The sequence below is a fragment of the Diceros bicornis genome, chromosome 25 (genome assembly GCF_020826845.1).
Source record: "Diceros bicornis minor isolate mBicDic1 chromosome 25, mDicBic1.mat.cur, whole genome shotgun sequence".
Lineage (NCBI taxonomy): Eukaryota > Metazoa > Chordata > Mammalia > Perissodactyla > Rhinocerotidae > Diceros > Diceros bicornis.
This window is the reverse complement of record NC_080764.1, coordinates 31,760,365-31,904,543: the sequence shown is the minus strand read 5'-3', so window position 1 is coordinate 31,904,543 and position 144,179 is coordinate 31,760,365. Positions and strand designations below refer to the sequence as shown.

Genomic DNA, 144,179 nt, shown 5'->3' with positions numbered 1-144,179 from the left:
CCTCAGAATGAATGATCTTCTGTCATGCCTGGGGAATTTTTTTCTATTTTTCTTTCCTCTTTTCAAGATTCCAATTCCAGGGAGTGCACATTGTTCCAGCTTGGGTCAGGTGGCTGTTTGTTGTTGAGCAGAGGGTTGAGGCACCTAGATTTAACAGTCTCACCAGACTTTCCAGTGGGAGAGAGATAATCTTTCAAAAGAAAGTCAAAGTAGAGTGGGTAATGATGGGCAAAAGTCAGCATGTGCTGATATGTTGATTATATGAAGGGCATCTAAGTGTGGGAAAATATATATTATCCCATTGTACTCCAATCGTTTGTTAAGTTAGCCCTCTTCCCCAATAACATTGAAGTCCTTGAAGGAAGAACCATGTCTTATTCATCTTTGTATGCCTGGCCTTCCCATAGGCACATACAATCAATATTCATTGTTTGAAAGAATGAATCAATGTCCCTTTAAATGAAAGCTTGGTTTTGTCTGGTCTATAAGCTTTCAGAATTACTTTATTTTCCCCAGCTCCAGCCTTCAGTGATCCTTCTCCCTGACTGAAAACTGCTAAACACCAAACTCAGTAGTACTCAGTCCACTCGCCCTCTGGGTGTTCCCGAAGGCAGAAAGAACCAAGAGACTATATGTCAGATACAAGATTCTCTTTCTGTTTCCATTCATCCATCTCCTCTAGCACCATTTTGGTCTTCGGGAACTCCTAACGTGCATTTGTTCCTGGGATGCTTGGTAGTTCTTCATGAGCTGATATCTAACTATCTTATTTGGCATAATACAATGGAAAGAAGGTGCTTTGAAATCAGACAGATGGAGGTTCCAATGTGAACCCACCAATTACTAGCTTTGTGACCCTGGAGAATTTTTTTAACCTCTCTGGATCTTGAGTTACACATATGTTCACTCAAGATATTACAAGTGTAAATGAAATAATATATGCAAAGGCATTTGCCATAGTGCTTGTCATATGACAGGTGTCATAAGCCATCAGCCCCATTCTGCTTTGGTGGCTTCTAGTGATAGGGGCATGAGGGAAATTTACAGGGCTACAAGAAGTCATTTGAACTGAAAGGAAAAAAAGAAAAAAGCAGAATGAACAAACGGAATGATTTATAGGTGTGTGTCGATGTTTTGTTCTGCTCTAGGATGAAGTGGGATGAAATCTTGGGTGCATTATGGGTTGTTAGCTTGTATCATCTGAGGGGTCACTTTTCTGGAAACCCTGGGGCAGAAGAGATGGAGGACAGGAGAGTCGGCAAGCCCTCACATGGGCACGTTGCCTGGGGGGTGGGAGGTGGGGAGGGTCTGCCCAATAACTTCTCTGCTTCTCTGGCATCCTCATTTTTTAATTTCATCTATAAAAGAATATGTTACATTATGCATGTTATAATTAATTATATGATGTAATAAAATATTTTTAGAGCTCAGTTCTAGAAAAAAGAGTTAAAGAAACATCGCTGACTATTACTGTATTTTTGTTTTCTCTTCACATTAAAAAATTCACAAATGGAAAATTCAAGGTACTGCAGTAGAAATATAATTAGCATTTCTCTCTCAAATAAAATGTGTGTTGACCTGAGCAGAACTGGAAGCCAACTCAACAGCTCAAAAGGAGGACATGATACCCACTCCTCCTCTCTTCAGTATCAGCTCCTTTTATCCATTGTTTCCCTTCTCCAAAATTCTAAGCTGCTCATACATCCCAGATCTTTCCTGAGGGGAAGGAGCACATGCTGTCCTGGTGTGGGAATGCCTGGTGTGCGAATTCGTGGTTTGGAGGAGAGGGAAGATATGAGGCAGAACTGGGAGATATCGAGCTGAAAATAGTATAACTCCCCTCCACACCTCTCTCTGTAGAACTGCACCAGTTCCTCCCCTGCCAAAGGGAAGCCACGGTGCACAGTAGTCTGAGGAGAAAGAGCCTTGATTTTTCTTTGGAGAACCACTTTTCTCCTATAGGAGAAATGACTGTCAATCACGTTGCCTTCGCCTATCCTGGCCAAGGGGACGCTGGATACATGACTGGAGCGAGGTCTATCAGGTGCTCTTGACCTGGAATTTTGATGTCGAGAGAAGTGATACAAAAGCTGAGAATGGTTCTCAGTCGTTTACCCTGGTAGCAATGGCCTAAGGAAACCGCATTATGCCTCACACCTTGTACTTTCATAAAGCAGCTTCTCAGCTTCTCCTCCTGTTCTGTGAGCTACTCTATATCCTTCCAGTAAATTCATTCGTTTGCTTAAGACATCCAGACTCAGCTTCTATTATTTCCATCACAGAATTCAGATTAAAATAGCTTCTCAGATGCCACAGACTCCAATAGACAATACTAAAGGTCAAAATTTGGGAGGTGGGAAGAGTCACCTAGAGGCAAACATTTACCAAGGCACCAAGTTCAGTTTTTCTCAAGCCATTCAAATCCCAAATGTTGGCTTTACGGCAACCCTCAGAAAGCCTTCCCTTTGGCTTGCCTTCCCTCACAAGCTTGGGAAGGCAAAAGAGCCCCGGAGCCAATTCTCCCAGGGTGAATTTCATTCAAATCACCGGATTCTCTAGATCTGCCAGTGTAATTCAAATAAGCCCCACAGATTCTAGAAAAAGGTCAGTGGTCCTGGTCTAGGTGGGTACGTTTAAATCAGTCTTGTACGAGGCAGCGCCAGAGTTGCGCAGTAATTATAGAACAGATTATGATGGACGAGCAGCCCCTGCAGTGAGGTCAATAGGCATTTAAAAAATCACTGCGTGGGAACCTTTTCAAACCACAACCCTCCATTAGAAGCCTACATTTCCCAGAAGATCCTTATTCCTGCATTTAGGCAGCAATTTTAAAGTCAGCTGGAACCACTGTTTCTGCATGATAGCTACTGAAAAAAAGTCAGACTGGATTTTACTTTCCTATAAGCAGCATCTCCTGGCTGTGGCATTTTGTATTCCTAAGCTGTCACATTCTTTTGAAGTTATTTGCAGCTTTGGTTTGACAAGTATCCTAAATTAGCCATAACCAGCCTTCTCCTCGTGGAGTTTAGGGACCAAGAGGGAGTGGGGGAAAGAGGTGCATAGGAGAAGTTCCTGAAACATTTACCAGAGCCCTCCCCAACCTGTTGAAATTTCTTCTTCTTTTTATGTTGGTTTTGCTGTAGGTGCCAACTCCACCATCCTAATGGGGAAGAACCTCTGTGTACTTTCTCGTTCAACATTTGTTCAGGACCTACGAAGTGCCAAGCACTATATCCTGTACCAGGCACTGGGGAACTAGGAAGACAAGGTGTTGCCAGTAAGGAGCTTCTATTCCAGCGGAAGGAGACAGAAACAGGCATGGTGATTCCAGATCTGCTTGGCGCAGTGTAGCCCCTGGGTCTAACCAATGGAATATGGGGATTCTGCTCTCCTTACTTTCCAGGTGGAAATGGTTGTGTGAAGTAGCAATTAGACAAACACTTCAGGCAAGGAAAATCAAAACAGGAAATTGTTGATTTCAAATAAATTCAGAAAATGAAAATCTTTCCGGGAAGCTTTTACTTCCGATGACTTATTTCAGTATTTCTTTGTTTTTCTCATGTGGAATCTTTTAACGAGTACCTTACATTTGTGGAATGCTCGGTGCTTTTGCAGAGCCCTTTCTGCGCGTGAACTCATTGGTCCTGGGAGAAGGGCTGAGCAGGTATTATCCTGATTTCACAGGTAAGGAAACTGAGGTTCCCACGACTTTCCCAAGTGTTCTCAGCTGGCTTAAGTGTGACCAGAGGCCAGGCTTCCCCTGTCCCTCGTCAGCACACGGTCCTCACTTCTCCCCTCCCTCCTATCTCATTGCCATCTTTTTCATCTGTCACAAAGTGCTCCACTGTTGTGGGTTTGATTGAGATGAGCCATAAGATTTTCACTGGGACCCAGAATATTTCCCTCGACACACACACTCCTAGAAAGTACATACTCCTGTAATCTGGTACCACCATTTGTCAAAAATTATTATTTTTAAACCTTCTTCTTCCTGGCTCAGAGACAATTGAGGAAAAGAACTAAATTTCTAGTGGGACATTGGCTTTCCTAGCAAGGATGGTCATAGGAAGAATCCAGAGAGGACACAACACACCTAATTATTGTTTTGCATCAAAAATATTAGAAGCAGAAATACTGATGCCATATTAATAACAGCAACTTCTGAATTTGTAACAAAAAGTCTTGGTCTTCCATGACCCATTTGCCTCATTCATCCATCCCATAAAAATCGATCAATTTAGTGAGAACAGGATGGAAACCACATACAGATAAACCGTTCATTATAATATGGCCTCTACTAATGAAAGATAACATTTATCTAACACCTATTATAAGCCAGGCCCTGTGCTAAGTATTTCATGTAATTATATTATCTCACTTAATCTTGACCCCCAACCTTTTCAGGTAGGCGCTATTATCATGACCATTTTACAGATAAGGAAGTTGAGTTCTAAAAGGTTAACTGTGTTGCCCAACAATACAAAGCTACTTAGGAGTGGAGCCAGTGTTTGAAACCAGGGCTATCTGACTGCAGAACCCTCTTTCCCTAATCACTGTTCTAATTAGGGGCACAGATTGTCAGAGGTAGACCTCAGTCCAACTCCCTATTTTAGGCAGAGGAAGCAGAGGTCCTGGCTGGTGAAGGATCTGCCTAAAGCCACACAACATTGTCTTCACCAACAGAATGAGACTTGCATCTTTGTTGCCTCTGCCACCTGGAAAAAAGCCAGTAGGAGTCTTTGGTGTTTGCCTATAAATTTACAGAGGAATATCTTTTGAGAGTTCAAGTTAAGGCCGTGCCATGTAAAGTGGAGTCTTGACAAACGGTTACAAGTGCTCAAGAATCCAATTATAAGGCTAGTTATTCAATCATAAGAAACATTTCTAAACAGTTGAAAACTAGCCATATTCCAACAGGACTCTCTAATTCCACCTGGATGTGCTCTAAGAGCCAACTTGGAGAATGATTATCTGTTTCATAATAGAGTATTTATCTCAAGCTTTCAGAGGACTCATCTTTGAAACGCTCTTAAGCAGAAAGTTAAGTTCTAACAAGCTGATGGTGATAATGCAGGTTTTATGACTTTGGTTGTTTGGGTTGTTTTTCTTTTCTTTTTTTTTTAAGAGTTCAATAACCACACTGAATGTTAACAATCCATTAGCTCTAAAGGGAACAATTTTTAGCTCCCAGAAAATTCATTTTACCTCCCAAATCTGAGCCTGTAAATACAAAAGTTGTTTGTCTTATAAAAAGGCTTAGCATTTGTTGCTTCCACAAGATTAGTTCCATTGATCTGAAGCACCTGTGCTGTAAGACATTATCAATTTTTACCATTTGTCCAGGAAGCTATGCTTGGACTAATGTTATTTATCCAGCTGGGTATACAGACCGGGACAGAGGAGATCAAAGCAGTTGGGGATTGCGTAACATCTAAGATCTGTCCTGACAATCAGTCAGGCCTGGAGCATATGGACCTGATTACAAAACGCCTTCTCATGCATCCTTTTAGGATACTGATAAGTGGAAGGCAGTGCTATCTGTCCTGGGCATAACCCATTTCAAGGATTGCTAGGATCTCTTTTTAGGTCATTCTGTAGTTCTGCACAGTGAGCACGCAGAAAGCACAGATGAAAACCCTAACATGCAATTTGCAGCAATGAGACCCTGGGGATTGTTAAAGAACAAATAAAAAGGCGTGTGGGAGGAGGCCTAGGGAACTGTGTGTGCCACCCCCAGATGGGCCTGCTTCAGCCCTCTCGAGGGAAGGAGGCTGTGCAACTGCACCCCCTTACTGTCCCCTCCTGCACTCAGCCTGATGGCAGGAAGGCTGCGGCGAGCACAGGAAAAGCCACTCATTAGGGGAAACAGTCCTTGCAGTCTCCTTGTTTAACCTTGGGTGTTCAGTGACAGCACAGGGCTGGGGACAGGAGGGCCCAAAGGGGAAGAGGAAAAATACAAGATGGGTTGGAAAAAAGGAAAAATGGAAAGAGCCAAAAAATAAAAATGAAATAAAGAAACAAAAACCACAGGCTTTATTTACCTGAGAAGCAAGAAATTGAAAGTCGCAATTTAAACTAGAACGATGCAAAAGTGGCAGGCAGTGGGGGGAGGTCCCGCCACCGCCTTCCCCAGCAGGACTGCAGGGTGGGAAAATCCATTCCAACCCACACCTCCCAGCCCGGCAGAGGACTGCTCTCTGAATGATACCGGGCCTCGCCCAGCTGCTGGGAAAAGAGCTTGCACGAAGGTAGGAGGGAAGGGATGGTGGAGAACCTGCTGGCATGCCTCTTCCCTTTCTGAGTTTGAAAGCTTCTTAGAGAACTTTAAAGGCTGACAGCTAAATTTAATCAGGGTTAAATCACTGAAATGATGACGATGTTCTTATGCAACACAAATGAAAGGAGATTCTGCCAGCGCTTTCCCTACAAGGTAATGTACAGGCTCCTCGGAGCAGCTTAGCAGTTTGGAAATGTTATGAATTAAGAGGAAGCAGGAAATGTGGAAGTCTGGTTCACTGCTAATCTTGTCTTGTGGGGACTTGAGACCCCCACAGGCAGGGATCCACAGCTGATGTTCCGTAGTGACAGTCCTCACGCGCTTGCTCACCCTCAGTTCAGCAAAAGTCTTCATACATGACATCCTATACATTCTATACTTAAGACAGCCGTCTTGCCTTAGGAGCTCCAAATGTTTTCTGCAAAAGGAGCTTGCATAAACCTTACAAATCAGGACTTGGACTGAATGAAACATTAGTTTGTTTCAAGAGAGTTCAGCAATCTGATTTTGTGCCAGTTCTGTCGTTTTAGAAAATGTACAGATCCAGTTCTGGTTCAGACTGGCTGACCACATGATTTATTTTCTTTAAAAATAAATGTTGTCAACAGTGATATGTCATGTACCCTTGATAAGATGTGATGAGAAGGGCACTTTACCCATGTAAGTGTCCTCCCCAAAACCCATAACCCCTGTCTAACCATGAGAAAAACATCCGATAAACTCAAATTGAAAAGCATTCTATAAATTACCTCACCAGTAGTCCTCAAACTGTCAAGGTCAACAAAAACAAGGAAAGTCTGAGAAATTATCACGGTCTAGGGGAGCCGAAAGAGACATGACAATTAAATGTAACGTGGTTCTTGGATGGGATCCTGGAACAGAAAAGGACATTAGGTAAAAACTAAGGAAATCCGAATGGAGTATGGGCTTTAGTCAATAATAATGTATCATTTTGGGTCCTCAGTCGTGACAAATGTGCCATGACTGATGTAAGATAATAGGAGAAACTGGGCGTGGGATGTAAGGGAACTCTCTGTACTATCTTCACAGTTTTTCTATAAATCTAAAATTCTTCTAAAATTAAATGTTTATTAAAAAATAAACGTTAAAAGTTAGTTTGGCTCATGGTTCTAGAAAACCAATCATTTGAGTCCATTTCAGGTTTCCACTTATGACTGGTTTAAACTCCTGTTCCCAATGTCCCATTATTACTGATATTTTACCAAGAGGATAATTGAAACATAAGGATAGGACTAAACACAGGGCAAGAGACGGTGATGTGGTAAAGGAAAAATTTCTTTTCTAGAACCCATCTACTTGGTTCTCCACCCAAGCACCTGGCCTGTGGGCCTTGCCCAACTACTTCCTGCTGGGATTCTGGGTGATAAAGGAGTTTCAGGTGTTACCTTTTTCAGGGTCTATGCATTTCAGTAGGATATTTTGGAGAGGGGAAAGCAAGTCCTAAGGAATGATTTTATAATGGTGGAATTTCCAAAAAAAGATGCAGTTGGATAGGGATAGAGAATGGCTCCATTGGTCCTTAAGCCCTTTCCACTCATTGGGCCAGCCCCTACGCAACTGACACAGAGTCAGCCGGTCAGTATTAGGGCAGAGGCCATAAACCCTGCTTCCTAAGGTCATGACTTCTTGGAGTCCATCAGGGATAACGTGACTTCTCATCTCAGGTGTATGCCATTACATGCTATACAATCAGTGTGGGAGTGAGTCCTGGCATCCGTGACGGCGGGAGCCTGGAGTCAGCCTCGCAGAGATGACCTATACCCTGCTTTTTGGTCTTTAATAACCTGAGCAGCTATCTAACCAAGTTCTGCAGCTGCTATAATGAGAACATGGCAGACTTTGGACTCATAAATTCCTGAGTTCAAGTCCCCACTTCCAAGTTTGCCACATCCTGCTGTGTGGCCCAGGTCAGGCTACCTAATCTCGCTGATCTTCAGGTTTTTCATCAGGAACAACAAGGCGGATGGTAATCCTGCTTTGAGGGATTGCCATGAGGATTAACTACACTGAGTGTGGGAGAGCCCCTTGCCCCTTGTCTGGAATAGACTAGGTGCTGAACACGTATTCTTTCCCTTCCCTGTTCCTTCCTTTCGCACAGAGCCAGCTCAGTGGGGACAGGCACAGTCTGGACAGCTCAGCCCCTTTCACAAATGGTCCTCTCTGTTCTCACCAGATTAGCGTTTCTAATAGGATCAGGAATTCTGCTAATTCATTGATCATTAATCCTGAGATGTGCAAATAATCTCTTCTGATTTGTGCAGAACCAAGCAAATGCTCTTTTAGGGTGTACCTTTATTTCCTATTTTGTTGTCATTCAGTGGAAAGGTGCCATTTTATCCCACCAGAAACCATCTGGGCAGCTGTCTTGCTAGACAATGAAGGATAATTGAATCCAGGAGCTATGCAAAGTAGATACTAAAGAGGATTGTTTAAAACAAGACAGGAACCATCTGCTAACAGGACGCCTTGCTGCGAAAAGATGCCACTGCGTCTTCAGTAGAATTGTGGGAACAAATAAGTAAGGAGCAAGGTGCCTAAGAAGGCTAGAGTAGTGGGCAAAAGGAAGCAAAAAATAAAATAAAATAAAAGGCAAGTGGCCAGGAAGGGTGAACAAGAAGAGAACCCTCAATACAGAGACAATCTGGAGGTGAGAAGGCTGGGGAAAGTTCTGATCTGAAGCTCTGACAGGGGACTCAGAAGGGAAAGTTTTCCCAACACACAGGCCATTTCTATTTCTGAATATAGCAGTGCCTTCATGGTAAACGTGTGTCTGTTATGCTGAGGGTATCGACTGTATCTGTTACACCAGGCCTTGTCCCAACAGTGTGGTTGCTGGACTATATAGAGTTTATATCTAACTGATACAAGAAAGCTTCCGCCTCTCTGTAAATCAAACCTGGATTAAAGTTAAACAACCAAACTTTTAGTATTGCTATTGTTATTCACAGTCTGCATTATAACATGACAGTGACAGTTGTCAAGCAAGTCATCATTTAGACCAAACATGATTTTGAGGAATTCCACTGAGATGTTTATATATTTGACCCAGATGGGTCTTCTGAACCAGTGAGGGAGGGGAAAACTACAGATTTTAATTGTTTTACTGCAAGCATCCTTTGCTGTATTATTTTAGAAAACTTTTTAATCAAATGGGTACACATGTTTATGGTGGAAAATTTTGACAGTGGGGACTAGCTAAATAAATAAATATTATCCATTATCTCATTAACCAATGAAAATGCTGTCTTTGCTGTTTTCTTTATCTTTCAAAATTTTGTTTATATTTTTAATATAAAGGTTTAATAAAAAATGTGATAAAGAAAAAAAGCATCTATAATTATTCCACCTTAATAACTATCAGAATTTTGGGTTTTTTTTTCAGGTACTTTTTCCAGCTCTATGAATAATATTCCTTCTTTAACATGGTTGCAACTACACTGTATGTACAATTTAGTATCGTGACATTTTTACCTGACATTGCCACCAGTTTTTCAGGGTTAAAAAGTTTATCTTCAAAAATCTTCATTTTGGGGGCCGGCCCAGTGGCGTAAGTGGTTAAGTTCATGTGCTCTGCTTTGGCGGCTCAGAGTTTGCAGGTTCAGATCCCAGGTGCAGACCTACGCACCACTTATCAAGCCATGCTGTGGCAGCATCCCACATATAAAACAGAAGAAGATTGGCAACAGATGTTAGCTCAGGGCTAATCTTCCTCACCAAAAAGCAAAACAAAACCAAAAAAACCCTTAATTTCTAAGGGCACCTTAATGTCACAAAGTAGTTATACTATTGCTTATATTTAACTATTCTCCTATAGTTGGGATCCAGTTTGTTTCCACATTTTGTCATTAGAAATACTACTGTATCAAAGTAGTAGGACTGTAATAAACTCCTTTTAATATCCTAGAAATGGTATGATTTTGTTACCTCAAGTTGTTTCCCTTTACATAACAGACATGTATTGAGTGCCCGATATGTGCAGGCTGCTGGGATTCCAAAATAAATAAGATACAGGACCTGTACTCAGAAGACTGTAGTGGAGACAAGACATAGTGGAGACAGATGCTTATACAATGTATTTTAATTCACCTGGAAAAGTACCATAACAGAAGTACGTGCCAGGTTCCATGAGCTAATGTATAAAAATCCTTTGCACTGTACCTGGCACGTAGAAAGTGCTCAGTAACAAAATGACAACAATGATGATGATGCAGCCATCACAATTCTGATATCATCATTTAACTGCTGGTTTCCATGATTCACATTTATAGAAAAATAAATAAAATCAAGAGAGCAACAAAAAGTGCTTCTTGAATTATAAAAATCAGTGATAACCCATAGATGTCCAGGCTATGCCAGCAAAGAGCAAAGATTATCAAGTCTCTTCTAAGTGCTAAAATCAAGTTCCTCATGGAACAAAATCTCCTTCCATAGTGATGTTCTAATGGCATGTGTCATTCTAGCTTAAATGCTGTCAGATGGAATGACGTTGCTCTTCTGAACGTGACATGGGTCAGATAGAGCTATTTTCAGATAAGAGATCAATTTAGTTGTACTTCTGTTTTGTTTTTTTTTTTTAATTTTTATTTATTTATTTTTTCCCCCAAAGCCTCAGTAGATAGTTGTATGTCATAGCTGCACATCCTTCTAGTTGCTGTATGTGGGACACGGCCTCAGCATGGCTGGAGAAGCGGCGCGTTGGTGTGCGCCTGGGATCCGAACCTGGGCTGCCAGCAGCGGAGTGCGCGCACTTAACCACTGAGCCACGGGGCTGGCCCTGTACTTCTGTTTTTTAAAAAAAATTTTATATATATATATTATAAAACTTTGGTGGATCAAGGCAGATATGAGAACTCTAAAATTTTCCATAGGTAAGGTTTTTTTGCATGTAATTCCTGATTCCCATCATTGCCTTTAGCAGCCAGGTCTGCAGACCTCAACAATGGTTAATGTTTAAAAAGGTACAGCGTGTTCTGGTTAACAACCCTGCTCATTTCCTCTTCCTGATGGTGCTGCTGTGATTGCAGGACTCAAGTAAGAGCTTTTCATTACATGAGAATACACGAGAAATGATGCTCAAGTCATAATAACTGTGAGATTAAAGTTGCTTGAAGATAAAGAACTTGCAGCCTTAAGGAAAAACTTGAATTGGCTTGGACCTTTATAGGGATAGGTTTACTGTAGTACCTGGAAATAATCCACAGCCACCACTGAAATATGCATAAGGATTTCAGACAGGAAATGGAGGAAATGCTGCATTAAACTGAAAGCACAGTGGGAGTTAAATAAGCTGAATATAGATTCTCTGGTGCGATCAGGGCACTGCTGGCATTGGCCCTACAGTAGTAGAAAGAATTACATGGTCTGCCCATCAAATCGAGAACATAAAGTGCTTTCAAGTTCTCCAACTATCCTCCTTCTTCTTTTATTAATCCCATTCTCATTAATCCCCTGTACAATGTTCCACGACAGCAGCATAATGCAGCTACTGACACTTCCTGTAAATGATACACCCAATCCTCTTCCTGCCAATCCAATTGGCACCACCCCTTCAAATTTTACTCAACACTCAGCTCCTCTGAGATGCTCTCTCTGATTGCCCTCTAGTCCTTTCTGGTCACTGCAAACTCTCAGTGGTTATTTGCCTATTGATTTGCTAACTATGGCTGGGTATTTACTTGTGCCACGCGTTGGGCTTGGTCCTGGGGCTACCTGATGAGTAAATCGCAGTCACTGCCCTCATGGAGGTCACAGTCCACATGAGAAAAACAGTCTAATAAAATGTGATAAGGGCAATGGTTGAGATAGGCATGCGGAAGCACAGACACGCATCCTCCGGGAGGTCAGAAGGTTTCCTGGAAAAGCTGATGCCAGAGGTGAGTCTTCTGGGATGAGTAGAAGTCGGGCAGGTAAAGGAAGGTGAGAGGAGGCACAGGTGGTCTGTGGTGGGTGGTGGAAGCCAGGAACAGATAAGGCGGGCCCTGTGTGCCATGTTGTGCTTGGGTATGGTAGTAATCTTCCACTTGCTGATGAGAAGTTCTCTGAATTTGGGTTCTTTTCCTACAATTGAATTATAAGCTCTTCTAGGGACCATATTTTCTACTTACTTTGCCTTCTTCCCCATGGGTCTGTTATAGTTCCTAGTGTTTTCCAAAGAGTGTGTTCCACCATCCTGGGAAACGCTGCTGACTCACTGGCCACCTCTGGGCACTCTGTCCACCAGTGCTAACAAGACTCTGTGCGACCACGGAAAGATGCGTCATGCTCTCAGCTACAAGCTGAGACCCAGGAAGACATGCATGTCTTTGACTCAAAGCAAGTATGTGCTGCCTAAATGGAAGAACCATCCAAACCGTTTACCCAGAAACTCCACAGTCCCCATCAAATACTATCTTTATGCTATTTCATATTCTTAGCCTTTGAGATGATGATTTACATTTTATATTCAAAAAGCTTAGCACCAATATTTCTATAAAGATTTCATTGGATAATAAAAAACGGCACTGCACAGGTATGGAATAGAAGTTCTAATCATCCTACAAAAACAGAAAGTAATTTTTAAAAATTAAGATCTTTGGGCCAGCCCCGTGGCTTAGCGGTTAAGTGTTAAGTGCGTGCACTCCACTACTGGCGGCCCAGGTTCGGATCCCGGGCGTGCACCAATGCACCGCTTCTCCGGCCATGCTGAGGCCGCATGCCACATACAGCAAGTAGAAGGATGTGCAACTAAGACATACAACTATCTACTGGGGCTTTGGGGGAAAAAAAAAGGAAGAGGATTGGCAATAGATGTTAGCTCAGAGCCGGTCTTCCTCAGCAAAAAGAGGAGGATTAGCGTGGATGTTAGCTCAGGGCTGATCTTCCTCACAAAAAGAAAAATTAAAAAGATCTTAAAAGCCTCCCTTTTTATTGATATGATTGCTACCTCAAAAGTTGCAAATGCTAAGTGAGTCACTGTTGTCCCAGAGCCACTGGACTTTCTTTAAAGGTAGAAATATTTAGTGGGCAAATAGGCCAGTATCTTGCAAATCTTTGAGAGCTTTGTTGAGTCCCTCTGCTTCCCAGAGAGAAGGTTGGATCCCTCAGACTGAGGTTGAGGCATGGGAAGTATGCCTTGTTTCTGGCCCCCCCACCGCCGTTTGGCCCCTAGGTAAACAGACCTCCACATTCCAAAGCTGCCAAAATGCCGTCTTTCACGGATGGTTAAAGCCCAGCTCCTCTCCCACTGCCTGGGGGCAGCGGGGGAGGAGGGAGGAGAGGTGGAACGTCAACAACAGGGTAAACTGACAAGAAAAAAGGTAGAAAAAAGCACCAAGCGAGTTTTACAGGCTCTGCTGCTCCACAGCCGTCATTTCAAGGTTATGGCTTTAGAATGACAAAGGAGGCAGCTTTCCTGGGAGCCCTCCTCAGTGGAAACAGCCAGGATCTAGGTTGCCTCTGGAAAGAAGAAAGAAAAACCCTGGCGCATGGAGCCAGGTGGGGAATTTTGGTCAGTGAACCCAGAGCTTTTAGAACAACCAAATAACACATGGGAAGCTTTGTTTCTGATGGCCCAGGAGTAGGGCCTAAATCATATTTAGTGTGAAAGTGAGACTAACGGCCTGTTTTAAATTCCTCAACTAGAGTTTCCAAACCCTGGCGATATCCTAATAAGCAAACACTCCATGGATGAGCTGGTCATATAAAAGCCACTTCCAAACCCAAGGCCTCACAGAGGGGAGAAAAGTGAGCAATATTTCCCTATCCAGTTAAGCTTCCCGGTACCCAGGTCAAGAAATCCATTTCAAACACATCAGAAGAACTTGAATGTGAACACTTTGGGAAAGCAAATAATACTTCCTCATTGACTTTCGCTCCAAGCCTCAGTGTCCTTATTAGTATATTAGAGATCTTAATATCTAATTCAAAAAGATAGTCACAAAGATCACACAAGATAAAATTTTCAATTTGCATAAGGCACCTAGAGGTGATTTGCTTCCTCTTTTCTCCCACTATTCTGACTCCTATTGTTCTCACCATCCTGGCAGCTGATTATATAACCAACTGGGGGTGTTTCTTGGCTCATGTTTTCTCTCCTGGAAGGGTCTGCAAACTCACTGAAGACAGGAACCTTGTCTGATGCACTGGGCTCCCCACAGAGTACAGCACAGAGTAGACGGACAGTAGGTGCTCGGTGGTTACGTGTTTCTATACCTACAATGCGTTGCTTCACTCTTGTCTGACTTTTCCTCCCTCTCAATCACATATGAAGGATGGTGAGGAAGCAAAAAATGCTTCTCAGTACTTCTGTGGCCTTTCCCACATTTAGAGACAACAGGAATGGAACTAGAAGGAGAAAAGTATTTCTTAACATATGTTGATCTAATTAGAGGACAATGCCTGTATTCCCCAACTAGGACAGCATTACTGGAGAAATTACCCTCTAAATGGCGTTTTAAGTGCAGTCCCAACAAAATGTAAGTTCTAAGCAGTTATTTGGCCAAGAGGACATTCTTCAGATAACGCCACAGCTGTACTGAACACAGCTCTCTAATCTGTTGCAAAACACCAGCACCCTTCCAGCTACCTTACTGATACCAACAACTATCAGGCAGGGAATGTTTGGGGGAGACTTGGACTTCTACAGATAGTTGACTTCTATAGGCAGATACAGAAGCACATTTGAGATTGCCAAGCCTTTCATTTCACAGATGAGTAAACTGAAGCCAGAGAACTCATGATTTGCCCAAGATCACAAGGCTAGTTAGAGGTTGAGCCAGATGGAAAAACCCCTGGCCAGTGGTTTCTAGTCCAATTCATTTATTCAAAAAATGTTTATTAAATGCCTACTATATGCTTAATATGTTGGAGATACAGACGAGCATGACACAGTCCTGCTACTCAGGGAGCGTATAGCCTTAGAGAGGGTGAGAGACAAGAGAAACAGCCAGTTATATGACAATGTGACAATGTAGAGTAATGGCTGGAAAGGGCAGTAGGAGAGCCAGGCCAGGAGAGTGAGGCACCACTTCCGGCTCAAAATTTAAAGGGACACCAAAAACTCAGTAATTGCGATAAAGAAGGTATCAGTATTACTGATTTTTCCTTTTGGCTCAGGCTCCATTATGGCTCAGCAAGACACTACTGCTGATCCTGTCTTTATTTAACATTTTAATATTTTGTACATTGTGGACTTTTTGCATTAATTTTGATTGTTTAAAATATTGCATCAAAATGATCTTTATCTTGATTACTGAGTTTTTTTGGTGCTCCCCTCTAAAATTTTGCATCTTAGGCAAGGACCTCCCTCTAGTCTCCAGGGGAATCTAACAGAGGCCTCATGGGGATGCAAGGAAAAGGAGGATCCTTTGTGTGAGTTCCAGGAGAGGCACCAAGTTTTCAGATTCTGCTTCCAAGAGGCCTACAGGTTCAAAAGAGCTCTATCAGGGGCGAGGTAGGTAGGATTTTTTCAGCCAAAACAGCTCTGCCTTCATCTGTCTTGTTTGATAGCATTTTGTGTAAGGATTTGTTGTAGTCCTGGTTTAGTAGAAAGGGATTCTCAGGTCTAAGAACTGTTTGGAAAGTTTTTACAGCAATGAGAAAAGATTAGTTTCCAATACATAAGGCCCCTCACCCATCACGGGCTCTAGTGTTGGGGTTGAGGGACAGAGCAAGCAGATGGAGCAGGCGAGGCACCAGGGCCCGGAGAGCAACGGGAATGCCGTGAGCAGACCAGCTGCTGACCCACCCACCAAAGCTGTAATGGGTTTCAGAGCTCAGCTGTTGGCTTTCCTCCCAAGCTCCCCCTGTAGAGCCCTGTTAGCAGATTCATTCGACACACACACACACATTTTCCTGGACCAAATGGCTTGCATTCCCTTCTTTATCCACCAGAGGAAGGTCTAAAAGGATAATTTTAAAAATTTGACTATCACAATAGAAAGTCTGCTTTCCTGAGACAAATGCTCAATAGATGGAGGGAGGGGGGAGGGGCAGAGCCAGAAAAAGAAAACATCTGAGAAACGATTCCTACAACTGAACTAGGTGTAATCCAGCCAGATCTTTTTTTTTTTTTTTTGGGGGGGGGGGGTGCCACATTGCACAACTCTAGGGGACGCCTTCTCATTGTAGTCTATGGAAATGACACCCCCCCCCCCCCCGAGTCATGCAATGCCCAACCAGTTGACTACACAGGGTAGCAATAGTTGATGATAGTCTAAATATCCACTAGGGAAAATAGCTTGTGTCCACATTTTGCTAATTCATGCATCCTAATTCACACGATTAGGCTATCTCAGTTTTAACAAGCTAGCTTCTCAAAATCTGGAAATTTTCTCTAGCAAGAGTGTTCAATTTTCATTCTCTTGAATTCCTTCCCTAGGAAGAAGGAGGCGTGTGTATAGAGACAAGTGATTAAGGTGATAGCGAATCTGGAAAGCCGTTGAAAGTAAAGTCAGCTAAGAAAGAGTTCAAAGTCAGAGTCAAAATTATTATTTTGGTTGGATTATATACAAAACAAATCTGATAAGATCAAGTTTTTGGGGAGAAGTTGCAAAAACGGACCCTTATAAACTCCAGCAAGATGTAACTTGGTATTTCTAAAAGGTTATTTGCGGGTATGTATTTAATGCATATCAAACATTTTAAAGCAAGTTTTAAAACTACATCTACAGTGACCCCACCAAAAATACATATAAATACAGGAAAAAGAACTTGAGTTTATATGCATGTAAACAATGGTTCTCTTGATAGTGTGGTTATGGGTGATTTTTTTCCCCAGCTTTATTGAGATATAACTGACGTTTAACATTGTATAAGTTTAAGGTGTACAACATACTGATTTGATAGTTATGTATAGCAAAATAATCACCACCATAACTTTAGCTAACACCTCCAACACGTTACATGAATACTATTTCTTTTTTGGGGTGAGAACGTTTAAGATCTACTCTCTTAGCAACTTTCAAGTGTACACTACAGTATTATTAGCTACAATCACCATGCTGTACATTAGATCCCCAGAACTTATCTTAACTGGAAGTTTGTACCCTTTGACCAACATCTCCCCATTTCCAGCACACCCCAGCCCTTGGTAACTAACACTCTACTCTCTTTTCTATCAGCTTTTTTAGATTCCACTTATAAGTAAGATCCTACAGGATTTGTTTTTCTCTGTCTGACTTATCTCACTTAGCATAATGTCCTCAAGGTCCATCGATGTTGTCACAAATGGCAGGATTGCTTCTTTCTCATGGTGAATAATATTCCATTTTTCATATATGGGTGATTATCTTTTCTAATTCTCTCCTTTTACTTTTCTTTTTTTTTTGAAAAATTTATTCACTCCATGGACATTTATTGAGCACCTGTCACATACAGTGGGTTGTTCCAGGTGTGGGAGATACAGCAGCAAATCTCATGGCACTTAGATTCTAATCGAAGGATCTAGGCAACAAAAAAAATAATTGTGTAGTGATTTGGAGAAAAATTAAGTATAGAGCATATCAGGAGTATTGGGGTTGGGGTGAGGGGGAGTGATTTTTAAATAAGTGTCAAGAAAGGCCTCAGAGAAAGATGATATTTAAGCAAAGACTGAAAGGAGGTGAGGGAGTAAGCCTTTCAGGTATCTGTGGAGAAGGCTTTCCATGCAGAACAAATAACATGTGCAAAGGCCCTGAGGCGGAGGACAGAGCAAGTGAAAGGGAGTAATAGGAGGTTAGAAAGGCAGGGAGACAGATTATGTGAGACTCAAAGGTCTTTACAAGGACTTTGTCTGTACTCTGAGTGAGACGGAAAGCCATTGTCTGATTTTGAGCAGAAGAGTTATATTATCTGGCACATTCTTGAATGGTATCACTCTGGCTGTGTTGGGTATAGTTTCAAGGGGAGCAAGGGCAGAAGAAAGAAGACCAGCCATGAAACTATTTCAATAATCCAGGCACGACGTTCTGGTGGTGCAGACCAGAGTGACGGTGACAGTGGTGTGGTACTAGATATATTCTCAAAGTGTGGCCAACATGATTTGCTGAAGGTTTGGAGGGGTAGTGTGAGAGTCACAGAGAGATCAAGGAAGAGTCCAAGGTTTGTGGCCTCAGTGCCATTGACTGAGATGGTGACATCTGTTGGAGGACCAGTTTGGGAAGGGGGGAAGGCCAGGGGTTTGATTTTGGACATGTTATATTTGCAATGTCAAGGAGCAGTTGGATCTGGAATTTGGGGGGAAGGTGAGAGAAGGAAGCTGGGACTGGAGAGATACATTTGGGAGTTTGTCAACATGTCTATGATATTAAGGCCAAGAGACTGGATGAGATCACCAAAAGACTGAGTTTAAACGGCAAAAAAGGTGTCCAAACTCTGTCTCCTGGAGCACCCTGGAGTTAAGGCCACAGGGATGAGGAGGAGCCAGCAAAGATGCTGAGAAGGAAGAAGTGAAGGAGAAGGACAACCAGGAGCTCATGGCGTTCTGCAGCCAAGTGAGAAAAACATCTTTCAAGGAAGAGGGATTCATCATCTGTTTCAACTGCCGCTGATTGGTTAGGTGAGATGAGCCTAGGAGCTGCCCACTGGCTGTAGCAACTTGGCGGTCATTGGCGACCTTGACAAAAACGGTTTTCATGGAGTGTGCACATGAAAGCCTGATTGAAGTGGGTTTAAGAAAGAACGGGAAGAATTGGAAACAGTGAATGAAGACAACTCTTTCAGTTTTGCTGCAAAGGGGAGAAGAGAAATAGATCTATAGTTAGAAGTGGAAATGGGGGGCCGGCCCCGTGGCATAGTGGTTAAGTGCGCGTGCTCCGCTGCTGGCGGCCCTGGTTCGGATCCTGGGCGCGCACCGACGCACCACTTGTCAGGCCATGCTGGGGCGGCGTCCCACATAAAATGGAGGAAGATGGGCACAGATGTTAGCTCAGGGCCAGTCTTCCTCAGCAAAAAAAAAAGAGGAGGATTGGCATGGATGTTAGCTCAGGGCTGATCTTCCTCACAAAAAAAAACAAAAAAACAGAAATGGAAAAGGGGCCAAGAGAAGGGTCTGTTCATTTGTTTTTAAAGATGAGAAAAATAAGAGTTGTTTGTATGCTGATGAGAATGATCCACAGGAAAGAAGAAGAATTGATGGTGCAGGAAAGAGAGAAGAGACTTGCTAGAGCAGTGTCCATGGATAGGGGAGGGGGGCTGGGATCCAGTGCCCACAGGGAGGCCAGTTCTTCTCCTGCAAGAGAAGGGAAGGCAGGGCAGGGCTTACGGCCACAGGCACTGGAAGATGGGTAGAAGTGATGGTGGGGACAGTGGAAATAATCTTCTGTTTGCACCTATTTTCTCATCAAAAGAGGCAGTATTAAGTATTAAGCAAGTATTAAGGAGATGAACAGGTATTACTCAAGGACTAGCAAACAAAGAAAGAAAGAAAACTTAAATATGCATAAACTTTCACTTGGCAACATCACTTCCAGGAATTTTTCTTAAGGAAACGATTAAGGAACTTTGCCAGGCTGTTCTCTGGCAGGAATATTTGTAAGAGCAAGAAAGTTAGAAACAATCTAAGAGCCTCCCAAGAGCAGATTGTTATTATATTGAACCAATTTATTAATCAGTGCAGCCTTTCAAATGTATACATTGATATCGAGTATTAACCATACATTTAGAAGAAAAAGAAAGCTCCCATGTTTGTAAAAGAAAAAATTATTTGTATATATCTATCTATATATATCTACATGTTTAAAATTGGTAATCCTTGCCAAATTGGATTATGGATTGCTGATTCTTTTTGTTGACTACATTTTCTGGTTTTTCTATAATAAGCAGAATGAGAAATCTGTAATGAGGAAACAACAACACAAGAACCTTCTCAGTGATTCCATGCTGTGTGGCAACTTTAGGTTTCTCGGTGACTCTCAAGATGCCCTGGAGCCTGACTTACACGCTGCCTCAGCCTCCCCTGAGCTGCCTAACAGTTAAAGCAAACCCAGTAATGCCACAAGGTGGCTACATCCTTACCTACAATCCCCATCAGCTGCACCATTACCACTAAACCACCCCAACTAAAAATAATGTGATATTTTTATCTATGTGATAATCTATTTTAAAATACTTTAGTATAGGCAGTTTGTGTGTGTGTGTGTGGTCATTAACTCTAATCAACAATGCAAGAGGTGATTAGCACGTGGAACATTTGAATCTACATCACCATCTTAGTGTTGGTTACTGAGCATATGGGGTATACTTACATGAATCAACACTTGAGGGTAGTTAATTAGCATAAAAATGTTAGAAGCAATATTCACGTGAAATTGTGAGTTAGCAGGAGTGAGACAGGACCCATTGACCTTGCGTGGGCAAGTCCCGCAGCCCACACCCACTCAGGTCTGGGGTCTCTTAGCCATGGCTCCCTCCACTCTTGCCTGATCTAACTCGAATGTTGCCTCTACAGTCCTGCTGTGAGCATGTCAGCAAGTCCACTTCAGACTACGCCTTTCCTGTAAAATGCGGGTAGACAGACAGAGCGGCAGACAGGGAGCTGTCCAAAGCCACGCGTGCTCGTGCCTGCCTGCTTGCTAACATGCGCACATATGCTTGGCCTCTGTTCTGAGACTTGCGTGGATGTGACACACCAACTGGTTTGGATCAAATAACGCCTACTGGCCTGTTAGAAGAAACTACTGAAATTTACCAAGAAGAACCTCACAATCCTCTGTTGGCCAAATTGGTTTAGGCCATTTGTTACAAATAAAAATAATCATATTATTTGATACATACAATGGACACTGTCTCAGTAGTAATATAAGGTGGGTGTAAAAGCATATTTAGAGAATTTTACTACTTTTATTGATCTGTTGTATATAATTTAAGTTTAAAAAGTGTGCTGCCTATGGCATAGCTTTAAGACAATGCTCAGCCATCCCTCTTTTAACCAGATTGTTGCCCCAAGCCCCTGCTAGATAGGGCTTCCGCCTCCTGCTACCATAGGGGATTCTGAGTATTCTTTAGAAGGCCCTCTGCCTTGTTTCCACAATGTGCCACTTACCTTTGAAACGGCTGCTCCAGAATTTGAATTTCCAGCCCCAAGTCGGCATTTCTCTGATCCATTTGCAACTTATGCACTATTAATGTTTGGATTACACTGGATAACTTTGGAGGTTAAAATGGATTCATGCAAAAGGATGACTGAGTAAGCAATAGAAACATGACCTAGAATAATCTCATGGTTTGATATTGCATAAACATGTTTTATAATGTGTTTAACAGCACACTTGATACTTCCTGAATTTGTCAACCATAACACGCTCTTTTCTGTAAGAAGGGAGAAAAAGAAAAACCATGATTTTCTTCTCATTCATGATCAAGGAAATTATTAAACTGAGAGAATCTAGTGATACACTCAGTGATACACTGTCTTGTGTTTTTCTTTTCATCCTGTATTCTTTTCTCATCTTCTTGTTCAGGGCTGGAGCAAAGTCAGCTCTCCTCCTTGGAATGGTGGCATTTAACCTCACATTCATTTTTTAAAATACACCTGCCTGACTCTGACCAGAGATCAAAATGAGCATCACCAATAATGGACAGATTGACGTTATGTGTCCTTTGATATGTAACACTGAGAGGAACACAGCACCACTTCCATGATATTCCTGGCAAAATGCATATACTAGTCACAAAGAAACATTATACAAACCCAAACTGAGGGAGATTCTACAAAATAACGGTGTGAAATCTTCAAAAATATTGAGGTCATGAAAGACAAGGAAAGATCGAAGAATCATTCTAGATTGAAGAATACTAAAGAGACATCAAAAGTAAATGTGACACATTATCCTGGACTGGATCCAGAAACAGAAGAAAAAAATTTTTTTCTCTATGTATGAGAAGAATAGGTGAAATTTGAATGGGGTGGGTGGATTACATGGTGATACTGTATAAATGTCAACTTCTTGCTTTTGACGGCTGAACTGTGGTTTAGTAGGAGAATGTCCTTGTCTTTTCATAAATTTACATTGGCATTTCTAGTGGGGCTGGGGCATCATGTCTGCAGCTTTCAATTGTTTCAGGAAAATAGAGAGAGAGAGAGAGAGATACATAGATCATGATAAAGCAAAAGTGACAAAATGTTAGCAGTTGGGGAACCTGGGTAAGAGGCATATGGCAGTTCTTTGTATTATTCTTTCAACTTTTCTGGGTTTGAAATTATTTTAAAATAAAAAGTAAGAAAAAAAAGAGAAATATTAAAGAGTATCTTAAAGCAAGAGTCTTTAGGTTACTTACCATTACTCTTAAAATGAGAATGTTCACTATCACCATAAAACAAATTGCAAATATCTGCATCTACAGAGATATTATTATATCTTATATATGTAGCTGTATATAATTTGCTTGGGATCCTGCAGACTTGCTGAATTAGAAAATCCAGAGCTGATTATGGCACACAGCCAGTGTGGGCATCACCCTCTAAGCAAGTCTTCTCCATTCCAGAAGCTCTTGGGAAGGTCTGGGAAGGAAGAAACCAGCTCCTTAGGGCTTCCTGTCCTTGCTTCTCTCTCACATCCCGAGTCCCTCCATCTCCTCTCTCTTGCTACTTCACTCACTCAGGTGTAAATACTTGATAATGATGCAGCATAGCTTTCGGAACAGTGTTGCTCAAAACGCTAATGTGTTCTCAGAAAACAAATGAAAACAAAAACAAAAATCCCATCTGGGTCTTGGGTTGAATAAGTCTATATAATGCTCCATACAGTAGCGCCTTCCTGGACATTTGTAATATGCATTAGTTTATAAATGGCTTACAAATGGCTGAATTTTGTGTAATTCAATATTTTGCAAACATTTTTGGCCGTGGAACACTTTCCCCCCACTTAACACTTATCATATACCATTCAGTGACACTCGTGTTTCTCCAGGTTTTCTTATTCCTGAAGGCCATTTAGGATTGAACCATTTAGGAGGCTGAAGGGAATGACCTAAAGGTAGCCAGGCCTTAGGCATGGCTCAGTCAGGGCCTGGCTCAGGTCATTTCTTGTTCTGACAGCTCTGCCTTCTTCTATGTGTCAGCTTTTATCCACAGGGTGACTTCCCTTGTGAGATTTCAAGATGCTGTGCGCAGCAGCTGGGTCTAATGCTTCTCCTGTCACAGCCAGGCAAGCAACGTATTGAACTCATCCTGTCAGACTACAGCCCTGCACCAATCCCCAGCTCCAGGGAAATGGGACTGCCCTGTTAGCTTAGGCCAGCCAGGGCTCCCCTCTGTGCCTGGGAGGGGTCCCATTCATACATGGTGCAATGGATGTTGGGCGGTATCAGAATGTCCTCCACAAGGTGGAATTTAAGCCAGCAGAGGAGTGGGGGCATTGCACCTGGCTCAGGTCAGCCTCACCCCTGTGGCCTCTCAGATGATCACCAGCTCGTTGGGGCAGTTCTACACCCCTGGTTAGCCTGTCCTTGGGGGAGGAAGGGCCCCCTGAGTATAGTCCCCTCCACTTCCAGGTGGAGTGTGGAGGGCAGGGGCAGAGGCACAGGCTGCCCCAGTTGCTGCACTGAGAAAGGATAAGCATACCAGTGCACTGAGTTGCCTTCTCCATGTTTTTCTTCTCTTTTTTTATTCCCATGCTTTCCCATGATTGGATTTTTCTTTTTCTTTAGCCCCACCCAGATCTCCTGCAAGCCTGGTTTCTAGGAGCACACCTACATTCAGGACACTTCTGAAAAGAATCCTGAACACACGTGGCTCCTCAGTTCCCCCACTGGACATTGAATTCCAAAGGTTATTTTCTTTCAGCCTTAATCTCAACTTTTGCCTCATAATTCTGAAGTAAAATCCTTCCTGAGACAGGTCCTCACAAAGTGCTAAGAACTAAACAATGTGTCATCATTACACTTGCAGTAATTTCCAAATAGCAATGGTGAATTCAAGTATTTGTAAGTAACTTTGCATGGGTCAGCCGGCTGCAGCTAAGACTCTGCTGCTGGGTTAACATTGGAGCTTTAGTTTGATCTAATGCAAACAATGAACAGAAATCAATACAGTCAAGTTTTCTCTCTTTTCTCATGAAATAGTTAATGTTAATGTCACAAGTACAGTGCTTCCACATGACAACGGCTGGCTTTGAATGTGCGCCATCACTCATTCATCACCCAAAGTAGACGAGAGACAGATTCTAGGGCTCAGGACTGCTCACTGTAGGAAGCCTGGGAGAGTGTCTGGCACCTGTCCCAGAGCAGATGTTACCGCTCTCCTTCCTTCCTCCCTTCTCTTCCTTCCCCATAAACATTGCCCCAGAGGAAAAGAGCCAAGAAATTACTGAAAATTGATATAACAAGTTAGTTCTGCATCTACTCTCCTGTTGCCCTTCTTGAAATCATCAGCCCCTTGTTATTAGGTTGCTGCCTAATTCATTTGATAAAACTGTGTGATAAGTTGTGTTATACACACACACACACATTTTTAATGTAAGGTCTTCAATGCCTCAATTCAAAATAGTGACAAAGCCAAGAATCTCAGGCCGCCTTCTCCTCACCATCAAGTGCTTGCTCCTCTCTTAAATCAACCATAGAGATGAATTGGGTTTGAAAGTCTTTAGGGTCACTTTGGGGTACAAGTGACCCCTTAAAGCCTACTGCTTGTCAAATATCTGCCTCAGAGAAGAGTCAGAGCTTGACGATTCTGAGAGTTTCTTGAGGCTCAAAATTCCTGAAGGCCATCTTAGACTTGTGAGTCTCCTCTGGTTCCAGAATTACTTCTACATTTACCAGTCCAGCAGATGTAAACCACAGGATTATAGAGTCTCAGAGTAGGAGATGATCTTAAATGTTCTATCCTCTATTCTAAGCTACAATTTCCCTGCCAAGTGGTAACCTAGCCTCCCCTAAAACATCTCCAGGAACAAGCCACCGTCTACCTCTAAAGGAGGCCCATTTTGCTTTAGGATAATATTAATTGTTTGAAAGTCTTCATTAGGTCTGGTTAAAGTCTACCTTTCTATAGTTTCTACCTCCTTCTGCCTTCTGGAATAATATAAAAAGTGTCCAGAGTTTCTATGTGGCAGCCTTTCAAATGCCTAGGGTCAACTATTTCCTACAGAGGAATCTTATGGTTGAGGAGGTGAGCCTGCCTTGCCCACCATTCCCAGCTGAGAGAAGCAATGTCCTTCCTTGTACCTAAGTGGCCATGTTCTAGGCGACAAAACAAAAATCACCAAGTCATGTTAATGGTGAAGCACCAGAATTAGAATCCTGCTGCTGGGGGCATGGCAAAGCAACCAGGTAACCTATCATTTTGATGGACACTATCAATAATTTTGAATGATTTCCTGCACTAGATCTAAGCTCTAGACTCAGTTAGGCCCAGCCAGAGCACGATTCCTCTCTTTTCCAACAAACTTGACTGTGAGCCCTTCCGGTTGTCATAATGCCTGGTATTGCAATTGAGATTCTTGCCTTCTTTATTTCCACATACAGACTTCTAAAAGTTCCCGCATTACTTGAAATAAACTAAATGAATCTCTAATCCATCGACCCACAGAACGTAACTAAGAAATCTCAAGTTTTCTAAGTCTTCTCTTCTCCAGGCTAAGGATCTCCAAACATTTAAACCATCATTATGAAATGGTTTCCCATCTCTTCAACTTCTCTGCCTCCCTCTCTCTCCCATCTCCCTTCTCTAAATCTCTTAGTTCCACCTCTTCACCTCCAATAACCACCATCACAAATGAAGCAGATCACCATTCTAAGCATGTGCTCTGTGTCTCCAGCACAAGCAGAACACTTTTATGAAATCAAACGTGCACCTTCTTTCCATTTTTGGAGTGATCAGAGTGAAGATTTCCCTACCTGATCAGCCCCATGGAACCCAAGGATTGTTAGAACCAAGTTTATGAAAATGAACTAAAATGGATAATTGTCTGCATGCCCTTGAAGGGAATATGGTGTGTAGTCTTCTATTGATCTCCTGACTACCTCCCTTCAATGGATGAGATTATCAAAAGTATTGCCTCATCTCGATTTACTTGGGTTGTATTGGGAAAAGAAGTAAAAAAAAAAAAAAAATCTAAACTCCAGATAATGTGTTTAAATTGATTACTTAAAAGAAAATGTAAATATTCTTATATGTATGCATTTTTTGGCTGCGTAACAGAAAATCCAATAGCTGGGTAAACCATAGGATGTTGCTTAATGAGGTATCTAAAACTGGGTGGAGAAAAAGGTCTAGGTTTTTTTTTTTCCCCACTCAAGGTTAGAATCCGAAATTCTGCCTCCAGAATTCTGCTTGGCATTTTCACATAACTATGTTCAAGACTGAAAGTCCTGAAAATCTTGAGCCAGCAGGACTTCCCCTTCCGTCTCATCAGTCAGGGTGGAGGCGCACGGCCAACCGGAGTCGAAGGGAAGCGAGGAAGTGAGTTTCTGGCAAAGGGAAGTGGGATTGTCATGACCAGGCAAAGCGTCTGCTTCAATGTGTTTAGAACATTTAAAAATAGAGTTTATTTTATTACAAAAGTTAATACATAATTATTAAAGTATGGAAAATAGAAGAAAAAAATTCCCTAATGCCACTACCCAAAGTCTTTTCTCACTGCACTATTTTAACACTGTTCCAATCATATTGTATATAGAGTGTGAATTTCCTTTTTTTTAATTACTTGACATATGATTATTTTAAGGCTCTATGGTTTTTGAAATATATTTACCATTTCGAAATAAAATGTAGACTAAAGGAGGGAGCAGCGAACAGCAGAAGGAGGGCTGGCTCAGGCTCTGGCACAAATCTAGCCCTGTATTTCGGTTTCCTCAAGATAAAGAAGTGCGTTCCTTAGTTCTACTATTTCCGAGTCTACAAGATCATGAGAACTGTGGCTTTGAGACACACAGGCCTCACTGTTCCAATACTGATTCAATATAGCAGGTCAGGGCCACAACGCCAAGCAGACCGGTGACCTGGAAGTGGTTGCCATGTGACACTGGGTGCCCAATATATACTCATGTAATGTATAATACCTAATATATAATAGATGACAATAACATAACACCAGGTCTTCCAAATTTTCAACAGAAGCCAGAAATCTGGATTTTCACGTGAAATTGCTTGATTTTTAAATCTTGGTACCTAATTTCAAAAACAAAACAAAACACTATAGAGGCCAAACACAAACATGTGTGCTGACTGCCAGTTTGCAACTCCAGCTAGACCAGCAGCCGGCTTGATCAACACTGGGTAAAGGATGTACAGAAGGGGTGTTAAGGAGAGCTGCTTACAAGACATTTTGGCTATACAACAACTGGATTATTATGACTCTAAAACATCAAATGCTTATATTAATGGTGAATAAATCTAGTCTAGGATGTTATCATCTCTGCTTTTTACACTGACAGGATAAATACTTCCCATTGCTGATTCCAAAATGTCCTTGGCTATGAGCTGAGTTTTCCTGTGCTCTCTTGAGTAGGTATGCACTGTACTGGAAACAACTAAGTCGGTGCCCTCCTAGGCCACAACCCCTTTTATATGTATTTTTTACAATCGCATCTGGCTCAAAATCAAGTCCTGCATCTTTTGCATTAATCACTCAGTTTAAGGAGAAAATGGAAACGAAATGATGAAAGCATTAGACAGGTGCTCCCTTGAACAGAACTGCCACCTCCAGCAGTTTATCCCCTTCTCGCCCTGAATGTTGCGTCTTTAATCTCTCCTTTTCAGAAAGAACGATCAACATCACCAGTGGCTGCTGCGGGCCCTGCACTTGGCAACGCTTACTCCCGCTCGCGGAAAGCAGTGCAGAATGTGGATTTAACAGCTTTGAACTTTTTATGATTTTTGCCTTTGACACAGTTGTTATTAGAGTTCTAAAAAAGCAACAGCCCCCTATAAGAACATCAGGTTTCTAAATGATTCATCTTCTCACAGACCTTGACATTCAGTCCAGGTGGAGGAGTAAGCAGGATCATCCTCAGGTTCTATCCTCTGGGCTTGGAAAGGCTTCAGTGAAATTCTATAGCGAAAGGCCCAGGCTCTTCCCCTGTCTCTTTGTTGTACTAACTTTTTATCTCTGAAAAGCAAAGGGATTTCCTTTGGGGATTAAGCAGAGGAAACAACCTCAAGTAGCAATATGGTTCACTAGAATTACCAGACACAAAAGTATCCTGAAGTCAACTCAACAAGAAGCCCTTTCCCCAATCTTGGACTGTTCCTCCTTTATGCCAAGCAGAGGGTGTCACAAGCCCTTGTCCCGTTGAGGTTCACTCTCCCTTCTCCCGGCCACAGGAATATCTTGGGCAAACAGTAGTGGTGTCTTGAGTAAGCCAGAGAGATATCTCATCTAAAAGTGAGACATGCTGACTTGTTTTCTTTTTCTTTTCAAAAGTTTTTACACGTATTATTTGGTTAACCCTAAATCATTTTGAAATAAATATTTAAAAATCGATAGGTGCCATTCTTATCCTGCCAGGTCATGGTTTTGAGTCACTGAAAGGAACAGAGGCAGAAGGAGACAGATGATTAATTTTCTTAATGACAGGTCTTAGAAGCTACTGTACAAAGGATGAGATGAAAGTGAAGAATTTCCTGCTCCCCAAAGGCCAATGTGCTACTTTGCACATTTGACTTAGTCACACTTTTTATTCCAAACCTGGAGTCTGCAGAAGGATTAGGGCACGGCAGTGGAGGAAAAGGATGTGTGTCAGAGCAGCTACACTAATGCCAGCCTGACATATCCATCGCCTGTCAACACAGGCTAGATAAAATGCACATACTTATAGCAGCTATTCAAGAGCAACTAAAAAATCTTGAAATAATAACATAAATCACATTTCTATTGGGTTTGTTTCTCAAATCTTTACATTCTGATTTGTGGCTGACATTTACTTAAAAAATGTTCAATGGTAACCTGAATGACCAAATTCTAAGTTAACCATGTTTTTATTAATTACTTTTGAAGTCAAACAAGTTATTTTTTTTCTTTTACTTAATGATTAACTTTAAAATTTTCAAAGAGCCAACTATTTTTCACATTTCTTATTTTAACTTTGTTATATTTTCCTTTCACTTACCATGATTGCACTTTAGATTTTTAGGCAGATGCTTGGTTCAGATTTTCACTGTTTTGGCAGTATTCCATCTGACATATTGCATTTCTATTTGTATTTAAAAATACTCTTCTCACCACATTTTGGGGTTTCCTCTCTGGCTCAAATGTTATTAAGTGAAGTTTAAGTTTCTTTTTCATATTTTCTGTGTGATGAAACATTTTATTTTGGTATTTCTAATTTTATGGTTTACTCTCTGGATATATGGAATACAGAGTTGTGGTTCACTTATATCGTGTGGTCCAGAACACAGTCAATTTTTGTTTAAAATACAAAAAAGCAGATTTGCTTCTATTTCCATGTGGTTCTTTGCACATGTGTGAAGTCTGCCTTATTAATTTTGTGTAATTTTATATCATGTGGATTAACTAAATTCTACTTCTGAACTGTCAGTATTCCCAATTATACTGTGTTGCATTTCTGCCAAGTTTTTCTATTTTTGTACTTTTTGTTTTATAAATTTACAAGTCTTAGATGGTCAATTCTCCTACTGCTTTTGTTGTGAAGTCTACTTTAGTATGAGAGGCATCTCAAATCCGAGTTTTTATTTTTACTAGGAACATGTTTGAGATTTGACCCAAAAGAAAATGCAACAGATGTAGTTTGCAAAGAAAAAAGTAGTTGCACACACCCTCTCCACCCCCATTAACCTCTGCCTCTTGGCAAGCCATTGACCTATTTTCCTAGTAAGCCCAGGCTGCCATTGTGTTACCTGGCTGAGTCACAGCTGGGGCTTATGGAGGACACCTGGCAATTACACCATGTTCCTAGAGTCAGTGTACATTCATAAATCCTCTGGTGCATGAAGACTAAAACCTTGTGACTTGCTAGGGCAAAACGTTGTATGAGCCATCAGGGAAAATGAAGCATACAGTGTATGGATGGTATAATTCCACTTAAATATCTACTATAGATCCATCTGTTTTTATCATTAAATTTGCTCATGAGTTGAGCATGATTATTTGTCAATAACCTACAAATATCAGAATCTTTTTTTTTCTTGGCAGCCAAATATTTCTACCCAGGGACAGTTTACCTTCCAATCTTCTTAGACGCCTAGAATTAATCTTGGGAATAACAGACTCCAGGTTTGCTCTCTATACATGAGTGAAATGTTAAGTGAGGATCCGGACTTCCCTGTCTTTAGAGAAAAGGCAGTAAACAAATGATACCTCTTCTCCAAATGATCAAAGGGCAAGGACAGTATGAGTTCCAGGTAAGTCTGTGTCTTAATGACACTTACTTGGTTCATATTCCAGAACTTTCTCCCACTTCCTATTTTTGCCCTGTCTTTATTTAGGATGATTATGGCATTTGTACTCTCAGGCTGAATTCCTCAGGAGTTGCTCAATGGTCAGCTTTTGACCTGAACCTTGAAGTTTTCTGTGTATGGAAGGCTAATTTCTTCTGTATATATATTCTTTTTGAACTATTAAAAATAGAACATTAACTTTGGATTAAATATCATGCTTTCATTCATTACCACTTAATATTAATCCCTGTATCTTTTCTGCAGCTATAATGGAAATCATATTATTCGGAAACGCAGTCCAGGGAAACAAAATGATTAATAAATAGCAATAACAGCTACCAATTATTGAGCACTTAACTCTGTGACAGTGACTGTGCTAATCATTTCACAAACATAATTCACATTATTACTTTCACTTTTTATAGGTAAGGAAACTAAGCTTTGTGAGTACTTTTCCTAGAAGTCACACTGCCAGAGGAAAGCAAAGCCAGAATTTCCACCCAAGTCTTTCTGGCTTCAAAGACTGTGCATGTAACAACTGGGCTGTACAAGAAATAGCAGGTCAGAGCAATGCCCACTCAGCCCCAAACATCAAGCATCTAAATTTTTATCTACGCTATTTCCTCCAGTCCACTCAGCCTATAACTGCTCTTGGCTGTAAGCGAATTGAAGAATAATGTTATAAAAACACTTGAATAAATGAAAATTCTCATTTATTCAACAATTATCTGTTGAGCTCCTCCTTTGCACGAGGCAATGTGCTAAGTGAGGAAATTTATGACAGTGCTTGCTTTTTGAAGTCAAGTCACAGTGGGAGAGGCAGAACTGCAATTGTATAGCAATCTATGTTGGACCAGAGATATGCAGGGAATGAGTGGAAGGTTTGCATTTCATAGAGGGTGGTCAGGAAGGGCATCTCTGAAAAGGCAACACGTGAGCAGGCTGGAATGTTAAGAGGGATATCTGGGAACAGAGAGTTCCAGGCAAAGGAAATGGCAAGTACAAGTGCCCTCAGGGGGGAGCTGTTTTCCTTCTTCAAAGGGAAGCAAAGAGGCCTAAGGCCAGAGGGCAGTGAGGGAGGGAGGTCCAAGAGGAAGGAGAGGGCAGTGCATCACTGCTGTCAAGTCTTGGGCTTTTACTCTGAGCAAGATGGGAATCTCTGAAGGGTTCTGAGCCAAGATGCCACATGTTTTAACTCGGACTTTTCCAGAACCACTCCGGCCTTCTGTGCAAGGTGACAGCAGGGAGACCAGTTAGGAGCAAATGTAGTCCAGGTGAGAGATGATGGTGGCTTGGGCCATGGTGGGTGATGGAGGTGGTGAGATGTGAACAGGTGTTTCTTATGTTCTGACAAGATTTGCTGAAGGAATGGAATGTGAGAAGTGAGAGAAAGGAGCCAAGGATGACTCCAAGGTCTTCAGCCTGAGCACCTGGAAGGAAAGTTGCCATTTATTGAGATGGGAAGACTAGGAGGGGGGCTGGCTGGTGGGTAGTGGTTGGGGGCGGGCAGCAGAGTTTGGTTTTGGACATATTGGGAGATGTCTACTAGTCTTCCAAGAGATGTTGATCGGGCAGTTGAATACACAAGTTAGGAGAGAAGAAAGGCTGGAATCTGATGAAGACCAAGGAGAATCCGCAAAAGCTTAAAAAAAGGGGGAGGGGGGTATAAAATGACCCTCTTGAAAAAGTTCCAAGGCGTTTTAATTTATATCATTACTGTTTTTATATCACTTAAAAAGTCTATGATGACTATACAAATACGTGGCAACACCATGTTGTCAGAAGTGGCCATAGCTCCATCAATGGTTTCTAAAGTGTGGGCCTTAGGCCAACAAGCATCAACCTCACCTCTGAGCTTGTTAGAGATGCAAATTATCGGCCCCACCCGACCTAGTGAATCATAAACTCCAGGGAGAGGGCCCAGGAAACTGTTTTGACAGGCTCTCCAGGAGATTGTTACGCACATTAAAGTTGAGTAAGCCAGATGATAAGAAGTTTAGTATTTCTGGTTTCTAATCATTTAAAAAGAAAAGGAGCGACTTTTTTTTAAAGGTAAAATGTCTTTATTGTTTGAAGCATAAAAAAGAGTAAACAAAAGTCAGTATGACATTTCATTTCTTAGTCTTCTCAATGAGGTTATAAAAATACAATGCCACTTAGTCTTTATACACTCGTGAAAATGTCTACAAGTTCACACTTAGTATAAGATAAAAAGGCACTTAAAACACACAAGGAGATGATTTAAAAAAACCACCTCATAGATACAATTTGAAATTGCTTTAAGAAAAATTCCTAAATATAGACTCCGTCATAAATAGGACTTTATTTTTTCTTCTTTTCCAAAACGTAGACAGTATTTTCCTCATGTTACCTACAGACTGCCTTCTCCCACCTTCTTTGTTCTTGATATAAGTTAATAGAAAAGCAAGCTATAATTCCATCTGTTTTCCTTGAATTTAATCTCTTATTTTGTTTAAGATAAAATAAAATTCTTAATTTGTAACCAAGATCTTTTAGAATGCCTGGCTCATTTTCATTGTTTGAAATCACAATTCATTAAAAAAAATAGGAAGACAGTGATGCAAATGTTTTTTTTAAGTACTTATTATCCAGCGGCCCAAATCACCCTAAGCAACAGAATTTCTGAAGCATGTGAAAATAAATGTGTGTATATTTTTAAATGCGGCTGTTATATCGTTCTGGCTTTTGAGCACACTGAAATCACAGTAACGTAATCTTTGTAAACTGGGATCACAGGTTCGGATACAACCCAAACTGTTTAGTGCACTCATCTCTGAGAGAAAGATACATGTGCTTTGCATATTTCTAACTCTTCATTTTCTTTCAGGGTTATCAAAAGATAAACAATGTACACCATAAATTAAATAAAAACCCACTGCCCTACGTCACATATGTGACGTGGCTAATTAAAATAAGTGTATCCTTGCTGTGGAAATTCTGTGGTTTGGGAATTGTTATAAGATCATCTTTTCAAGGCACTGATAAGAAAGGACACTTTTTTTTTTTTGAACTGAAAGAAATACGAGTCGGATCACTAACTCATTCTCTGCATACAGGATGCTGTTTTAGAGGTAAGTGAATTATTTCACCCCAAGGGTGTTGTTCACAAAAGAAATACATTAATTGCTTTGAGGAACTGCCTGAACATGGTCAATTTGAAATGATTTAACTACGAAATCCAGAGATGTGGTTACTTTCCTGGTAGGATTTGGACTATAAATGAAAACTGACATTTAAAATATTATGGGGGAAAATACAGAGCCACTTGAATGCTTATCACTTTATTACTGCAATCATAAATGGTAATGCTTTAAATCAGTCCTTGACATTGATTTGTGTGTTTAAATGAGTCCTGAATTATGCCTTTCCTGCCTTGTTCTGTGGCTCACCCTTTTAAGAAATGCCAAGATAATGAGCGCACGGTTGTGTTGCATGAAGCGCCTCGTACTCCCTTCCTGAGTATATGTACACGTGTCATTTATTGTGCCTCTGCTCATTCTTCTCTATTCAGCTTTTCTGATGGAGAGCACTGAAAAGCTTTTGCTGATTTTCAAGGCAGTCTTTCAGCTTATCCTCTGTCAAAGTCAGTCGCTGCTCCAAGATTGAAACAGTCTGCAAAAAGGAGGACAAAATAATCAACGCCTGGTGACCCGGTGGTGAGGATGACCAACCGTGCTCTCTGCACAGGAGATCCTTCAGAGAACTGGCATGCCCGCCCTTTTGCCAGGAAGTTAGCTCAAAAATGAGCCCCGGAACTCGCTCTGCTTCTGGGCCCTACCACAGGGCAAAGCACTGTCAACCAGTTTGAGGGAAAAAAAAAAAACTGATGCATTTGAGGAAAAAGGAGTAAAAGATCAGGCCTCTGCAGACAATTCTTAAGTCTGATCTTCCAAAGCATCAATGCCAGGGAAGACGTGACATGAAGCATTCTAAGGGGTGCCACAAGCTACATGGGAGAAGGGGTGGTGGGGGAGTGGGGGCAGGGATGGGATGCCACGTGCCCAGCCCAGGTGCTACCTAAACGTCATCACTGGTCATTCTGTCACAATCAATCCATGATGAACCATACCTAACCCCAAACATCCCAAACTGTATACCCAGTTTACTTTGTAAATATCATGATTGCCACCAGTTCTCACACCCAGAAGGTGATAACAGCACCTCACAGAGGTGTTAGGAAGCCTGAATGAAATAATGCATGTAAAATGCTGGAGCCTGGCACACACGACTTGATGAGTCTTAGCTACTCTAACTTCTATGGCTCATAAATGAGTATATGACTACACACACACACACATACACACACACACCCACACGAATGACTACTTTTAAATTTGGGAAATCTAATTTTTTGTGTTATTGTCAACTTCATCTTCGGCCTTTTATATCTTTTTAAAAATTTTTTATTATAAAATAAAACAAACTCGGGAAGCTGTACCAAACACATGTCACTTAATGAATTCTCATGAGAAAAACACCTTTATAACCAGCACCGAGATCAAGAACTAGAACTCTGCCAGCCACCCCAGAGTGCCTTCCACGTGCCTGCCAGAATCCCCACCCCTGCCCTCCTCCCACCGCAGCCACTCCCCTGACCATTATAAATCACTTCCTTGTGTTTCTTTATGGTTTTATCCTTCAGTCTTATCTTTCAAGATTTGATATGTCATTTAAAGTCTCCTAATCTACAGATTCCCATCCTCTCCCTTTCTTTTCTTTACAACGTGTCTGTTGACAGGCTCAGGCCATTCGACCCGCAGAGTTTCCACTAGTCTGGATTTCAGGGATGGCATCCTCAGAGAGCAGTTCAGTCTGTCCTACCCTCGGTATTTTCAAAGGCTTGATTAGACTGGGTTAGATCCTGTAGTAAGACTATAAGTGGTGGTCTCTTCTTTCACTAGCAGACAAATTAATAAGGTTTGGTCGTTTCTCTTTTCATAATCTTAGTAACTACTCAATGCCTAGATCTGTTAATTCTTGGGGATTGCAAATGATGATATTCTACTTCCATGATTTATTAGTTAGAATAATTTATAAATAAGAGACACTTCCCTCATCTACTGTCTGGTTCCCCAGTTAGTAGAGTTCATAGAGAAAAGGCAGGATAAATGCTTGGTTATTTTGGTCAACAAGTTTCAAGATAATGAATTGATTCCCTATCATCCTCTGAAGGTAGTCAATTATTACAAATGTCATAATTTAATAGCTTTTGTTTTCACATTTCATACTATAGATTATGACTAATTCAAAGTAATAATGATGCTGATAATATTTTCTACCATTTCTGGGCCAAGCATTTTACCAGATACTTGATTGATTTAACCTTGAATCGGGTGCAGAGCAGGAGAAACGGGCGGTGGAGCTGCAAGGGCAGAGCAGACACAGCCTCACTGGGAGGGGCCCTGACGAGGCCTCAACGCCAGATGCGACGGTGCGGGTGAGCAAGTCTTGGCGATATGGGAAACAAGCCAACCAAAACTAAAGGTGGTGTGAAGCTGAGAGGAAAACCACCTTGAGAGGGAAGAAGTGTCTAACAGACACAGAGAAAGTCACCTCCAGCACAATACTGAAAAGCGAAAATTTTTTATTTTAATATGATTTTCATTGAACAAATCTTACAATGATTCCAAGTTCTCACATGACTCTTTCCTACAATCTGTCAGGACCCCAAATCCACAAACATGCCTCTTAACTCCAAAGGCCCTGAGATGTTATATAGAGGGTAAAAATATTCATTAATTAGTGGCTCTAAACCTTGGCTGTAAAACAGAATCATATGGGGTGCTTAAGAGACCAAAGCCAGGGTCTTATCCCAGACCAATTGAAATGGATTCTCTGGAGATGAGAACTGGACATCTGTACATTTAACTGCCCAGGTGATTATAACGCACAGCCAGGGCTGAGAAAAGAATTAGATGATTTCTACGCAAGAGCTGTTTCAACTTGAAATATTTGTTCTGGGAAAGTAATTGACATCTCTCTAGTTCACAGTATAGGCCTTTCATTCTGTATAACTTGTGACAATGTCCACTCTGACAAATATTAGTTTCCTCATTCTATATACCAAAGAGGAAAAACAGGATTCTTCAAAGGAAACAGTGAATCAGCAGAGCTGAAAGAAAAACCTCTGGTGTATCCATTTCAACACACCACTTAAATGACATCTCTATCTCCTGACCAAGAGTTGGAAAACCTTTGGCATATTAAGATCCATGGTATTCCTTCTTTGCAAAGGTAAATTGGCATCAAAGGACGAGGTAATATTCTAAAATGGGAATGCAAAAACCATCACCTGCAGAAGAACACAGCATCAACACAAGAAGCTTTGAAATGAGGGAGGTTATATATTGCACAGTGAGAATATCTTTGGACTCAAGAACTATAAACATTGCCAATATTTCATTCTAACCAGAAATGGTTAATCCCAATGCATTTTTCTTATGGCCCTAAAATATTTCTTTGATAATGTCCTGATCTGAATATGATGCATCAAAAATTCTTAGGACAAGACATTACTGCCCAGAATCAAATACATTTATAGCATGGACTACCACCACTGTTCTTCACAGTCTCCACTGCTCCCTTCTAGCCCCCGAGACCAGATACAGCACTGTGTGTGTGTGTGTGTGTGTGTGTGTGTGTTTGCGCACGTGCGTGTGCATGGGCTCTGACCTTACTTCCACAAGATCTTGCTAGAGCAGCTCAGCAGAGCATGCCTTGTTATATTGCTTGCCACCTCGAGCTTGCCTTGCTAAGAAAGAAAGCCTTACCCCTGCTCTACTGGTTCTACAACCTGCTTTAACCAGGATTGTTTTGTATACATTACCCTCAAGTGCGAAGCACGCCAACCCACCTGTGTCAAAACATTGAGCTGTTCCATAATATGCTCTAAAGCATCAGTCACAGCGAGCGGTATGCTTCTTTGGCTCTCAGAGGGGAGGTCGTTCATGTCTTCTGTTTTCTTTTTCAAGGTTGTTGGCAAACATTCTGATGTCATTAATGAGGGGTTCAAGAAATATCCACAGACCTCTTCACCCTTGTCTGGTAGAGTTCTAACTGTAGTTTCCGTTGTCTTTGACATCATAGAAAAGATAGGAAAGTTATATTTTCCAAACTTTAATTGATATATATAAAAATTTTCAATATTCCTCTTCTAAAAGCCCAGCTTTCGTCTAATTGTTTATCCTCAACTATAGGAAATTATGGAAATTACAATTATAAGCAGGAAATAAAGCTAGGAATGAATAAAGAAAATTCACAATTTTCCTTGATTTTTTTCAATGAAATACATTTTGTATGTACGTGTCTGAAGGATTAGGTGTTCTACCATTAAAAAGATTATTATATGCAGTCTAATTAATTAAATTTTAATTTAAAAATGAATATCACATCCATTAAGATGACTATTATTAAAAAAATGGAAAATAACAAGTGTTGGTGAGAATGTGGAGAAACTGGAACCCTCATGAATTCCTGCTAGGAAATATAAAATGAGGCAGCTGCTGTGGAAACAGTTTGGCTGTTTCTCAAAAAGTTAAACACAGAATTCCATATGATCCAGCAATTCCACTCCTAAGTATACTCCCAAAAGAACTGAAAGCAGGGACTTGAACAGATACTTGCACACCATTGTTCACAGCAGCATTATTCACAACAGCCCACAGGTGGAAACAACCCAAGTACTCATCAACAGATAAATGTCTAAACAAAATGTGTTACATACATACAACGGAATATTATTTAGCCATAAAATGAATGGAATTCTGATACCTGCTACAACATGGATGAACCGTGAAAACCTTATGCTAAGTGAAATAAGTCAGAAACCAAAGAAAATATTGTACGATTCTACTAATGAGGTACCTTGAATAGACAAATTCATAGAGACAGAAATTAGAGTAGAGGTTTCTATTACGGGCTGGGAGGAGGGCGGATGTGGACCTATTGCCTAATGGGTACGGAGTTTGTCTTTGGAATGATGAAAAAGTTCTCAAAATAGCTAGTGGTGATGGTTACACAACACTGTGAATACTTAATGCCAGTGAATTATATACTTAAAAATGATTAAAAGGTAAATTTTATGTTATGTACATTTTACCACAATAAAATAAAAAGCAAAAGAACCCTCCAAACATATGGTAACAAAGAGTCTGAAAATAAAATTATGAAAACAACTCCAGGGCCGGCCCCATGGCTTGGCGGTTAAGTGCGTGCGCTCCGCTGCTGGCGCCCCGGGTTTGGATCCCGGGCGAGCACCGAGACGCGCCGCTTCTCCGGCCATGCTGAGGCCGTGTCGCACATACAGCAACTAGAATGGATGTGCAACTACGACATACAACTGTCTACCGGGGCTTTGGGGGAAAAATAAATAAATAAAATTAAAAAAAAAAAAAAAAAAACAACTCCATTTGCAATAGCATCAATAAGAATAAAATACTTAGGAATAAATTTAAAAAAAGAAGTACAAGACTTTCATACTGAAAACTACAAACCATCAATGAAAGAAACTAAAGAAGATCTAAATAAATGGAAACACATCCCATATCCTACATGCATGGAACAGGAGACTCAATATTGTTAAGACAGCAATACTCCCCAAATTGATATATACAGATTCAATGCAATCTCTATCAAAATTCCAGCTACCTTTTTTTCAGAAATTGACAAGCTGATCTTAAAATTTACCTGGAAGTGCAAGGAACCCAGAATAGCCAAAATAATATTGAAGAAGAAAATTGGAGGACTCACACTTCCCCAATTCAAAATTCACTACAAAAACTACAGTAGTCAAGACAGTGTGGCACTGGCATAAAGACAGACACATAGATGAATGGAATAGAATTGAGAGTCAGAAATAAACCCTTCCACTTACGGTCAGTTGACTTTTGACAAGGTTGCCAAAACAATTTAATGGGGAAAGAATAGTTTTTTCCACAAATTGTACTGGGAAAACTGGGTATCTAAATTCAAAAGAATAGATTTGGGCCCCTACCTCACATCATATGCAAAATTAACTCAAAATGGATTACAGACTTAAATATAAGAGCTAAAACTGTAAAACCCTTAGAAAAAAACATAGGAGTAAATTTTCCTGACATTGGATTAGACAAAGATTTCTTAGATATAACATCAAAAGTACAAATGACAGGGGGCCGGCCCAGTGGCGCAAGCAGTTAAGTGCGCGCTCTGCTGCGGCGGCCCGGGTTTCGCCAGTTCGGATCCCGGGCGCACACCGACACACCGCTTGTCAAGCCATGCTGTGGTGGCGTCCCATATAAAGTGGAGGAAGATGGGCATGGATGTTAGCCCAGGGCCAGTCTTCCTCAGCAAAAAAAAGAGGAGGATTGGCAGATGTTAGCCCAGGGCCAATCTTCCTCACAAAAAAATTTAAAAAGTACAAATGACAAAATAAATAAATAAATTGGACTTTATAAAAATTAAAAACTGTTGTGCTTCAAAAGATACCATCAAGAAAGTGGGAAAAAAAAAACCCACGGAATGGGAGAAAATATTTGCAAATCATTTATTTGGTAAGAGACTTGTATGAAGAACATATAAAGAACTCTCATAACTCAAAGATTAAAAGATAACCCAAGCAAAAAATAGGCAAAGAAGGCACCAGCCCAGTGGCTTAGCAGGTAAGGTCGAGCATTCCACTTCGGTGGTCTGGGGTTCACAGGTTCAGATCCTGGGCGAGGACTGATGCACTGCTTATCAAGCCATGCTGTGGTGGCGTCCCATATAAAGTAGAGGAAGATGGGCGCAGATGTTAGCCAAGGGCCAATCTTCCTCAGCAAAAAACAAGAGGAAGATTGGCAACAGATATTAGCTCAGGGCTAATCTTCCTCAAAAAAAAAAAAAAAAGGTCAAAGGATTTGAATAGACATTTCTCCAAAGAAGATACACAAATGGCCAATAAGCAAGTAAAGAGATGCGCAACAACATTAGCCAGAGAAATGCAAATCAAAACCACAATGAGATACCATTTCATACCCACCAAGATGACTAATATAAAAAAGACAGACAATAACAAGTGTTGGCGAAGATGCAGAGAAATTGGAACCCTCATACATTGCTAGTGGAATTGTAAAATAGTGCAGCCACTTGGGAAAACAGTTTGGTTGTTACTCAAAATGTTAAACATAGAATTACTGTATGACCCAGCAATTCTACTCCTTGGTATATATGCAAGAGAAATTAAAACATACACCCACACAAAATTTGTACACTCATGTTATAGCGGCATTATTCATAATAGCCAAGAAAATGGAAACAACCCAAATGCATCCAAATGCTGTGGTAATGAATGGATAAACAAAATATGGTATATCCTTACAGTGGAATATTATTTACCCACAAAAAGGAATGAAGTACTGATACATGCTACAACATGTAGCATGAACCCTGAAAACATTAGACTAAGTTAAAGATGCCATACACAAAAGCCACATGTTGTATGATTCCATGTATATATAATGGTCAGAACAGACAAATATATGAAGACAGACTGAGATTAGTGGTTGCCAGGGGAGAGAAGAATGGGGAGAGATTGGTAATGGGTATGAAGGTGATGAAAACGTTCTACAATTCTTTTTGGAGTCATGAGATATTCTAAAATTAGATAGTGGTGATGGTTATACAACTTTGTGAATATACTAAAAATCATTAAACTGTACATTTTAAAGGGGTGCATTTTATAGTATGTGAATTATTGCTCATTAAAGCTAATAAAAAACAAACAAAAACCCAAATATACACATCACAGAAAGTTTTTTAAAATTTTAATCAACTTTACATTTCTGGTTATCACTGTGACACGAGAATTCCTGACACAGGTTTTACCTCCGACATGGAAAGTACACTTCTAATGTTGATGATTATGATGATAGTGATGACAATTAGTACATTTAGAGCTTACTATGTACTTGGCATTGTTTCAAGTGCTTTACACACATTAACTGGTTTAATCCTCACAATAATCCTATCAGGTAGGTTCTACTGTTATTCCCATTTTACAAAGGAGGCATCAGAGATACCAAAAGATTAAATAACTTGTCCAAGGCCACACAGGTAGGAAAGATGTATGAGGCGTAACCAGTCATAACTCTAAGACATGCCACAGGCATGTCTTTGGGATCAAAGCCACTGTCTCCATGATCCTCCCAAGCATTTTTTAGGAAGATGAAAACTTTCAAGTTTTCCTCTGTCATGTCATAATCTTACCAATTCACCATTTGTTGAAAATAATAAAAACGAACTCAAAATCCACCATTCACAATTCAACTTAGGTTTTAAACATGTATAAAACACATCTTAGCCCTCCTACCATCTCTGACCTACCTATTCATGTTCTGAGCTAAGGGAACTGGGAAAACAATACACAGCACTTACCTACCTGGGTCCCCAGCTACCGGATGGTGGCAAAGACAAATGAAAGCAGTGTAAAGATGAGCATGGTATATACAAAGGATTCAACAAGAGGTCCTGTCTCACAATTGCAGTCTGCATTCCTGGCTCCAGGCAGCCACCTCACTGAAGGGGGACGATGTACTGATGACCGTGCATAACCACCCTCACCCCAAAATAAATAATTCCTGCTCAAAGGACGGACTTTTTTTTTTTTACCATTGCTTCTGCTCTGCCTGCAATGGCCTTCTCTGCCTTCCTAGCGTGGCTGAATGCTTTTTGATCTCTAAATTTCAGCTTAATTGTGACATCTTCAAAGGAACAGTCCCTGACCACCCTAGTGAAGCTGGACTGCCAGTTCTCTAAGCCGGCATCCTCTGGACTTAGCAGCAACGTGCATATTTGTGACTATGCTAACCACTTACATGCAGGTTATATTGCTGTTCTCACAGATGCAGACCAAACTCTCTGCAACCAAGACAGTCTTTCCACACGGATCACAACATACCTAAGCACATACACACGTGGCTACAAATATCACTAGTCACACTGTAGTAACAGTTTCAGCCGATCATGGGAAAAGACCTCAACCTAATTAACAAATCAGGCATTGAACTTGGTGGGGGAGGGGTGCTGCAGGCAGGGTGGTTAGTAAAGAAAGGGCAACAGGAAATGGACAAACAAAAGATTTAAGACCACAGACAGTCTAAGCAGTAAAAGATCTCAATACAGCCTTAATAATGGTTTTCTTGTTTGGGACCAGCAGAGAATACATTTCTATCATATGACATATGGAGATGAATAAAAAAGGGAAAAGTGTATGGGCAGAGAGAGGAAAAAGTACTAGATCTCCATCCCACAACATTAGCCAACTGACATGTCTGTCTTTCTGTTGCTCAAACGTATGGGAACCTAGATATTAGCAGATTCCTTCCCACCAACCAACCCTGCCTTTGCGTCCTGTTCGTACAGGGAAAGCGTGAGCTGCACAGCTTGGGGTACTTTCAATGCACTCATTCATAAAATTAAAAAAAAAAAACTGAGAAGGGAAAAAACATGTTTAAGATTCTGGGCTATTATGGGGCCGGCCCCGGGCGTGGCGGTTAAGTGTGCGCGCTCCGCTGCTGGCAGCCTGGGTTCAGATCCCGGATGCGCACTGACACACTGCTTGTCAGGCCATGCTCTGGCGGTGTCCCATATAAAGTGGAGGAAGATGGGCACGATGTTAGCTCAGGGCCAGTCTTCCTCAGCAAAACAAGGAGGATTAGCATGGATGTTAGCTCAGAGCTGATGTTCCTCACCAAAAAAAAAAAAAAAAAAAGATTCTGGGCTATTGGAAGTCTAGCAAACGAGGCTGCAGTACCTGCTGCTCCCAGTACATTGAGGTCCTCTCTGATTTCAAAGTTGCTAATATTCATTCTTTCTTTAGATAAATGCTTACTGAGCACCGATATCATACTAAACATTGACCAGTGTTAAATGTAAGTACGATGTGACGCCTGTTCTCAAGGACTTTGTTTCGGTGAGAGAATTGAGATGGAGCAGGGCCGAGACCCCCCGCAGTGCCTGGCATATTGCTGGCACTGCAGCATGAACAAGAAACATAAGCAGATAAACGATCGTAAGACTGCAAATAAGAACAAGTGCTTCAGTAGTTCATAAAAGGAAGAATCGCACCATGGTCCCTTATCTCTTACTTTTATTGCTGACACTTGAAGGACAGTGAGGTAACAATCATTCATTCATTGATTCATTCAGCAAACGAAGGACTCCAATGGTACGCATTAAAGCTACAGCAAAGAACTAGTGAGATGTGGTACCTTCCTTCTTGGAGCTTACAGTTCTCCAAGGAACCACTTCATCCAAAAGGAGGGTAGGGCAATCACCACCCTGAAGTTCTCCTTGAATAAGCCATGGTTGCCATCTCAGAGATGGGAAATGCAGCCTCACCAAGGGCAAGAAGGAATCTGAGTGGCTGAGAGATCCTACGTCTATAGGTTAAAAGGCTCCACCTTCCATCTGAACATATAGAGTAAAAGATACAGAGTTGACTGATGCAAATAACCTTGATAGTCCTGAGTGCTAGATAGTGCTGTCACATTCTGGGGACAAATGACTCTTAACAGGTTGTTTAAATGCCATGGTTAATTTTAATGCATAATTTTTCATTTGTCACTTACATTAGAGAATGAATTATTTTAATGCATCAATAGGAAGTGAAAATTGTGGCATTTGCAAGCAAAATTCTTATCAGGAAATTAACCATTCAACCATGTAATCAAGGTTCACACATCTAAACTATGACTATTTATATAATCAACAATGGAACATTCAGGATACTGTGGCACTCAAATTACGTACAAAAGTTCATACATTATATTTATTCCCTTTCCTCCTCTTCTCTTCTCTCCTCCTTTTACCATCCTCCCACCCACCCACTGTCTGGCTGGCAAGTCAGGACTAATCACTAGCGCCAATTCACTCTCAGAAAGCTTTGCTCATGCCATCGGTAGAGTATTAATCACTTCTTGTTTTTTTGTGTTTACGTGTCTATATACCCTACTAGATTATGAGGGATACTCTCTTGAGGGTAGGAGCCATAATGCTATCATCTTTTTTTCTCAGGTGTCCAGCATAATGCATAAGACACAGACAGGGCTCAACATTTGCCGAACCAAATTCAATTGACTGTCCTACATCAGCTGAGCCATCCACACAACATAAATATTAATAATTCGACAGTATCTGGAGAGGTAAATCCCAAGGTTAAGCCAATGCCATTCCCTACTAAAAATGCCCGTCTTAAATGCCTGCTCAGACACACAACAAGGGAGCAATGCAAGTATTTATCACTTAACTGCAGATCATGTCTTGACTTTTATCCCCCAAAAGCATATTTGATGGTTTCTAGTGGCACAGCATAAGGGTTTCCCGACAAATATGAATGCAAAAGTAGGCATTTCACATGTAAAGATAATCAGTGGCTTGAACTTCAGATATATCCTTAATAAATTGGTTAAAATAAGTCAGTTTTGCTTATAACTAACATTTTTAGTATTGGTTTAATTCTGTAAGTGGAGAACAAAATGGACAAAAGTCAGAAAAGTCTATCCAAAAGTGGTCTTGACCTCTCCAGCTAAAGTGACTTTCCCATCGTTGAAGGTTCCAAAATAGACTTGGGATGGTCACTTGTCAGGGAAATGGTGAGAAATACACAAACATCAGATCAGGAAATTCAACTGTGAATGCCCTTTCGAGTCCTCTCCATTCCTGACATTCTGAGATTTTTAAATCACTCTACACACACACACACACTCTCTCTCTCTCTTATAAAATGCCTGCCTGAAATAGATTAGGAAAACAAACAAACAAAAAATATCTTTTGCCTGGACAAAAACAAAAGCAAATATTATTTTTCAAAGAAATAATGGATCATTTATTTTCAATGATACCATTTAGAATAGGGATTAGAAACTTCAATAACCTCTCTATGGAATCTAAAGTAATGACACCATTCATTCAAAATAATTATTTTATTTAGCACCTATGTGCCAGGAAAGTGCTAGGTGCTGAAGATACAGAAGTGCATTAGTTTTCTACCTCTGCTTTAACAAATTACCACCAGTTTAGTGGCTTAAAATAACATACATTTGGGGCTGGCCCGATGGTGTAGCGGTTAACTTTGCGCACTCCGCTTTGGCGGCCCGGGGTTCCCGCGTTCGGATCCCGGGCGTGGACCAACGCACCACTTATCAAGCCATGCTGTGGCGGTATCCTATATAAAGTAGAGGAAGATAAGTATGGATGTTAGCCCCAGGCCCAATCTTCCTCCGCAAAAAGAGGAGGATTGGCAGCAGATGTTAGCTCAGGGCTAATCTTCCTCTCACACACATACACACACACACACACACACACACACACACACACACACAAAACGAATCCCACACATCTATTATCTTAAAAGTTCTGGAGGTCAGAAGTCCAAAATAGGCTTTATGGGGCTAAAATCTGTCAGCAGACTGCGTTCATTCTGGAGGCTCTAGGGGAGAATGTGTTCCTTGCCCGTTCCAGCTTCTAGGGGCTGCCCACATTCCTTGGCTCATGACCACATCACTCCAATCTCTGATTCCACTGTATATCTCCTTCTCTAATTCCCCTTCCTCCCTCTTTCCCTTATCAGGATCCTTGTGATTGCATTGGGCCCACCTGGATAATCCAGGATAATTTCCCCATCTCAAAATCCTCAATTTAATCACATTTGCAAAATCCCTTTTGCCACATAAGGAAACATATTCACAGATTCTGGGGATGAGGATACAGACATCTTTACAGGACCATTATGCTGCCTACTACAAGGAATGAATAAATAAGAGACCCTGCTGACATGGGGTTATACTCCAGTGGGTGAAGTAAGGAAATAAATATATAGATATGTGATGTAATGTCAGGTAGTGACAAGGGTTATGAAAAAACATAAAGCTGGGTAAGGTGCTACATTACGATCTAGCTACACTGACGACGCATTTTTTTAATGGGGGAAGGGCAGAGAATAAATTTTGGGCATGTTAAGTTTGAGATGGCTATTAGACTTCCAAAGGGAAAAGTCACGAATGCAATTGGAAATATATGATTCCAGATTTCTGTGGCGAGGTTGCGGCTAAGGGCATAAATATTGGAGTTATCAGCATATATATATGTTTAATGAGTTTTACAAAGGATACAAATGAACAGCCAGATGAAGAGGTACACAGGATGAGGTCTGGAAGGGTCCCAAGCGCAGGAGCTTCTGTTCCCCTCGAGTAGGGTGTTCGGCATATAAAAATTTGCCGCCATAGGTCTATGATCACTCAGCAAGGAGCCAAACGAGAAGAACTGCAAAGACTTTAGAAGGTGGGAAGAGATGGAGCAGGAAAGGTGACTAGTGGCTCGTGGGGTAGGAAGGGTAGTGGCCCAGAAGCCAAGTGAGGAAAGAGTTTCAAAGAGAAGGGAGTGACCACCAGGACCGAATGCTGCAGAAAGGCTGATTCAGGTGATCACTGGGACCTTGACATGAACGGAATGGCGGGGATGAAAGCTTAACTGGAGTGATCTCAGAAGAGTGGAAAGTGAAGAAATGAGGACTGAATATAGGCCACTCTTTTGAGGAGTTTTGCTATAAAGGGGAGCAGAGCAATGAGACAAGAGCTAAAACGGGTTGGAGGGGTCAAATGGTTTTCATTTTTAAAGATGGGAAATACATTACAAACGTGTGCTAATGGAAAAGATGGAGTGAAAAGAGCACACTGATGTCACAGGACAGTGAGGGGATAACTACTGGGTAAATGGGTTGGCCAGGCAGTCCTGAGTGCCCCTGGAGCTTTGTATAAATAGATTTAAGGTGAGATCAGACAGCATGGCTATCTAGTCCATTCAGGTGCTTGGGTGTAGGTGTAGAGTATGCAGAGAAATAGATTTAACCAGGTTGAAGCTTTTTAGGGTGAGTACAACAGAGGGAGAAGGAGCAGGATCACGGCTGTAATGACGGACTGCAGAATCCCAGCCAGGTGAAGGAGAGAGAAAGACAAAGGGAGTGGGCAGTGAAAAGGCAGGAGGCTCATGGACTGGAGGCCTTCTGGGGTTGAGGAATCATCAAAATTGGAGGACTAGAGGGAAGTGGGGGCCAAAGAGTGGGAGGCTTTACACTGAGTTTCCCACCAGCACAAAGGATTCAGACAGTCACTGAGCTCATCTGAGAATCCTGACAGAGAGAGGACGACTGTCTTTCAGAGGGTGACTCAGAGCGTTGTGCTATCTTCGGTTCTTTCTTTGAGATCAGAAGCCAGTGATAACCAAGGAGTAGACTGACTAATCAGGGAAACAGAAAAAGGAGCTACAGAGTCACCCATGTGGGGTTGTCCAAGACCACAACACAGGGTTCATTCTCAATTTCCAAAATTCTTAGGAAGAAAAGGCTGTTGATTCTGAAGGAGAGAACCACATCTCTTCTATCTTATATATCGGCACAGTATTCAGTATATCCTTGTAAAAACATACCCACCCGATCAAGTCTGATCGATTTAAAAGTATTTCTAGAATAAAATCAGAGAATGTCATGTGAAATCTATTTATCCCAAACTAAAGTCGCTGAGCTGAGAAAGCCATCTGTTTGTCCCTTGGGAGAAATCATACAACTTTTTCTCAAAGTGAGAGCCTTCAGGCTTTGGGAATAAGGTTTACAGAAGGCTTTGATTTTTCTTCTTTAAACCAAATTGGAAATTTCATTTTTGTCAGAAGACTTGAAAGACATCCGTATACACCTATCAACTAGAATATCTGAATGATTAATTCAGTCTCCTTGGAAAAGACAGCTGAGGCCATAAATCTACCGTCTGGCTTTGTCTTTAATCTTTATTCTCATCTCTAGAGAAGCTTATTAATTTTGAAGCCATGAATGGGTAGAATACAACTAGGACAAATAAAATCTGCAGAAAAATTTCCTTCTATGTTTCACTTGTTACACGATTAGGTAAACACAAACTATGAATTCCTTAAAGGAAGATCTGTCTCCTCATGCCCTCTGCTGAGTCTAGAATAGTGCACTGCACCAGGCAAATCTCAATTAATGTTAAAGTACTGACCAGAATTATCTGAGGGGTGGGGGAGCAGGTAGCCAGTGAAATGGAATTAATGCTCTCTCTTCTGAGTTAATATTAAACTAAAAAGGCTACAGGTATATGTTAATCTCAGTATTCTAGACAAATAACAACACCAATAAAACTCTATAAACTCAAAAAGGAAAAGAAGTAGCCACTACATTTTTTGTGACTCCTGCTATTACACCTCAAAGCACTTCAGAGTAAGGGATTCATTCTTATTATCTCTTTCATATAGAATTCAATAAGAATAATTTATGCAGCATGCTGAAGTGACTAGGGCAGAAATAAACCACTATTTAGTTCTTCTTCACTCCTTTTTTTTTTTTAAAAGGTATGTGTGTGGTGGGGAGAATCTAAATTCCGAGGCAGGAAATAGTTTATAGTATACAATGATGTATTTTTTAAAAATATATTTTATATCCAAACAGGTATTACATCTTGGAAAAAAGGGAAGTTTGACTTGGAAGGCCACATTTGGTTCAGTTTCACCCACATCATGTCTCAGAAAAGCCATCTGTTCACCCTTCAGGAAGCTGCCCCTTCTTTGCATGCACAACAGCAGTCAAGTGAGATTAATATATGAGTGGATAAGAAATGCAGCCTCACTGCACACTAACATTTCTGAATGAATCAGGAATCCTTCTCTTCTTATCTAACTAATAATCACCGGTTTTTTTCAAGGCCCAACTGTGCTTTAAAAAATTCAAACAAAGGTATAAAGGATAAGAAACCAACACTCTCCCCCCACCTGAAGAAATAAAGTGTACCCTTTTCTGATCTATCTCCCTCACCTTCCCTCTGAAAGGACACCACCATCTTGAATACGGTGCTCATCATTCCAGTCTCTGTGCCTTTACTTTTATCATATGTAGACATCCCTAAACAATAGTATTGTTTTGGCTATAATACTATCTTACTATAATAAAACAATACAGTTATTTTACTTTAATAAAATAGCATTACATTAGACCCTTTTGGTATTTTCTGTTAACAATATTGTTAGATTTGTCCATGGTGACGCAAGTAAGTCTAGTTCACTTATTTTCACTGCCAAATAATATTCCACTGATGGACTATTCCACAATTTATGTGTCCTTTCCACTGGTAACCAGCACTGAATGCCACAGCGAGAGTTTTTCTGGAGTGGAACAGTTAACTCCTAGTTTTACCTGATATTGTCCAAAATGGTGGAATCAACTTACTCTTCTACGAGCAGAAGAAACTCTCCCTTTTTTCTATGAAGTCAACAATATTTGATTGTTAGATGTTTTAAATTTTGCCAAAATTATGAGCAGGAAATAGTCATCTCATGGTTTTTATTTCAGTGTGCATTTTCTCGCTTACTGGTAACTTGAGCATATTTCATGTCTTTACTAACCATTCTTTTGCAAATCACCTGTTTAAATCCTTAAGTCCTTTAAATCTACTTTTTAATTGGTCTACTTCTCTTTTTTCTAATTTATATTTAAGAGTTCTTCATATATTCTGGATACCAATACTTTGTTGTTTATATGTGTAATATATCTCCTACTCTGTGGTTTGTCTTAACTTTTATGTTCTTTTTTTTTTATTTACACAAGTTTTTGTTTTAAATATAGTTAAATTTATCAACCTTTTTTCCTTTATGAGTTGAGCATTTTATACTTTGTTTAAGCAATCCTTGCCTACCCAGAATGCATAAATATATTCTTCTGTTTTCTTTTAGAAGTTTTAAAGTACTGTTTTTCACATTTAAGCCTTTAACCCATCTGGTATTGATTTTGTTTGTGGTTAAAAGTAAGAACACAATTTTATTTTTTTCCATACAGCTGGTTGTCCCAGCAACATTTATTACAGCCCATTTCGTGACTAGTCCGTCTTCATGGGTCTGCAAAGCCAGGCCTTCCACACACCAACCCTCTACATGTTCGTGGGTCTGTTTCTGTGCTCTCCGTCGTGGACGCTACGTCTCTCTCTGTACCGATACTACACTTAGGTCTTAACGAGTCTCTAAACCGCAGATCTCTTCAAAATCGTCCTGGCTTTTTTCGGCTGTTTGCTCTTCCACATAAGCTTTAACATCAACTCTTTACATTTCATGAAAAATCTCACTGGGGTGTTTATTGGAATTGCCTTGAATTTACAGATTTATTCAGGGAGAACTAACATCTTTAGGACATTGAGCCTCCCTGTCTATAAACATGGTATTCCCAAAACCATCGAATATTTTATAAATGTCATGTTTTCCTCACATGGAGGCCACTCTAGTATTCTCCGCATCATTTCCATTTTAGTGTCTGTGCTGTAAAAGCACACACACACCCAACACTTTGCTATCATAATAACGTATACAGACAGCCAACCACATCAACAAGTCAAATTATGTCTTAAATAACCACCCTCATTATTTTTATGAAACGTACAATCACCACAGAATCAGAAGCGTTATTTAGAATACATTTTTGAAAACTTATTTCCTGGCTTGCTTATCCTCTGAGATAAATAATGCCATTCCCTGGCCTTTCTTACAGGCTCTATTTTCTGTTCCTCAAAACTCTTCAAGTGCCAAATTCAACAGAAGTGAGCTGTGTGTTAAAAGTCATGAGGTAATTTTTTTAAATTGTACACACAAAGTAAATCATGCTTTTCTCACTTGAATAGTACTTCAGCTTCCTTACTGTATTTGTTTTAATGCTATGAAGAGGCAATTTCAAGGCAGGAATTCATCCAATCATTTAACAAAGCTACATTCAGAAAACTGGCAAGCTTTACAGAACATCGTTTAGAGGGCAAATATTATATTTATTTATTGTTCTACTCACCATCTAGGATAATGTGAACATTCTAGTACTATCAATGATAACTGTGATTATAACAGTAATGTATATTCACAGCTAGGTATTGAGAACCACCCTTCTATTTATTATTCATTAAATCATTCAAAAAACAGAGTGAAAGCTTTCTATGTGGACTCTGTACACAGTGTACATTATATTAATGGACTTTAATTTGCATTTGCAAAATAATGAAGTCTTTTTTCATCCTCCCCAAATAGATGCAATTTGCCCCTCCTCTAAATGTCTATAAAAATTCAATTTTGCTTCTTAAGGCAATTACTAATTTTTCCTTGCATTTCTGCTATTTGTGTTATATCATATAATTATTTATGCTATCATATAATATGGTGGCTCTATGAATGGGACATCAAGTCACACAGACTTGGGTTTAATCCTGTCTCTTCTGTGTATTAACTGTGTGACCTTGGACAAATCACTTGATCTCTCTAAGTTTTAGTTTCCTCATCGGGAAAATAATACTGGACTATATTATAAGGTTGTTGTGAGAATATAAGAATTAATCTATAGTTTGTATTCAATTACCTGTCATCGTCAATATCATATCATGTCCTCCCCTAACTCCACAAAAATCTAAATTGCACCTTTCTAGAAGGCAGAAGTCATAGCTTACCTCTTTTGGACAGTAGGTAACATGCTGAGTACCTCCATGTGTAAGGCACATGTAATGTAATTAATAAAATTTGTTGAATAAAAGATATTTCTCTATCCCTTATATTTCAAGGTTTCTTTTTAATTCTCCTATCTATATGTCTAGTTTCTCAAATCAAATAATAAGCTATTTGGGGCTGGCCTGGTGGTGTAGTGCTTGGGTTCATGTGCTGCGCTTCGGCGGCCCAGGATTCGCAGGTTCGGATCCTAGGCGTGGACCTACGCACTGCTCATCAAGCCATGCTGTGGTGGCGTCCCACATATAGAATAAAGGAAGACTGGCAAAGATGTTGGCTCAGGGCTAATCTTCCTCAGCAAAAAGAGGAAGATCGGCAATGGATGTTCGCTCAGGGCCAGTATTCCTCATACACACACACAAATAATAATAATAAGCTATTTAAGGGCAGGTGGCAGTTCAATAAATAAATGAGTGAGCCATACTAAATAAATGTTAACTGAATAGTAAATGAATAAAGTATATGCTGAATATACATTTAAAATGAAATCACTGTTAATAAAACCAAAACAAAACATTAAGACATTTCCAGATGTAATTTTACAAAGAAAAATAGGTTCCTGTTTTCAGGCAGCTGTCTGAAAAATGTATATAATACTTTTTAAATTTTTTTACAAAAATTCAACAAAGTAAATTTTACAGAGTTAATTGGCTTTATTAAATGATTCAAGAGTTACGGAGCATCCCATCTAGCAAGTAGAGAGGAGCTCCTATAATGCTTTTTAAAAATACTTAGCAGACAAAGATCCAACATCTATTTAAAAATTCTGGTCCCATCATTTTAATGGATTAAAAATGGTTTCCTAACAATAATACAGGAAGCCAACTAACATCAAACATTTAAATCTATTAATCTCATCTAAAATATTTAACCCTGAAGAAGATTCTATAACTGGACATTGAAAAATTATGGCATAAAATCTCCAGGAAGAATAGCTTATGAGTAGAATATCAGTAACAAATACTTCATTATAAATAATTGAAAATAAGATGCTATAATAACAGTATACCGTTTGATAGAGATACTATATTTTTCTTTCCTACATTTTTGTGTGTAGAAAGGTGTGGGTGTTTTCCTTCTTTCTTATTTTGCTGGTGGAAGAAATTCAGAAACCAAAGACAATAAAAATAATGACTTTATAAAGAATGATTTTCTTTTTTTTTTTTTACTAATTATCATGGGGAAAAAATAGTCCAGGAGAACTAACATTCAAATACTACTATAAAATTCAAAAATAGTTTTCACAGATGCCATGAGTTAAAGAGAATATGAACTAGATTCTATAGCTTTGTAAAAAGAGTGGTTAAGAATCATGAAAATTTATCTACACGCACACACACAGAATTGAGTAAGCAGGAAGTTTTTAAAGAGGAAGCTATGACACCACTAAAGCAAGTCACTACTTACAGCCATTAAACGTAACCAGTTTTGTCTGCTTCACATTTCAGTCACAGTGTTTACTAAATAGCCAGCATCATTCAAATGAAAGTCTTCAATGATCCCTCCTGACGAATGAGATGAGATTAATGCCAATCAACTGTTTATCATAATCATGACCATATTTATTACGGAGATGCAGTTTAGGGACCATCCCGAGGAACCTCGTGGCTTGATCAATCAATTAAAGATGCTCGAATCTGTATTTCTGGACTAGATGCTACATACCCAAGCCCCGACTCTTTACTCTTGGTAAACGGTGCCATTATCTACTCAGCAGCCCCAAGTTTGGGAGATATTCTAGACTCCTCACTCTCCTCCCATGTCTTATCTGTAAACAGAACTTTTTAACTCTTTCTCTTCAATATCTCATGGATCAGTCTCCTCTTCTTCACTCCCAATGCTACTGCTCTAGATCAGGCACTCCTCACTTCGCGTCTGGATGACTACTGCAACTCCCTCCTTATTTTCCACGCCTCCAGTCTCACCTCGCTCCAATCCCTCCTTTATCACCTTTCCAGACTAACTGTTCTGAAACTCAAATTTGCTCTTGTCACTCTCCTGCTTAAAATCCTTCACCAGTCCTTCTAAAATTCTTAAGGTGAATTCAAACACCTTCAAATGGCATTCACGGTCGTTCATGATCCAGCTTCATCTTTTCCCTCCTGCCTCAACTCTTGCAATCCCTCAACCCTATCCAATGCTGCAGCCAACCAGAAATGTCCACAGGCCCCTGAATTCACCCTGCTCTCTCTCAAGCCTTCTTGCCTTTGCACATGCTGAGCTGTGTCCTTGTTCCCCTATTACCAGGCAAATTCTTAAAGAATCAATTCAAGTATCAACCCCTTCTGGGAAGTTATCTCTGAATAATTTTTCTGTCCCCTGTCCTAATTTTCTCATGTGCGCGTGTGCGTGCGCACACACACACTCACACACATTTCCTATTAAATCACTCCACAGATGCACTCTCATAGCAGTGTAGGTATATATTACTATTATTGGACTTAGTCTTTCATTTGTACATTTTCACTGCTTGGTAAGCAGATACTCAGCAAATGTATTGAATCAAACAAAGAATAATCTATTATACCTGTCTCTTTTGCTCACCCCTCCCCCTCCACTCACTGTTCAACCCATTTCATACTGGCTTGCACCTGGATTACTCTATCAAAAAAGCTTTCCAAAAAGTAACCAAAAATCTTTGCTAAATTCATCAAACATTTTCCAATCCCTCTCTTGGCTTTTAGCAATGTTGACTACTCCCATCCTCTTGAAAGACGCCTCACTTGGCTGCCATGACATCACATTCTCCCACCCCATCCCTGGGCTCCAGCCCTCTTTTCAGTCCCTAGTACACAGCAAGCTGCCCATAAGACACAGTCTTTGCATACACAGTTCTCTCTCCCTAGAACACCCCAGAATGCCTAATCCTCTCACCTTAACTCCTACTGTAGCTTTAGATCAGCACTTCTCAAACTTCAATGTACACACAAATCACCTGGGGATCTTATTAAAATGCAGAGACTGGGGGCCAGCCCAGGGGCGTAGTGGTTGAGTTCGGTACTCTGCTCCCGCGGCTGGGGTTTGCAGGTTTGGATCCCAGGTGCGGAAAGACGCACCACTTATCAAGCCATGCTGTGGCGGAGTCCCATATAAAATAGAGGAAAATGAGCACAGATGTTAGCCCAGAGCCAATCTTCCCCAGCAAAAAGAGGAGGATTGGCAAGGGATGTTAGTTTAGGGTTAATCTTCCTCACACAAAAAAAATGCAGAGTATGATTCAGTGAGTCTGGGCGGGACCTGAGAATCTGCATTTCTAAAAAGCCCCCAGGTGATGCTAAAGCAACCCATTCACAAACCACATTTTGAAGAGCAAGGTTTTCGATCTCAGCTCAAACATCTTTTTCAGGGAAATTTTTTCTGATTCCAACTCACTCACACTCCTGATTTAGTCAAATGCCCCCGATCCATACTCTCAGTGTGCCATGTAACTCTCCATGATGACTTCTGCTCATCATTTTAACCCACACGCATCCTTCCCCCAAACCCCAGCTCCTACCTAGTCCTGGCACATTCATTTTTGAGGAATGGATGAATAATGTCTGTTGAGCCAGCCCCTGACTTAGGTCGAGTCACTTCCCTTCATGACGCTTCACTGCCCCGAGCTCAGCTCCTCCAGAAATCCAGCTCATCTGTGGTTAGTACTCTAAGAGATTTTCTACTCCTGCCAAGATCCACTCCTTTGGGGTCTGCAGAGCCATGGCCAGAGAGTAATTGCTTCCATATGTGCTGCCTTTCTACTCGAGCAAGCTGGCTGGCCACAGGCTCCATGCACAGTCTACCAGTACTCCAGATTCTCCTGTGCCAGGGACACAAGAAGCAGAGGCAAAAAACCAAATCCTAGTGACTCTGGCCAGACCCCAATCTCCCACCCCAGTGTGAGGAATGGCGCCGGGAGTGGTAGAGGCAAGAGAAAAAGACAAAAACTTTTAGTACATTCTGATTTTTTCTATTCAAAAGTCATTGCCTAGATTCTCATAAAATTCATTTTTTTTTCTTATATTTAGGAAAAAGATTTTGACTAAAAATACTGTGGGAAAAATTACATAAGAATGTCTGGAGGCAACAGCTAGAACATTTGTGTGAAGTAAGTTGTGATGGGGACTATAATGGAAGAGCTTAATTGCATAAAACACACGGCAGGCAGAAGCAACGCCATTGTTGCCAAGAGAACTGTCTGGAAAGAGTGCCAAAGCACAGACTAAAAATAAACAAATAAAACATAGTTTGAGATATAACCCCATGAATGTCACTTCCCTTAACTAACAAATACATAAAAATAGTCATAGCACATAGTAGCAGAAATAAAAGAATCTTAATGCTTGATTAAAATAATAATAGGGGCCGGCCTGGTGGCGCAAGCGGTTAGGTGCGCGCGCTCCGCTGCGGCGGCCCGGGGTTCGCTGGTTCGGATCCCGGGCGCGCACCGACGCACTGCTTGGTGAGCCATGCTGTGGCGGCGTCCCATATAAAGTGGAGGAAGATGGGCACCGATGTTAGCCCAGGGCCGTCTTCCTCAGCAAAAAAAGAGGAGGATTGGCGGATGTTAGCTCAGGGCTGATCTCCTCGCAAAAAAAAAAAAAATAATAATAATAATAATAATAATATAATATCTTGGAGAAACGTGTTACTCTCTACATAAAAAGTTTTAAATACACTTAAGTGAAGACATTATTTTGAAATTAAAAAACATTTTTTTCTCAATTCTGTTTGGTAAACCTATTAGTATATTCAATATAAAAAATGGGTGACATTTTTTTCAAACATAATCTTATTTGCTTATTTTCATGTCATTTAATTGTATATCAGAAAGATACTGTTTTCCCTGGAGGTAAGAGGAAAACGGTGTGACCCTCTGGTACATTAGTGTTTTACAAAATGTAAAACAGTCACAGCTTCATGGCATTCATAATTCATAGAACACATGTATCTAAATGATTTTTTGGAAAGGAAGGAACATAACTTTTTAAATAGCATTAACATCTCTAATTTTTTCAGTAATTTTACTGTGTACTGAACTGTACAAAAAGTACACAGAATTTTCTAAAAGTACAAATCTTGGAGAGTATATTTCTTAGTCAAATATTTCAACTGATTCCCCAAAGCACACAATTGTCTTCACTTTATCTTAATAATGCATTTCCAGTTCTGTTTAAAATAAGTGATTATCTTAATTATTTATCATCCTGAAATTTCATTAAATTATTATCCCCAAAATGCATATTTCTAAATTTAGAATAACATTTACTCAGCACAGTAATTTGCCTGATGCTAGACGTCATTTAAAATGAATTTATTTTATGTAATATCAATCTTAGAGAATGGACAAAGCAAGGCACAGATCCGTTTTACTGAACCTGACGCTTCAAGCAGAAGAACTGTCCCGGTGAACCATGAAATGTCCTTGCAAGTTCCGCCCCTGGGGACGAGGTGTAACACTGTAACAGCTTCATGATGTAACTATTCCCAAAGAAGAGATGCAAACTGAGTCTGAGGAGCTGGGAACACGGAAGGATCAGATCCCTTGGAACTGTGGGTGCTCATGATCTGAGGAAGAACAGCAGCAATAGAGAAAGAAAGGCGGGAGGAGACGACCTGGATTCTGCAAATAGGTACAATAGCTGTACAAGTGCCTCAAATCACTAGGAAAGAAAACCAAAGTATTATTGCTTGGGCATGCTTTTGAGCCTTGCCCACAAGATTTCTAGCCCAATAAACTGAGGCTATCTACCAAGAAAATGGCTCTGCTTAAAAATAAAAGTCAAGGGAAAATAGAATTCACTTTATAAAAATCACACTGTAACCAAATCTGATGAAACTGATGTTATCGTCTATTCCATACAGGAAATAATACCTGCACACACCAGAACTAATAGCAATAATAACAACAAAGCTTATGCACACACAATTCTTACCACAAAGAGTATCCATTCTTAAAAAACGAACAAACAAAAAGGAAAATTGGTGACAGGGTGAGGTTGAGGGCCCAAAAGGAGTAGTAAAAGAAAAGTAACACAACCATGCCAAAGAGGTAAAGCCACTATATCATGATGAAATAGACTTACAGACATGATAGATCAAATAACTATTCATATCAGGAAGCTATATCTGCACAATTAGGCTTGAATAACCTATGACAGGCACACCTTCTGGATAATCAGTAGAGACAAGTGTGTCAAACACAATTCTTTTTTTTTTTTTTTTTTTTATTGATGTTTTAATGGTTTCTAACATTGTGAAATTTTGGGTTGTACATTTTTGTTTGTCCATCACCCCATATATGACTCCCTTCACCCCTTGTGCCCACCCCCCACCCCCACTGCCCGGGTAACCACAGTCCAGTTTTCTCTGTCCATGTGTTGGTTTATATTCCACATATGAGTGAGATCATACAGTGTTTGTCTTTCTCTTTCTGGCTTATTTCACTTAACATAATACGCTCCAGGCCCATCCATGTTGTTGCAAATGGGACGATTTTGTCTTTTTTTATGGCTGAGTAGTATTCCATTCAAACACAATTCTTTTTGACAAGGATTCTAATACAAGTTAAGGATCTGTGCTCACTAAAGTCTGGTACATGCCAAGGATTTAAGTCCTCAGCAAGTGAGAACAGGCAATTTATAAAACCCCATAGTAGCCTCCACAGCCAATTACTTACAAGCATTGACTCTAGGGCCTATTTCCCCATAAGCTCCCAGATCGGAAGTCCTCAATACCTGTTCTTTTTTTTTTCAAACAGAGATACTGATTGGGCCTTTTTGGCTACTATATTATACTACCGTGAAGAAATATTTGCTTAGGCTAAGCCATGTTGATAACAAGGAAGTTAACACCAGGATTCAGAATGACAAGGCATGTGGTCTGGGTATCTTAACCATTTGGGGAGCAGAATGGTGCAGGGTTTGGAGTTTGGGCTCTGAACTTAGTCCAGTCTGGGCCCTAGCTTGCCTCCATCATTCCCTGGCGGGTGTGACTTTTGGCAAATTACCTTACTTCTTTTTTTCTTTTTTGTGAGGAAGATCAGCCCTGAGCTAACATCCATGCCAATTCTCCTCTTTTTGCTGAGGAAAACCGGCCCTGAGCTAACATCTATTGCCAATCCTCCTCCTTTTTTTTTTTCCTTTTCTCCCCAAAGTCCCAGTAGATAGTTGTATGTCATAGTTGCACATCCTTCTAGTTGCTGTATGTGGGATGCCGCCTTAGCATGGCCTGACAAGCAGTGCGTCACGTGCGCCCGGGATCTGAACCCGGGCCGCCAGCAGCGGAGGACGCGCACTTAACCGCTAAGCCACGGGGCTGACCCCATTACCTTACTTCTCTAAGGCTAATCTGTGGAGAGAATCTACATGCATCCTTAGTAAGAAGGTAAAATGCTTAGTAGTACAAGAAAAATGGAGGCTATTTTTATGGGAACCACAGGCATGTAATGAGAATGCTCCTAAATTTGATTCAGTGAAACTTTAAAGTACTTGTCTGTAATACTACACTCCTAGACGAGCAAACACAAGATTGTAATTTGGCAATTCTCCTCAAATTATTTTATAAATCTAATGCAATGCCTATCAACTTTCCAATGGGATGTTTTTGGAGAACTGACAAAATAATTCTAAAGTTCATATGAACAAATAATAGGCCAGAATATCCAAGAAACTTTTGAAGGAAAAAACTGTGCACTATATTTTAAAGAAATATTTTAAAGCCTCAACAATTAAACAGGCCTGATAATGAGTCACGAACAATCAGATCAATAAGACAGAAGATAAAGTCTCCAAACAGACCTAAGCACATAAGAATTTCACGGTTTAAGAAGATAATTCAAATCAATGAGGAAAGAAACAATACAAATTGAGGACACTTCATTAACTATAAATCTGTACCTCATAACTAAAATTAATTCATCTAGAATTTAAAATGTAATTGTCAAAAATAAAACTTTAAGAAGAGTAGCTGGAGATATATTTGGGGAATAGGGAGGGACTTTGCATAGACTCCAAAGAAATCATAAAATTAAGATAATGATACTTTTCAAGAAATTAATGCAACTAAACCTATCAACTATCAGAAACAAAATTCAAGGAGAAATGACAAACAAGGAAAACATATTTGTAGTATACAGCAAAGGGGGTCAATGTTGTTAATTAAAATGACTTAAGGATCAATTTTAAAATGAACAGAGCAATAGAAAAACAGGCAAAGAATACAAGTAGGCAATTCTCAGAGGTACAAATGAACAGAAATCATGAAAATAAGTCAAAGCTCACAAGTTACTGTTCTTACTCCAAAAAACAGTAACAATGGGAGGTGATGGATATGTTAATTATTTTTATCGTGGTCATCATTTCACAATGTATACATATGTCAAAATATCATGTTGTACACCTTAAATATATTCGATTTTTATTTGTCAAACAGAAATAAATACAAAATTTTAAAAGCTCACAAGTCACTGAAAAATAGAAGTTAGTTCTTGCTTATTACATTTTTAAAGGCCTTTTAAAAATTAAATAATAATAATTAAATAAATATGACAGCTAAGATATATGTTTTAAAGTGTAGGAAATAGGCACTTTCATATATTACTAGTGGGAATCCGAATTGGTATACACATTCTAGAGTGAACGTGCTTATAAAGCTCTTTTTACAAGTTTCTATCCTTTAATTCAGTAATTTCTTCTATAGAGTATGTTTCTTGGTTCCAAATCCACCCTATGAAACTCTGTTTTGTGGTGCTGAGACTGGGGCTCTGCAAACTACATTTCTTTTGCTGGTTGGTTCCCTGTTAGGCTCCGCCAGTAGGAGGCACAGGCGGGAGCCCAGAGGCTAAAGGCAACAGAAGACTTGCCCTTCCCTGTTTGCTTGCTGCTTCTGTCAGCCTCTCCTCAGCAACAGCTCTTAACCACCGCGGATATACCAGCACCAGCTGGCCGGTGCCCCTCAGAGGTCTGGGGCCGGATTCAGGGGGTCTGTCCTCTGAGCTCCTGAGGCTGGATGGCAGAGCCTCTTCTCCAGGCTTCTCGGTTCCAATAACCACAGCCTCTTCCTGGGAGACTGTACTTTAACAGGTTAACAATGGTTGTCTCCTGGTAATATTTTGTTTCTTGCATTTTGTGTGAGGGTATATGTGTGTTTTCTCATTTTTTTGGCTATTATTCATTCTTTGTATAATCATGAAAGTTACTGCTTTAAAAACATATACATTCACACACCAAAGTGGTTAAAAGTACACTCTCTAAAGCTAGACAGAGTTCAAAACCCAGCTTTGTTGCTTACTGGCTGGATGACCTTGGGCAAATTCCAGCACCCAGGTTAGTATATGATACACACAAGACACTCAGAAAGAATCCTGTTGAATGGATAAACACATTTTTTCCCCCTGACAAAATTAGAATCATATTGCTTATTATATACTCTTTTCACTTGATGAATAGGATACTAATAAAAAGTTAAAAAACAAAATCATATTTAAAAACATTTTTAAAAACAAAAATCATACTTCCCGATAGATATGATTTTTAACTTTTATTTTGAAATAATCTCAAACATACAGAAAAGCAGCAAGAACAATAAGAAGGACTCTCACACACCCCTCATCCAGATTCACCCAATTGTTGACATTTTGCCACATCTGCTATATCATTATCTATCTATCTATCTATCTTGGTAGTTTTTTTTTTTAATCTTTTGGGCGAAGTTGTAGACACCATGGCCCTTTACCTCAATTACTATAGTGGGTATTTCCTAAGGATAAGACCATTCTTGTGTATAATGACAGTATGATTATCAAAATCAGGAAATTTAGCATTGATACTATTATCTAATATTCAGCCCACATTCAACTTTTGCCAATTGTCTTAATGATGTTCTATATAGCAATTTTTACACTGATCCAGGATCAAATCCAGAATCACACTGCATTTAGTTGTTGTTAAACGTGGTATGGCTATATAATACTCCATCTATTGATATACTAAACTTTTATTTAACTAATACTCTCTTAAAGGACATTTGATTTGTATCTATTTTTTTGTTATTATAAATAATGCTGGACTGAACATCCTTGAAGTCATTGTGTGTACAGGCATACCTCGTTTCATTGTGCTGTGCTTTACTGCACTTTGTAGACATTTCATTGTTTTTTTTTTTTTTTGTGAGGAAGATCAGCCCTGAGCTAACATCTGCCAATCCTCCTCTTTTTTGCTGAGGAAGATTGGCCCTGGGCTAACATCCATGTCCATCTTCCCCCACTTTATATGGGACGCCATCACAGCATGGCTTGCCAAGCGGTGCGTTGGTGTGCGCCTGGGATCCGAACCGGTGAACCCCAGGCCACCGCAGCGGAGCGTGTGCACTTAACTGCTTGCGCCACCGGGCCGGCCACAATATTTCATGTTTTACAAGACCCTCTACCAGCAAAAAGATTACGACTCACTGACCACTCAGATGATGGTTAGCATGTTTTAGCAATAAAGTGTTTTTAAATTAATGTATGTACATTATTTTTTTTTTTAGATATAATAATGTCATTGCACACAATAGGCTACAGTATAGTGTAAACATAACTTTTATATGCACTGGTAAACCAAAAAATTAGTGATTCACTTTATTGTGATATTTGCTTTATTGTGGTGGTTTGGATCCAAACCCACAACATCTCCGAGGTATGCCTGTACATATTACTTCTTTAGGATGATTTAGGATCTTTAGGATGATCACTCAGGATCCAGCAGGAAAACAGAAACCACAACAGTTATTTGAACAGAGAGAATTCAATACAGGGAACTGGTTAAACAGGTTTGGAAGTCTGTAAAGGCTAAAAGCGAGCACGCAGGTGAGAAGAAATAGTAAATGCATAAAGCAACTACCTCTCTAGGGCCGCGGGAACAAAGGAAAGAGGCTGGATTATTGGAAACTAGACACAAGCCCCTTGCTGAGTTGAAACAGTTTGTTCATAGAGGGGAAGAGGAATGTTCATTTAAAAGACATTCTGAAAAGGAAGAGGAAATGCCTGGCATTCCTTCTCCATCTCCCTTTCAACTTAAAACAAACAACAAGAAACTCTTATGTCCTTCGGTAAAATAATCCAGACAAATACATGAAAAGTAAAGGAATTTTGCAAGAATAAACATCAAAACCTACCAAAATTCTGTAGTGATTTGGTAAGCAATTTAAAAAGCACATATGATATAAAAACTGGGCTTTGTAGTGGCCATCATTATCTCAGGCAAAGGAAAAAGAAAACACTGTAGAAATAGGGAAAAAAAATAGAAGGTTAAATTACAGCAAAACATTATCCAATTGTAAAAATCACTTCAATTTGAGATTTCAGTGACAGGGGTTGGTAGGTTGGCTGGTTTAAAGCAACAAAGTTTTATGTATGCTTGAGGATGTGTGACTGTGTACACAGTACGATCTCTTCCACTGATGCCTGACTGTCTCAGAAAGTCAAAGGAAGGAAACCGAGAGACACCAAAAGAACTAGGCCAGGACCAGCACCGGGCCTTAACAGCCAGTTCACTTGGATTATGAGGGCTTTAATCTCACTGAAGTCCTAATATATTTTACATATCCTGACTTTATAAAGCACAAAGAACTGACTGAAAAAATCACATTAGCAGACCTGCTGACTGCTTCCACCAAATAATTAGCTGTCAAGTGGCTAAATAAAGAGAGGAGCAAAGCCAACTAGCTTTTCTGTATAAGCAGCACCAAATAACTCAAAACCAGATGGGTATAGATGGACAGAACAGCTGAAAGCCAAGTTCACGATTTTCCGTGAAACTCTGACATACCCACAGACGGCATTTAGCTCCACAGTAAACCATCCTCTAGTCAGCAGGAAGCTCATTGTGGGCTGACAGGCCAGGAGACAAGCGCGTCTCAGAGTGCCACTGTAGTAATTTCCTGTGTGCAAAGCTCACTGCTGTCCTTGCATTCCTCAGGGTACATTTCTTCTCATCGCAGAGGATGTTGCTTTTCCACAGGAAGAGGAAGGAACCAGTTGTTACTGGATGTGTGGGCTGAGAACTGTCGGGCATTTTCAGCATGCCTCAGTCTCAGCTGTGGGAACCAACGATGCGGCTTGGGTTCCCAGGCCTGGGACTGTCCATGTCACTACACGGTGAGGAGGCAGAGTTTAGAAAGACAGCATCTCAGGAAGTTGGAAGACAGAAATAATACCTGGAACTTCAACACCTCCAGTTCTCAGAAATGTGTTAATTTTCTAAAGGAAATTCTAAAAAGTATTTACTCTGTTGGGCTTCCAAATAGCATCTTTTATTTTTATTTTATTTTATGTTTGTTTTTTTGTGAGGAAGATCAGCCCTGAGCTAACATCCATGCCAATCCTCCTCTTTTTGCTGAGGAAGACCGGCTCTGAGCTAACATCTATTGCCAATCCTCCTCCTTTTTTTCCCCCCAAAGCCCCAGTAGATAGTTGTATGTCATAGTTGCACATCCTTCTAGTTGCTGTATGTGGGACGCAGCCTCAGCATGGCCGGAGAAGCGCCCGGGATCCGAACCCGGGCCGCCAGTAGTGGAGCGCACGCACTTAACCACTAAGCCACGGGGCCGGCCCCAAAATAGCATCTTTTAGAAAATCCTTTTGTAGAGTCTCTTTTTTCTTTCTTTCTTTTTTTTTACATTTCATATAGAAAAGTTTAAGTGCTAAGTCACTTTTGTCAACAGGTATAAGGGCGAGTTTCACTGCATCAAGTATTATTTAACTAGGGCTATTTTTAAAAATTTAATTAGTACAAAATTTTTGTTAAAAGAAAACACTTGTTAATGTAAACTGTCTTTCCCTTGAAACTTAAAGGAACTGAAGCTCAAATTCGTAAATTTTTCAGTATAGCTAAATCAAACCCTTGGGACTTAGTGATTACTATGATTTTTATTTAAAAGAACATTTTATTTGGAGGAAGAAAAGAAAGCCTGTGACCCACACTATTAATCTATTTTTACAGTGGTACTATCTTAGTAAATTTTACAGATTTCCAGAACTCTATCTTCAAAAAAAATAAATAAAAGCCATGTTCCTTTAATAGACTAAAAAGTTTTAGTTGAGTGTTTTGTTTTTTTTTTTAACAACAAAACATGTTTTTTTAAAGGTCAGCTATCACATTCACAACTGTTGGTAGTTCTTACAACATATGGGTCATGATGTACTTCAAAAGCAAGGATATAACTAATTTGGAAATAGTCTCTTCTCATCTCTAATATTTTCTTTCCTATCTCTAAAATAACTTGTATCTGAAAAAAATATAAATGTTGTTTCCTATTTCTAAATGCTAAGAGATCTATGAAAATGGTGTATTTTTCCTCATTTACTTCTGCTGACTATCATGTATGTCTTATTTTTTAAATGCCTTTGATAATTTAATTACTTCACTCCTTACAATTTCAAAGGGCAATATGTTTAAATTATTTCTCAACTCTGATAAGAATTCCTCTTTCATTCCTACTCAGCATCTTAGAGTTACACTTAACTTTTTGAGTCACTGGATAAAAAAATTATTCTATCCCACTTGACATATTCACTATCGTTTGAAATTAAGACCAAAAGTCTTTTAATGAAATAAGGATAAATTGTGGAAGGCACCAGCTAGTGAGTTCAGAGACAGATTCTACAAATGCCTATGTTCATTTCCTTTCAAACTCTTAGAGCAGGGACAGGAGAAAGATACCGCAGGGCCAGTGAACCAATGCCTACAGTTTCCATAAAAATGTCTGTTTCCTAAAGCTTAGTAAGCAGCAACAAAGTCACAAACATATCTAGTTTCGGAAATCATATGCACTAAATTTACAAATCAAATGCCACCTTATAAACTATTGCAAAGTTTAAAAACTTGAGAACCTCAGCTATTTCCAAATTTAGAAGCTCTTTATATGTAAATCCAGGAATGTTAGCATACAGAATAGTAGAGAAAGCAGGAGGTTTGTGCGACATGATTTTTATTGATTTTCCTGGAAAAGTAAATGAGGAATCTGGGGACAATAAATTGCATATTACCGTTTTACACTCAAAGTCATAAATTTTAGTTTTGAGACATTTAGGTTTGCATACACTGTGTTCTTTCAAGTAAGTCTTTCCAAATCTTTGCTTACATAAGCAGTTAGGAACTGGAATAACTCTGAACTAGTTACGCAATGTTGTCTAGTAACCAGGATGAACTGTTGCCACAACATCCATGGAAATATTCTCTCTGTATCTGCAAGTTTACTCTTTGTATGTCCACACATTTTGTCAATACGTTAATATTTTTCAGATAGCGTATACCATATGACAATCTCTATGAAAGTGTGTAATCTTTTTCTTCCTAAAAATAGGCTGATGAGAAAATCTTTCCAAAAAGGAAACCAATGCACTTTGCTGAAAAACACAAACCTAAATGACATCTAGGAAGGAGGAGTGTCTTTTACCACTGAACTTCCCAAAGTCACAGAAACAGCAGAGTTATCTCTTGCATTGATTCAGCTGATCACTTTCCTGATCCTAGAAAAGAGGATCAATTCTTTTTTCTCTCAGCAACCCCTCCAGCAAAATGATGCAGAGCCAGGAGAAAATCTCAGCTACCCTGAGATTATTCAGGGTACACTTTATTGTCCCTGGGGAAAGAAGACAGGGAATCCCACAGCTGACATTCAATCTGTCAGGAAATCCTCTTGGCTCTGCCTTCAAAATATATCCAAAATCTGATAGCTTATCACCACCTCCTCTGCTACCACCCTGGATCAAGCGACTATTGCCTCCTGTTGGATTAGCTTCCTAATCAGTCTGCTTGCTCCCCTCCACTACCACCTCCAGCTGATTCTCCACACAGTAGCCAGAGTGAACCTGTTAAAACATAGTCAGATCACGTCCCTCCTCCGAAGGAAACCCTACCGGGGCTCCTAACTCACTCTCACTCTGGCCTTCTAGCAATGCTCCCACTTGTCCGGGGCGCCCTTCCCAGATATTTGCATACTTGTTCCCTTCATTCCTTCAATTCTTTACTCAAAAGTCACCTTTCACATGACTCATGTCCTGGACAAACTACCTAAAATGCACTTCTCTTCCCATCTGCCTTCACTGCTTTTTTCACCTTCGCATTTTTTTCAGTCCACTACGCTATATAGTCTATTTTTTTAATCTGTGAATTGCTTCTCTCCTCCACTAGAATGTAGAACATAGGCTTCTCCGGGGCAGGTATTTTTGTTTTGTTCATTTTTTCTAAAGTCAAGAACAATGAATGGCACAGAATAAATATTGATTGAAAGACATACATGTGTGTGAGTGGGTGTGCTCCTGGCATTCTACCACATCTGCTATCCACTGAGGCAACTTAAAGACCCCAAACTAGAATTATGCACTTTTATTACCATGGTACATCTCTTCAATTACTTCTGAGGCATCTACTTATACCTTTCTTTCCTCACCTGGAATGTCCCTATCAAAATCCTACCCATCTCTGGTCAGGTCAAGAACTGGTTAAAGATTTTCTTCTAGAGAAGTCCGCTAGTTTCCACCAGCCCATTAATGATCTGTTTGGAATACTATGCCCATTACCAACTTTTCACTTGACAATCATGTACACTTGGCATCTAGTATATTGAAACTGCCATTTATTTCTTATGTTGTTATTTGTATCTGGCTAGGCTGTAAGTTTCTCGAGGTCAGGCAGCCAGCTTGACATCCCCCTCAGCATCTCCTGTAATGCCTTCAATGCAGTACAAGTTTAAATACTTGATGGAGCAACAAAAGACTGTAGACTCTTGATTTTTTTCTGTAATGTAATTGCAAATTCTCAGTTTATTGTAAAGAATTAATTTGACCTGAAATACTGTCCTTAATTCTAAAGTAAGGCATACACATTATGTTCATATTTTACACAGTTGCCAGAATGAAGACAAGAACACTGTTTCAGTTCTCTGAGAAGAGTCCAGCATTTTGACAAGCAATCAGAAGACACTACGAGATTATCAATTTCATTTTGTTCATTTGTAGGACAAATTATAATAAAATTAATATGTCAAAATTTAGGAATATAGTTTGCCTAAAAATAACAAAACATTTTAATAATCCTAGAGTATTTTAAATAGATTTTGTTTACAGTCAGTATTTAAAAAAAAACAACAACTTTACATTAGGATACAGAAGAGAAATTCCTATCTTGCTAGTCTCTTTTTGGAGGGAGAGGAGAGGATGTGAGAGGATCTGGAACATCCCACGTAGCCACATCCCATGTCAGTGCTAATGCTAAACGCCCTTACACAATTTTGACGACAAAACCCTGGTCTAGTTGTAACTGAATAAACAAAAACACTAAAAGACTCAATGGACCTTGAACTAAATAATCTTTAGAAAATCAGTATATAATAAGTGATAACAATCAGAATAAAGATTCAGGAATTTAAGATCAACAGTTTTAAACTACATCTATACGACAGCCAGTACATGCCTTTACGGAAACATTTTTTACAACAAAGCTTTAAAAATGCAGATTGGTAATAGCTTATTTTGATCCTAAAATATTGTACCAAATTCCTGCCTGGCATTAGAGACACAAGTGCAAGTCACAAAGATACTAACTGTTAGACTATAGGCCATAATTTCTTCTCTGTAGTAAGAAGGCATCAGAGCATAGATAAGATAGCAGTAAACTTAGATCTAGAAATCATCCTGAACATAATATTAAATTAAGGCAAAGCAGGAATAGAAGCCAACTATTTCTTAGACCACAACAAACCTGCTTTTATCCTACTAAGAAGTTTGACAAATTGAGGTTGAAACAGTAATCTTATGTCTCATCTTGATAAAATGAATTTCTAAGGAACCTTTCTTCCAATCTACAAAAACCAAGTAAATAAATTTCCAAAATAAACAGTAACCACAATAACAAAAACCAAAACTACCTTTAAACACTGTTTTTTTTGGCTTCCAATATTTCTCTGGGTTTTTAAATTATAATCACATGCAAAGTTCACACCACAAATATTTAACGCAGTTGTGCTTCATGCCAGAGTGGAAACAAATCTCCTTTACAATTGTGTCTGATTTGTTGTGCAGAAGCAATGTACAGAGGAGACTACAGATGAAGAATTACTTACCAGTAGATTAATGGGAAGGTAAACAGTTAAAGTGATTTCACTTTCATTTTATAATCAATTATCTATCAATGAGCTAAAAGAAAGATATATATATTGAAAATTCAAAGGAAAGCACTTCAGAGACATTCTTTATAAAAATCTAAATGCTTTATGAGCATCTATGGTCTTCAGAGAATGCCCTAGTAAAAGCAGGAGTCTTTATACCTTGCCTTAAGGCAAGCAGATTTCTTCCAAATTGTAAAAGAATCTACCTAGATGGGACTTCATCAGCCTAATCCCAAACCAATTTATAGCAAACAAGTTTTTGTTTCCCTGTTTTCTTTTTTGTTTTCTTTTTATGTAGTATCAAGCACACAACTCAAAGTAACAGTGGATTCCTTTTAATGCTTATATATTGCATTGAACCACAGGAAATCACTGATATTAGATCATTTTTGCCTACAAAACGGCAATTTCATATAATTCAACCTAATATTATCCGTTATGTGTATAGTTGCATTCTTCAGTCTTCTTACTCTGTTTCGTAGCACAACTGCAAACTTGTCATGTGTTTACTATACAGAATGGTCCTCTCGACATCCCACATACACTGTATTCCTGAGTTAGGGTCCTGTAACTAGACTAGCTGACTTGGGCACCTCCAGATTACCATCAGGGACAGACACCCTGCTCCCACTTGCTAAGCGGCAGTTATGCCCACCTCCATGGCACACTGTCAAAACACCTGGATTCCTTAGGTCATGAGGCTTTGCAAAGCTTTAAGGGTTCTGGCAGGGAGAGTGAGTCTCAAAGTGTGGAGTAAAGATTTTTGATGATCTATGATACCTTCTAGGCCAAGAACACCCAATTTTAGTCTACTGACTACCTCACAAAAAGGCAGCACATCTCAAAAACCACCTACCTTTTGTTCCTTTTACTACAGGGGCAAAAATCCAACTCACCATAATTTGTAAGTTTCAACAGCACACCTTTGGAGTAATTCATTGAACACGAATGTATTGAGCACCTTCTATATCCAAGCACTGAGGCAAGAATTAGATGTCTAGCTAATTTTTAACTGCATAAGTAAGTTATTAACGCAGAAATGCTAGTAGGGTTGTTTTATAAACAGGAACACTGTAAAAGACAAGACCACTGACCCGCCTGAGGTCCTAGTTGTCACCACCGATTCCTGGGCTTCCCTTTGACAATCAGCCCCTTGGCTGCCCCCACAGTGATTTCTTGCCGCTGGAACCTCTCACAAGTGATCTAGGAGTTCTCTCTGTCCTGGGAGTAACACTGAAAGCACGCTTTAATAATTAGAGTTCTTTCTGGTGCAGGACAGACTCAAGATGGACTAGTTCCTCTGCGGACGTCTTCTACAATAAACACAATCCTTGAGATCTCTTGGAGAGTTTGTAACGTCATGATGTTGAGATTTTTGTTTGTTTTCTTTTTTGGTCATGCATTAATAATTTACCCAAAATATTTAGCTATACTGACACCATCACAGTAGTGCTGCCAAAGACCATGTCATTCCTCCCATTCGTTCTTGTGACTAGTAGAATCGACGCAGCAATGATCCACCTTGAAAAGACTCAGATTGAAAGGCTGAAACTCTCAATCTTTGAAGACGTCAGATACACTGAGTAAATAAATTATATGTATGTAATTTTTATAAACAAAATTGCAAGTATTAGAAATACTTCTTAATTTCTGCATAATCCATCAGGAGGGATGAACAAAGGGACATGACCACTTTTCCCACAGCTTCTTAGGAGAAGACAAGAAGTAAACTTGGCACCTCTGAAAGGCAGTTAACAAAGAAGAAAGTCTATTCTGTGGCAGTAAGTGAAACGTCACCTAGCTGGCATCTTGATAGGAGATGAGACAGTGAACATGGATTAGACTGAGCTCAAGCAAGGTCCTCAAATTAAAAGCTTTTTCTGGAAATCGGTGCTGCTCCCCCTTGCGGCTATTTAGACACATTGTAAATATGACTTTTTGTACAAGGTTTTTTCTATGCTAAAATGTTAGGCTATTTAGCCCACCTTTTATGTCCTCTCCTACACACTTTTTAAGGAAAATGAATTGTGCCAAATAATTAAATACATCTTAAATGTCAAAGAAAACTTACTGTGGTAGAATCAAAAGAAAGGACGTCCACAACTGGGGGAGTAGAGCTCTGCAAGTCGATCACTTCAAGCTTTGGATTAATCTGTGTATATAAAAAAAAAAGTTAATATTAGATTTTATACCATAAGAAACTGGATGTGATTTGTAACAACCTAGAGGGTGTTTCCTAATATATTCTAAAATTAAAATATATTGGTATATTCATTAACATGGATGCAAAAATTTTAAACAAAATATTAGCCGACAGAATCTATCAATGTATAAGAAAAGATCATCATGACCAAGTTAAATTTATCCCAGGAATAAAAAGATGATTTTACATTAGAAAATTAGTATAATTCACCTATAGAGGGATTTTGAAAATAAAATAAAATGACCCACCTCAAAAGATGCAGAAAAAAATCCTAGCCAGTTCATTAAGACAAGAAAGGGAAATAAAAGGTGTTAAGAAATAAGAATTGGAACAGAAGAAATAAAATTGTCATTCATATATAACATAATTATCTTGGAGAAATCCCAGGAGAATCGACTGCTAAATTATTAGAACTAATAAGAGAATTTACTAGATCCAAAATCTACATACAAAATCAATTGCATTTCTGCACTTCAGCACACAGTTAGAAAATGAAAATTTAAAAAAACATCATTTACAATACCATAAAGATTATAAAATACATCAGAATAAACAAACATAAGACCTTTATGGGAAAAAAATAATAAAACTCATGTAAAGACATTAAAGAAGGCTTAAATAAACAGAAAAGTCTAACATAAAGAGCTCAGAAGCAGAGCCCTGTATATATGGAAAATAAATATAAAAGAAAAATGGTGCCACAAATCAGCAAAGGAGAGAGGATGCAGTCGAGAAAACTGGCTCCCTGTCTGGATCCCTGTGCAACACTACACAACAAGGGTGGACAGCAGGTAGGTTAGAAACCTAAACGCTACGTTAAAACTATAAGTTAATAGAAGTAAATGTATAGGAATATCTTTGTGACCCAGGGTCGAGAAGAACATCCTAAACAAAAGCTGCAAAAGCAAAATCATAAGGAAAAAAAAATTGGTCCATTTGATTATACCAAAATTAAGGGTTTCTGTTTAACAATGGATACCACAAGGTTAACAATCAGATAATGGAACAGGAAGGGATATTATGACGTCTAAAACCGAAAAACGACAAATATCTAAAATATATAAGAAAAATCTACAAATCAATATGAAAAGGACAGCAATCCCCCAAAAAAATTATAGAAGAGAAAACCTAACAGTTAACTAGCATATGAAGAGATTTTCAGAAACTTCAGTAATTAAAAAAGAGATGATTAAAGCAAAATACCACTTAACACCTACTAGGATTGTAAAAAACTAGAAAACTCAATGACGCCAACGTTGTTTATAGCAGCATTGCTTGTAATGGCAAAACAAAACAAAAAACCCACAACCAGAAATCCCCAAATGTTTATCAACAGTAGAATAGATACATAAATTGTGGTAAATTCATTGGAATCCTATAAAGCAGTGAAAATGAATGAACTACAACTCCATGCAACAAGACATCAATGTATGAATTCAGATCCCTATGTATGAATCTCAGGATTTTAATCTTAAATAAAAAAGCGAGTTACAGAAAAATATATTCAGTATCATCGATTTATATAACGTTTAAAACCATCCAAAATGAAATAACCTCGAATTATAGATTCAAACACATACAGTAAAATTAAAAAGAGAAGCAAGGGAATAACTAAGTAGAGTGGCAACTACTTCTGAGGGAGGTTATTTCAGAATTTGAGAAGACCAAAAAAAAAAAAACAAAGAAACCACATCACCAAATTCTTATTAAACGTTATGAATACAAAGAAGTAAGGAAAGGGCAACAAAGAGAGCAGCACTTCATAAAATGACTGGTACCAACAGTAACAGCACTGTAGAACCTCAGTGGAGACATCGCCGACTGAGCACTTAGTGAGAAAGGCTTCCTATGGAGGACACAGGGCTCAAGACAGCTCCTTACAGAAAGGTTTAGAAACAAAAACAGAGACAGAGATGAGGTAAAGAGCATTCCTGAACAGAGGTGAATGCTGACGTGATCCTTTTGCACAGGGTAGTAATGAGAGAGGCTGGCAAAGGTCAGATTGTGGAGGGTGAAGGAATTTGGGAAGGTACAGAAAAAGCGGAGGCTAAAATGTGCTTTAGAAGGATTAATCTGACAGAGACACGTAGAGCGCCAAGAACAAAGTAGGGACAACAGTGAAGACACTTGCGGGACTGTGGTAAGAGGAGTGGGCTGATTTTAAAAGCACTTATCCTGTTTGCTGGGTATAGCTGTAGTTTTGGAAATATTAAGCTTTTATAATTATCCAGACAATTGTGTTCAAGGTGGAGGTGTACATGCCCAGTAATCCCCATGCTACAGTAAAGAAGGGATTAGAACTGTGCCGGGTGAGAATGAGGGATGATCCGCTAAGCCTGCCAGCACCTGTGTTTCTTTCTGGCCGTTCCACAGGGCAGAAAACACAGCCTCCTCCTGTCAGCTCTGAGTCCAGGGTTGAGGCAAGGATAAGAAACCTGAGGACGACTCTCTTTCCTTTCAATCTCAAGCTCGCCGTCCGGACTGCTTGCAGACATTTTATTCTCTTTTATCTACTGCCACCTAGTGTAGAAATGAAATTGTTTACCTATGAAAAACACAACCTGATTTTACCATCGGAAATTGGAACTGCTCAAAAAATCTAAATGACGTGGAAACAGTCCGCATCTCTTATAGAGAAATTCTTGAGCTTCTACGAGTTAGGAAACTCCTGATGTAATTAACCGTATTTTACTGCAATGTGGCACAAGTTTCTGCCACATACACTAGATGGAGCAGGAAATTCTTACTAAGTTTATAGGCTTCTCCATAAAGAAAATACGCTGAAGGGGGTGACACTTACAGTTAAGCTCCTTGCCAGCCAACCTCCAGGAATAAGAACAGTACCTTCTAGCGCCCCATCTTTATCAAAGAGAAGGACCCTTTACAGTTGCTTTGAAATAGAATGAGCTACCTTATGAGAGGCTGAGTTCTCCATCACTGAACAAGGGCGCACAATTGAAGGCCTCATGCATGAGGGAGAGGTTAGTCTATATGACCTCACGGGTACCATCTCACTCGAGGTTCTGCGTATCCCTCACACTGAGGACGCCAGGAGCACAAACACTGCTACTAACAAATTCTGAAGAGCAAGGAATATGCCCATCTTGTTCACTGTTGCATACTCTAAAGCTAGTACAATGTTCAGCACACAGATACTTATTATCTGTTAACAGGATGAAATTTAATTTTGATTACATTGAAACCTTACATCAAAATGGTTAAAAGTACGCAATGGAACACGAGTGCCTGGGTTGAAATTCTAGTGATGCCACTTAACCAGCTTTAAGATTTAAGTCATGTGTGCCTCAATTTCTCATGCGATAAAAATGGTACTTACTTCACAGAATTTTAAGGAAGATTTAATAACTTAATTTATGTAAAGCAATTAAAATAATGTTGCATGTGTTAGATATTATTATGATTACTCCTATTATCATCATATAATATTATTATTAATAATCATCTCTCTGAAGAACGTTTATTGAGGCCCAAAACAACATACACATATATCACAGCTAGAACCAAGACAGAAAATTGGTAGAGAAGTGGTCATTTGTTGTCATAAACTGTAATGTTTTCAACCTTAACAGAAGATTGAGATAAAAACCCAATCTCACACTTAAATTGATCACTTGTAGTTTTCAACAATAAATTGTGGCCAGACTATCACAAAATATTGTTATACAAATATTTGTTTAAGTTAAAGGAAGTTTTCCTTCTTGCTAAATATCATACAGAATTTCCTATGCAATTTATAGATTACGGTAATTTCAAATGGCCATTATAAAATTAAGAGCCATCAGAACAATTATTAATAAATCTTTTTTTAACTAACCAACCATAATCCCTTCCTACAATATTCTGCAATTCTCCTAGATTAATTATTTTGACGCTTTCTGTCACCAAGATCTGTCACCATCCCTTAGAATGGCTCTATTGTCTTCCTATCAAAATACACAAAAGAGTAAGGGACTGCTCTGGAGAAAAGTGTCATGTACACACGTTAAGTTCCCTCTTCAAGAAGGAATGCTTGGTTTTGTCTGGGGGCAGGACTGTGCAGTTTGGTTCATGACAGTCTGAAGAAGATAAAGTCAGCATGACCTAGTGACGTACCATAGCATGATGTGATACTTTGTTTAAAAATCGGGCTTCTTTCCCACCAATGAAAGAAGTTGTTCTCATGTTTTTAATTAAGACGGAGTGCCTAGGCCAGGAGTGCCACAAAGGATCTTCAGTTAGATCAATAGAAAGACACACTAGGGTAAGGATTTTATGCTTCACGCCTTCTTTCATGTGACTTTTTTCTCCCATTTACTCTAAAAGCAATCTGGCTATCACCCTCTCTATCCATGTAGGAATTGGTAATTTATATATTTAGTCAGCTGGTACCCAAGGTCTAAGACTCTGCAGGACACCCACCTTCAAACAAGTAGAGCACTTACGGCTGGCAAATGGGTGCCTTTTGCAAAAGGCCAATCTCACCCAAAAGATTGAGATTAACGCAATTCAAATAAGCCACACAGAAAACACAATAAAATACAAATCATAGAAATGTTGTGTTGCTTTCAACTCAGACATGAAACACTCATGGTTATTGCAAAAAAAGAAAGTTAGAGAAATTAATTAGATCATTCAGATGCCATTTATTCCACGTCTTTTAATCATGAGTTCTGACCTCAAAAAATGTTTTTCTAATTTTCAAATATTTCCAAAGTAACATATGTAAGCTGATCTTGCCTAAAGCTTTGAAAAAAATTTAATCCACCAAATTTAGTATTTCAAAGTAAAATTTACTAATAATAAATGAACATAGCACAACTTAGATTCTGATTCATACTATACAATATGCAATATTGAGGTGATATTCTTTTGGCTTTATAAGGGATCCACAAACATTAATTTGAAGTCTTTAGAAAACAATTTGATATTTAACAATTATTTATCTGTAATATTAAAGATGTCTTCTGTCCAGGAAACTTTACATCCTTGCTTTATTATAAGAAATTTTTCAGGAAAAAAAAAAAGGAACAGTTGGTTATTCATATGCAGCATCCTATCACTTCCTGGGCATTTTATAACACAGGATCTGAAGGTGTAGTACAAATATAAGTCGTGGTGGATACTTAATTTAAGCAACCATGAGTGTTTACAGATAATTTAAACTGGGTACACAGAGGCTGCCTTTCTTACTGCCACCGACATAGTTCAGTCACAGTGCTCAACATTCTGCACAGTCTAACTGAACTCTAATTCCAAGATGAAAAGTCAGTGTTTAATTGATTTTTTTAAGTGTATACGTAAAAAATACGGTTGAGAATGGCTTTGCACAGCCTGGGTCATCCTGACCTGGCCACACAAAGCAACCCTGCTGGTTTTACTGCTTTCCGGCTGCACCGTCAGAACAGAGCTACTCAGACAACTTGTTGACATTTTAAAGAAAGTCTAGCACCCTTAAAACGGGCTGGGGCTGACAGTCAATCACAGAGAAAACGGCTTGAGTCTCCAACTCTTGAGGTAGTATGGCATCATGGCAATATCACCGAATTAGGAGTAAGGAGACCAGGGCTCAGCCTGCAGCTCTGCCACCCACCACTCTGCAGAGGTGGCCGAATGGATGACAGGGCGGCAGCAATAGCACTGCTGGTCAAGTCCAGCCAAGCCACAGAAACGCTGGAATAACACCCAGAGTCAATAAAACCAGCTTGGGGAAAACAGGAAAAGGAAACTCAAATTAAAGTAAAATACATTTCACATATATTTTATGTGAATATATGTGACCACAGGGGATCAACAAATACATCTTTCATTGTAGAAATGAAACAAAAATGTGATAAGCCACAAACAAATTATATTACATTCTTTCTTTCAAAGAAATAAAAGAAAAAAATGATGACACAAAAAGTAGAATGAAAAAGTAGTAAAGCACAATGGCAAATACTTTATTTAGAAAGAACCGGAAAGATGGTCAGAAGTTGGAAAAGACAAAAGTCATAGCAAAGAACTGAAAATAAACACTACCTAGGAAATAGTAGGACAGAAATACCAAAATATGGCTCGATTAAATAAAATCTAGAAAGTAGTCCAAAAAACTTAACAGTTTAAAAAAACAAACTCACACACACACACACCCTGAGACTAACAGAGGAAACCAAAATTAAAGAACTGATTGGGGCAGGGGACACAGAGACCACGGAAGGGGGTATGGAACCATAGAAGGAACAGTGCATGAGGCGACTGAAATCGCCGCTCAGGAGGAAGTCTTAGGAACTCAAAATACCTGCTCTAAAAACAAAGAAAGGCTCTGTCAAGGATGAAAAAAAAAATTCAGACAAACAGGTTATAGTGGTTTCTGATATCAACTCTTGGAAGAGAAAAGGGCTTAAGGAGAATCATGGAAAATGGAAAGAAATAGAGTAACACCAGCTAAGCATCAGAAAAGATGACTTTTGTTCTTCAAAAAGAGTAGAACATTTAAATATATAGGACCTAAAGGAACTTGTCAACAAAAACCTACAGCTAAATAGATAATTACATATTTGAAAATATGCGTAAGCAAACAGTAAAGTAGTCTCCATTGTTAGGTTTAATGCTTAAATCTCTTCTTTTTATTGTTCATAAGATTTTCTTCTTTGCTATGAAAGGGCTTCAAGATACCTATTTCAATAACTGTTATTTCTTGCTCTTCAGCTCTGTTCTCACGACAGCCATCACAGGAGCTCCCTAAACACATCTAGAAGATGAAGCTGGTTCACACTTCAGTCACCAGAGGCCTTAGATTTGAGTCCTCACTTCCTATTACTATTAACACAGTTTTATAGTTCTATTTCTAAGTCTTCAAGAAGCAAATATGAGAGGCTTTAGCATTGTTACACACTACCATACTTATATTTTATTAGTGAAAATAATTGTTTCTCAAAGTGCTGCTGTTTTAAGGCAGGACTAGGTTTTATATAATTAAGCATAATTTCAAGCATCTAGTTGACCAATAGTTCCAAAATGTACACTTACAAATAGTAGGACAAATGAAAAAAAAAAAGAAGTACTCACTTCAACAGTCTCAATTTTTCCCTCGTGGAGATGTGGTGTTCTTGGGTAGATATCCACAAGATGTGGTGGTGAATCAAAATGTAATCTTTTGAGATTTCTTTTAATAATATCTTTACAATTCAATTCATCAAAGTTAGTCCTCCATAATAAGACCTATAAAAAATTAATCATTTTGGCAGTTACTGACTTACATGTACAAGCAATAGAACTGATTTTTTAAAAAATGAATACACAGAATTGTCCTTCAAAATAGTCAGGAAGACTAGGTAGTATATATTTCAACTACGTTATTACTTCTCAATACTTTTTTTAAGGCGGGGGGGAGAGATTTAGCATTTTGAATTACCTTTATGTTCAGTTTAAAATTCATATTAAGAAAATAACTTACCTTAAAATCCTTTTTGTTTTTTTTTTTTCAAAGCCCAACACCACGTTTTTGGCTTGATAGTCTACCTTATTCAATAAATCTAGCTACAAATGACTTTTGGTCATTTCAAATAAATGCAGATTTGATACATAAAAAATTTATATTTACCATCCTCAAGAAACTAAACATTTGAAAAACAAGACAGACAGATAAAAGATTAGGCAATAATTCCAGTGAAAATACAACACTGATATTGGGCATTTAGTAAGTGTCAGTTACATGTATAATGAAGTGTACAGACGAGCCAAAGAAAATAACCGCTATCTGAGTTCCAAAAACTATCAGGACTGGCACTATTTCACCTATGAGACAGCAGACTTCCTGGCATTAAATTAAAATATAAACTCATTGATAATCATCTTAACATCTACAAACCAGCAGGTTGTGAAAATCTTAGCTGAGGTCTTGGATTCCCTTACCCCGACCAAATCAAAGAGGGAATGGGAAGATTTACAAACCTGTGCATCTGCGCCTCCTGAAGCAAATAGCTCGCCACCTTTTGAAAATGAAACAGTAAAGACAGGCCCCTAAGAAACAAAAGGAGATAAAAGAAAAGAGCACTTGGTGATGTTTTCTCATGGCCAAGAAGACTCTGAGTATTAATTTTTTGTCTTAATTTTACATAGACTATTTATGCAATAAGTCTGATAGAACACATCCAGTTGCTGTTCAACTAATGCGGGCAGAGTAAACATAATCAAAGAACCCACCCAATTATATTAAAACACATATAAATAATACTAAATGGTATAAATAAAAAAATACATATTTTTATCAATGATATAATGATATAAATCACTAATGATACTAAATATATAATGACGATATATATATTAATGATAATGACATATAATGATACTAAACATATAAAGGATATATAATTGATATATATAAACGATACTAAATAAAAAGCAATACTAATAAAAATAAGAAAATACACTCTGTTTTTCCTTTAAAGAAAAGCTTGTACCTGTGTAAGCTGATAAGAATTTGTGTTAAGATTTTCTAGCTCTGGGCTCTTTATTCAACAAATCACTAGCAGAAACCGAATGATAACTCTGTAGGTGACAGGAAGGAGGCTCTGTGAACAAAGCCATTTCCTGACCACAGCGGGCTTCACTGAGTTCTCCCTCCACATGGGCAACAGTAAGCCACTAAAAGTTCTCAACACAGGATACAGATAGGAGGAGAGCTGTGATTGATGAAAATTGAGATCACAATTGTAAGAATGATGAACTGGAGTAAGAATGATGAATTGGAGTAAGAATGAATGGTTGGAGGCCAGTTAGGAAGACACTGCAATTATCTGGGTGAGAGGCAATGAGAACTTGAAATTGAGCAATGACTGTGGAGTTGGACAAGACTCCACTTGGCACAGTCACAAGATGCATAGCTTCTAGATCAATTTTTCAGTCAAGATAAGAGTAATTGTTTCTTATCTCAGGAATACTAGTGTATTCTGGGTTTTTTCATGTGGCAATCTATACAAGAAAATTTGGGGGGAAAAACATCCTGCATTTTTCAAGTAGACCATCCCACAGATCTAGGTTATTATAGCCTCATAAATACCTTCACCTCCAGACTGTGAAAAATTCCATCTTCGTATATAGTGTTTTTCTCCTAAAATACTGTGTTTATCTTTCTTTCTATTATTCTGTACTTCTTCCATGGATATTTTAATCCTCGGCCACTTTTATTGGTTGTTTATTTAGCCTAAATCCATGGATACGCATATATCTGAGCTGGTTAGTGTCTATTTCTACTTCACTCTAACACAGCTGCAGAACAAGTGATAAAGCAAAGCAGGAAGCCAGGCAGGATGTATGAAGGCAGAGACAACCTCTTCTCCCCTGGACCACAAAGCCCATTCTATTTCTGGATATAAACAGCTTATGCTTGGTTAAAAGGAAGTACCTAGTACATCTTAAAAAAAAAAAAGAGGGTGCAGTCTAAAAAATTTAGAGAAGTTTGAATACTTATGCAGAAAGGAAGAATAGTTTATACACACACAAGTTTTTCTTTAGTGCATTATATGCCAGTGTGAGTGTGTGTGTGTGTGTGTGGGTGTGTGATCGAACAGGCTCAATAAATAGCATGCCTCTTCCCCAATGGGTTCTAAACCAGTTGAGAAATAAGGCAAAAGAATAAGGCATATGAGAGCCAAGATGTCATCTTTCTTACTGATCAAGGCTTGAAAAGAGAGAATGTGGCTTTATCTGTGGGCAAATGGGCTTTCTAGAACTGAATCCCAGAAGGAGTCAGATCTGAGCATCTGGTCACAAGCAAGACTGGACAAGGGCAGTCCTCCCCACAAGAAACGTCAGAGGAAAGCAGTGAGGTCAGGCTCACTCCCTAGAGTAGAAGGTATTGGGCTCTATTTGTCAAATTTTCCTTCTAAATTCACCAATCAGATTGGTGAAAGGAGTGAGTGACGGGGGTAAGAGGCCAAGAGTATCAGAGCTTGTGGGACAGCCTCCACATAAGGGGAAAGATCAGAAGTAGGGAAAAAATTTCTCTATCACCATTTAACCAGTCAAACCTATACTATATACTGATGAAGACCACAGTGGAGGACTAATTTAATGGCCATTGAAAGATACACATTGATTTTGACAAGAATTACAATAAATAATATTTCTAAGATATTTGCTTCCAGAGGATAAAAACATAGCCTTAGAAGCAAAAATTTTTTGTGATAGCAGCGATGTGTGCTACACTTGGAAAAATAATAAAGACATATACTAAAATGGATCAAAACTTTAAAACATATATTATTTAAAAAGCAAAAATCTTAGTGTTAATACCGTATGTCCTTGAAGTGTATATATGAGTCTTCCTTCCAAGAGATCCAGAATCTTAAGTGTACCATCTGAAGAAGCAGTGATGAGGTAGTTACCAGACGGATGGAACGATACACAATTAACTCCACCACTGTGAACTGATTTGTGAAAAATAAAAGCAAAAAGTTCAGAGAACAATTCTTAATTCTAAAGATGCCCCTTTGCCCTATTAGCAATATTAGTTTGAAAACAAGAATCAATTAGAGACAATGTCTCCACAACACTAAAATTCCATACAGCTCATTAAAACAAGTAAGCAGTTGGGCATTATACAGCTTAAGCTTCCAGCTAATGAGACAGAATAGCTTTAAAAATGAGAGTGTCATAGAAAGATGATCTTGTTAACCACATAACTAGAAAGTCTTCAGATATATTACCAATACAACCAACAGCTGATTACCACCAGCTCACATAGCTATACAACCTACCGTTAAGTTAGATTTATAATAACCAATTAGTAGCTTGGGACTAAGGGGTGAACAGTGTAGAGATATATCTGGAGAAAGGCATAGTCTTGACAGCTTGTTTGAGAATTCATTTCTGGACACACCCTCCAATAGGAGGCAGTATAACACAGTGATCAAAAGTTTGTTCTTCCATGTACTGCGTAAACACAAAGACCCAAGTCTGTTCTATCAATTATTTTAGAAAGTTACTTACCCTCTTTAAGCCTCAATTTCCTTATCTTTAAAATGGGGGTAATAACAATACCTCTTAATGCTGTTGTGAGGATTTAGCACAGTATCTGCCACATGGTATTACACTTATTAAGAAAGGAAAATGTGGATTTAATATAAATCCAATATAAATCAAGAAATTAATTCATTTCCTCTACATTCAATACATAGGCACAGTAGAATGTCGTCTTCTCTCAGTTATAACACATCTTTGTGCTCACATAACTCCTTCTGAGTTCACTTCTACCCTTGACTTCTCATAGAATGCAGATAACCAGAGTTTACAAATCTCACAGTAACTTCACTTTTTACAGCCCTGGCATCATTTTCAAGGTCCTCCGCCTCCCTCTCCACTCTGGCATCTGCCCCAGCTTCTCAGTCCCCGCTGTTGATGGGGGCTAACTGTTCTCTAGTCAGTTCAAAGGCAGCCCGTGACTCTCATTAAGAGGGCCAAACACTGAGGAGGATAGTCTTGTCAGTTTAAGAGTTTCCCAGAGGAGTCCACTTAACGGCTGAATTTTTTTGTTATGGAAATTGTTACCTTGATAATGTTGGAGTAATTTGTTCACTCTTATATCCCAGATTTTCACAGTATGATCAGAACCTGCTGAAGCTATGCATGTACCATTAGGGTTAAAATCCACAAAATTTGCAAACCTAAGAGGAAAGAACAAGATGGTCCAACATTTTGATTTCTTTACTCTCATTTCTTTATTTGAATTGTAATAATTAAATGTCTCCTTAGCAAACTAGCCCTACGTAAATGTACAAAGAGAATGGACTTACCCTAGAATATCCGAAAAGTTGTTAACACACTGCTTATTTGTGGTATCCCAAATTTTAATAGTTTTATCCTCACTACATGATACAATTAGTCTTCCATCAGGCGAAAATCTGGCAAGCACAAGAAAGAAGATTGTTTTTGCGAAAGCCTCCTGACAATCACAATCACCATCACCACCCACCACCACATACAAGTCAGGCTGTACATATTAAATACCAGAGACCACTGTTACCACACCAGGCAGCCAAGTCGTGTTCTGCAACCAACATCTTTCCAACTAAAAATAAGCACGACAAATGACACTGACAGACCATTAAAAGATCAAAATATACTATGCAGACTAACCAAGTTTCTTTTTTCCTTTATTTTTTTACTTAAATAATTTAGTTTTATAGCATCTCTTCTGGGTCTTTGATTCAACTCTGCCCTCCTTCCAAGCCAAGTACCTTGTTTTTTTAAAGTACTCTTTATTTCTTTCTTCTATTTCTGTCATTTTCTGGTGTTATCCATATGACCCAAGAGAGCCTTTATTACTCATCCTACTAACCTTGTAGCAAAGCTTTTTGTAAGAAAAGGACTGGTGTGTTGAGAATTAAAATTAAATGATACTACCAACAAAAGAACCAGCTCCCCAAGCCTGTAACTTCCTGGACTTGCAGAGGCCAGAGAGCCCCAATGGGCTGAAAATAGGATGACTCATTCATACAGAGCTGAAGCTCCCTCACGGGCACACCTCTCATCACACACCCCACTAAAACACATGAGGAAATGCTCACGCATCTTGTCTACTGCTTTTATACTCTCTCTTCCTTCAAGATCCTTTCCAAGGTTCTTTTTTTCCCCCTAAGTGCCTTTTTAGAATAGACAGAAAGGCAAAAGACGAAAAAGAAAAGGAAAAATTTAAACCATGAATAGTATTTTTGTTATTAACATGTTAGCAATAACAAAAACAACAGATTTAGGTCACAGACTACGTTTCAATTTTATTTGTAGTTTCCCTCTACACCCCAATTACTACAAAAGTCATCAATTAAGGGTGTGAAATATAATTGAAGGTTCCTCTTTTTGTTCTCTCTCACTCTTTCCTCTCCTCCCTCCCTGTTCTTAAGGCTGACTGAAAAATAATTCTTTCTGACAGAAACTTTGAATCTGGCATTTACGGACTGACCATATAATAAAAGGGACAGAGAGGGGCTGGCACTGTGGTGTAGCGGTTAAGTGCAGGCACTCCGCTGCTGGCGGCCCGGATTCAGATCCCGGGTGCGCACCAACGCACTGCTTGTCAGACCATGCTGTGGCGGCATCCCATATAAAGTGGAGGAAGATGGGCACAGATGTTAGCCCAGGGCCAGTCTTCCTCAGCAAAAAGAGGAGGATTGGCATGGATGTTAGCTCAGGGCTGATCTTCCTCACAAAATAAAAATAAAATAAAATAAATGTTTAAAGAAAAAAAAGGGACAGAGAAGCATAATTAAGTTCTATGTGAAATAATCTTTAATAATTCAAGAAAATAACCTTGCAAGGAAATATCTTCCATGCTGGGTAGTTCAGCTTGATTTTATAATAACATAATATTTTATTAATCTTTCCCACCAGAAAATAAGTGATGAAGATTCAAATATGAAGGACAGTATTATAGAAATGCTCCAACTAGATGAAACTTATTTTACAGAGACCCTACTCATTACCTCCATGGAAATAAATTTTGCATAATAATTTGCATAAACAACTAATGCAAGGAATCAAATTGTGTTTCTTAATAAGCTATCTTTTAAAAATTACTTAATGTGAATATTTTATTTTATTTAATAATTTTTATTTATTTATTTTTTCCCCCAAAGCCCCAGTAGATAGTTGTATGTCATAGCTGCACATCCTTCTTAGTTGCTGTATGTGGGATGCGGCCTCAGCATGGCCGGAGAAGCGGTGCGTCGGTGCACACCCAGGATCGGAATCTGGGCGGCCAGCAGTGGAGCACGCGCACTTAACTGCTAAGCCACAGGGCCGGCCCATAATGTGAATACTTTAAATGATGAGAATATTTCTAAGAGACGACTTGATTCTTACATTTTAAGAAAGCAATGACGAAAAAACTTAATAAAATGGAATGATCAGATTAAAAACAAAGTACAAAAATACTCACCCTATGACATTATTGGCCGAATCCCACCACCACCATCATCATTATCCTGCCTACATTTATTGAGCACATATGTCCTAGAATGGTTCCTAACACATTAGCTATAGCAACTCATTTAATCCTCAAATCACCCAACCAAACAGGTGCTACTGCTAGCCTCAATTTGCAGATGAATAAACTGGGGCACATAAAGGATGAGGAACTGCCCGAGTCACGCAGCCAGGAAGATTTGAACCAGGCAGTCTGGCTCCTCAGCCAAGCCCCTCAGCCACTCTGCTTAAGTCTGACAGAAAGGTAAGCTGCTTCTCCTGGCCAAATTATTTAGAGCACAGGAAGTTCTGTGTGGCTTCTGTGTAACCACAGAAAGTTCTGAAGTGGAGGGGAACCAGAGGCGGCGCTCTTAGGAGGCTATGTGACCGGGCTCTGACTGACAGGCTAACCACCAGACTATCCTTTAATAAAAATCTGTGTGTGCTGCCATTCGCTGTCAGTGTTCTTGGCGGAGTTAACGGGGAGGAAATTCATTCACTGCTTCATTCAAATATTTACTGAGCACCTGCCAGAACCAGGCACCAGGCACTGTCCTGGGCAATAGGAATAAAGCAGTGAATGAGACTAAGATCCTCGTCCTCATGAGGCTTTCATTCTAGGGAGGAGAAGGGCAGAGGACACACAAATCGTATCATTTAAGATAGTAATAAGAGGGGGCCGGCTCCGTGGCTTAGCAGTTAAGTGGGTGCGCTCCACTACTGGCGGCCCAGGTTCGGATCCCGGGCGCACTGACCCACCGCTTGTCGGGCCATGCTGTGGCGGCATCCCACATATAGCAACTAGCAGGATGTGCAACTATAACATACAACTATCTACTGGGGCTTTGGGGAGAAAAAGGGAAAAAAAAAAGGGAGGAGGATTGGCCATAGATGTTAGCTCAGAGCTGGTCTACCTCAGCAAAAAGAGGAGGATTGGCATGGATGTTAGCTCAGGGCTGATCTTCCTCATAAATAAAATAAAATAAAATAATAAAATAAAGTAAAATAAGATAGTGATAAGAAAAGAGTTTGTAACCAAATGGTGCCAATTTGTCACCAGAGACTCCACAGAAGAAACAGGATTTTAAAGAAACTTGTGAATAAGGAGAAGGTGGTATCTTGGCCAGCTAGAAATTCATTCTGAGCAGGAGGGGCTATAGCCTGGGAGAAATTTTCTGGCGCTAAAGAAATGAAGGGGATGTGAACGTCAGATAAGTGGAGAGTGGAGGAGGTGGCTGGGAAGAAGCTGGTTTCTACCTGTCCTCCAAAGCAGGACACAGGGTCCCTCTCCTCTGGACACTACATTATAATCCCTGCAGATGCTCTCTGTACATGTGTTTTTTGCCTTTGGAGGGGTTGAAGGTGAGGATGGTGGTTTGTAGCTTATCCTACCCCCTTTTATTTTTAATTAGATACATCAAAAATACATTAGCACCAATAAAACAGGCTTCTCTTAGCCCTGACTTCGATCAACAAAGGATAGTCCTTCCTTCGTCAGGGCTCAAATGACATCTAACCAGATTATTAATTTTAAGACTGTTAAGAAAATATATAATTTCTATTGAGACATTAATAGATTTCTAACTCGCTAATTCAATACTATCCAACCTCCTTTTAAAACTTCTAGAGAGTGTGTCACCAAGATGGATATTACATTAGTCAACAGTGACTAATGGATCAGCAGACATGGAATGTCTGTAGGCGTTTGAGAAGTTAACTGACCTACTATTTAATTCCTTAAAATGTATTGGTACTCATTCGAGAGAATGAGGAAATTCTTGAACTTCGTTCTAGAAAAACTGGTCCACATGTCCTTGAGAGTAGCCCAAGTTATATAGCATGAGTTCTTTAACTTGGAATCTATGGAGTTCCTGAAACTGTATGTAAAATTGTATGTTTATATGCACGGTCATAGGGTAATTTGTTCAGTCAAACAGGTCCATGAACTATGCAGTTTTTTTTTTTTTTTTTTTTTGGTGAGGAAGATCAGCCCTGAGCTAACATCCATGCCAATCCTCCTCTTTTTGCTGAGGAAGACTGGCCCTGAGTTAACATCTATTGCCAATCCTCCTCCTTTTTTGTCCCCCTTTTCTCCCCAAAGCCCCAGTAGATAGTTGTACGTCATAGTTGCACATCCCTCTAGTTGCTGTGTGTGGGATGCGGCCTCAGCACAGCCGGACAAGCGGTGCGTCGGTGCGCGCAGGGATCTGAACCCGGGCCGCCAGTAGGCGAGAGGACTGCACTTAACCGTTAAGCCACGGGGCCGGCCCCCTATGCAAAGTTTTAAAGTGCTTTCATAAGAAACCAAAATTTTCATTTGGATATTTCTTATCATTTGAATATACATTCTATAAAAACAAATTTCTGGCCCTCAGGGTTCTGAGACCAGAGTAGGCACTATTCCATGTCCTGTAAGAAACAAATACTCGCAAGGGGTACCCTGAAGCCAGCAGCTTTTCAATGGAAGAGGGAAGCAGTAAAAAGCAGTGGAAGTAAGACTGCCCAGCCTGTACAGAGTCCTGAAGTCTGCGGCCCATTCTGCAACCACTCAGCTATGTAACCTTGTGAAACTCACAACCACCCCAGTCACCATTTCTATTTGGATAATGACAGATTTTGGACTGCATTCAGAACTAAAACTTTCTTAGACTCATAAAAAAAAAAAACTGGCAATCTCTGAGTTTGCTTGGTGGGATTTTGTGTTTACATACTGAAGGTGAAGTTCAAGGCAATAAGCAAAACATTTATGTTTTTCTAAGTGTTGGTCAGCATCAGAAAAAAACCCATCTGTCGACCGCAGTAACAAGATTCATTCCTGCAACTGCTAAGAGACAAAAAGCAGATGAAAGAAGTATTAAAAGATTTAAGTATGCCATGGAGCATGCTAATTATTTCTTGGGTCATTTACCATTTATATGCCCAGACTTCTCTCCTGGGATCTCCACCCATAAGTACAACTTCCTAGGGGCGTCTCCTCTTGGATATCCCGCAGGCACCTCCGACTCTGAACTTGTCCAAATCTAAACTCATCATCTTCCTCCCCAAACTGCAGCTTCTCCAGCGTTCCTTTTCTCAGTAAACAGTTTCTCAAGCCAGAAACCTAGGAGTCATGCTTGATCCCTCTTTCTCCTCCACTGCCCCACCTTCCAATCCAACATCAGGTCCCGTCTCTTCAAACTACAATGAGCCCTCCTGTCTTCCATTCTCCACAAGCAACAAAAGTAATCTTTAAATATTAAATCAAATTTTTCGTATTAAAACCCTTAGGTGGTTTTACATTTCCCTTGGGAAAAATTCTGACCTCCTTACGAGGTCCTCCCGGGTCTGCCCTCTTGTCTCTTCACCTTCATCACCCACTCTGTGGCACCACACCCCTCTTCTCTCAAGTCCCTGCTCTTGCCTCAGGTGTTTCCTCACAGGCTGTTCCCTCTGCCTCAAACACTACCCCTTACTTTTTCTCTAGTTTAAACTACCTGAAAGGATTTTACTCATCCTTTAAGTCTCTGCTCCGTGTCACTTCCTCAGGAAAAGCCTTCCTGAACTCCCCTGGGAGGGGTTAGCTCCCCAGTAGGTGTTCTTAGAGTAGCTCATATTCACATTTACGTCACACTTACAACCACGTGTTGTTTGCTTCCCCAATAGAATGTAAGCTCCAAGAAGAGAGAAACGGCATCTGTCTTATCACCCCTGTACCCCAGACACCGTGCATGGAGCTGAGTAGGTCCTCAGTAAACATTTAGGGTATTAAAAAAAAAACTTTTTAGGGGAATTGGACTAACTGAATATTATAGTCAACGAGAGGTGGTGGCTAAAATCTTTGCAATTTGTTGCACAACATGAATGTACTTAATGCCACTGAACCGTATACTTAAAAGTGGTTAAAATGGTAAATTTTATATTATATATATTTTACCACAATAAAGAAAAATCTTTGCAATTCAGATGGCTAAAGATCACTTGTAACACTATGCAACAACTGAAAATTAAAAGCAGATTTTCCACCTAAAAATTAGTGCTGGAAACCAGTAATGTTGCAAAAGTTGTCTTGAGCTTCTACTTATTTTTGACTGAGGACACCATAAAGAAACACAATTTATCCCACAATATACATTATTTTAAAAAATACAGAGCTACAATAATTTTAACTTTTAGAAAAATTCTTTTGCCACTAAAAAGAGATAACAATTCTCACCTACATATTTATTTTTTAAATGATAAATGTTTTCTTCATTACTGATTAAAGAAAAATTGCTTGTTAAGAAAAACCAGAAAATACAGTAAGTAGAAAAAGTCCATAGTCCCATCACCCAAACAAAATCACACAATATTTTGTGTAAGATGGGTACTTGATCTCCTGTTCATGTACAGGTCTTTTATATTATAATCATGGGTTCTGAATTTTGCCCTCCTCCTTCGCACATAAACATGTTTTCATGTCATTACTTGCATATACTCCCCTTTTCACGGCTACATAATAATCTAAATTTATTTAATCAGTTTTCTTTATTTGGGAAAGTTGGTTATTTACAATTTCTCACCACTATAAATTATATTGAAAGCAATATCTTTGAATACAAAGTTTTTCCTTTGAATACAAAAGAGTATTCACTGAGGATAAATTTCCAGTTGTGGAATCGCTATAACAAAGACTTCTAATATATTTTGCAAATTGATTTCTAAAAAGACTATACTAATTTATATTTTAAAAGCATGAATATATTTCCCAATAGATGGCATATTGTAAAAATATTTCTGTGAATTAAGACGCATGGTCATGAACAATGGTTAGTCTAGAGAACACAGCTATTCATTTCTTCTTACACTAACGGGCACCATCCCTGTGCCACACAGAGTAAGTCTGGGTTCCCGGAACAAGTTCATAGTAAGTACTGGGCACAGAGACAGACACAGAATTTTAATTACTTAAGCCCATGGCATAAATTTAAAATTCAAATACTCAAACAATTGCCCTGCTGAGCCTCTGGATTCATTTAAACATATTGTGTATGCAATGGGAGGAAGACCAGTGTCACTTGGACTATCTTTAATGTTTAGTTATTTAATTCATCTACAATGTTTATAAATGTACCACGCGCAATAAAGATCCAACTTTACATTTTTCCAAATAAGATCCAATTATCTTAACTACATTGTAAATAGTCCATCCACTTCCCCGCTGATTGGAAATGTCATTTTTATCATAAAACATATGGGTCTGCTTTCGGGCTTTCTATTACCTATTTTCCTAATCCTGTACCACTATCACCATATTTTAATTTTATACTGTGTTCTGAAAGCTAGTTGGACAAGTTTCTTCTTGTTATTTTTTTCTTGGCTATTCTGGCACATTTAAGTCCTCCATATGAATTCTGAAACTGGCTTGTCAGGCTCCACTAAATTTCTTCAGCACAACTCCAGTTCCAGAGAGGGGTAATAATGGTTGTCAGACCCACTCCCCAACCATAAACAGTTATACAACTGGGCAAAATATATGAAGCAACTTTTTTTAGACACTGGACAAGAAACAGCACAGGGCTGTGAATCTTGTGCGATGGAAACAAATGCGATGAGCACCAAATCCAAATGAGATTTCTACCTGGGAGCACTTTCCAGATCATGGCACTAGGACGTAGAGCCCAAGGAGACAGCAGCAGTCTCGATGGGCAGAGAAAACAGAAATCACAATTTGGAACTTCTTAAGGGATGGAATTTTGAGGGTAGAGCATGAGAGAGGAGCTATGAAGAGGAGAAACCCCCAAAAAATCTGCCTACGGGTCCCCTTGAGTCTTTGATCAATACAAAGCTGCTTACGCACAGGGCAACAAGGCTTGTCAAGGAACAATTACTAGGAGACTGTGAGCTGAACAAAGATTACAGAGGTTACATAGTAGTGAGAGATGTTCAAGTTCTGAGCAGACTTTGCTGAACACTCCAGGCATTCAGTTGAGGCCCTAGAAAGGCCAGTAGTACTATAGCCCAACAGTAAAGGCTATTCTAGATCCACCCTAAGAAGTCTAAATCCAAGCCACAAAAGAATCTACCAGGACAAACAGAAATTTAACTGCTTACAAGAACAAAATTCATGGGGGCCGGCCTGGTGGCGCAAGCAGTTAAGTGCGCGGGCTCCACTGCAGTGGCCCCAAACCAGGTTCCCCAGTTTGGATCCCGGGCGCGCACCGACGCACTGCTTCATCGAGCCGTGCTGTGGCGGCATCCCATATAAAGTAGAGGAAGATGGGCCCGGATGTTAGCTCAGGGCCAATCTTCCTCAGCAAAAAGAGGATTGGCATCAGATGTTAGCTGAGGGCTGATCTTCCTCACAAAAAAAAAAAAAGAACAAAATTCAACACTTTTTAGAAGATGATAGAGTAATCTATGATCTCACTTAGCAATGACTGGGCATACAATAAAAAAATCACAAGACATACAAAGAAACAATAAAATTTGACCCAGATATGACATAGATGTTGGAATTAGCAGACAAGGACTTTAAAAGTTATTATAAATATGTTCAAGGATTTAAAGGAAAATATGGGCATAATGAGCAAACAAATGGGGAATCTCATCAGAGAAATGGATAAACTTACATAGACTGGACACTGCAGGGAAAAAAAACCCAGTGAACTTGAAGACAGGCCAACAGAAACTACACAAACTGAAGCACAAACAGAAAAAAGTTTGAGACAATGAACAAAGTCTCAATAAACTATGAGATAATATCAAGTGGTCAAACATATGTGAATTTGGAGTCCCAGAAAGAGATGAGAAAGAAATTAGGGCAGAAAAATATATGAAGAAAAGACAAAATTTTTCCAAATATGACAAAAATATCAATCCATAGATCCACATAGTTCAGTGAACTACAAAGCCATACCTAGGCTCATCATGGTCAAATTGCTAAAAACAAAAGATTAAGAAAAAAATCTTAGGGGGCTGGCCCGGTGGTGCAAGCAGTTAGGTGCACGCGTTCCACTGTGGCGGCCCAGGGTTTGCCGGTTCGGATCCCGGGCACGCACCAACGCACCACTTGTCAAGCCATGCTGTGGCAGCATCCCATGTAAAGTAGAGGAAGATGGGCATGGACGGTAGCCCAGGGCCAGTCTTCCTCAGCAAAAAGAAAAAAGAAAAAAATCTTAGAGCAGCAAAGAAAAAATGACTGCTACCTTCACATAAAAAAATGCAAAGCAGAAGACAATGGAATGACATCTTTAAAGTGCTAAAAGAAAACTTATCCACTGAACTAGAATCCTATATCTCAGCAAAAATATCCTTTAAAAAGGATAAACAGGGCTGGCCCCGTGGCTTGGCGGTTGGGTGCGCGCGCTCCGCTGCTGGCGGCCCAGGTTCGGATCCCGGGTGCGCATCAACCCGCCGCTTCTCTGGCTGTGCTGAGGCCGCGTCCCACGTACAGCAGCCGGAAGGATGTGCAGCTATGACATACAACTATCTACTGGGGCTTTGGGGGGAAAAAAATAAATAGATAAAATCTTAAAAAAAAAGGATAAACAGAAAGCTGAGAGAATTCATCACCAGGAGACCTGCACTATAAGAAATAGTAAATGAAGCTTTTTAGGCTGAAGGGAAATGATACCAGATGGAAACTTGAATTTACACAAAGGAAGAAAGAGTGCTGGAAAACATAAATATGGGGGTAAATATAAAAGACTTTTTTTTTCTTATTTTCTTTATATATATATATATATATATTTTTTGTGTGTGTGTGTGTGTGTGTGAGGAAGATCAGCCCTGAGCTAACATCCATGCTAATCCTCCTCTTTTTGCTGAGGAAGACCGGCTCTGAGCTAACATCTATTGCCAATCCTCCTCCTTTTTTTTTTTCCCCAAAGCCCCAGTAGATAGTTGTATGTCATAGTTGCACATCCTTCTAGTTGCTGTATGTGGGACGCGGCCTCAGCATGGCAGAAGAAGCGGTGCGTCGGTGCGCGCCTGGGATCAGAACCCAGGCCGCCAGTAGCGGAGCACGCGCACTTAACCACTAGGCCACAGGGCCGCCCTCTTATTTTCTTTAAAAGAAAATGTTGCTTACTGTATTGTGGACTTATACCATATGTAGAAGTAAAACCGTCAAGAGGTGGGTAAATGGAGACATTTTTGTAAGTTCTAACATTAGAACTTTTATAAGTTCTAACATTATACATGAAATGGCATACATTTAATTCAAGAGTGGACCATGATATGTTAAGGATGTATATTGTAACCTTTAGAAGTTACCACTAAACAAAAAAATATGACAAATAAAGCTAATAAGCCAATAGAGAAGATAAAATGGGATACTAAGAAATACTCAATCCAAAAGAAAAGAAAAAGAAATAAACAAACGGGACAAATAAAAAACACAGAGTAAGATGGTAGACTTAAATCTAACCATAAGACTAGTTACATAAACTTAAATGGACTAAGCACTGCAATTAAAAGGCAGAGATTTTCAGACCCAAGCACTTGAAATAAAGTTACCCTCTGCTAGTTAAATACATAAAATGCATTCAACGGATGACAGTAGCTCCCTATAGAAGCAACCCCAAACACTATACAAAGGGGTACCTTCTAAGGGGAGCAGACTAAGGCCCAGAGAGGTTATGTCATACTCCCAGGATCACATGCTAGTGAGCCCATGCTCTTAACTCCCCCATGCTGTCTCCCTGCTGAAACTAATCAACTCTGCTGCACCACCTAAAAGATACTATGTCAACAGAGAGGAGGTGCCCAGCAACCACGAGGGGCAAGAGCAAGAGCAGCCAGCACGTCTCCAGCCTGGCCCCGGGGAGAGAGCACCTGACCAGCAGAACTGATCACGCAGTTTCCCTGGCAGGTATGTATATGTGGAGGAGATGGGCCCATCTCACTATCCTAACCTGAGAAAACGATCCATCAAGATTTTTCTCAACAAATTCTTGCTTTAGTTCCAGGGCCACTGAGCCCTTATTCTGACTTTGTTGACAAAGGAAGAAGGCCTTGACTGAGGCAGGCAAATGTTCCAGTTCCTTTGAAAACTAGCATCGTCCTTGTAAATAAGTAAACTGGTGTCTGGTTTATGTTTCAGACTCTCCTACATTTATTAAGCATGACTCAGTTCCCCCTAAGCATTCTCACCTCCCGGTAAAGAGTGAAAACAGGACTTCTGGTCCTTCAGACCTTTGGAAGCAAGTCTGGACTAGGATGACCTCATCAAGTCTAAATTCTCACAGGAAGTTGCACAAACACTCTGAAAGGCTGGGCCTGAATGGTCAACTGGGCCCTCTCAACTCTCTTGGTCTCTACAGCAAGATGAGCCAAGAAAAAAGATTATAATAAATGTGTGAATCTCCAAGTATGATGTAGAGCACAAACATGGCAAGTTGCTACGAAGATGAAATCTTTATTCATTAAATTTAACCAAATTACTTATCAAAGAACATTCCTCCAGAGAGGCCGCTGCAGAATTTCACATGAATCACTCCCTCCAAGCAACTGATTTGAAAACAACTGATTAAAAAAAAAATACCCTTAGAACCACAAGGTACCAGTGAGATAAAGGCATTCCATTAAGACCAGCTGTGCTGTGTATAAAAATTATCAATCTAAACAAAGATAGACCAAAATGGAAAAAGAAAGCAGTGAAGCCACATAAACATTCTCCATGCACAATACGCGTGTACAGCACTCCTGAATTTATATAAAAAATCCACGAAAATGACTCTTCCCTGAAAGAGACCGTGAAAACTCTCACCAAAGCTATCTGCACATTAGAGGTCAACCTTTCATTGATTCATTCAGCCCCCATTTTTGCACAACTCCTCTGAGCTTTCCCCACCCTATAACTAACACTTGACAATGCTTCTCACACTGTATCTGATGCTATCTCAAACACTCTCCCCTGACACCAGCCTTCCAGCTCCCTCACTTCATTAACTGTCACTGTAGTAGAGATGCCTTCCCTGACTGCCATATGCAAACGAGCACCTCCCAACCCCATCACTCTCTATCTTGTTACCCTACAGTATTTTTCTGCAGAGCAAATACCACTGAGACAGGGCCGCTCCAGCACATACATAACATACAGAGGGACCCTGGGGGAGGACTGGTTCCTCAGGGAGAACTCAGGCACCATTATCAGAAAACAGGGAATGGCTGCTAGGCAGACAAAAGTGCAGAGTTTGACCATGGCTTTCTTCTCTCAAATTGGTAAAGGAGAACAACACTTCTAGAGGCTCACCCCCCAATTCCTGAGTTTCTCCCTAACTGATGGTGCCCAGCTGCTGGAATAGCAGTCTTATTGCATCCCTCAATCCTAAACACCTCAAACTTGTATTTATCATCCTCACAACAGTCCACTTTGAGAAGCCTCACTACCCTCCCTTTCCACAGAGGCTGAGAGCTGTGAACTATCTTGACTAAGGGTAATGAGATGGTGCAGGTAGGCACAGGAATCTCGGACTATCTCATGCCAACCCTCTAACTGCAAAGTCATGCTGGTAGAACAGACCAGTTATAAAGAAGAGCTCAGAAATGATCATGCTTCTTCCCGGTTCCAAGCCTTCCAGTGTTTCCCTATCATCTGTAGGATGAAGTCTAAAGTCTTCGTATCACCAGGACCCTGAGCCTTCCCTGCCTCTTGCACCTTGTCCCACTTTACTTCCTGTGCTGGGCCACGGCTGAATAGTTAACCTTCCCAGAGCACACCGCGTTCCGTCAGGCCACAGTGCTTACTCCTGCGGATTCCCTCTGTGGAAGGTTTGCCGCTCCCTTCCCGTCTGACAATACACTGCTGCCTCCTCTTCCCCTTCCCGTCCCTCAGTTCTGGGCCTGGAATGTCTTCCTTGACTTTTCCTCACACAAGTCTAGTTCAATGCCCCACTCACACACTCCTATATCATCTTTGTATCATTTTCCCATACGACACACCACTTTATAATTATTTGGTATCTATTTTTTTCCATTGAACTATAAAAGCTCCTTGAGGTTAAGACTATCTTTCATCTCTATATGCTTAACACCCAGCACAGATATGTGGTACACAGCAGGGGGTTATGCTAATTAAAGGAATATTTTGAAGACCAAAATTTTACATTATTGGTGACCCTGCAACCCTTCATAAGTTCTTCTGTCTTACATTAGTATTATCTTTTTTTTTTTACATTTATATTATACATAGATGATTCAAGATAAGGGCAAGAAATAATGTATATCCTAGAATTTACTATAGGAAAAATTTCCTCTTATCTGAAAAACTTGATAGGATTCCTTTTTGTTAGAAAATGAAAATATGTCAGCCACCATCATTCCATTCATATCTTGGTTACAGGAAACTCAGGCTAAACATCATGCTGAATTTGCACTACTCAAGGTTACATGGTTCTAGATAGAGTTGTCTCCCATGCTCTCCAGTGATGGATGCATATATAGGTATGACAGTGATTATAAACCACCTTAAATTATTTTAGGAAAGAAATAGAGGCACAGAGGACACACTGGATAAATAACAGCTATTATTATTAGGCAGATTGTACATGAAACATTCTGTCTTGATTAGTTAAATCGATATTCAATGTTTTTCCTTATGATGAGCTCCCTGACAGAGGTAACAAAAATCAGTCTCTTTGCCAAACATATCCAGAGTTGGCAGAGTGGGCGCTAAATAACAGTTTCCATCACCTGGCCCAGTCTCTTGGACCCCTGTCTGTTCTCTTGGCCTGATCCCCTAGAGATAGACCTCTGCCTCCTCTTCTTATTTACAACATTATTTTCTAAATACAAATGATTTGACCAGTCTCTTAGGACTATCACACATGTCACCTCCTTAGGTGGGAAAAAATTATCAAATCAAGTTACATAATATCTTTACAAATTAAATAAGAGGGCCGGCCCCGTGGCTTGGCGGTTAAGTGCGCGCGCTCTGCTGCTGGCGACCCGGGTTCGGATCCTGGGCGCGCACCAGCGCACCGCTTCTCCGGCCATGCTGGGGCCGCGTCCCACATACAGCAGCTAGAAGGATGTGCAACTATGACATACAACTATCTACTGGGGCTTTGGGGGAAAAATTAAAAAAAAAAAAAAATTTAAATAAGAATGAGACGTTCAATAACGGTGATGAGAATGATGGCTAAGATTTATCTAATGATCACTCTGCGGGAGGCATGATTCTAAGTGCTCCATGTAAACTTATGCATTTAAATACCTTGACAACCTACGTGGTAGGTTACTATTATCATCATTCTACTTTTACAGGTAAGAAAAACGAGGCACTGAGAAGTTACGTAACCTCCCCAAAGGTCACACAGCTGGGAAGCGGCAGGGCTGGGATTTTCACCTATATACTTAGGTCTCGGGTGCATGTTCTTAACCACATAGCTATGTAGCATATATAGAAATAATACTGATATGGCCAGAGACAAAAGTAACTGAGACCTTTAGAAGAAAAAACCTACTGACTAAAAGTATGGTCTTCAGTCTACCTTTTTTTTATTCTTCTTAGAATCAACACCTCCTGAGCAATAACGTCCCATTGGAGTATAACTATGGTTAACAGAGGGCAGTTCTTGTGAGAACTGTCCTCTCTCTCCACCACCGGAACACGTGGTTGGGATGACCCCTCCTCCCTGGCCAGGGTAGCTGGTCTCAGTCAGGTGCCTGGCTGAGCTGAGAGGACCACAGTATCTCACCACCTGGTGAAAGGATGGGCACAGGGCCCAAGCTGAGAGTCACCCCCGGGTACTTTCCTAACCAGAGCTGGGGAAGGTTTTCCTGTCCAGTCACAAAACTGTGAGGACTTCAGCCTACAGCTGGCAGCAACCTTAGTACCAGGAAGTTTGGGAGAATAAAGCCGGCGTGTAGAAAGGTCCACAGAGAGACTGAGAGCAGTGGAGTCCCTGGTTCTAGTCTCCCCCTCCCCACTCCAAGATTATCAAACACATCAGCCAATTAACCACCTTGAGGGGAGAAAAAAAAATTTCTTTGGGTTTCTGTCACTTTCAGCTAGATGAGTTCTAACTTTAACTCTTAAACTCAGTCTCCTCATCTGCAAAATGGGGAAAATAAAATAACAGCCAGTTCTGATGGGAAGACGAAATACATATTTTAAGTACTTTAGCAGTGTGTCTTAGGAACAGAAAGGGCTCCATGGCTGTTAGCTGACAGTCAATAACACGTACAATAGCACTCATCCCAACAGACTGCTACCAAAGATTATGCAGTCATTCTTGGTTCCTCTCTTTCCGTCACATCCAACATGACAGCAGGAACTGATGGTTGTAACTTCAAACTATATCTAGAATCCAACCACTTCTCGAAATCTCCACTGCCACCTCCCTTGTCCAAGCCGAGGCTTGAACTACTCCAAAAGCCTCCTAACAACGGCCCCCTGCTTCTGCCCTGACTTTTTTTTTTTTGTGAGGAAGCTCAGCCCTGTGATAACATCTATGCCAATCCTCCTCTTTTTTTGCTGAGGAAGACCGGCCCTGGGCTAACATCTGTGCCCATCTTCCTCCACTTTATATGGGACGCCGCCTCAGCATGGCCTGACAAGCGGTGCATCGGTGCGTGCCCAGGATCCAAACCCAGGCCGCCAGCAGCGGAGCGCACGCACTTAACCACTACGCCATGGGGCCAGCCCTGCCCTGACTTTTGACAGTCTCTCCTCTACACAGCAGTCAGAGCGGTCCCATTCACGTGCAAGCCAGAGAGACAAACACGCTCCAGTGGCATCTCATCTCACACAGGGTGTACGTCAGAGCTATTCCCGGCCCCGGCCTCCGTCTGAGCCTCCCTCACTCCTTCCCCGCCCTCTGCTCCCCACCAGCCTCCTTGCTTGCCCTCAGATAGCCACCAGGCTCCCACCTTAGGGCTTTTACACTTGTTTCCTCTATCCAGGACATTGCTTTCCCAAATATCTTCAAGCCTCACTCCCTCCTCTCCTTAGGTCTCTGCTCAAAGGCCACCCTCTTTGTGAGGCAGTCGCTGCACACCCTGTTCAAAATTGCACCCCCTCTTCCCATCCAGCTCTGTTTTTCTACATAACACTTACTACCATCTGACCTACTATATCTATTTTCCTATTTTTGTATTGTCTCTCTCTCCTCTCTAGAATGTAAGCTTCAGGACAGCAGGGGTTTTTGACTGTTTTGTTTACTATTGTTCCCAGCACATAGCAGGCACACAATAAATATTTGCTGAATGAATGAATAAATGAATTTGCCCCTAATCTCCTTTTCTGGGAGTTGGGGGGCAAACATCGACAAACATGGGCAGGAAAAAAAACGTGGAAATCTGATTATGACACCTTTTGCACTTACTTGGCACAGCGTACCCAGTGTGTATGTCGGTACAAGGAATATAAGAAGCGCTGGCGATACATGTTCCATACTTTGATGGATTTGTCTTCAGAAGCTGTAGCCAGAAACTGGCCATCAGCTGAAAAGTCCACACTTCGAACTGGAGCTGTATGAGCTTTAAATTCAGAGGATTTCCCTCTCCTGGAAATAAACAATTTAAAATTTATAACATTTGATTTCATTTCTAACCAATATCTAATCAGTATACAGACTTCGAAACACATAAAATAGTTTACTCTTGTAAAAACTAACAAAAGTGTGAAAAGGCTGTGTTGTACTATACTCTTCACCAATACTGTTTCAAGCTGGTTTTGTTAATTAAAATCACAACTGATACTTAACAAGAAAGACCCCAGTGGTCCCCACCCTGAAATGCAATTGATGTTTTTGTTTTAATTGGAAACAAGGGAAATAATATTTTGAACATATCTCTATCATGCATTTTAAGTTCCTACTGTTCCTCTAGAAATAGCAACATATATAAAAGAATTCACAACCTACACATCTGTTCTCAACACCTTGAAATTTCAGATGCTTTTTTTTTCCTGGCTAGGGTGGGAAAAAGAATAGGAAAAAAAGGTAGAGAAAATAATGTGTGGCCTTTAAGGAGAAGCAACAGAAAAAAATATTAAAATAGTTAGGGACAGGCTAGTAGAGGGTGCTAGAGTTGAAAGGTGACATTTGGGAAATACACTTTGTCAGCATTTCCAAGTTCCCAAGGCACTTCCACTTTATGCTATATCCAGACTTGGCAGTCTTTCCGTTCAGAAGGTCATATTTATACGGGTGATACCTTATGGGGAAAATTGCCATAAATGTTTGAAAAAGATCAGGTAACAGAATTTGCAGAAGCCTGGAAGTCACACTCCACTCCTCCACTCTTCTCTCCTCTCCTCCCACATCCAATAGGTCAACAAACCCATTTAGGGATAGTGATATTGCTTTGCTTCTTAAATATCTTTTGAAGCCCTCCTCTTCCTTTATCTCAGCTATGCCTGTATTAAGGTTGATATACCCTCAATATCCTTCACCTAGATTATTGCAAAAGCCTCTTAACTGGTCTCCCTGCTCTAATCTTTTAGCCCCCTCCAGTCACCTACATACTGTGCTTACTACCTTGCTAAAAGTGTAACTCCAAGCGTGTCAATCCCAGCGTAAACGAGTCACTGGCTGCCCTCCAAGAAAAGGTACAACGCCCAAGCTCTTGGCGAGACATCCTGCCACTACACTGGACTTTGTACTCTTAGAGCAGTCCCAGTGCTTCGAACACACCTCCAGCTTTGTGCTTAGAGCTTCCTCAGCCTGGACTACTTCCCCCACCCCCAGACCCCACTGACCAACCCAGACAGGCTTAATTGCTCCCTATCTGCTACATCTATTTTACTTATTACAAAAAGAGTACTTTTTTTTTTAAATAGACCTGTTTCTTTCCTGTTAAGCAGTAAGTTTTTTTTTGAGGCCAGGAATGATGATTTATTCATCCCTATAAGACCAGCATCCAGCACAACGTCAGGCATATAAAAAGAGCTCAATACAGTTTGTTGAATTCCACTAGGAAGAGTCAATACTTAAAAGTTCTTAGATCCATCCTGGCTTACCCTTCCAGTGGTCTATGGAAGGCAAAGGTGACTCTGTCATAAACCTCCATCACCTGATATATGATCTTATAACAAGAATAACTAAAATCAATATTAAAAAAAAATAGGAATGAGCATGCAGGGACTAGTTCAGTGAGGTTCAAGGGAAAGTTCTATGAGTAGAAGTCAAGAATACAGTTTGGCCTAAATTCAAGTATAAGGCCTAGAGAAAACAAAGACAAGACTTGGCATCGCTATGGCCACACAGCTGACAGTCAGCATCATCAAAATCTGCCCCAACCTTAGTTCCACACTACACACTCCAGCAGCCTATCCTGTTTGCCTTCTTTCTCAGAGGCCCTCCTCTCAGCTGTAGGCTGGCCTAACCACGGGATCTGGTCTCAACAGGAAGCATATCAGGAACCAAGATAGGAGTGCTTTGTGTGTGTTGTGCTGGTGCTTAACTGGTTTCCAGCTTCTCACCTTGCCTTACTATTGGCTCTCTGCCTCCCACGTACTTACCTGCTCTTTCTGCCCAAATTCTCTTGACTGCCCACCAAGATGAACTGCAGGCCAGACCTGCTTCCATACTTGCTCCTACTATTCTTTCTTAGCCTTCCATCACCAGCTGTGGTGTCTGCCTACAAATATGGCTACCTACAATTCCTCTCATCCCTGTACACACATGCCACTCCTCCCTAGAGGAGGTGGCTCTACCAATTTCTCCTCCCTTTGAATCTGGGCTAGTGCTGTGACTTACTTCGACCAACAGAATGTGGCAGGAGTGACACTGTGCAAGTGTCTGGCCTAGCCCTTAAAAGGCTTAGCAGCTTCTGCTCTTACTGTCCGAGAACCCAGCTGCCGTGCTGTAAGGAAGTCCTTATCCTGCTGGAGAGAGGACACATGGAGGACTAAGGCGCCCCAGCCAATAGCCAGCACCAAGTCCCCAGGCATATGAGTGAGCCCAGCTGCCAGCTTAATGAAGCCACAGGAGTAACAGCCAACACCAAATGGGGCAGAAGAATCATCCAGATAACCCACAAAATTGTGAGAAATGATAGCTATTATATTAAGCTGCTAAGTTTTGAGGATTTTTATGTAGCAATAGATAATGATATATCATTGCCATGATCCAGTATTGCCCTGGCCCCACCATGATATGATTTAGAAAGAGAAACTAGAGACATCTTCACAAGCCTGTTGTACTTAGATTAGCCAATACAAATTAATGGTTCAGTGTGCTTGTGGCTCATGTACCCTTGGACTGTTTGTTCACTGAGACTTCCTTCAACTGGTAATGAGAGACTGAGCCTGTGCCGTGTTGGACATAGTAAAACCACTGGTCCTAAAGTCCCAAAGTTAAGGATCTTAGAAAATGCTTTCCCTTTTGGACCCCAAACCAGCCTCTCTCTCTTATAATTCTCCTCTACACTGCCATCTACAGTGTCATTATAACACCTAACTTCTCTTCAATAGTTTTTGCTGCATCAGGATAACACTCAGGTTTCTCCGCATGGAGCTTCCCTTGCGTGGTGGCAGGAAAAAAAGTGCCTACTGGCAGGGAAATGCCCTGTGAACTTTCTCTCATTTGGAAGTGCCTGAGCCTTTCAGTCACATACCACAAATCAAATCCCACCACAACAGGCAAGGAAAATGCTCCAATTCTTATTCTCTGAAGTATCTATGGGGGGAAATGATATGATGTGTGGGATTTGTTCTAAAAATACCCTAGCACAAAAAAAAAGGAGGGGGGAGGAATAGATGAAACCAGATTGACAGAATACTGGTAACTACTGAATCTGGTTGATGGTATTGGGAGGAGGCGGCTGTTGCGCTTTTCATTCTATTTTCACGGATGTTTGAAAGTTGATATAGTTAAGAGTTTAAAAACTTTTTTAAAAAATCATGGCTCAATAAGTGCTTAAAATAGATGGGCTATCAGCTGGGGTTTGAAAAACCTCTTATAGAAAGATTTATTATAACAGGATAGGATGTTACACAAACGCAATGACTTATACTTTTGTCAAGAAATTTTCTTTAGCAAGAAAATTCTGAAGCCCAATAATGAATGATACGCATCAAAGAACAGTTCTGGCACAGGGGTTTTTAATAGAAATCCACAGGCCCCTAAAGATCCATGAATGGATGTTAGGACGTTAATAAATTGTGAAATTTTGATTACACATGCCGAAGCGTATCTTTCTGGGAAGACAATCTAAAGCTTACATCAGATTTACAAAGGGATTGATAACCACCACCCTCCCTCCCTCCAAAAAACTTAAGACACATTAAGCACATTTCCATGGTTGGGAATAGTTTTCAAATAGAAGACATAATTATGAATGAAAGATGGGGAAAGAATGGTCTGAATAGTGTGATTTTATGACAAAGGCAGTACACCTGGTGTGTGACTCAGACAAAGCACAGTGCAGGTCAGTGGGGAGTTAGGCATCCTGAGAAGTGTATAAGGAATAGCCAGGCTTCAGTTTCCTTTTACATTTCCATGCCCAGAGCCTATCAGGTGTTTCTCTGTTTCTCTTACTTATCAGGAATCCAGAGTCTAACGGTTCTGTCTCGTGAAGCAGAGGCCAATAAGTTTCCAAGTGGAGAAAACTGCACGCTGGTTACGACGTCCTTGTGCCCCACGTATCTGAAAGCTCTAGCTTGTGGCTTGACACTCCATAGCATGAGAAACGTATCCCAAGAAGCAGTAGCTGACAAGAAATAGAACAAAACCACTGTTTGTTAAAATGCAAACATAGGCATGTCTCGTTACAATGGTTGGCATAACTCATAATGAGACATCCAGGTAACAGAGGGGCTGGAGGTTGTAAGGCTGACCAGGTAAAGGCAAAAATATTTTTAAAAGAAACCCAGAGCTACCTCACTAAAATGCAGGTTTGGCTCTGTCCTATGTAATCAGAGAGCAGGACTACTGGACCCTGTATTCAGTTAGAGCCCAGTGACTATTTACTGGAAGAAGGCCGCACAGTGGAATAGAGAGCACACAGGACCAGGAGTCAGTGCTGTCTCTAACTCTTAGGGTGACCAAGAAAATTACCGAACCTTTGTGTCATGAGGACGGAATGCTTTTCCTGAGAGGGCTAGATGAGATGATTTTTTTAAAACTGTTTACATGGAGATCATTTCACACTTACAGAAAAATTATAAGAATAGTATAAAGAACATTAATACACCCTTTACCAGATCCACCAGTTAATAGTTTGCCCTATTTGGTTTATAATTTGCGTTTGTGCTCATTTGCACTCATTCTTTCTTTCTGTACACAAGCATGCACATGTGTGCGCACACACACACATATTTTTTTCCCTGAACCATTTGTAAGTGAACACATCATCATGGCACCTTTATTCCTAAATACTTCAGTGCATTTTTCTAAGAATAAGGATATTCTCTCATATACCCACAGCACAGTTATTAACTTTAGGAAACTTATCAAGGACAATACTTTAATCTATCGTTTTCCAATTTTGTTAACTGACCCAGTAATGTCTTTTATAGCTTGATACGGTAATCTTAACAGTTTCTTTCTACTCTGTTATGACATTCTACAACTAATAAAAGAATCACGTGTGTCAGACATTAGCTTAAAGCTTTAAGACAAGGAAAACAAAGGCAATCGGTGGTGGAAACAAATGCCTTGGACAAAGCATGAACAAATAAAAGCTAGACCTAACTCTTGCCCCCAAACCAAATTTTATATATGCATGTAGCCCCAAAATAGCCCCAATAATAGGAACCAGGTCAATAAGAATCACTGTCTAGACTGTAGAATGCTTAGAAAAAATGCAACTTTATAAACTTGAAATACAATTAGTATCACTGTTAGAAGAGAATATAAAGTCACTGAAAACCTTCTAAGTTCTTTATCCATCGATAAAGTTCATTTGGAATTAGCCTACGCATTCTTTCCATGTAAAATAGTTAAAGTGAGGCTGGTGGGAATGCAAACTGGTGCAGCCACTATGGAAAACAGTATGGAGATTTCTCAAAAAATTAAAAATAGAAATACCATTCAATCCAGCTATCCCACTACTGGGAATTTATCCAAAAACATGAAATCAACAATTCAAAGAGATTTATGCATCCCCATGTTCATTGTAGCACTATTCACAATAGCCAAGACAGAGAAGTAACCCAAGTGCCAATCAACTGATGAATGGATAAAGAAGATGTGGTATATATACACACACACAATGGAATACTATGCAGCTATAAAAAAGACAAAATCGTCCCATTTGCAACAACATGGATGGACCTTGAGGGTATTATGTTAAGTGAAATAAGCCAGAGAGAGAGACGAACACCATATGATTTCACTCATATGTAGAAGATAAACATATGGATAAAGAGAACAGATTAGTGGTTACCAGAGGAGAAGGGCATGGAGAGGTGGGCAAAAGGGGTAAAAGAGCACGTGTCTGGTGACAGATAAAAATCAGACTATTGGTGGTGAGCATGATGCAGTCTATACAGAAACTGATATATAATAACGTACACCTGAAATTACATAATGTTATAAACCAGTGTGACCTCAATAAAATAATTGGAAAAAAAAAAACAGAGTGAGTTTATAACTTTCAAGCTATAACGCTGTATACTATCCCTTTTTTAAAAAGTACAAAAAGTTGATGTTCCACCACAGCTTATCAAACTATTAAATATTTATATCGAGGTCTAAATTATCAGGGGCTAATGTAGACAAAATAGGGAAAACAATGAATTATCATATGCATTATACTTAGGACCCTATTCGAGTTCTAAGGTATTACACAGCAAATAAGATCTACAAAAGGAGATAAGACACAATCCCTTACCTCAAGGAATCACAATATTGTAAGGGAGACAGTTCATTAATAATATCATACATGTTCAGAGGACTTTCATACACGATTCATTTTAAATGTGATATGGGGTGGTTGGTGGTCCTTTCTGAGGAAAGGACATTTGAGCAGAGACTTGAGGTGTGATCCAGGCTGAGATGTGAGAAAGAGCCCTCTGGCAGAAGGAACCCCGTGGACGAGGGCCTGAGACAAGAATGCACTTGGAAGACTGAGGAGCAGCAAGGAGACCAGCATGTCCACAGTGGAGGAGAGAAAAAGGGAACAGTGGGATGGAAGCAAGAAGGAAGCAGGTGCCAGGCAAGGAGCCATAGTGACAGGTGTCTAGTTCATTATAAGTGCAAGGGGAAACCATTGAAGGATTCTGAGCAGGCGGAATCTCATGAGCTCATTTAAGAAAACTGCCACTCTGACAGTAAGCAAAGGATAGTCTTTGCAAAAAATGATGCTGGGTCAGCTGCATATTCATAAGGGAAAAAATGTATCTTGACTCCTACATTTTATACTATTCACAAAAATAATTCTACATGGATTGTAGATCTACATGTGATAGGTAAAACAATAGCTTTTAGAAGAGAACATAGGAGAATATCTTCACGGCCATTAGGGTAGGCAAAGATTGCTTAAACAGGACATCAAAATTACTAAATTACTAAAATCACTAAAAGAAAAGAATAATAATTTGTACTACACTAAAGTTAAGAAATTTTGTTCATTGAAAGATACCACTAAGCGAGTGAAAACGCAAGCCACAGAGTGGAAGAAGATATTTATAACACATATATCTAATATATAACAAAGAATCTATAAAGAATCCTACAAATCAACAAGAAAAGGCAGGAAAATAGGCAAGTGGCTTAAACGGCACTTCAAAAAGGAGAATATGCAAATAGGTAATAAACATATGAAAAGGTGCTGAATTCCATTAGTCACCAGGAAAATGCAAATTAAAACCACAATAACACATCACTACACACTTATCAGAATGGCTACAATGAAAAAAAATAATACCAAATCTTGGTGAGGATGTGGAACAAATGGAACTCTCACATAATGCAAGTGGTTATAACCACTTTGGAAAATTGTTTAAAATATCTACTGAAGCTGTGTATACACTTACCATTTGACTCAGCAATTCCACTCCTAGGTATATACCCAACAGAAATTCTTACGTATGTTTAGCAAAAGACATACAATAATGTTTGTGGCAGTACTATTCAAAATAGACCAAAACTAGAAACCCAACTATCCATCAAAGTAAAATGGATACATAAGTTATGGCATATTCATACTATGTACCTACTGTGTAATTAAATTTCATTTATATGAAGTTCAAGAAGTAGTAAAACTAATTTTGGGGTTAGAAGTCAGCACAGAGATGATCTGGGTGGCAGAGAGGGAGGATAGTGGCTAGAAGGGAGCACTGGGGGTACTTGAAACGTTATCTTTCTTTTCCTGGGTGTTGGTTAAATAGGTATGTCACATTGTGAAAATTCATCAAGCTGTCCAATTTTGGTACATATCTTATACTTCAATAAAACGTTTAGAAAAATATCACTGCGGCTGTTGTGTGGAGAACATCCAGGGCGTAGGGGGACAGAAGGGAAGAAGGAAGTCAATCAGGAGGCCACTGCAATAATCCAGTCAGAAGAAGGTGGTGGTCTGCACTAGGCTGGAAGCTGTGGAAGCAGGAGAAGTAGTCAACATCAAGACATCATAAAGCTAGAGCCTGCGAGGCGTGCTAACAGGTTAGAGGTGAGACAGAGGTGCCAGGCTTTTGGCCTGGGCACCCAGGTGACTCTTAGAGCTGTTTATGAGACTGGAAAGACCAGAACAGAAGGAGGTTGGGAGTGAGGCAGGATGGGGTGGGAGTCAAGAGTTCTTTTTAGGACACAGTAAGTTTAAGATGCCCATTAAACACGCAAGTGGAAATGTTAAGCAGGGACATGGATAAATTCACCTGGAGCTCAGGGAGAGGTTTTTGACTGTATAGTGTGGTAGATAAAAGAGCAAACTAGAGAATTAGACTCCCTGAGTCAAATCCAGGCTTTCACTTACCAGCTGTATGCCCCTGGGCAAGTTACTCAACCTTTCTATGCCTGGAACACTTCAACTGCAAAATGAAGTATTTAAAGTATTAAGTGAAATGATATTTGTAATTCATGCCTGGCACATAGAAAACACTCAAATGTAGCTATTAGTACTATAGTTTTTGTTTCTGCTCTGTTAGCAGCTGCAGTCTAGATAATATATTAGAGACTAGAAACTGGATGGGATGGCTCAGGAAGTGAGTATAGATAAAGAAGAGGGTGAAGGTATTTACCCTTGAGAGAAAGAAGGAGCCATAAATGAAGTAGGAGGGGGAAGGAGATTGAGGGGTCCAGGAATTCAGTAAGTATTCAAGAGAGTGACAAGCTGTGTCAAACGTTTTGAAGAGACTTAGTAAGATCACACCTGGACAGGACCAGCTACAGAATTTGTGGGGCCCAGTGTAAAATGTAAATGTGGGGGCCCTTGTAGAAAAATTATTAAGAATTTCAAGACAGTGAGGGCAGGGCATTAAACTAAGTGTGGGATCTGTGTGATTACACAGGTCATCTCCCTAGCCGGCCCTAGGTTGGAGGATCAAATGCTGGTTTGGCAATAAGAATGGTTTCAGTGAAGTGGTGGGATCAAAGCTGGAACGGTGTGGGTTGAGGAGAAAATGGGAAGAAGGCAGTGGAGAGAGTTAAGAGTTATACAATTGACTCATTCACTCATTGAAGGTTTACAGGGTCCCTAATACTCAATATGATAAGGACCAGAAAAAATGGTACTACAGGATCATGCTCAAGCAACAATTAATTGGGGGGTTTGGAGGGATAAGAATATAGAAACTTAACTGAGAAGGTGACACAGAGCTTGAGCCTTCACACATCTTGTCAGAAGAGGAAAAGGGCATCTTAACCAGACTGGATGCTCAAAAATTATAAATTTCAAGTTGACTGCTACACACCCACATTAAAGCCACACTTTGCTATTGTCAGCATGAGGACAGCTGGAGAGAAGTGGCTGAGAGAGCAGGACGAACAAACGGTTGACAGGACAGGACAGCCTAACCTCAGAATGAGGGGCACTTCAGAGGCCTACTAATTATGAAACACCAGAAACAGAGATGTCTCAGTTACAACTGTGCGACTCAGGGTACACTCTATATTTTCTTCCAAATTTCAGGAAAACAGAAAAAAAGACCAACAATCTATAAAAACCCCATGAATGCACTCTTACTAAAAATTATGAAACCCAACACTGAATTTTCCTCCTTACTTCCTTACCTGTGTCCCACCAAACCCTAATAGCATGATAATAAAAGGTATTTGATTACTGATGTCAGTGCTGTGTGGTGTTAACTCGGAATCTGCTTTCAAACATTTCCATTGAACCACACCCTACATAAACATTACCACATAATTTAAGTCAAAGCTCGTCATCTGACCTTCTATTTTGAGATAAAATGTCAAAGGGAGGAAGTTAAGAGAAAACGTTAACTAGTAAATCTACCCATTTAAGAAAACATTTATATTCTATAACAATAACCCATTGTTTCAAGAAATAGCAATAACTTTCTAGTCAACCCAAGCTCTCTCACTCATTGATTTAACCAAAATCAACTGTAGTTAATTAGACGTTCACTCTGTCAGGAATATCTTTCTGGAAAGAAATGGTACTACCTCTAGTTTTTGCCTTTGTTGTCAAATTATCTTTTCAATTGGTAATAAATGTACATAATACAGAATTCCAATACTACAAAAGAGTATTTACCAAATCTCCTTCCTGCCCTTGGCTACCTGGTTTCCCTTCCTAGAGGCAACCAGTGTTAACCATTTTCTAGAGTATTCTTGAGTATCCTCCTATGCACTTAAACAAATAGTGTGTCTATTCACTTGCTATTTTTTATACAAATGGTAGCATGCTGTTCCTGCCATTCTGCATTTCGCCTCGCCATCCTCCCCTCCCCCGCCCACCGGGTATAATATATTGGAGACCTGCTTTCTTAGTACATAGAGCTGCCTTATTCTTTTTTTTTTTTTCTTTTGAGGAAGATGGGCCCTGAGCTAACATCCATGCCAATCCTCCTCTTTTTTTGCTGAGGAAGACTGGTCCTGGGCTAACATCTGTGCTGATCTTCCTCCACTTTATATGGGAGGCCGCCACAGCATGGCCTGACAAGCGGTGCGTCAGTTCACGCCCGGGATCTGAACCCGGGCCGCCAGCAGCGGTGTGTGTGCAATTAACTGCCATGCCACTGCGCTGGCCCCATAGAGCTGCCTTATTCTTCCCCCCTATTTTTGATAAATTTTTATTTTGATAACTTCAAGCTTACAGAACAGTTACAAGGCAGAACAAGAAACGTCAGTATAGTCTCTACCTTAGATTTTGCCATTGTTGACATTTTTGTCCATTTGCATTATTGTTCTCTCTCTACATATATGCATATTTTTTTCTTAACCATTTGAAACAAAATTAGAAACGTAATGTCTCTTTACTACCAAATACTTCAGTATGTATTTCCTAAGAATGAGAACATTTACTTACATAAACAATCAACAGTCAGGAAATTAAATACTATTTAATATATTATCTTTTTCACAGTACAGACATGGATTTGGCCAATTATAGCTATTTTCCCCAGTCCATGATGTAATCCAGGCTATGCGTTACGTTAACCACCACGAGTCTTTATTCTCCTGTAAACTAAGAAGATTTCCTAGGTCATTCTTTGTCTTAATTATTGACCTCGACATTTGTGAGACCTACAGGCCTGTTATGTTTGTAGCATCTTCATCAGTTTTTTTCCCCATGTTCCCTTGGATTAGATTCAGGATATATATTTTTGACAGGAATGCCACAAAAGTTATGTTGTGCCCTTATCAGTGCATCATTTTAGGGTGCACATGATGTCTGTTTGTCCCCATATTGGTGAGATTAACTTGGATGACTTGCTTTAGGTGGTTTTTGCCTTGTCAAGTTAGTATTTTTCCACTTTGTAATTAATAAGTATTTTGTGAGGAGATACTTTAAGACTATATAAAATATATATCCTCTTCGTTAACAAGCTGTCATACGCTAACTTTAGCATCCTTTAATGATTTTCCAATCTGTCATTTTTTTCTATAATTTACTAATTAATGTTTAATTAGTTAATAAACTAATATTTAATTTAATTTATTATTTTAAGGAAGAACTTTCCTTTTCCTCCACTTATCTATTTATTCATTTACTTATTTATATCAGTGTGGACTCAGATTATTTTATTCAATGGGTTATAATTCAAAACTGTCATTATTTATTTTGACTCTCATATTGTTCCAGATTTGGCTAGTGAGAGCCCCTTAAAGCTGGCTTCTGTGACCTGATATGTGTCCATTGCTCTTTGAGTACTTCCTTACTTCTAGAATTACAACATGTTCCAAGATGTACTTTCCCTGCCCCAGTCCTGGAATTGGTCTTTTTTTCCCCAAGAAGCTCTGATTCCTGTTAGTGGAGAATGGTATTTAGAAACCAAGATCTGGGGACTATGTTTGCTCATTGCTACTGGTGTGTCAGCAAACAGAGCTAAGAAATAAGATATAAACAGAAAATAAATAGAAATCTCAGCAGGCAGAACTAAGAAATTAGATATAAATAGAAAGCCGTGTCTATCTGTATGTAGATATGAAGCTAAAGATATTAAAAAGCATGAATTCATACTGATAACTCCAATTCCAATCTAATACCACAAAATACATTCTAGCCCTCCCTCTTTTCGTATTTATAACTTTCTTCCCCCACAGTAAAAAACATGGCTCCCATTGTGCTCAATATATTTTTGTTCAAGCCCAGAATATACAAACAGTAGTTTCAGATTCATTAACTCACACCACTGCAAAAAGCAATCCTACTAACCAGAGTTCAAAATTTAGTTTTGCTCCTTTTTGGTCTCGTCAGACTTGGTTTTACTCTTTGTTAGGGTGGATCTACTTCAGTTGTCAACTTAGTTTTAGGACATGCCCTTTATTTCAGGTGTGGTCTTGATTCCTAAGGCCTGGCCTCCCTGGTGTTTCTGTCGCACGCCTGAGGTGCTCAGCGCGATTTCCTCTTTGTTGCAGCTAGAGATCTAGGGACATCCAGCTCTGCAGGGCCCCTGGGATCCCCATGCTGCTTTCAGCCCAGCAGTAAGCGATCTCTGCTAGACCTCAGACTCTCAACTTGTGAGCGTGGTGTTCAGACCTCAGCCAAAGAACTACGAATGACCCCCTCAACCCCCAGACTTCTGTGACCGCCTATCCTGCCCAGCAACAACTTCTCAGGAATCCTGCCACACAAATCTCAGCTCCGCCTCAGCCAGAACTATGACCTCAGCTGCCTTAGCTCAGCCAGGCTGTCATACTCCTTTGGCTCCACCTCTCTGCTGTGCAGCAGGAAGAGTGTCCCGAGAAGAAAGCCAAGGCTATCACGGCAGGGGGCTTACCCCTTATGTGTTTCCTTTCTGGCAAGGATCAGTTTTGCACGCTGTTGCTCAATGCCTGAAAACAGTTGCCTCATATATTTTGTCTTGTTTTACAGTTGTTTTTAGTGGGAGGGCAAGTTTGGTTACCAATTACTTGGTCATGACTGGAGACAGAAGTCTGCTTTATTCTTTTTAATAGCTGCATAGTATTCTAGTGTGTAGCTACATCTTAATTTATTTAACCAGTCTGCCCTGTTTAGGCTGTTTACACTCTGGTCCTTTTACAAATGATGCTGTAATATACATGTGTTATTTCTGATATGTACAAATACATCATTGTGATAAATTCCCTCCAAAATTATTGATGGGTCAAATAGTACATATTTTAGCATTTACAAAAAGGTCCATGTTCACAATATAGTATCTTTCACAACTTTGTACATTTGGATTCTATCCCTCTCAAGCCTTTTCATTCCCTATTCAAGAGAGTTCCAATAATTCAAATCACCTTCATACAGCAATTCTTGAATTTTTCAATTATTTCAGAAGTCCCTCTATATATTTTCTACCCTGATTATGTCCTCCTTATAATCCACTACCAGCAGTAAACTCAGCCTTCTAGTTTCAGGGCACCATGATTTTGTACCTTCTGGTGCATTTCCAGGTTCATGCTGCTCTTTGGGGTCACAAAAGAAACACCAGACTGCCTTCTTCAGGGAAAAATAAACAAAGACATCTCCTAAGGAAATCTATGAGGAGTTCTCTATAAATATTTTTGAGAAAAGAAAAACAAAATGTAATCCCCAGGCATACACATCCATAAACCCAGACGGAAATAAGGGAGAGGACTGCACATTAAAAAGACAATATTCTAATCTTAACTAGATAAACTTCAGTACTCCATCTAATACTTTCAGAATTAGTTTGTACTATCCAAGCACTGAATAATAATATAATTAAGACAGCACTAACTTAAAATTTCTCTGTCCTGAATGAGGGAATAATTAAGCATGTTTTGCTTCTAGCTGACAAGAAGTAATTAGCTTGCTAGTGTAAGCATGGTCTAAAAGGAGCTGTGGGTGCTTTAAAAATAATCTTTAGTAATGACAATCTGGAGAAATTTAACTTATTCAAACTCCACATCTCTATGAGGACTGACAATCACAACAACACAAACATTTAGTGAGTTGTCACTATGCGCCAAGTACCTTTGAGGACTTCATAAGCATTCTGTTATTTAATCCTCATAATGGCATAGGTAAATATCATTTTTTTTTTTTATAATTTTTTATTTATTTATTTTCCCCCCAAAGCCCCAGTAGATAGTTGTATGTCACAGCTGCACATCCTTCTAGTTGCTGTATGTGGGACGCGGCCTCAGCATGGCCGGAGAAGCGGTGCGTCGGTGCGCGCCCGGGATCTGAACCCGGGCCGCCAGCAGCGGAGCGCGCGCACCCAACCGCTAAGCCACGGGGCCAGCCCCAAGCATAGGTAAATATCATTATCCCTCTTCTATAGATGAGGAAATGAGGCTTAGAGAGGTGAAGCAACTTGCCCAAGGTCATGCAGATGGAAAGCAGCAGATCTCCATTTTTAACTCAGTTCTAACAGACTCCCAAGGCTGGGCTTTTAACCAATAACCCAGTGCTTTAAGAAGCACTGGAGATTTATAGATTATCTCCATTAGAGTTACTGGGGTAACTCATTTGTTAAAAATGAGTATTTCTAGTAAGTTACTTCCGTGGAGTGAGACCCAGGAATCTGAGTTTTTTTTACCACATTCTCACTGAATTCTGATGCACATTGAAATTTGAGAAACAGTGCACTCTGCTACTGCCTCTTAGTGCATACACTAGATGACTTGAGCACTTGGGAGTAATTTTGAAAACTTCAACAGAAGGAGAAGCTTCAACAAAGCTACTACACAGGTTGCCATCAAAAATCATAATAGTAAAAGAATTTCTGACAAACTTTTATTATCATTTCACTGTGGTAAAAATAACTTTAAAATTCCAAATTTCATTCTGCTTCTGTTCAGTCAGAAAAAGGAGAAATTAACTTGTCCTTGCCATCATTTATTCTACAAACATCCCACAGGTTAAATAGGGATTGAGTCAATGACCAGGTAACTTTGATGGAAAAAAGTGATAGCTTTTTAAGTGATAACTTAAACGCTAAATTATATAACTTTAAATTGAAACTTCTAAAGTGCAGCTCAGATTCTGCAAACTCTGTGAAAATACTTTCAAACTCTTCTAATGTTTGTATAAACTTGAGTCTGGCCCTCTGGGAAAGAGATTGACTGGCCTAATGGAAAAGAGTGTGGCTCAGAATCAGACTCCAGACCAGCCTCAGCCAGGCTCTGCTGCTTACTAGCTACACAGCTTTAGAAAAGTTACTGAACTTGCACTCTCTGTATCCATAAAAAAGGATGACAACACTTCATAGGTTATTGTTTTCTCTCATCCTCTCCTCTCCAATTACCTCCCAACCCATCCTGTGAAACCCAAGAGCTCACCACCTTCCACGAGGCTATTGAGAATAAATCCAACATGCTTCATGTTCTGTTTCCTCCAGTCATGACCAGAAGTTTAAGCCTTAAGCCCCTGTGGTTATCAATTATTACGCACGCTCACTCCCACAATGCTCTGGATGTCCCCTTGGCTGACCCTGACACCCATGCCTTCTCTACTCCCCAAAGGCTACCACTGGGTCAGAGGAACCCCCACTAGATGATCCCCCTTACATCCACACCCTCCACTCTAAAAGTCCCTCCCCCTCTTAACTACTTACCCTTTGACTCTGCTTGGGGACACCAAATTCCTTGAAACCCTTTCAAGAGAGAATTTTCTCTTTCACACTTCACCTAGCTCAGGTCACAGTCTTCCTCTCTGTTCCAACTCCTGGTATTATTAGTTCATTCAACAGATATCTCACCCCTACAACATGTAAAGCATCGTGGGTGGGGTAGGAGGAATCCTAAGTAACAAAATACGCAAAATCTCTAAATGAGGAGCTTAAATTCAAGTGGAGAAGCGCCAAACAAGTCAACAAACAGACAAACACATCATTTTAAATTGTGCTAAGAGACATCAAGGATAAAGCAGGAAGTCATGATGAGAATTTTGTGTGAGGGCAGAATACTTAATTCAGATAGAGCTATCAGTGGCATTTTAAGTGGAGCCAGCCAAGCAAAGAGTGAGGAGGTGAAGAACATTTCAGACCAAGGGGCCTCTCTGAAGACCTTTTCTTCCATGTTTCCTCAGCAAGCCATTCTGTGGTCACACCTTGGATCTTGTCACCAGCAGCACCTGAACACTTCCCAGACCACTCACTGAAACCCCCATTCTCTGACAGCTTGCTTTCCTACAGCTTGCCTGTTCAGCAGCCTCCATCCCATCCAGAGCTCCAATCCACTGCCCTATATTCTCCACGGAGGCTCTCTTTTCACTATCTTCATTTCACTCTCCAATCTGTAACCTTAATCCTGCTCTTATCTATTCCATCCCTTGACTCTCCCTCCTTCCTTCAAATTCCCCTGGCAAAATCCCAACCACTCTGCCTATTATGGGTCTGTATCTGTGCCAGTGACAATTGCCAGATACACCACAGACAGACAGAAAACACTGTAAATTCATGATCACTAATTTCACATGGATCTTCCACACTGCCCAGCAGTGCTCAATTCTGCAATAGTTCCCTCGCCCACTCTCTGATGACTTTTTAATATCTTCTCCTCTCTCTTCAACATTTCTCCCCCACTCTAGATTTTGGCTATCATGATACTCTACTGGAATGGCTTTCCCTCCTATCTTTCTCATGATTCCTTCTTAGATTCTTCTGTTACTTCCTCTTCTGATCTAAAGGTTGGAGATCGTTAAGACTAAGACATGGGCCATTTGCCCTCATTGTTCTACTTTCTTCCCAGCTGATCTCATCTATTCCTATGACTTTAAATACCATCTATATGCCAATAACTCCCAAATTTCTCTGTTTCCCAGACGACATCCTAGTTTCAAGACCACCATCCTAGCCTGAACCACCATCATCACCTGTTGATATTACTATAATAGCTCCTGATTGATTTCTCTACTAATAGTTCAATCCCCACATAGTAGCCAGAGTGGTCTTTTTGAGGTATAAGTCAGATTATGTCATTCCCTTACTTAAAATCCTTCAACAACTTCCCACGACTCTCAGAACAAAATCCTAAAACGTGGCCTCTGTCTGTTTCCTGTGGTTGCCGCAACAAATTACCAAAAACTTATTAAAACAACAGAAATTTATTCTCTCACAATTCTGGAGGCCAGAAGTCCAAAATCAAAGTGTTGGCAGCACCACACTCCCTCCAAAGGTTCTAGGGGAGATTTCACTCCTTTCCTCTTCCAGCCTCTGGTGCCTTCAGGAGCTCATTGGCTTGTGGCTCCATCACTCCAATCTCTGCCTCTGGCTTCATATGGCCTTCTCCTCCTATCTCCTCTGTGTGTCTCTTTTTATAACACTTGTCACTGGATTTAGGGCCCACCCAGATAATTCAGAATGATCTCTTCTCAAGATCCTTAACTTAATTACACCTGCAAAGAACTTTTTTTTCCAAATAAGGTCACATTTACAGGTTCCGGGGATTAGGACATGGACATATCTTTTGGAGGACCACCATTTAATCCACTATAGCCTCCAAGCCCTTGCCCAAGCTGCCTCTGCCTTCCCCTGCAGCGTCATCTCCCAAAGCTCTCTCTCTTCCTTTATTTACAGGCTCTACCCATTCTGGCCTTCTTTTATTTCCTTGATCGAGGATAAGCTCCTTCCCACCCTTGGTGTTTGCATATGATATTCTCTCTCTAGTCTTTGCCTAGCTAACTCCTCTTTCAGGTCTTGAGTTAAATATAACCTCCACAGAGAAGTGTTCTTTGGCCCCATAAACTTAAGTACGTCACCACAGTTATCATCCTCAAAGCACCCTGTTCCTTTTCTTCACAGCATTCAACTATTTTCCTGTTTCAAGTTGTACCTACACGGGATTTGTGGGTTTACTTATTAATATTTGTTTCTATCACTGGACTGTGAATTCTTCATATCATCTCCAGAAGCGCACCTGTTTTGTACACCTCTGTATGTATACCCAAGCACAGAACAGCATTTGGCATACAGAAGCATTAACTAAATAAAGGAGTACTAAATAAATAGAGTACCTCCCATTCCCCTTTGAACAGGATCAGATAAGTGCAAACAAATGGGTTAGAATGGTGTCCAGAAAGCTGAGGACACCGCTGGCCTGCAGTAGACCAGGCCAGCCTGGGAAAGTGATCAAGCTGGGCACCAAAGGAAAAGGAGTATCTGATTATTAGCAAGTTGGAAGGACTTCTCTAGTCTTCATAGACAGAACTCATCTCACCTTTTATAACAATTTCTACCACCTGTTCAAAAGGACTGAGGTTTTCCTGAAATTTTAGAAGAAACTCCAATACAAACTGATTTCCATCTGCAGCCTAATAATAAGTTGGATATATCCAACTTCCTTAATTCTGCTGAATTACACAATTACTCAAGTATTAATAATAAATACTGCTGGCCTGTTTTAAAGTCTAGTATGCACAGAGGGACATAGAAAAAGAAATTTGGGCCGGCCCCGTGGCTTAGCGGTTAAGTGCGCACGCTCCGCTGCTGGCAGCCGGGGTTCGGATCCCGGGCACGCACCGACGCACCGCTTCTCCGGCCATGCTGAGGCCGCGTCCCACATACAGCAACTAGAAGGATGTGCAGCTGTGACATACAACTACCTACTGGGGCCTTGGGGGAAAAAAATAAATAAATAAAATTAAAAAAAAAAGAAAAAGAAATCTTTTCTGGGACACACGAAATTCTCTAGCCTTTTTTGTTCCCTTGAAGTTTTTTTTTAATTGAAATATAATTCACATATCATAAATTCACACTTTTAAAGTGTGTAATTCAGTGTTTTGCCCACTGTTGCCCAAAGTTGTACAACCATTGTCACTATCTAATTTCAGAACATTCTCATCACCATCTCTACCCCCCAAAAAAACCCATCCTCATTTGCATTCTCTATTTCTCCCTCCCCCAGTCCCTGGCAACCACTAATGTACTGTCTTTACGGATTTTCCAGTCTTTTTGCACATTCATGAAACTGAAACTACAGAGAGATGAAATGATTTGCACAGGATTGCAGTCACATAGTAAGAGAGCAACATTATAACACACGTATTTATAGTAACTTTTTAAACCATATAAAAAACAAGAGATCAGTGAATATGTTTAGCTCAACTATGTACATCCTAAATGTGGCCATAAGACATCTGATGGATAAAGGAGTCCTCAGGCTGGTGACTCTCAGGAAGTGTGTCAGGCCGGGGAGAGGCGGGGGTGCAGGATGTTAGGCAGGAATCACTAAAGATGAAGAGATATGCTACTGGTGGACAGAAATTGTACTTAGGGACAGGCTGCTGCAGAGAGAAGGGTGAGGGAAGTGTAAGGCTAGGCAGTTTAAAGCGCAGACATATTTCTTTTCAGCCCAGGGTTTTGAAATTGGTGCTAACGTGCCCAGGTGCCCACTTGCTTCCTTTTATAGTATCCTTCGATCATTTCCAGTTTGTTTATGAGTAGTTAGTGCATTAATAGTGCTAACACACTTCAGAATACTTACTGGTTAATGACACAGTGCAAAATAACACAGGAAATTTGACGTTTTTTACATTCTACTGTCTGCATTTTCAAATAAGCAAAAGAATTACAAGCTTAACTTACTTCTGTTATCATCAATAAATGTGTACATAGGAACAGTAATCCCATAGACTAAAATCATCAGAATCCATTTGCAAAAATAATTAGGCATACATTTTATTTTATATGTCAATCAATATTGCAAATACCATTAACAAAAGGAAAAAAGAATGGAAACCACTCATCACACAGAAAAAAATTCATCGTTCAAAAGAGATTAATCTGAACCTCAACATTCTTTGCGCTCATTTAAAAATATTATTAAAACAGCAATTCAAAAGAACAAACAAGTCAAAACTAAGTATTTTATTAATTAAAATTGAGACCCTAAAGCAACTAAGACTACACAACTTAAAAGTAACCTCTTGTCTTCAACCTAGAAAAGTTTGATTCGCCAACATATAATAAATACTTAGGAGCCTACTACTGGGTGAGGAGACAAATTTTCTTTTATAAACAAGTTATTTTTAGTTAGAGAGATCCTGCAGATGCCTAGATTATCTTTTTTTTTTAAATGACTGCTAAAAATGCCTATTTAGATAGTCAATCTATTCATAGAATTGGACACTAAATGACATAGCGACTATTTAAAGTTGAAACTTCTTGTCTACCAAATATCTTACTAAAACTGTTATTAAGCATGTAAATTAACTTAAAAGGTCAACTCAATTGTCTACAGCAAAAGAGAGCTTTGGTACCAAGAAATTAGAAGTAGGGAATCAAAATATATTTTGTTTGTAGTTTTACAGTATGTTTTTGGAATTAAATTGGAAATGCCTATATATGAAAATGCAAAAGTCTCCTTCTTCTGATATCTACACTATTGTGAGGAATGAATAGCCTACCTATTCCGAACTATTCATATAAATAAAGCACTAACCTAAAATTTCTTCCAAAAAGATTAATGGGTCACACCCTGCAATTTAGGCAAAAGGTAAAAAAAGAATTAAGTACTTTACTTTTCAATGCTCCCTTTCTCTTTTGACGGGAAGAGCAAGATAAGAGAATAAAAATAATTCCAATAGGTACTTACAGAATATATCCATTTTAGTTCTCCCATTTCATAGGGGGCTAAGAAGAACAACAAAAATAAATAAAAAGAGAAAGGGTGATTTAAAAAAAAAAAGGGAACTGAGCAAGGGGAGAGGGCGGGTTTAGGAAAACATCTGCTGCCAATCAACCCTTTTGCAAAATTCAGAGCATTATTATAAACTCTTCTTAAATTACACCCAGGGCCATGCACACTGTACGTGGATTCTGGACAATTCTTTGATAAACTTTAAGGGTGCTAGATAACTTAGTGAAAGTTATTAACACATTTTCATTTTAAGAAGCAAAGAAGAAACAAAGTATTCAAGATACATAGCAATTTTACTTTTTGAAATGGTTATCCTAAAAAATTTTTTTTAATTCAGATTTTTCAAAGTTCCTACTCTCCAAGTCACCAAGTAGACACCAAAAAATTTTTTTACTTATGAGTACTGTGAACTAATTCTTTATGGAGCATGCATTTTTCATAAATTTAGACCAAAGTGAATTAATTAAGATTTAATTCTAAACTCAGCCTGTGATTTCTGGGTATAACATTGGAATAAAACCTGTAAAAATACTTTTTTTTTTTTTTTTAACATATGTTATTTATTATTTTTTTTTTTTACATATGTTTACTTCTCATATAATTGAGTTTGGGAAATATTTACATTCTTAGCCCAAAAGATTACTTTTAGAGTTTGAAAGATTAAAGATAGAAACAAAAATTGCTTCAACAATTATCAAAATGAAATGAATACAAACATTGACCACAACAACTTTCCACTCAACCCGAAATAAACCATGTCAGTTGAGCTCAGCTCAATTAATTTTTAAAACCATTTCTCTTTTCCACTTCAAAACTGGACTGAACAACATACCTATGTTAAAGGTGAAGAGATAAAAAGTGTTGTCAAGATGACACAGCAACTGAATCTGAGACAGGTGTAATGTACACTTATAACACTTCAGAGCTGGAAAAGATCTTTGAGATCTAGTCCAGCACCCACATTTTACAAATAAGGAAACTGAGGCCCAAACTGAGTCATTTGGTCAAATGACTTGACCAAAGTCACATTCCTAGGCTGAGCCATTCATTCATTCAGTCATTCATTCACCCACTCGCTGAAAGCCGCCTGAGTGCCAGGCTCGGGTGCTAGGTGCTGAAAACACGCTGGAAGGCGGCATTCACCATTGCCAAGGCAGTCTTTCTTCCTTGTCTTCTTAAGATAAATCCTTAAATGTCCTATTCAGCAAGAACTGCTCTAAGAGTTCCACAGCCTTTGTAGAACTGGGCCCACTTTCAGTTTCACACGTTTCAGTAAACACAGTGGAGCTGAACTTCAGAGAGCCCTCAATTGTGTTTACTTTAAGTGATTAAGCATTAACAAAGGGAAGCACAGTATTCTGAATGAGTCCCTCTCCAGTACATTCATAACTTAAGGAAGTGCAATCAGAAAACACCCTACACACACAAGCAAGTTCACAGAGGGGACAGCTTACAAAATCAGAGCCATTTGAGGTATCAGTATAGATCAGTTAAGTCCAATAGCTCAAGTTTACAAAGTGTAGAATGTAAATATCTCCCCATTCCATTCAGATGTGGATATATTTTTCTGAGATGTCTATATGTTAAAAAGACATCCAAACTCACAAACTCACGCCCTCTTCCAGTGACACATATATCTAAACCAGGCCTTTCTCCTTAACATCAACTTTCTTTGATTTCTATTTGATTAAAGGAAAATTAGAATAAAAAATAAACAAAACCTAAAATTTAATGTGCTGGCTAAAAGAAATTTAAATTCTGTGTACAATCAAAACAGCAAATAGATACAAGCGAAACAGCTCAAACTGCACATTTACAGGTTTTGTTTAAAAATGGGACGTGCAGTTAACTTACCCATCAACATAAATCATCCCACATTTTGCTTGGATTTTTACATTCTTTAATATTAAGGCTGGCACGTAAATGTTTTGTGTATTTCTATTCACAGTCAACTTCGTTAAGGAGAAGTAAGAAACCATATCGACAAGGCTCTTAAATAAAACAACCCATAAGTAAGGCGCTTTGAAATATTAAACAGCAACTCTCTCTGGGCACCCAGTTTCAGTATTCCATACCCAAACGAACCACAGCTTTTACAGAGCTCTCACAGATGACCTGTGGGTGATTTCTGATAAAATACAATCTTCCCTGAGGCTCTCTGAAGGCTCTGACTTTCCTGAAGCTATTGTCAGCTCAGGACAAAAGTACTGTTGTACTCTTCTATTTCTCAAACTTCCAGATTTGATTTTTATCTAGAGCATCACATGTTCTCATTTGAACGTTAGGTCGGCCCTCAGGTGTCCGATAAGCACTAAGACACAGTCCTGAGTGTGGATGAAAAATGGTTCCGTCTTCTTTAAAATGCCAAATAATGTTGCCTGGAATAGGGAACCCATCTTTTGGACAATTTTGCATTCCTACATGATTTTTTTGCTCAGGAACCTCCGCACATAACTCTGTCACAGAATTAAACCTTATTTCTTTGTTTGAAGTATATTCAAAGAACTGATTGCCGCCTTGACCATGGCATCCAAACAGCGAGAGGTTAGCACCTGTAGGGTTGTTGTCGGGAGAATTATAATCCAAACATTCAGAAGAGATCCCCATACTGCGAATAGCTCCGTGCCAGCCTGGCCTATCCTCTGGAACGTGTAAATTAGAAAACACATTTTTCAAATACCAGTCAAAGCTCTTGCACTTCAGCCGTTCTCGTAGCAATTTCCTTTCAGAAATATCACCGTAAGTTTCCTTCCTTGCTGGAGGGTTCCGATTGTAGAAATGCTCTTTGTAGTCGTCCATCCACACTTCTGCTGCCCGAGCAGTATTCTGCAGGAAATTGGGCCGAGCATACGGTGCCCGCTTGGGGAATACATGGCCCACGTGGGAACACGGGTGAATCTCCAATTTACCTCCACACTGCCACACCCTAAACGACAGCTCGAGGTTTTCACCTCCCCACACTTCCATCCCAGTGTCATATGTTCCAAGGTACTGGAAATATTTCTTGCTGACAGCAAACAGTCCTCCAGCCATGGTGGGCGATCTGATTGGGTCAATTCTCGATTTCCGCCTGTCCCTTTCATGTTTGGGGACAGAATGCCACTGGAACGTTAAACGCCAGTCAAACCCACCAATCATGGGCTCCCCAGTCTGCATATAGAATTCAAAAGTATTCCAATCAATGGTGTCTATAACAGGACACACAATTGCTGTTTCATCTTTCCCAATCCTTTCCAAAAGTGGTTCCAACCAACCAGAATTACACTCACAGTGACAATCCAGGAAAGTGAGGACATCCCCAGTGGCAAAAGTGGCCCCAATCAGGCGGGCCCTAACCAGCCCCTCTCGCTTATTTGTTCTAATCAAGCGGACTCGGTCAAGATTGCTGATATAAGTTTCAAGTTGCGTCTTCAAATAAACTCTGTCACTCAAGTCATCGACTAAGATGATCTCCTTCAAAAGGACTGCAGGAGAAGTTTCTAGGACACTGTGGATGGTGCGGAGCAACGTCGACCAGGCTTCATTGTAGAAAGCGATAATAACAGAAGTGGTGGGAAGTCTCCTATAGTTGAACGTCTGGGATTTACACTCATACATTCTTTTATCCTCAATGTGGCGGTGCAGGGAAATCCTGTCACTGAGGTAAATATTAATGGCATATCTCTCAATGAGCTCTTCTTGCTGCTTCAGTTCGCCCTCGTTGAGCTGGAGCTTGCTGGCTTTCCCCCACTCCCCAAGCGCATGGGCATCCGCAGGGGGCTTCTCATACAGCGGCCGAGACAAATCCTCTGCCTTTTCCCCGGGGTCCGAGAGCTGTCTTGGTGCCCGATCCCTGGCAAGGCCGGCTCCTGGGGAGGCATGGAAAGTGGAGACCGAGAGCTCCACCAGGATATAGGCCACTGTTAAAAGCGCCAGCAGCAGGCAGCTTTTGCCTGCCCAGGTCCACCTCGCGGCCATCCGGATCCTCATGGCTGGGCGCAGACGCGGTCACCGGAGTCACCACGCAGAGGCAGGGCTGCGGGACCTGCAGCTGGAGTCCCGGGCTCAGGTAGGAGCGACCGTCCGAGCAGGTCCCTCCGTTCATGCAGGCGCTCGGCTCCCTTCCAGCCACAGATGCTTCCCAGGGGCCACCTGAGACCTCCCGGTCCCCGGCCGCCAGCACAGCCCCAGCCCCTCTCCCCACTTCCTCCTGCTGCTCTCACAACTTTCCACAAACTCTCTCGCCAACACCCCACCCTCCCCGGGCGGACGACAAACCCCTCCCCTGCCCGCTCACGCCTCCTGGTGGTTGGTTCGCGCAAGTCGGCGGCCAGGCCCTGGCCTACGGGCGCCTCTGCGGGGCGGGCTGGGGGCCGGGGTGACCCCGGGCCGTGCCCCCGGGCCTCCGGCCACACACCGTCGGCGGGGCCCGCGGGCGGCACGGTTCCCGCCCGGGAGAGCGGCTGCCTCATCGCAGGAAAAACAAGAGCACAACTCACCCAGTTGTTTGCCGTTGGGGCTGAAGTCCACGGAGGTGACGGCAGCTTTGTGGCCCTTAAAGTACCGCTCCAGAACCGGGTCCTCCTGGGAAGGAAAGTCGTCGAGGTGTGAGGGCGGGTGCAGACCTCGCACCGGGGGCCCGGGGATCCACGCCGTCCCCTCCCCCGGGGGCCCGGCCCGGGGACGGCCACACGGGCGGCGGGCGGGCGCCGGCCTCCCCGCGCGCTTCCCGGCCCGGGCCCCCGGGCGGCGGGTCTGGAACGCTCGTGCCCAGGCCCGCGGGCCCAGGGCGGGGCCGGCTGCGGGACTCTTCAAGACCTCCCAGGTGATTCTGACGCAGGCGCTCCACGGGAACCCTCGGAGAATTCCGGGGCCGCGGGGCTGCCGGGCTCTGCCGGAGCTCCGGGACGCGGGGAGGAGGCCCGGCAGCCCGGCTCGGCGCTCCCGACGCCCCGGGAGCGGAGGGTGAGACGCGGGCGCCCCGGGCGAGGTGGGCTCGGGACCCGGCTGCGGACACCTGCTTCCACCTCCCGCCAGGTGCGCGCGCGGCCCCGGCCTGGCCCCGCAGCCCGCCGGACCGGCTCTGCGGTGGCGCCCCCAGCCTGTCCTTACCGGGACAGAGGCCATGAGAGGAGCGGGCGGCGCCGGGTTCCTGTTGGTGGGGGAACCGGGGAAGGAGGGGAGGGGGAAAGGGGGGAACGTGCGGCGCCCGGAACCGTCTGCCCGGAGCTGCGGCGCCTCCCGGTCACTACAACAACGGCGGCCCAGTCAAACCCCGCGCTCCAGGCGTGGCCAGCCGAGCCCCGAGGCCCCGCCGGCGCGGGAGAGAGCCAGGCCTCCGCCAGCTGGCAGGAGGGACGCCCGTGGGTCAGGTGCGACCGCACACCAAAGCCAGCGTTTACTAACACTCGCGCTGACTCCGGCTTGACGCCAAGAAGGAAGGTAGTAACCGGGATGGGAATTAGACCGACGGGAGGCAGTGGATAATGAGTCTGTGATCGATGCAATTAGAGCTCTATTACACGTTAAAGGGACAGCGCCCGCGAAATTCAGACGGACGCGGGACAGCTTGTTGTCACTGGGGAGGGAGCTTTGATTTGAAGTAGGGCAGCTTGCTGGTTATTATATGCAAAGGAACTAAACCTCTGGAGGACAGATTTGAATTTATTTAATCAGTATTTTTCACACAGTACCCTGCTTGATATGTAAATATAGATGCTGGATAAACGTGATGAATGAATGAATGTTGTGCATCCGCTTAATGTTTTTCTACTATGTGTTTCTATTTTAATCCGCTCATTTGTGTATGTGTTAGAGCAGAAAACTTATACAGCAGCATATTTAAAGTTTCTAGGAAGACTTAGAAAGAAACATACTTTTTTGTTTTGTGTAAATTATCAGGCCACATAATATCTATAGCCATTTCTATAGCAGGCTTTCTTACACATAATATCATTTGAGCCTCAGCAACACTATGAAGTTGATAGAGTTACAAAATGTTGCTAGTTTACTTTTACAAATTATAAACTTGATTCTTAGATATTTTACATATAACTGTCAAAGAACACACAGAGACAGCTCTTCCAATTCCAAGTTCATATCCTTTTCTACCCTGCCTCGAAGCATGAAGGACTCAGCTGAAAATTATATATAGAATAAAGATTCTTGGCAGCATAAGATGGCATAACAGACCACAGCTGGTAAGATACATGTTCTATGCAAATGAAAGATATACTACACACCTTAATTATAGGTTCTCTAACTAGTTGTCCAGTGATAGAATTTAGTTTTAATGAATACTATATATAGGAATTAAGCAGATAGGAAATAGCCTTAGATTGCAGTATTAGTTTAATTCAAGTGTATGTTTGTTGAATATCTGCTCTATGTTTGGCTCTGAGGGATACAAAGGTGACTGAGATATTTCCCCTGCCCTCAACAATCTAGAACTCAACAATCTGGGTTTCTGAGTCTCTCATTTTAGTGAATGATGTTGATTTAGGGACCTCATTCCCAAAGATGCTGATTCAACATATATGAGGTGGGACCCCGGGCCCTACAGATGTAACAAGTCCCTTAAATGAGTACCATAGGACTCTCAGCTGTGTGCACTGAGAAACATTGCTCTAGTCTAGGAACTAATGCATCAAGACTGTTGATACCAGCAACTTGTCAGCAAATTATGGCAGGACTCTAAGTTTTATGTTTATTCCCAATCTAGGTTTGCTTTTAAAAAGCCTGACACCGGCCCAAGGTTTGCATGTTCAGATCCCAGGCACGAACCTACACCACTCATCAAGCCGTGCTGTGGCAGCATCCCACATACAAATTAGAGGAAGTTGGGCACAGATGTTGGCTCAGGGACAATCTTCCTCAGCAAAAAGAGGAAGATGGGCAATAGATGTTAGTTCAGGGCCAATCTTCCTCAGCAAAAAAATAAAATAAAATAAATAATTAAGAAGCCTGACATACTTTAAAATAATGCTGGATGCTGCTGGGAAGGTAAAATGGTATAGCACTGTGGGAAACAGTTTGGAAGTTCCTCAAAAAGGTAACTCCTAGGTGTGTACCCAAAGTCGTTGAAAGCAGGGACTTGAATAGATACGTGTGCACCCATGTGCAGTATTATTCATAGTAGCCAAAATGTGGAAACAACTCATATGTCCAACAGATGAACTGATAAACACAATGTGATATGTACATACAATGGACTGTTAGTCATAAAAAATGAAATTTTGATAACACGCTACAACATGGATGAACCTTGCAAATCTTATGCTAAGTGAATCAGTCAGGCACAAAAGAACATATATTGTATGATTCTGCTTATATGAGATGCCTTGAATGGGTGTTGCATTCATAGAGACAGAAAGTGGAATAGAGGTTACCAGGGACTGGGGGTAAGGAAAAAGGGAGAGTTATGGCCTAATGGGATGAGTACAGAGTTTCTGTTTGAGATGATGAAGTTCTGGAAATAGATAGTGGTGATAGTTGCCAAACACTGTGAATGTACTTAATGCCAGTGAATTGTACACTTAAAAATGGTTAAAATGGTAAATTTTATATTATGCATATTTGACCACAATAAAAATAATAATAATTCTGGAAACTCTGAGGAATGACCAAGACTTCAGGATTTCTCACAGCCAAGATATGTCTAAAATTGGGTACAGCAGATTAATAGAAAAAGAAAAAGTCAGAGATGTAGAAACTAGGTCAAAAGAAAAGAGAGAGATTTTTAAGTACAGATCTTTGTCTTTTAGTAAAAAAAATTTTTGACTTTTTCCAATTATCAAATAATATAAGTTTTTACTTAGAAGAAAAAAATCACCTAGTGTCCCATCACCTAAAAGTTGACTTTTACAAATTGATCACTGCCTGTGATACGCTCGCTACATGCCAGGTACTCTTTTAAGTACCTTACAAATTTTGACATTTAATTCTCATGAGGATCTTATTGGAGAGATGCTATTATTACTACCACTTCCATTTTACAGATGAGGAAATGGCATGAAGAGGCATGAAGTCACTTGCCCCAGGCACGCAGCTAGCAAGTGTAGAGCTTTGGATTTCTGTGAGTGCCTCCAGACCGCACTCTCTTAGTCACTAAGTCATGATACCTTTTGCATGAATGCAACCATATTGTAAATATGTAAAATTCTGTATCCTAGCCAAGGTTTTAACAGTAAGTTTTACAAAAAGAAAAAAATAATATCTCCTTTATTTCCATTCCACTGTCCACATTTATTACTCCAAGCTGCTTCTCCCATGGTTCTTTTCCATATTTGATTTTTTGTGTGTGTGAGGAAACTGGCCATGAGCTAACATCCATGCTCATCTTCCTCTACTTTATATGGGATGCCTCCACGGCATGGCTTGACATGTGGTACGCAGGTCCACGCCTGGAATCTGAACCTCCGATCCCCCAGCTGGAGCATGCAAACTTAACCACTATGCCACCGGGACGGCCCCCCATATTTGATGTTATTCCTTTTTGTTATTCCTTACCTTTGCAAATAGCAAAAGCTCGGAGGTGGACATTTGGAAAGGTGGCCAAAGTTGGGGATGTTTTTTCTAACATCAAGTCTGCTTGAGTTAATTCTACTTGCTACAGTAATTTGGGACCTCCCCAAACTGCAAATTTATTAATCTGGATGGGGGCCACAATATTTCACAACATTTGGAAATCTACAAGGTATCTTTGGAGGCCAGTACTAAGTTGGGCAAACTGATCCTTGAATTAGCCCTCCTTTTCCAGATCCCCCCCAAATCAGAAATTGAATTTATCCTCTTGAGCACTATAAAGCGTTGTTTTTATTTTAGCATGAGTCATTCCTAGGTTAGTTCCCTTCAAAGGTTGAAAATTCGGATATGGCACAAAAGTGCCATCTACTGTTCGTATTGCTATGTGGCACTTGGAGTGAAAATACCTTGTAGCCTGTTTCCAGGCAGTGTAACTCTCTTCTGGATACAATTGCTCTAAAGTATAGGACAGTACTGTAACTTACAAAGAAAGTACCAGATCTGTGAATCATTAAAGCATTAACCTTTTCTTTAAGACTGTGTGAATGATTTATTTCAATCAACATTCAGTCTCCAAATCCTGTCAACTATATCCTCACAATAGATTTTTATCTTCCCATCTTTCTGTCCTGCCCCTCTTCCTTCTGCCCCTTCTGTCCTTCCCTCTTCAACAGGCCCTCTTCCTCTGCCTCCTAGAGTACTTCAGTCATCCCTAGCTTACTTTCTGACTTCAAGACTTACCTCTGTCTATCTATCTTGTGTACTGCCAACAAATACATAAGAATCACCAGGGTAGCTTGCTAAACTTACCAATTCTTGGGCCCCCGCCCCAGAGATTTCAATTTAGAAAGTCTGGTGTGACTACTAGTAATCTATATATTCTCAAACAAGCTTTCCAGGTTATTATAGTGTGCATCAGTATTTGGGAGCCATTGGGCAAATCATGCCACAGGATTTCTTTAAAATGCACTTTGTCACTGTATAGTGACTGAGTGACTCAAACCAAGTCCTATTTCATATCCCACCACACACCTCCCTCAGACCGGTGCTGAAGCCATCGCAGAGAACTGTGCACATCCACACTCTGGAGCCTTTGCTGGAACTATTCCTATAGCTGTGAATGCCTGTGCTACTTACTCTTCTCCTCCAACTTCCAACTTCCCCAGAAAGAAACTGATCTCAGGACCTGGAAAGATACTGTAATTCTGTAGATACTAATTTCTCTGAACCCATCTATCCCCCTCATAAAATATAACTTATTTCTTCCTTTGGTCCCCCATAGTTTGCTACTTAGAGTTCTTTTTGTTTGTTTGTTTTTGGCGAGGAAGATTTCCCCTGAGCTAACATCTGTGCCAATCTTCCTCTTTTTGTATGTGAGCCGCCCCCACAGCATGGCCACTGACAGACGAGTGGTGTAGGTCCACACCCAGGAACCGAACCTGGGTTGCTGAAGCGGAGTGCACTGAACTTAACCGCTAGGCCATCGGGGCTGGCCCTGCTTATCACTATTTTATGTTGCTGCGGTACATCTATGTTATGTTTGTGTCTAACAGTTCTCATTGTAGTGAAAGGTCCATAAAGACGAGGACTGTGTTGTATTCGTCTTGGTATCACTCTGCATCTACCATAGTTCCTAATACACAGTAGAAGCTCAATAAATATTTTCTGTATTGATTGAGGACCTATTGTGTGGCTGGCCAGCTCCGTATTCATTTAAAAGGCTTACAAAAGAAAGAAAATATGATCGTTCTCCTTAAACAGTTCAAAATCTAATTGGGGAGAGAAGACTCTGAGCCGTGTGAAGCAATCAGTGAAACCAGTCTACGCAAAAACTAAGTTATGTGAAGCAGTGAGTCCATAAGGACCATAGGAATGTTAGTCTGTATTGTAACCATATTATTATATTTTGATAGTGTCAAATATTCTTAAGACGTGACTGGTCTTTGGAGATGATGTTCTTGTATCAGGAAAGATTTCAAAAGAGAAGATGGGCATTTCTAAAAACTGCAACTTTTAAAAATGGATTAGACTAGATCAATGGTTCTCAAACTTTAGTGGGCCTTAGAATCACCTGAAAGACTTGTTAAAATGCAGATGGCTGGGTCGCATCCCTGAGTTTCTGTTTCAGTAGTTCTGGGGCCCAGGAATTTGCATTTATAGCAAGTTCCTTGGTATGATGCTTATGCTATCAATGAACCATTGTGCGGCAATCAGCAGACAAAATAAAAAGTAGAGGAGAAAGAGACAGAAAGTAGAATGATGTTTGCCAGGGACTGGAGGGTGGGGAGAAGGAGATGGGCAGTTACTGTTTAATGGGTACAGAGTATCAGTTTGTAAAGATAAAGTTCTGGAGATGGATGATGGTAATAGTTGCACAACAATGTGTATGTACTTAATGTCACTGAACTACACACTTATAAATGGTTAAATGGTAAATTTTGTGTTGTGTCTATTTTACCACAATTTAAAAAAAAAAAAAGTAAGAAGTTAAAGGCGAAGAAAGCACACAAATGAAAGCATCCATTCATGGGATGAATGCCAGAACGGGGGGTCCTGGCACTAATGGAGTACTGGCGGTAGGGATGTAAAGAAATTGATAGATGTGTGCAAGTGTCACATAATTAAAATGAAGGGAGGGGGCAGAAAAACTGTGAAATGCTGTCCTTGGTCCTGAACCAACAGTACTGTTGGCAAATGGTTGTTTGCTCTACCCAGAGACATTGGTAACTCCTCTTTTAGGGCTTATAGTTTAATTTTTTATTTATTTATTTATGTATTTTTTGTGTGAGGAAGATCAGCCCTATGCTAACAACTGCCAATCCTCCTCTTTTTTTGCTGAGGAAGACTGGCCCTGGGCTAACATCCGTGCCCATCTTTCTCCGTTTTATATGGGACGCCACCACAGCATAGCTTGCCTAGCAGTGCTTTGGTGCGTGCCAGGGATCCGAACCGGCGAACCCCGGGCCGCCGCAGCGGAGCATGTACACTTAACTGCTTGTGCCACCGGGCTAGCCCCAATTTTTGTTTTTTTTTTTTAAGAATGTAGCTTTTACTCTCTCAGAACAAATAAAATTGTGGTAGTAATTAACAATTTACCTAGCTGAGTCCATGTATTTAGACAGTTGTCTCAGGTTTCTACTTGTAAGAATTTGTTGCCTTTTTCCCACTAGGAAGAAAAGGTGGTATATGCCCCCCTTCCCTCTCCATCCTAATCACAAGCTTATGCTTTGGAAGGTCAGTTGATATTAAGCATCACTAGGACTTGTCAAGTGACTGTGTAAGAGGGCTGAAGAGGAAGATGGCACTGAAGATGTCTGGCAGGTCTTTGCTAAAATGTCACTCCTTGAAGAGGCTTCATAGGCTACCCTATTTACTGTAGCTCCTCCTCCCAGTCATTCCCCATCCAATTACCATGTTTTATTTTCTTCATGGGCATTTTCCAAAGAAGACATACAAATGGCCAACAGGTACATGAAAAGTGCTCAACATCACTAACCATCAGGAAAATGAAAATCAAAACCATAATGAGATACCCCCTCACACCTGTTAGAATGGCTATCAACAAGAGGACAAGAGATAATAAGTGTTGGTAAGGATATGGAGAAAGGGGAACCCTTGCACACTGTTGATGGGAATGTAAATTGGTATAGCCACTATGGAAAACAGTTTGGAGGATCCTCAAAAATTAAAAATAGAACTACCATATGATCCAGCAATCCCACTTCTGGGTATATAATGGGAGATATTGGTCAAAGAGTACAAACTTCCAGTTATAAGATGAATAAGTTGCAGGACTCTAAGGTACAGCATGGTGACTATAGCTAACAATACTGTATTGGATTCTTGAAAGTTGCTATGAGTTAGAGCTTTAATGTTCTCACCGTATCAACAGCAACAACAAAATGGTAATGATGTGAGGTAAACAATGTGTTAACTAACCTTATTGTGGTAAACATCTGCAATATATCCATGTATCAAATCATCACACTGTACACCTTGAACTTACACAATGTTGTATGTCAATTATATCTCAATAAAGCTGGGGAAAAAAGATAAATAATAATAAGTGTTAGTGAGGATATGGAGAAACTGAAACTCTGATAAGTGGATGGTGAAAATGCAAAATGTTACAGCTGCTTTATACCTAGGAGTGTAATTACTAAGTGATATGGTTAATTCTATGTTTAACTTTTTGGAAAACAGTTTGGAAGTTCCTCAAAAAGTTAATATAGAGTTACCATATCACCCAGGATTCCACTCCTGGGTATGTACCCGTGATAGTTGAACACATATGTCCACACAAAAACTTGGACACAAATGTTCATAGCAGCATTACTCAAACTAGCAAGAAGTAGAAACAACCCAAATGTCTATCAACTGATTAATGGGTAAATAAAATGTGGTACATCCATAAATGGAATATTATCTGACAATATAAAGGAATGAAGTACTGATTCATGCTACAACATGGATGAAACTTGAAAACATTATACTGAGTGAAAGAAGCCAGGCACGATATTTGATTCCATTCATATGAAATGTTCAAAATAGACAAATCCATAGAGACAGAAAGTGGATGAGTAGTTGCCAGGGACTGTGGGGAGGAAGGAATGAGGAGTGACTACTAATGAGAAAGGGGCTTCTTTTGGGGGTGATGAAATTGTTTTGGAATTAGATAATGGTGATAGTTTCACAACTTGAAGAATATACTAAAAACCACTGCTTTTTATACTTAAAATAAATTTTTTTCTTATGCACAAATAACCACTTACCTCTCACAAGAATGTAAACTCCATATCAGTCATCTCCACGGAATCAGAAGGAAAACAGTACAAAAAGGCCTAATTGATGAGTAAAGGATTCAACGATGTTGATGCTGGTGAAAAGTTAGGTACCAGTGCATTTTCAAGTCGAGTAAGTAATTGGGAAAAGAAGAGCTTGGAGAGTAGCCTGGAGATTTCCATTCACTTCCATAAAATAAATGAGTCATTCATTTTAGAATTTAGCAACACAGAAGTAATATTAGGTATTATTACCATCCACTGCCAGGCAGATAGTAAGTGTTTAATGGGAGTTAGATTTTTATCCCTCTGTCTCCTGACCCTCCTAAGGTTTGAATAAACACTCTCTTATCAGAGAAGGGAGAAAATGAAGCAGGTCAGAGGACAGCGTCATCGTGTCTTAGCTTCCCCAGCCCACGGACACCGTCTGAGTCTCATGGAGAGAGGGGACCCAAGAAGCAGCAGGGAAGCTGTTTCATGATTGAGTCTGGAGGGACACTTGGCACAGGCTGCACTGCTTGGGTATCCAGAGGCTAAATGGCAACCAGAGTGACAAAGGAAGAGGCTCTGTCCCAGGACTGTGTAGACCACACCATGGCCTTGGCACAGAGAAGACTGCAGAGACCTTACCTTGCTGGGTTGTTGTGAATTCTTCAGTTCAGATGGATAATTTAAATCAGTGGTTCTTAACTTGGGACAGTTTTTCCCCCGAGGGACATTTGGCAATGTCTAGAGACATTTCTGGTTGTCACAACTAGGGATGTGAGTGCTACTGGCATCTGGTGGGTAGAGGTCAGGGATGCTGCTAAGCGTCCTGCAATGCACAGGACAGCTTCAAATGTCAATAGTGCCGAGGTTGAGAACTTGATTTAAGTGAAAGCACTTAGCACAGGGCCTGGCACTTGTTAAATGCTCAGTAAATGTTGATTCACCCCTAGGGGCTGATCTCCTGGTGTTCATAATGTTTCAAATCATTGGCAATCCCCTAAACTTACCATGTATACCAAGTTTTCTTCTTTATAAGACATGCTTTTTTAAAAGAATCACTGTTTTACTTTTTTGAATTGGCACGAGATGTGATAATTTATACATTTTCCCCCTAAGTAGCTGTTATCAAATCATGGTGGGTGTCAGTTAATGGCATCTTAAACTCCCGAAACAATAGTATACTGTATACATTTCTAAGATTCTAGGCTTGTATTTCCTGGACTAGATCAGGAGTTCTTGAAATAGTGCTTGGAGACGTGAAAAAGTAACCTATTGTTATGTTAGCTGAGTTATTATCACCAATTACATCGTCATTAATTGACTTTTCACCTTCTGCCGCTGACAAATACTGTCGTCAACTTCTGTTCATGCTAATGTTTTCCTATGATGAACATGCAGAACAACCAAGAAACCAAAACCATCAGCTCCGGTAGAGGTCCTGGAGAGCAAGTCTTTGAATTCCTTTCTTTTAGAGATGAGAAACCAGAGGTCCAGGAAGGCTCATTGACTTGCCCAACTCCATTCAGCTAGACAGTGGCAGAGTCAAGCCTTCCAGTTGATGCTCCAGAATTCCAGTTCAGGGCTGCCCTTCAGATAACCACAAATGTGTAATCTTTATTCAAGATGAGCTCAGCAAGAAGTTACTACTTTTTATTCATCTTGTGTGACTTAGTGACATTCTCTACATAGAACATAATTTTGGTCCTCAGGCTATATTGATATATTCATTCCACAAACATTTTTGGGCATACTGCTAAGAGCCAGGCAGTACATTAGGTATTAGATATACAAAGATAAGTAAAAATGGGTACGAGGGTAGAAAATTCACTTACTTTCTAGGCTTAAGCAGACAACAAAAATGACTGAAGCAGACTGTGTTGTAGGGTTACCAGATTCAATGCAAGGTGCCCTAACTGAATTGCATGGGACATACTTACAGTAAAAACAATAAAATAAATAAAATTGCTGTTTATCTCAACTTCAACTTTAAAGTAGACATCTTGTGTTTTTGTTTGCTAAATCCAGCAACTCTAGCTGCATGGGAATTGGGAGAACTGAGAGAGTATGCCTCATCTCAAGGGGCCAGCTGCTACTGTCTCAGGAAGTGTTGCCACGAGGAATGCAGCCTCAGTGTCACCAAACCAGAGAAATTATCATAAGCTGGAAATCCAGAATTTTAGTTAAAATTTACCTAATTTTAAAAGTTGTAAACTGATTTGGAAAATTTTTAAAGACTGTGTGGGCCAGGGGCCAGCCCCGTGGCTTAGCAGTTGTGTGCGCGCACTCCGTTGCTGGTGGCCCGGGTGCAGATCCCGGGCGCACACCAACGCACCGCTTGTCTGGCCATGCTGAGGCTGCGTCCCACATACAGCAACTAGAAGGATGTGCAGCTATGACATGCAACTATCTACTGGGGCTTTGGGGGAAAAAAATAAAATTAATAAAATTAAAAAAAAAAAAAAAAAGACTATGTGGGCCAAAAAAAATTATGTCTGTGGATTGTGATGGTGTTTAAGGGAGTCCCAAGTAAGACCTCTCTTTCTCACCCAAATGGAGAACCATTTGAGCCCTACAGGTTTCAGACAGACAAGTCAAAATGTCAGCTTTGATACTGTAACAAGAAAGGATTTGGCTTAGGTGTACAACCTAATAGGCTTGCTAGCAGGCTCTTGAATTGAACTAACTCTCCTTTCCCCGCAATCCAGGCCTTCACCCCAGCAAAGTTCACCCTACAGCCAAGAGAGCAAACCAGAATATTCCATGTTTGCAGACAGACAGATGTGAAGAGAGGAGAGCAGCACAGGCTGAGCTGAATGTGCCACACCCCTTCTTCCCAACTCTCCCATGGGAGGACCAGGAAAGCAAAAGTGGGGAGGCTGGGAGTGTTCCTCCAGGGCAGTGCCTCCTTATGTGGAAACATGAGCTGGAGATAAGTTCCCCCGGTCCCCCAACTAGTTGGATTTGGTCCCTGAGTCTCCAGTTTTGTTCACTTGACTTGGTCTCTGACTTGCAAAGTTTATAGTTCAGTAGAGGAATGGATGTAATCAATTACATCCATGTGCTGCTGGTACTTTAATGAACATCTATACAGCATCCATCTCTACAGCGGTGAATTCCACCTGGCGTAAGGTGTGTATTTGGGTTAGGATGTTACAGAAGGGCACTTCCTGCCCTTTCTGTCTCAATTTCTGCTGAGGCCTCAAGACAATAGGTGGTAAGTACTCTACATTCTAGTGGGAAAGGCTGGGACACCTATGCAGGACTTGCAAGGAGGGGACAATAAAGCAGATTTCTGACTCGCAGTAAATATTCCATCTCAAGGCTGAGTTTGGAAACGAGAATTTTCTTGGAGAGTGTGTTTGTGTCTCAGCCCAGCTTCCCACGCCTATGGGGAAAGGGTAGGGGCCATCTCTCCCTCCCTGCAGCCTGCTGAGAGGAGATTAGACTATCTTCCAGATATGTAACTCTTGGGGTTTGCTGAGCACAGTGACTGCGATGTGACACATGAAACCAAATGGCAGGAGGTTGTGGTTGGCTGGCTGCTCTGAGGGCAGAGACCAGACTGCCTTGGGAGCAGAGCGTTTTCCCACTGAGGATGGGGACAAGGATGCATGTGTCTCTCCAGGACCAGATGTGAGCTGTGTGGGAGAGAAAGAGAGCAAGACTGCAGCCTAAGGGCACCTGAAGAGATGCCCAATAAGAGGATGGACTGCTGGAGTCCCAGGAGCTGGGGAGCAAATGAAAATAACAGAGAAATGCACTGCCCACATCATAGGGAGTACAGCTGAATGTTCTCAGTGAGGTCCTCAGAGAGCCCACAGAAGTGCCCATGAGAACAGTTCTCTCTGGGCTCAAAACCAGGGAGAGTTGGTTTTAAACATTTAAAGAGCAAGAACCGTCACCATATTACTTTGGAGTGTCCATACAAATAAGATCTTCCTTGTTTCATATCTCTCCTTGTTCCTCTGCCTCAACACACGAGGAGCCAGACTTCTTAGTGGAAAGCAGGGGGAAATGGAGAAAAAAATCCACCATTCCTGGGGCGTTAGATGGGGAAATAGAAACATTCCCCTGCCCCACCCAATACCCACTACGGCTTCTAGGGGTTGGAGTTGGGGGAGGGGAGAAGCTTTAATATTGAATGAATTTCAGAGGTTTAAGTATTACATAGAGATGGATATTTTAATTACTAAAATAAAACCATTTTATCATTAGAGGTGACTGGAAGATATTTTATTGTCTGTAAAAGAACAGATAAGGCACAGGGTCTTCCCTCCCCCTTGCATCCCACCAAGATTTCAACCCCGGGGCAGGGGAAGAAGTAGGTTTGAATAGGCAGAAGAAGAAAAGAATTAAGTTGTTTTCTAATCACACCCTATGAATCTTGCTTTTTTGCTAACACAAATGCTACAGATATTTTTAGTTTTTATAACTGAAAACCCATCTCAAACTAGCTTGCATAACAGATTGGGCACAGTTTGATCAAGACCACACCTCTGTTACCCAGTGGTTCTCTTGACTCTGCCCTCCCTCCATGCTGGCTTCTCCTTCAGAATCCTATTCTTATTGGTTAGAAGATGGCCGCCAGCAGCAGGTGTAACTACATGCTCCCTGTTCACTTCTGAGGGAGAGAACATGGCTTCCTGAAACCGAAGAACAAAGCTCCTCGGTTTCCTGCTGAGTAGAACACCTGTGAAGAAATCCCTACGGCCCGGGAAATGTCATGTATAGGCTGGATGAGGCCCGTATTAATTAATCTAGTCAATGGAACATAATTAACCTACGCAGGATCCTCCACAGACACTACAGAAGAAGGTAAATCCACCAAAATGCAATGCTGTTACCCAATAGGATGGAAATGCTCTGGATGCTGGTGAGATGGGGGGAAAATGTGCACCCCAAGAGATCAGGGAGAGACTGAATAGAAGACATGGCCATTGAGCCCTGGCCTTTAAAGAGGGAAAGGGGTTGGGATTGGGTAGGGGCCAGGGTGGAGGGTGGATTGTAAAGGAGTTGCACGTGGAGTATGTAAGGGCACTGCAGAGGGATGAATTAATGTGCGGATCCAGGGCACTAAGCAGCATGATGGTATTAACCGGAACTGTTAAGTAGCTGGTTGGTTGGAGCACAGGGTCCCAGGGAGGTGAGCAGGGAGATGAGAGTGTCAAGCCAAGGAATTTGGACACAGTATGAGTAGAATCCGGCAGGAGCCGCATGACACACTCAAATAGGGTAATTGAGGAGAGGTTAATAAAAGGATTGTTTCAAAGGGGTCGGCAGGAGTCAGGGAAACAACTGAGACGGTGCTGTGTCATGGGGCTAGCTGGCAACGGCAGAGAGCCATTTTCATCCCTAGGTCTGAAGGGGGAACGTGGGGAGCCAACACCAAGAGACCAGAGGTCTTAGAGTCTGCGTGTTAGGACCTGGGGCCGTTCGTGGAAGAGCGTTGTCTGCTCTTAGCAACCTGGCTGGGAGGGGTTTGGGGAAATAACACCCCAATCTCTCTCCTCTTCCTCAATGCTGGTGATTTCCATTGGTTAAAATGAACTGGAAGTCAGTGGGCAAGAGAGCCCATGGATGCAGCCTATACAGGTCAGCATCCTGGAATGCAGTGGAGAGTAGATCCAGAGGGACACCCAGAAAACACCCAGCGCGGAAGGAGGGGCTTGGAACAAACAGAAAATATAAAACATTCTCTGGGTCCAGGGACGTCATTGAAGGTTTCAGAGTTAGGAGCACCACTGGCCGCTAGAGGGAGCTCAAGGATTTCTCTCCTTCCACTCACTCTGAACGAGAGGAAACGTTAAGAGAGGCTAAATATTGTCAACTCTGCGGAAAGAGCCCTCCACTAGGGGATGGAACTAGGACGTGTAAAGGGAGTGCTCCTGGAATGGGAAATTTCCACTTTGTACTTAGATTTACTACATTTGAATTGATTTGTAATAATAACAATTAAAATAATCAAAGCTAACACTAAGTATTCACTGTGTGCCCAGTTCTTGACTCTCGTTTACTACAACTCTTTGAGGTAAATACCACTGTAATTCACATTTTATAGATGAGGAGACTGATAGAGCCTGAATTTGAACCCACATTTCGTGGGACCACTCTCTGCTCGTTTTTTCTCCCATGCTGCTGGTTTAGTCAGTGGATCAAAGCTTGCCCTTGCTTAGAAGGCCTAAGAAAACCAGGGCAAGTTCCAGGGAAAAGGAGACCTGAGAAGAGAGAAAACTTTCTGTGTAGGATTTGTCTTCATTCAACAATTGTAAGCATATATTTAATAGGCACTGGCTACCTGCCAAGCTCTGAGCCAGGCGCCAGGGATACGCAGGTGAACAAGATGAGAGGCACTGTAGGGCAAGGCCTGAGAGCCTGACTGAGCAGATTTGAGTCCCGAGTCTACTACTTGCTACCTGTGTGACCCATGGCAAGTCACTTAAGTCACTTAACTCTCTCTTTCCTGGTTCCTAAAATATAAGTAATGAATAAATACAAAGCACTTAGAATAATGTAGGGGGGGCCAGCCCCGTGGCGTAGTGGTCTGCTGCTGGTGGCCGGGGTTCGGATCCCGGGCGTGCACTGTCACACTGCTTGTCAGGCCATGGTGTGGCAGCGTCCCACATAAAGTGGAGGAAGATCGGCACAGATGTTAGCTCAGGGCCAGTCTTCCTCAGCAAAAAGAGGAGGATTGCGTGGATTTTAGCTCAGGGCTGATCTTCCTCACAAACAAACAAACAAAAAGAATAATGCAGGGCATGTTGTTAATGTTACAAGGGTATGAGCTGCTATTCTTGCAACACACTGTTGCCCTTTGAAGCTTTTACAGTAAATGGAGAGACACAGAGAGACAAGATCAGGTTCTTTGTCAAGTGCAAAGGAACCAAAAAGGCCACCCTGCCTGCTACTTTGGCAAGGTTCAAGGTTATAAGGCAAAAGGAGTTCTAGAGGCTCTACTTGGTCCAGCTTAGCTTTTGGGTTTGGGGTCAAAGTCCTAATTCAGAGGTGACAGACATGTTCTTGTCTGGCATTCTAATTCTGATCAGCTGATCCTGGCTGCCTGAACCACTGTGTGAAGAGGCATTCTCAGACTGCATATACAGTTAATGAGGAAGAACGCCATGAGAGATAAGTGATGTCTGCCGTTGATAGAGGATTGAGAGGGGGCAGCACATGGTTCTAGAACAGTGTTCTTTTGCCTGGAATGTCCCTTGAGCAGGGCATCTGGGCAGGACTCAGAAGTCCTGATTATAGTCACAGATTAGGGTAACCAACCTTGTCCAGGACAGTCTCAATTTTACTACTGAAGTCCTGCATCCCAGGAAACCCCTCAGTCTCGGTGACAACCCATTTAGCTTCACAAGCTTTTTGTACCTGACAACACCTTTTTTGAAAAAAAATAATGTCATGAATTCTGAGCAGTAGAGATTATGTTTTTATTTTGGCCAATTTCAGCCTGTGAAAATGCACTGTATTCTGGCCGATTGTAACGTGCCAGCCCTACATCCTCACATTTCCCCTGCCTCGCCACAGCTGACCACACAGCTCTCTCCTTTCTCAGCAATTTTTCTGCTGTATTCATTGAAGTCTTAGCAGGAAACAGATGGCACCCTCTGAAGGGTTTAACTGAAAAGCATTTCATGCAGGGATTATTTACAGAGGCGTGGGCAGGGTTTACGGAACCAACAAGATCTGGGGAGACACCCAGGGATTAGCGCTCACCCCCGAGGCCTGCAGGGCCAAGAGGAGGGGATGCTCTGCCCAGCCTGGGGAGAGCTGGAGCCTCTGCCTGAGCTGTGCGGAGGCTGGGAGGAGGGAGGAGTACAAATCCTGCCCTCACGCTCCTCCTGCCCTGGGGCCTCTGCCAGTGCCTCTTTGCCAGAGGGCAACGAAAAGCAAGTAAAGGGACTGAGTTAGTAGCCGTCAGCATCCCAGGCCAAAGAGCAGGGCAAGAAAGAGCAGAGATCTAGATAACCAGCTCAGGCCACCCTGTTGTCACGCAGCTTCCATTCTAGCCCTTTACTAACTAGCTGAAGAATCTCCGGTCCCCAACGCAGGGAAAACTAGAAGTCTCAGCACCGAGGGGTGACAGAGCTCAGTCCCACTCCTTCCTGGAACCTAAACTGTCATGGCACCTACCACCTGGATGCGAAGCAGCAAGGAAACGGAGAAAGAGAAGCAATTACAATAAAATGTAGCTGCTGCAGCCCTGCATGGGAGCAGATCTAATCTGATAATCCTGCCTTTCTTCTTCCACCACTCATACCATGAGTCCCTAACTCTCCATGAGCACCTTGGCAGTGAAGGTGTTCCTGATGGCGTGAGCCAAACCTTCATCCCCACAGGACCCAGGTGCCTAGTGGTTCTGTCTTTATCTAGTTGCTGCTGCTTCCCATTGACCATTACTATTGAACTTGGGAGTGCAATAAATCCCATGGGCTCCAGACACAGTGTTGTCCCCATTTTGTAGCAACAATCCAATTTCTCCCTGATAAGCAGAATCAATCACAGTGGCCCATACAAACATCCAATTCTCTGCTCTGGATTAGTGGTGTGAACAGCCTGAAATGGCCAGGGGGCATTCTCAGTGTGGTCTAGTGGAAATATTCCTCTCTGTCTGGCACAAGGACCTCAAACTCATTAGATACAATGTTTCCGGGAGAGGAAGAAAATCTTCTCAAAGCAAGTTATTAAGTGTAACATTGAGAAAAGCCACTTCTACCTCCACTCCCGCGTTCCCAGAGCCATATATCCAACACCCTGTATTGACCACTGATCCAACTCCAACCTCACAAAATGTTGTCTGCCCTCCAGCTCCATAACTGAGCCTTCAATAGGTCATTCCATCATTCCATCAAGCCAGGTGCTTCTAGGTGATGTAAGAACAATGGATTTCAGGATGTGAGCCCCATACCCCAGTTATTTCACTGTAAATGAGCTCTGTAGTCAGAGGCAATGATGTGTATGATACCATGGGGTGAATAAGCCAGTCTATCAACCACGTAAAGGTAGTGCTGGCAGAAGCATCATAGGCAGGAAAGAGAAACCACTCTCCAGAATATACAACTGTTTCCATGAAGACAAATTCCTGCCCCTTCCAAAATGGAGTGGTCCAAAATAATCAACCTGGATGGCTTGTGCCCCCAGGAAATGATGCCAACTAAGGGTTCAGTGTTGGCTTCTATTTTAGAAAGCTGAGCACTCAGCAGCAGCAGTGGCCAGATCAACGATGGTGAGAGGAAGTCCATGTTTCTGTTCCCACATATTGCATCTATCTCTGTTCCCACAGCCACTTGGTACATGGGCTGTTTGCACAAGCATGGAGATGGCCAGGGAAGGAGGCTCACTGACAAACGAGGCCATCTCGGCCACCTCCTTATTTAAACTTCTATGCAGTAGATGTCCTCTGTGGGGCATTTACATGTGGCTCACATAGCTTCAAAGACTATCGCCATTCTTAGAGTTCATCATACAATTTTCCTTCAGTTGATCTTGGCACCGATCTTCCAATCATATTTAAAAATGACCAAGTCCCTGATAAGTTAACCAACCCATTCGCCAGTACCCATGAATCAGTGTATTTCAGGAAAAGTCAGGTTATCTCTTTTTCCAGATCAAGAGGCCAACCAGATGTAGTGCCCCAAGTTCTGTCTACTGGAAGATCTCCTTGTGGCTCACAGAGCCACCCCAAACAGATACATCCTTAAGCCAGGCAGTGTCCCCCGTCTTCTCATTGGTTGGTCATAGGGAATTCCCTGTGAGGCCAAAGGTACGGTTTGAGAGAAAGACGGGAAGCAGCAGGAAGTCTGAGTCATCTGCTTCTGCAGGGAAGAAAAGTGCTGAGAACAGAACAGGGATGTGAAGGGATAAGGAATAGCAGCTCACCCACACATGCACAAGTTCCTTACCCTTCAGTTTCAACGGAATGATTCTTCAGCAAGCTTCTTCTTACTGTATGTGAGAAAATCCTCACAGATATAATAGCGTTGATACTACAAGCCAATAAAGCAATAAAGGAATCATATCTTAGCACTCAACATATATTCCTGACAAATAATGTATGTCACAGTCCTTCCTAAATGTCCATGAGGTAACAGTAGATTCATCCAATATGTATGTTTGGATTGATTTTTGTCAGAAAGTCTCTCTTGAAATGTGAGCTTCTGATAAATTCCTTATGTTTGTGCTTTTTAAAACAAGCTCCATTTTTATATTTTCTTGGTCAGTGAGGGGGAAAATCAGATCAATTCTATAAGATTCATTCTATACAAGCATTATTGAAACTGTTGAAATCCCAAGATGGAGGGCTGGCCTGGTGGTGTAGCGGCTAGGTTCGCACGTTCTGCTTCAGTGGCCCGGGGTTTGCTGGTTCAGATCTTGGGTGCAGATCTACTCATCGCTCATCAAGCAATGCTGAGGCTGCAACCCACAT

General features: G+C 40.6%; 2 protein-coding genes across 3 annotated transcripts; both read right to left on the bottom strand.

Moving 5' to 3' along the window:
- Nucleotides 1-33,622: 33,622 nt before the first annotated feature.
- POC1B (POC1 centriolar protein B) lies at nucleotides 33,623-125,661 on the bottom strand. 2 transcript variants are annotated; one of them, XM_058568688.1, is made up of 12 exons: nucleotides 125,571-125,661; nucleotides 124,958-125,042; nucleotides 103,875-104,046; nucleotides 99,717-99,896; nucleotides 83,262-83,369; nucleotides 83,017-83,132; nucleotides 81,763-81,896; nucleotides 79,417-79,485; nucleotides 78,532-78,684; nucleotides 71,353-71,433; nucleotides 37,465-37,683; nucleotides 33,623-34,223 (listed from the first exon to the last, which is right to left on the bottom strand). In XM_058568688.1, exons 1-12 carry the CDS (start codon nucleotides 125,583-125,585, stop codon nucleotides 34,119-34,121), a joined length of 1,437 nt encoding a protein of 478 aa, XP_058424671.1. In that variant the 5' UTR covers nucleotides 125,586-125,661; the 3' UTR covers nucleotides 33,623-34,118. The 2 variants fall into 2 exon arrangements, with proteins under 2 accessions (XP_058424671.1, XP_058424673.1); XM_058568690.1 differs by lacking the exon at nucleotides 37,465-37,683.
- On the bottom strand, nucleotides 121,058-124,926 carry GALNT4 (polypeptide N-acetylgalactosaminyltransferase 4). Its single transcript, XM_058568687.1, has one exon. It carries the CDS (start codon nucleotides 124,446-124,448, stop codon nucleotides 122,700-122,702), a length of 1,749 nt encoding a protein of 582 aa, XP_058424670.1. The 5' UTR covers nucleotides 124,449-124,926; the 3' UTR covers nucleotides 121,058-122,699.
- Nucleotides 125,662-144,179: the final 18,518 nt, after the last annotated feature.

What these genes read in the sequence shown, in the direction of transcription:
- POC1B (XM_058568688.1), bottom strand. An exon ending in CACTGGGTACGCTGTGCCAA is followed by an intron (nt 83,370 to 99,716) that starts GTAAGTGCAAAA and finishes TGTGCTTGCCAG; the next exon opens with ATTTTCGCCTGATGGAAGAC. An exon ending in ATACACTTCAAGGACATACG is followed by an intron (nt 79,486 to 81,762) that starts GTATTAACACTA and finishes TTTGTTTCTTAG; the next exon opens with GGGCCTGTCTTTACTGTTTC.
- GALNT4 (XM_058568687.1), bottom strand. Translation starts at nt 124,448, where the DNA reads ATGAGGATCCGGATGGCCGCGAGGTGGACCTGGGCAGGCAAAAGCTGC.